Source organism: Neopelma chrysocephalum, unplaced genomic scaffold, assembly GCF_003984885.1.
Source record: "Neopelma chrysocephalum unplaced genomic scaffold, ASM398488v2 Primary Assembly neopelma1_22b, whole genome shotgun sequence".
In the NCBI taxonomy this organism is placed as follows: domain Eukaryota; kingdom Metazoa; phylum Chordata; class Aves; order Passeriformes; family Pipridae; genus Neopelma; species Neopelma chrysocephalum.
This window is the reverse complement of record NW_020897690.1, coordinates 29,476,690-29,618,448: the sequence shown is the minus strand read 5'-3', so window position 1 is coordinate 29,618,448 and position 141,759 is coordinate 29,476,690. Positions and strand designations below refer to the sequence as shown.

Genomic DNA, 141,759 nt, shown 5'->3' with positions numbered 1-141,759 from the left:
ATAAACTACTCTCATATATTTGACTAAAACAGAGGAAAGAGAAACCCAAATTATTTAGGAAGAAAAATGTCTTTCATCCATTTTTTTTTACATATATATATATCTCTATCTGTTTCCAAATGATGTGAATATAGAGATGCATATCCTAAATTGACTCGGTTCAGTGACTTCAGCCCTAGCAGGGACTGAACTATTTGCACTCGAATGGCATTTGACAGCAAAAAGGCTACACGATACGTGAGAAGTCTTTAAGGGTAGGAACACTTTGACAGCGGTGTTATTGCTTTTCAAAAGCCTAGTATGTAATGTGATCTCTGCTCTGAAGAGAATAAGGGTCTTTACAGGGAACTTAAATGTGGCTGCTTGAAATTGTTATATTTCAAGGTAAACTTTTCAGATGAAAACTTCTATTCCATGAAAAGCCTGTTATGCCATGCAGGAAGTCAATAGAGTGGTTAAAAAACAAACACAAGAAAGAAAGTAAAATAAGAAGGAGACACTGGAATGCAAATATTTGAAAAAAAAAATCAAAGCCTTTTTATCTATCCTATGTCTCAGCTACCACATAGCTAGCTATACACAAGCAATTAACTTCATAGCCAGTATCTTCATTTACTTCTGTATTTATCAAGACTGTGCTAATTTGCCACAAATGAAGAGGCTTTTATGTCTTACTATCATGAGGTCATACAATACCAAAATAGAACATTTGATAGAGACTCAGCTCTTTTCTTTTTTTGCCTGACAGTAAAGGTCTCAAAACCAGTGATTAGTATTCATGACTCAAACAGTTTATTTAAGTGTGGGTCTGAATTGCTGAACACCTCTCATCGTGGTTAGAAAAATAAAAACAGAATTAAAAAGAAAGAATAAACCCAGAACTTCTCATCTTAAGTCAACTATACTCCACATGAGCAAAAAGCAAATCAGTATGGATCAGCTTGATGGAGACAGGCTGCCTCTGAAATACAAAGAAAAGGCTAACTTGAACAAATGACAGTCACAGATTGACCACACATAGGTCAGTCTGCACTTGTGCCATAAGTCTTATAGAAAGAAACACATAAAGCCATGTTTTGGTTGAAAAACATCCAGACTGCTGCTCTATTCAAAGGATCAAGAGCTTCTTTTGTGATCCCAGTCAACTATGTCTTTTGCCAATCTCAGTTTCTCCATCCTTTAAATGGGGAGCCTGAGAGATAATTAGGAAAGGCACACAGTGAGTTCTGAATATCTAAAACACTAAATAGCCTTTCAAAATTGCATGGTCTTCTCTTTATTTTAGGTGCCAAACATGTCTTTTAGAAACAATCATAGCTGAGGTTTTCAAAAGCTTCCAAAGGCATTCTTCCACAATCATTTATGACTCAACATGTATTCAGTGTTGACAAGGAGAAGCTAATTCAGGAGCTTGTTCTCTGGTTACTGCAGGTTAATAAAGGAAAAAAGTTCATCAGTACATTTGTCACCTTATGAGATCAGCACGTTACTGCCAATGAAAGGTGAACTGTGTTTATGCATGACCCTAAAACATGGATTGAAATCTCTTTACATAACAGACATTACCAAGAGGTGACCATCATGTGTTATTGTGCACAGTAAATTCACTGAGCAGATTAAGGTTCAATTATTTTAAAATAGGAAACGGGATACAACATAAACAAACAAACAAACAAACAAAAAGACAAGGAGTTTAAGGATCCCTATTTCATGGAAAGAATAATATACAGGACAGCATTAAAAAAAAGTAATACCAAAGCAAAGAATAGCACATCAGTTCCAGCAGAGTAGTTATGCTTGAACCCTTTTGGTTTCTACTGTTTGTCTCTGTCAGAAACATGAACTAAACCCTCCTAATAGTTTTGTATCTGCAGAAGCCCCTGTTGGACACAAATGTCCAGAAGAGGTGTTCTCATGTCTGTAAAATGGCCAGGTTGGAAGAACCATTTAGCTTGGATGAAACATCCCTGCAGGAGTTCATGGTGAACTTTCCCCTGTCCTCTGCCCCCCTGCACAAAAAAAAAAGGTGAAAGGTTTATTTGACCTTGCCACCCATTCAGCTAGGACTCCTGCTCTGGGGGGGTTTCATAGGCAAAGCCTGTCAGTCACAAGAATTCTCTCCAAAAGGAACATTTTGTGAAAGCAAGAACTTATTAAAAGAAAAAAGAAAAGCACATACAGATAGCAATGGTAAAATCATGTGTTATATTAGTGTGCACAGCCACATATGTTAAACATTTAAATCTCTCCTAACAGTTGCCCAGGGAAATGTTATGTGAAATACCTCAAACCAGTACTATAAACACTAATAAAAATTTTAAGCTCTGTGAGGTAAGATCCTATAATCAAGTATCATCGGTAAAGTCCTATTGATTTAATATTATACCATGACATACAAAAATGCCAAACACTGAAAATGTAGAAACCACAGTATAAAAATGCTTCATTAAAAACTCATCAGCACATGCTAGCAGCTCTGTCTGAATCTGAAGTGGAAGAGAGAACTGCTGTGTAGGGGCTAGAAATAGGAATAAAAGAAAGAAAACTAACATCAGCTTGCTTTCTAGGCTCAGAAAACTCTTGCCAGTAACTTCTTCATAGCTGAAATCTGTGATTCCTGCCTCTTGCTTTGTAAAGTGGAAATAACCTTACATATTCAGATACTTTTCAGGAGTTCAGTGAGAATTAATTGATAAGGGAAAGTGTTCTGTAAAAAATAGTGTCATTTAAAGTAGTTGAACATTTCTTTTTTAGTGTGGTGACTCATTACAGCTACTTTACTAAATTCAAAAATCTTATATGTAAATAATTTGAGCCATTTATCATAATCAAATACCTGAATGCAATTTTCCTAGTCACTAAAATAATCTCTTAGCAACTGTACCTATCATTAAGGCACAAAGCTCATATATCAGCTTTCTTATTTTCATCTCACAAATTTTAATGATGACTGGTCAATGGATTTGCACAGCACCAAAACTGCTAAAAAGTCTTTTGGAAGTTAATGGTGTGAGCTGCAGCAATGGCTACCTTTCATGAACTGAAAACAAAGAAACACAATCAACTAAAATACTTTAGAGAGAAAGCAATTCCACTAGCTTTAAAGATGACACGATTCCCCATATGCCAAACGCTGCCTAATATTACAATTCAGAATACTGACACTAGGCCACTACACCATGGCAGTGACAATATCAGCCTAAGGGTTTAGACCCTGGGAATTTTTCCACACAGGTGTGACAAACACCTGTTAATCAACTGATAAAATGTGTAGTGTTTGCTAATCTGCCATACAGTTTTATTTCTTTTATACAACTGCGGCCCCATTGATGATAAATTCTTTTGAGTGGCTTTTACATTAAAAAAAATTAACCCATAGTTCTCTTTTATTTCAAGTTCATTTGCAAAAGGCTGTAAAGCATCATGTGCAATTTTCAAAGTGTAGTGGCATCTAAAATTTGGAAGAAATAGCAATGTAGTAGCAATGGATACATTGCTCCTACTGTGACTTTCACATTTTTAACATGTCTGCAGACATGATACAGTGAGCCTGTAAGAGATGTGATAAAACTCCATCCTTCATACAGACATAGTTAAAAGGGCAGAAGGCGAAGATTAGACAGACTGGAGAAGTGAAGTTTTCCTTTTAATTTCTCTTGTGAACTCAAACTGCAGTCAGTGTTATTTTCTCTGCACAAATATGGAAAGCTGGCTAGCATTAGGAAATGAGCACAGCATGTCTGTCTGCTGCCCTAGCTCTGTTAGCTGTCTGCTTCTGAACAGTGATCCTCCAGTTCAGGGGTGCGCAGACCAAGATTTTAGCACATTCTAACCCTGACCCTGAGACTAGTTCAGTTGGTTAGAGCCTGGTGCTAACAACACCAAGGCTGTGGTTTCAATCTCTCTATGAGCCATTCATGGGGCCCTCACAACTCAGAATATTCTGTGACCCAAAGCCTGTGAAGGGCAGAAGGACCCCAGTGCCACAGTATGAGGATCTCAGTCCCAGAGGTATTAGAGAAAAAAAATTAAAATTTATCATAGCCCAAAACATCAAAACAGTCTTTAATCAGTAAAAAGACGTAATATTTTGGGGTGTTTAATTTCACGTGACAACCTTCCAGTTCAAAGAAAACCTGCTTTCTGCTTAAAAAAGTTGTTCACTAAGTTTCCACCAACTCTTGGTCTTCTGATCATACTGTTGAACTATTAACTACCCTGCCTTATCTTATCTTGTTCTACTGGACCCATGTTAAATGAAGTTTCCCTTGCCCTCCCTGCCTTTTTAGCCTGAGCCTTTTCTATTTAGTTCAGCTCAGTTCTTTCTTTTTCCCAACAATTACAGGTCCAGACAGAGCACCTTGTAAATTTATGGCTGCTGGCATCAAACATTATAAACAAGAGTACAAGTGGAAATGTTTGCGTTGTAGAGTCTTATTCCAGTTTTTTTGGGCTGTAAACCATGTACCAGGATACACCACATTTTGTGGAAGACTGCTACCACTGAAGTTTATCTGGAGAACCACGGTCATCAATCTTGAGTTGTTCCAGACAAGGTATCTCCAAAATCCCTACATACAGTTTAATATTTTACTGTTGTGGAGGCTTGGGGTGTTTTTCCCCCAGAAATAACATGGGGCCACCTGCCATGCATGAGATGGCAGCACGTGCATGATGCACACTCCACACTCCAGCCATTCCTAACTCATATGTGTAAACAACGCACGTACTCCCCACATTTCTGTACCTATGTCCTGGCAAGGGTTAGGTTTGCATCACTTTTATATTAAAAGGAGCGGGTATGTGAACAATTAGCTCTGATTTACAAGTGGTAATTTAGACCTGGCCACTGTGACCTCCATCTTTGAAAGAAAAGACATTACAAAACAAACATCTCTTGATCACTCAGAGGTGAATTATATGAAATTCTATACAATCTAGGTTAGAGTGGGTAGGGAATGATGTGTTTCAAGTCATACCCATATTGAATCTTCCTGCACGTTTATTACTAAAATAGTGGGAAATTCAACTGTCTTTATGCAGCTAAAAGACAATATGGTGCAAATACATTTCTTGAGCTTGTATAAAAGTTTGTCTCATACATTCTCAAAAACTTCCATTGCTGAACCTTCCAGAACTTCTCTAAGCAACCTGTTTCAGTGCTAAAAATTTTCTCTGTTAAGAGTTTTCCTAAAGCATTGTCTAAAATTTCCCTGGTGAAATTGAAGTTGATTTCTTCTTGTCCCATCCATGGATGACTAGAATAATTTGTTCTCTTCTCTTTTCCAAATATTTGAACTTTTTTATTTCAATTCCCTCTCAATATTCTCTCAAATATATAGTTATATTGTGCACAAAAATATATTACCATTTCCTAGAAGTGATCAGTATTGAGAAAAACGGGGAAATTTTTTCTGGAATATTTTTCTGGAGAAGCTGCCTTCCTAGATGACAAGGAATTGAAGATATTCATGTGTTTGTGGACATATAATAAATTCCTTTGTGAAAATGGTACAAGTTAACATCTTACACTGTATCTCCCAGAAAAGAATGTAAGATTTGGCTTTCCTTTGAACATATAGATCTCCTCTCCTATTTAAAAAAAAAATTGCTTAAATCTCTAAAATAAAATCTCAGTACAGATAAAAGAAAAACATTAATTCATAAACGTATAGCAGGAGTCAACTTTTCAGAAGCTCACATAATAAAATTACTATCTACTGTTTTATATTTCAATGACTTAAATAAGACGTTTTATAAGATTATTCTTATCTACCATTCTCTTACTTTTCTGCTGACTTCTCATTTATTTTTATTCTTTTCAGTGTCTAGTTCATGCCTTATATATCCCAGCCCATATATCTGGAACTTTCATGTTCTTCTTCCTTCCTTAAAAATTAATTCTCTTCTGCAACCTTGACCACTTTTTTGTCTTCAGCATTTATCCTATGGTTGATCTGTATTTACTTAATGAAAACTCAGTCATAAACTAAGAAAAGTCAGGGAATATTTGCTAGCCTACATTTATGAAGCTCTAGTTCAAATTAAATATTCTAATGTACTATCATTTACAAGTAAGAAAAAAAATACCAAACCCCAAACCAAAACAACAACAAAAAACCAAACAAACAAAAAACCAACCAACAAACCACTTCTTTTTCTGCAACTCTGATTAAGAGAGAAACAGATTTTGTTCTCTGATCTTCCAAGCAGATGCATAACTGGTGGCTGGACTGGCCATAGCACCTAGTAGAGAAGTTCCAATAGTATCTTTTATATCTGAATCACCAATTGTCTTTCACAGATAAACCATATCTTTGTATTTTTCCCTATTGTGATAGTGGTCATAAACTGTAGACATCCCTAGCAAAGTCTGTCTCTGTTAATAATTTGCAAATGAGGTGTTTTGAAGAAAATCATTTTATCACGCACAGAATATTTCTGTAGAAGTCTCAGTAAGATTCATATCCCAGTAAGTCTCAAAGAAGAAATAACTTGAGACTGGGGAACAGGAAAGCCACTATTTAAAATATTCAAGGATTTCTTTGTGCTAGGCACAAAGCAGAGAACGCTGGTACACAGTAGTGCACGTGAGAGCCAAAGTAGGTCTGCTCTTTCTCTAGTACACAACAACAGCTCCCTGAGAAACAATATAAGCTTACAGCTGCTCAGCTCTGAAACAGATTAGAAAGCAAGCATGAAAGCTATGAACCAGATTCAGAAAGTCATGCTGTTTACTGAAAGTTCACAGATGTCTGTGATGGTAGAACAGAGAAACCATTCTCTTCCCCCTGCCCTCCTCCCTCCCAATCAAAAAAGATACATCAAGATAGATGAGGGAATTTATCCAAAATTACATATTTCTACAGTCAGCAATCACGTTGGACTCTTTCACTGTGGGGGCTGAAATAATTGTATGCCTAAGATTAAATGACATACTGTGTCATAAGTGATATACCTTTATGGCTCCTCTGGGGTCTGCCCAAAACACTTGTCTGGAACTCTGCTTAAGGTCAGAAAAGGAAACAGCTTCATACAGTGCAGAAGCATACAGCAAGAAAAGTCTGGCACTGAACTTCATGAAGTAGGGCTAGGGAATTTACTGCTCCACAGGGCCCTCTGCACACAACTACTCTACAACCTGCTAATTAATTATGAATTCTGACTTCCTTTACTATAATGACTCTGGTAACTAAGTATCCTGGACATATCCTAGTGATAAATGATGAGAGCAAGTCCCTGAAACAAACTACAGAGATATCCTGTTACAGTTCAGTGATCAATCTGCAGCAGTCTGGTACTGGTCTTTTAGATATACTACTACCTTCAAATTTTGAGCCTCTCTGTAAGCATTTGTATGACCCTTTTTTGCAGAAGAAAAAAAAGTTAATTGACCTGTACATCCCTCTGTAGAAAATATCCAGATCTTTGAAGATGAAAATGATAACAGAAGGCACTATCTATGTTCTGGGGGTGAGACCTCTTGTACTCTGGAACTCTGCAGATCTCTTACATGTGGAAAAACATTTGCACAGGAAAAGCAGTGCAAGTTGCACAGTGCAGCATTTATCCAGGTCAAGCACAGCTAACTCACACATGGCATCCCACTGTTAATGGGTTTCTTTGGATGAATAAGAACTGCACAGAACATAAAAAAGCCACCAAAATCAGCATCTCTCTGTTTAACAGCTGAAGTTCAAAGCACTTGACCATCAAAGCGCACGATGTTCTTTCACTGAGGGTTGGTCGCCACTATCATCTCCTGCTGTCAAGATATCACATAAAGAGTCTCACCTTTGCTTAGCTGTCCCCAATTAACTGTACTAAAAACAAAACAAACCTCAAAACCCAGAGTTTCTTATGGCTGAAAAATACTGTGTGATAAATTACCCATTAATAGCCTAAAACTCTATTTCCAGGAAGCCTGCTTAAAGGAAAATTCCTGACTTTCTGAGGCTAAAGCAGAGGTGTCATAACTCTGAAACAGAGCAATGAAAGAAGTACTGTCTCCAGGTGCAGCAGGAGCTGTACCTCATTTCATCTGCTGGGTAGACTGGTTAAAATCTTTGGTTGCAATCCAAAACTTTCTGGCAGCTAGCATCCTGTATTAAAATTTATAAACCACGAAAGGCCTTTTCTTACAAAAAAGTTAATTCAGTATGGATAGGCTGAAAAGACTTGAAAGGGACAGCCATCAGAAGTGGTTATATGGAAAATTGGATGTAAGTAACACCTTTCAGTCCATCAGAACATACTAAAAATACAGTAAATGCAATTTCAGTGAGAAAGGGAAACTGCGCTGATTAAAAGATCTTTAAAAGAGCTGCAGAGAAGAACCCCAGAGCTGCCTGGCCTGTTGGGAGGTAGAAGTTTTACAAATTACGTATTATCCTCTCCAGAAGACACATACTGATAGCTCAGCTTCCTTCAAGTTGCAAAACTTACCTACTGTCCAGCCCACAGTATCAGAGCCTTAGTCAGAAACAGTGGGCATCCTCTGTGGTGACTGCCCTCTCAACAGGCAGCACCAACAGAAAGAGCATTGAAGATCCACACATCTTGGGCTGTCACTCCGTGATCAGCTAGCTTTACGAACTAATCCTTACAACACAAAGGCAATTACCTTTTGATTTACTCAGAGTTAACCTATGTTCTCTGCTATAAGAACACTGCAAAGATAACAACACCCAGGCTAGTGAAGATCCCGGTGTGGCAAAGAGGGGAATGTAGTGCTCTTCTGATGAATGACTACTGATTCATTTTCACTTATGGTGGTTTGTTCCCGGCTGCCTTCTACTGTGAGACCGGCTATGGGACTGCAGAAGTGGGAAGGAAGGCTTGTGGATTTTTGCTCGTTTGTTTTTCTAGAATAATAGTAAACGCTGTCCACAACCACTATTTGCCCAATGCCATATCATATACTTACTGCACCAAAAACCAGAAATTCACTTATTCTGTAGGTGAGCCAGAGTACTGGCAGCGTCTGCCGAAGCAAACATTTTTTACCAGTATCACTGCAGAGTTGAAATTAAACAGACTTTAACTTAGTAAATCAGCACAAAAACTGTGTGCAGAAAACACCTTGACTCATCTCTTCTTCTTGAAAATCTAGTGTCAGAAAAAGTTAAATAAATGGCACATTCACATTAAGCATCAATGTCAGAATCCAGGACTGTGTAGAAGGAGAAGCAAAGCACCATGAGATGCATATACTGGAGACCAGTGTTTTTAGGGAAGGTGCAATTTGAGCTTATTTTATCTGTAGAGTTGGCTAATTCTGGTGAATATTTGTTGATATTTTAACAGATTGTAACTTGTGCCTGGCAAGTTTCCATAGCATAACTTTATGCTTTAGGGATGAAGAATTCAAAGGAAGGGTGTTATCTAAAATTTAACTTCTTAGCTACATTAAAAAGCTCTAAAATCCAGAAAAATAAGTATTACAGTTGTTCTCCCCTGTCATCTGTCTGTTTTATACCAATACAAATAGCCCATTCTTCTCAATTTTATGACAGAATGAATGGACATGAGGTAAATAAAGGTCACAGAAATCTTTCTCCCTGCCTTCCTGTCCTGCCCAGGGTGCACATGAAAATACCATTTTGCACCGGTGGATATTTTCGGCAACAGAAATGCCTTTTAGCCACGTCTTCTTTTTCAGCTATTTTCTTCCCCCTAAAGTGTCCATTCCAAAATGAAACATGGCAAGTTCTCAGCCTTATAGCTGAACTTTGAAAGCTCTCACCTATTTTTGTCTCCTTTAAACCCCAGATATTTCAACTGAATGATCATTCCAGATGCCTGGCCACCTGGCTGCAAAGATTAGCCACCTTCAGTTCCCAACCAAAGACATTCAGCAAATTAAGAATATCAACGGCTGTTACAAAGATCCTGCATGGCACTTCTTCAAATTCTCACCAGTTACCTGGTGAGTTCTAGAAGGTGCTATGGTAGCTGGCAGGACACCGATATATAAAACAAGCCAAGATTCACCCAATATCTTCTATAACAAAGCCTTTTTGTTTTCATTTTTCAAGCTTTATTCAACTTGAAAACTTCCAAAAATGAACATCAGTCTTGTTATCATTGGTGCTAGAAATTTCATTTTAAATTATTTCCAGGAAAAAACCAGAAATTTTAAAGATGTTTTGTGTGTACTAAATATATTGTTATGATCATTTACAAAAAATCTGGGGAGAGGACTCCTGCTGTCAAGTACTTGCCTTTGCTAATTGAATAAAAAAACATTCATGGAGTCTATTCAAAGCCACATGCAAGCTGCACAGATCTTGCGCTCCTGGAGGCCAAGTTAAAGGGGGACTTTCCTTGCAGATGCAGGAAGCCTGAGCAAGATTTACCTTGCAGATGCTTCTTTCACTTTCAAGAGCCCACAGTGGCCCTGGCAGATGCATCCCTGAGCACTAACATCTTTTTTTCCCATGCTTTCACTTCTGTCTATGACACCCTCCAGGCATTCTAGAATAAGTAAAGAACCTGTTTAAATGGAGTGGAGTGAGTATCACAAGGAAGGATGCACTAAATAGGAAGAAGCAAAAGTTTTGAAAATCAAGCTTGTTGTGAACATGTTCCTGTTTACCATCCAGAAGGGTCCCAAAAAAGTGGAATGCATCCAGATGTCAGGACAGTCCATAAGAACTAGGGGAGAAACTCTGAGGATGCACATTTGACATTTTTCAACTTTTCAGTGCTTTTCTTAGGAAACAGTGCACCTTAAGGCAGGCCAGGAGTAAAATAACAGCTGTATCCTCCAGGAAAGAAGAAGAGCTAAGTTTTTATTTCATAGAAATGCTGCAGGAAAAGCGCTTTCAACTGTCAGTTTGGGCATCTGATGAGCGCAAGGACCCAAAAGACGCATAGTTGGATTACAGTGCCCATAACTGAAACACTGTTTCCCCAACTTTAATGTGCAGGCTAAGTAAAACCATATAAGATTTAAAGTGCTTGGCCTTTGGGCCAACTAGCTAAGCAAAAAGAGCGCTTCCTTTGGCCAGCCGTAGCTTTTCCTAAACAGAAGTTTCTTTTCATAGAAATTTTATCAACATGTAATACTGAATAAGTCTGCAGTTTGAGTAAATAATAAAATACACCAGTATTACAGAAGTTGGCTAAATAAAACAGAGGCTGACATTACTGATTCATTAATATTCCACTCTTGAAACAGTGTGTTTCAGTGTGTAAATACTGAGGTAATGCTGGGGGTTTGTTTTTAGAAAAAAATTTTATTAGTTCTATGCTGCCTGCCGAGAAGCCTCACCTCCCTACCACATTGTATCAGTTAGACACTTGCAGTCCTACCTCTTAAACCCCTGATTTCATGCAACTACCAGAGTTTTCTCTTTCTTTTTTCTTCCAGAAATGCAATGCAGTCTTTCATTAGACTTTAAAGAACTCCAGTAGTCAGCATTATTAAACTAGAGTCCAAAATGAAAGCCTTGTATTAACAGAATGGTTCACATATAACAGATATAACATATCACATATAACACAATAATAAAATAGATCACAAGTGTCTTAAGACCAGGTATTTTCTCCTAGCGAGTACAGAAGAACCCCACCAATGGACTCGGTCTGTCTACTCAAGCTCAGCAGTTGTATCACTTCTTTGCCAAAATGCTTTCCTATTGTCACCTGCTCCAAGTTAAAACTCTGTTACGGTGCCCACCTGCAGGCTACCAAAGTGAAGGCTTTAAGCCTTTATGAAGTCCTTGATGCGGGATAGAGCATTAGTTTTATGAGGGTGATTTTAAGCTACAGACACCAGAACTGAGGTATGATCCATTTAGGAGAGCGCTTCCACACAGACGTCCAGAACAGGTGCAAGGCAACCTTTGCCAACAGTAGTCGTGTTTCAGTGTGTTTCCGCATCTGATGTCATTTAGGTGCATCCAGAAGTGTTTCTGACTGCTTTTTGAAAAGCCTTTGGGGAAAAGTTTCGCCTGATGTTCATACTTGTGAACTTCCAAAGTGCCTTCTTGAGTGCTCAGGTTGAAACAACTGTGCTGCTATGTGATACTAGTGGGAACACTTCAGAAGCTGAAGAAAAGAGCATTCTGAACAACTGATGCAGGACATCAGCCACACGTACTGGTAAACAGGCCTAGTTTCTTAGCAAAGGAGATGGTCAGAGCAGTGCTCTCCTAGAAACTTGTCCAGCAAAAAGACAGGTGAAGAGTTGTACCCTTACTTTTCCCACTTCCCCCACATAGTTGGCCCAATCGCTAATTGGATTTCTTATCCTATCTGAGAACAGAAAAGGAGGTGATGATGTTTAGGCAACATGGCCTGCTTGAACCTGTAACTTCCCTGTGCTTCTGCATTAGTGGGGGGGGGGGCCTGTAGACTCTCCAACTTTGCACAGTGAAACAGGGACCAAAAACGTTAGGGCTCTTGCTGCATTGCACAGCTGACCACAGCAAACACCCTGGGTTATGCAATAACAATTAATAAACCTCATAAATAAGAAACTGACTTGAAAATGCAGCAGGATTTGGAAACGTTATATCTATGCAAGGTAAGAAAACTAATATTCCCTAGGAGCCAGACCTTTTGCATTAACTGATATGTTTTCAGGCTAAATTGTTACACAATTTTTGCATTGAAGAAAAAGGAAACATAACATTGCTTAGAAAAGGTTTGTTGTATTTATGTTAATGAAAGATCAGATCTGGATTCCTGAGTGTCTAGTGTCTCTGCTTCTGGGACAGGGAAACATGAGAAGAGCAGTCATGTTATGAAACAAACTCTCCTCTTACCTCAAAGGCACTCTCCTCTCTTCCCCTGACCTATCCTCATCTGTTCGTATCTTCTATTTATGGAACTCCATTAACGTTACTCACTCTAATTTGATCACAAGTTTTTGGGTTCCACACAGAAACCTCCTGGCCAATTTCCATGGCCTCTGCACCATGGAAGATTAACTTCTGACCATGGGCTGCTGTCTCACTGAACCTCAGAAGGCCTCCCTGGATAAGAACCTCACCTCATGTTCCCCAGTTTTAGGTACTGCTACTGGCCACCTGCAGCTGGGATGCTGGCCAACCTCTAGTTCAAAAATATTCATATGAAAACCCCTGCTTTATTGCTTTTAAGCCTTTCTTTCTGCTACTAGAACATAGTGCTTGCACCTGGAAACATTTGGAAGCCTTGCCGTGACCTCACTCACCTTTCTGCCTGTGGGGTTCAATTTCATGACTGCTGCATTTTTTTTACCTAAATTTTTCATCTGACACTATGGAAAATGAACTGTGATTACCCAGAGCACAAGCCTCTATTCCCTGACCAATTCATATGATCCAGCATGGGAATTAAAAATAGCTGTCACTAGAGCTAACCAAAGAGTTTTGAAACAAAACACTGGAATGTGTTGGAAAATGATGGCTCATGAAAACAGAAGACTGATGGACACATGATGTGCTCTTCCAAATAAAATTAATTGGGGAAGAAGGAAAAGCAATACTTGCAACCCTACTGGAATGAAGCACATCTATTTTTCATTTCAGTGCAGTTTTTCTTTTGCAGCCCTCTCTTCTAGGGCACAAAATTATTACAATGGAACTGAAAACCTTATGAAACAAGCCAGATTATAAATTTCTTTGCAAACTGATTTCAACCAGCTTGCTTAGTCAAAAGCGTTTTTATCTTCTGGAAACCTACTGACCAAACTGAAATGTCCTCATTGTGAAATAGGATCAACTAAATTTGACTTAAAAACATGGTTTTACATGAAGCTGAAGGTAGCTGATTTTGGGTTTAAATGCTAGTCTGTGTTGAACAGACCATACAGACTCAAGGCAGAGCATGAAGCTCTGACAACAGGTATAACTGTTGGGATCTGCACTGATTTTTTTACTATTTCTTCTCTCTTTTCTCCTTTCACCCCTACAGCACTACTTCCTGACATTTTTCTTAGAAGATATGGTTTCTTAACATCAAGTTTCAGAGTATCCACATAGTACAGCCAAATCCCTCAATTCTTTGGTTCTGCTGTACTAGCTGTTTCAAATTTACTTTCAGTGGTAAACATTCCACAATGAGGAACATCACCATATATCAAGTAGCTGTAATCAGGCAGATCAGGTACCAGTAATTTTCCTAATAAAGATCCAGTGTCAGAGATCAAGCATGAAGGAACAGATGTCTGCATTGCCACCATACAGAATCAAGTGTCATGGATCAGGATTGTAACCGAAAGGAATGAAATGTCATGTGTGGCAGAGCAGAGAGCAGACATTATCTCTCCCTGTGTCTCTGTAGCTTCACCACTGCATGTCAAGGACTAATACAGCAAAGGCAAAGACAGCTAAATTATTGTTTTCTTAGGGGAACCCAATGTTTCCTTGCCAAACATTGATTTGGTCATATAGGTGTGTCTCTAGGCAGGCAGTACCCGCAGTTCTGTGTGTGCAGTTAATTTTTTCAGATGTTGCTAGTCATGCCTTTGCCTTGCTGCTCAGTATATAAATATGTGCATGTTTTTTTAAGGAATATTTCCTAAATGCACGTAATGACAAGGAAACATCCCAAATTTTCATAGCAGTGCTCCTGAAGGGAGCTGAAGGGGCATGATTTCTTGAAAAGGTCCAGTTTGAATCTCAAGGACCTGCCATTGCCCACTGCTCCTCTTGAACACTTGAACATACTATCAGTATGCCCAGTGCCTTAAGACTTAGCCAAAACTGGCAACTGTAGTAGAAGAGGAAGAAAAGAAAAAAAAATAGGAAGAAAAAAAAAAACTAGGATTTTTTTTTAATAGTAAAAAAAAAATTAAATATTTTCTCTCATTTGTATCTTGTTTCAGGTTCAGCTTTTTGAGATCAAGGGAAGATATCACAGAACTAAGGTCAATCAGTACTTATTTGCTGCAAAGAGACATGATTCTTCCAAATGGTCTAACTTGAATATCAAAGACCAGTCAGCCATCTGCTCCTCTCAAACACATTATCACTGTAATCCTGTCATTGTTCTGAAGCATTTTGTGCAAAGCTGTTGAATCTTGTTACCTGGGTGTTTAAATGTGACAGAACACCCATAGGCAGCATAGTCCCTGCCTCTCCCTAACTCCATGCACAGCATCTCTTAGGCTCTCAAAATATGAAGAAACATTCAAAGAGGAATCAATTACTTAATCCATGTGCTAATACTGAATATGTGAAGATTAAGTAGGGAGATTCTGGTAGGCTCTAAATTCACCCCATTTCAGTGCACTAACGTGCATTCACCCGCCTGAACAGACTAATTCAAATCAAGGAAAACATTCACTGGACAGGGGCACTGATGGAGCATTACACACACCAAAAAATTTACATGAACCTTGAATACCTTATTCCACTGTGGGGTAAAATAATTTACATGTCCCAAATAGATACTTAGAGGTGTGCTTTAATATGAATAACCAATGCAATTTGTTTCTCAGGGTTTCAGAGCTCATTAGAAATTTCATAGACAGAGTTAAATCTGATTGCAAAGTAAAAGGTTTCAGATGCTTCATTAATGCTGCAGTGCCCCCCACAGCACTGTAAATTAGTCTGCTCAAGCTTAGGACAGACTATTTGAGTACAACTGTTTTAAAATTTAGGTCTTTTTTTAAATACTTAACACAAAAAATCTGAGACAAAGTACAAAGGAGAAAGGCAGGAAGAATGAAAGAAAAATAAATTAAAAAATAAATTCATCTATTCCCTCTTCACTCTCTCCCACGTTGCCTCCCCAGACTATGGGTAGATGTAATCAGCATTTGAAACATGAAACCCTGCAAATGCATTTGAACTGCAAAGCATTTCAGTGGCTTGCATCCTATCTTTCCTTCATCCGGGGTGGGATAGATACAAGTCTCTAAGGAAGGCATCAGGAGTTCCTTGTACAGTGATATCATTCACTCCTTATCTAGACAAGGATCATCTGGAGGCATAAATTTTGTTTCTACCCTGCTTCATCGTGAGCTGGGAAATAAGGTTGGTGGATGCAAGCAGCTTTAACTTTTTTTTCTTATGTTAATACACAAAGTCACAAATCTGTAGATTTTAGGATAGGATGGGCAGTTTATAATTATGTATTCTAACTACTTTGCATTAGTTCCTAAAAATTATCTTGTGATTCTCAAGTATCCCCCAGAACACAGCTCATCGTCAACAAGCTGAACCAAAAAAGGAACCACCATTGTCCTCAGGAAGCACTTCTGGAAAGTACTGGCACAAGTAGGTTCACGGAGAACATCCAAAATGATGGTTTGAAACTATGAGACATTTTGATAGTGCTTGGTATTAAGTCCTTGATATATGAGCCACCTGTAAATCCCATCTATTATTAGCAGGGATAAAGGAATATGCCTGGAGCCATTTAAGGAGCAGAAACAATTGAGAAGAGGTGGACTCCTTACAGTTAACATTCATAACACTGAACACCATGATTAGAAAGTCTCATAAGCCCACAAAACTCATCACATCTGCAGGTACTTCAGTTCCCAGTTAGCCTTGATATAAATGTTTTATAAGCCAGAGGAGCAGAACCAGCTACAGCCTTGCACCATTACATTTTGCGTCACAGGTCTGAACCTTTGTCGCTACAACACCTGCTGTGCTGGTGACAACTACAGTCTTCTAACTTTTCAAGCTGCTCTGACACCATCAGCATCTCTTCAGAGGTCCACAGTCTCTCAGAGAGGCATGAAACCTGGTGTCTGCATTCAACTGCCCACAGATTACCAGCAAAACCTTACAGGGTGAGCAGCACGTGCCTGTCACTGCAGCACCATCCATGGTTATGTCTGTCACCAGTTCTTCCCCTCAACTCAAATATGAGCCTTGCTGTTTTGTCAGCCTGGAAAATCAGATGAATGGGCTATTCTTATCCATGTTTACTCCACAGCTATTAGAAATATGCATTCAATTTCCAGGCATTTACAGAGTTCACAAGGATCGCGCTACACAGAGATTCCCAGGAAGCTAACTGGCTCCTTTCCAGCACAGCACCCAAGTTCCCTCTCTCTTAGGATCTGAATATTCCCATTTACAAGCATAGTTGCCCCCTTGCAGCCCAGAGTAAGGGATGCAGAAATGTGGTCAAGGGCAACAATCCCTTTTCTTTTATAATGACAACAGGATCTTTCAGTCACTGTGATTGTGGCAAAGGTACAGAAAACCTTTCTAAAGGAAACACAACAGCAGTCAACTGATCTGTTTGGGAAGGACTTAGAGAAAAGCCAGAAAAAAAAAAAGTGTAGTAGAATTCAGTAGGCTGCTCTGCTGTGTTGTTTAATTGTTTAGTTTGTTTTCCAAATTTTAACCTGTCCCAAGAAAGACAAGGCATTGCAACAATCTCTCAAATACCATCCTGAAGAAAATCCATGAGAATTAAAGATCCATTATAATCAGCAAAATCTGATTCAGAAAGTCAGCAAACAAGACTTCGTTTGCAAATTCTGAAATCTTATCTTCATACTTGTTTGGCTTTTTTTTGTTTATGCAGATATTCCCAAGAAAAGGCAACTCCCATTATAACTCTGTTGGCAACTCAGAATATGTCCACTCAAGTCACGCACATGTTAATTTACATTCACAGCAGCTGTCTTAAGTCTGGTGATTTCTGATCCCTTGCATGTCTACCACAGAGCACATGCACTTGGTATATGAAGTGTAAAAAAATAAAAATCATCTGGAAAAGGCAAGTGATTCCTGTTTCATATTAACCCAAAAAAATTTCCTCCCCACCCCTATAAAACCACAAACAACCTTACATCTTGACTGCTCTTTGTAGAATCCAGCTCTGTTTTCATTCCTGAAGATAGATCTCTCTTTTCTATAGGGAAAGGTCATTAATGCTAAGAAATGGAAGTAAAGAATGCAGGTGCTGTCCATAGTACAGAAGTCAGTGTAGGCAAAGACAAGTATTCTTCCATTAAAATTGCTATGAAGGATTCTAAAGCATAAAGGTATATTCTGTCTTGTAGAACATGGAAATGTCTTCCCTCCATCCCCAAAATCATATTCGAGCACCACCAATTCAAAAATATACTCTGTCTGTAGGGTCTAGGCTAGCCAGATGGCTAAACCATTGCAGAATCAACTCTCAACATAGAACACTGAAGAAACTAGCTGAAGTGAAATGGAAAGATTCCTCAATGAATAACATACAAGAGACTATGTAAATACATGGGAAAGCCAGAAAGGCAGACATGGAAAAAGTTTAAAAGAAATTCTAAGCATTGAGGAGACTATAAAAAATAAGATTTCTGAGGTGAGGAAGAGCAGAACTGATCTCATGCCATTATAACAGGAGACACCTACTCAAGCAAAGCCTCATACAGTGCATATAAAATACAGCTCTAATATGACTATTTGCTACCATTGTCAATCCAAAAAGCAAGAAGATTCTGAGAGGAGAAAGAGCAAAAAGAAGAAAAATCAAAAAATCCAAGATTTATTTTTTTAAAAAAGCAACAACAGAAACTCAGCAAAAAACCTTTGTAAATCAATCTGACTGTAATATGCTTTATAGGACTGAAGCCTGCATCATCTAAACCCTCTGAGGAACGACTTTCAGACAAAATTGGGCTATTAGCTCCATCCTTCTTCCAAAAGAGGTTTTTCACCACTGGAGGTCACTGTAAACTGTGGTTGCTCTTTATCAGTCTCTCAAAAGAAAATAAAAACATTGAACACATGTTATCTAGGATCCAGGATCTGAGGTGAGACAGAACTGAAATATCACTTCTTTGAAAAACACCTCTAGCTAATTGGGGAGGGCTTCTCTTTGCTGGAGACAGACTTACTCTTGTTTCAACCAATTCCAAGCAGAGCAATTGGTAGACTACTGAGAGTTTAAACATGTGCCTGTGAATACACATGAGACTGGATTTGCCTGCCTCTCTTGCTGCTCTTGCAGACTCTCCTGGACACCAGCAAGCTAACAACAGGTAAGGTGATGGGGACACAATGGGAGACCTACTATTGCAGCTCATGAAATTCACATGGGGTTTTCTAGAAAACAAAGGTAGGATTATCGGCATCAGGATCTCTAGAAAAAAAGACAAAAGTTTGACAACAGTTCCTAATAAAAACTTAAGCCTACTAGGTTTGAAGATTTGAATCCTATTTAAACCATACATCACTGCTCATCTGAATGCAATTTTCTTCTTTCTTTTCATTGCATTCAGATAACCATTACTGGAAACAATCAAACAATTTCTAGCCCACCCCATTCAATCAGATAGCAGTGCATACATACTATATACATTATAGATTTTAAACTGATGCTCAGACAGTGAAGAGATGTTAGTCTAAGTTCCTGTCTCCCATACTGTAGGAGTCCTACTGATATGAATATCAGAAGGAACAGACGATGGTCATAAAACAGAGATGTTGGGCCACTTTCAGGGGAAATAAATATGAAAGCACTGGAAAAGAATAAAGATAAATGAGCTTAGCTAATCCAGATGTATTAAAAAAAATAAATATGTAGCTTCATAAACCAAAGAATTTACATTTCAAGGACACATCTGAAACTCCCATTTGACCACAATTCTGACAACAAATCAGTGGCAGCTGGTGATACAGAAGGGGAATCATCCCAGTGCAGGTTTCTGTATTTTCTGCTCAGTGAAACACAACAGATCAATTCTTGGCTGCTGACAACCAGAATAACTCCAAAGGAGTTTGGCCTAGTTTGATCTAAATGGAGAACTTCTGTAAAAGACAACTAATCTGGGTGTCTGAAAAACTGAAAATAAATTAAAAAGGGACCAGCTTTTCTTCACTCCTCCTATTTATCTTTTAGTTTTCCCTTTATTCTTATGCACTTTAACCTATTTCAAGGAATCAGCAGCAGAAGGCTCATCACACAGTCCATGGTACAGCAAAATCCTAAGACCAAACCTTGCAGAATGAAGCTTGAAAAAACCTTCAGATGTGATTAAAGCATTATATTGGTTAAGCAAAGCTAGCTAAAAAGACAATTTCACTGAACAGTAATATCATTGATCTGTTGTGTCATTCTCCTTTCATTTTTATTTACACATAGAATATGAGTGCCTTGAAAGAGCAATTGTCTTTTTACTGGATGTATGTCAGAACTCAAATCAGTCCAACAGTTTAATTACTTAGGCAGCCTCATCTCCTCAGATGGTAAGATCGACGGGGAGATAGATAATAGGTTAGCGAAGGCATATAGTGCCTTTGGAAAACTCCATAAAAGAGTATGGCGTAATAAACACTTGAAGAAAAGTACCAAGATCAGTGTTTACAGAGCCATAGTGCTGTCTACTCTTTTATATGGTTCCGAATCATGGGTCATCTACCGCCACCACCTGCGTCTCCTAGAACGCTTCCATCAACGCTGCCTCCGTACAATCCTGAACATCCGCTGGTCAGATTATGTGACCAATACATCTGTTCTTGAACAGGCAGCAATCACAAGTATTGAGGCCATGCTACTGAGAACACAGCTCCGATGGGCAGGGCACGTCTCCAGGATGAAGGACCACCGCCTCCCTAAGATCCTGCTTTATGGTGAACTTGCCTCCGGCTGCCGCAAGAGAGGAGCTCCAAAGAAAAGATACAAGGACTCCCTGAAGCAACAACTCAGCCTCGGGCATATTGATCACCATAACTGGTCTACTCTGGCCTCCAATCGGGAGGCCTGGAGACAGACCATTTATAACGCTGCTGATGCTTTTGAGAAGGCACGCAGGATCACTCTTGAGGAGAAAAGACAACGCAGAAAGAATCGAGCCTTGCAGAATATACTATCTAAGGAGTCTTTCTGCTGTGTCTTTTGCAACCGGACGTGTCTATCTCGTATTGGCCTTTTTAGCCACCAACGCGCTTGCATGAAAAATGGGTAGAGCCCTTCCCAAGTCTTCGTTCGCGAAGCCTAGCCATGATGGATGATGGATGTATGCTCAGACAACCTCAATGTAAATAAATACATAATACCCAACAGTCCTGATTTAATAAAGCATTTCAGCACATGCTTAATTTCAAGCATGTGAATAGACTCACTGTAATTAATGTGTAATCTCAGACCACCCACATTGTGAAGCATCTCTAGCCATATCCTTTAGCATGTCATTTTAGCTTACTGGAAGGTAAGAAATCCCATCTTTCCACTGGAACAAACAGTACTTGCTTGCCTGCAGTTATAATTGACCAACAGAGAGCAGTACTTTAAATGTCTTACACAGTTCAGAAAGCTAGGCTCTAGTTTCATCTACTTCTTTCTAATACTGAATGAATCTTTTGAGCTACAGTGGAGTATCACAAAGACCAAAGAAAGCATACCTTCATAAGCTGAGAAAAAAAACCAGGACAGATATTGAACAATGGATAAACAGGTGCTCAAAAGCAATGTTTTGTTGGTGTTTCTTTTCTAGAAAATGTTTATTTAGCATAAACATCGGTGTTTCATTTGCCAAATTAATTCTCATTCCAAATTCATGCTGATAAAACTCATATATAACACTACAGAGAAGCATCTCTCTTCTTGACTTTCCTTGTATTGATAGGTTCCGAATCATGGGTCATCTACCGCCACCACCTGCGTCTCCTAGAACGCTTCCATCAACACTGCCTCCGTACAATCCTAAACATCCACTGGTCAGACTATGTGACCAATACATCTGTTCTAGAACAAGCAGCAATCACAAGTATCAAGGCCATGTTACTGAGAACACAGCTGCATTGGGCAGGGCGCGTCTCCAGGATGAAGGACCACCGCCTCCCTAAGATCCTGCTTTACGGTGAACTTGCCACCGGCTGCCGCAAGAGAGGAGCCCCGAAGAAAAGATACAAGGACTCCCTGAAACATCTCAGCCTCGGCCATATTGATCAACATAGCTGGTCTACTCTGGCCTCAAATTGGGAGGCCTGGAGACACGCTATCTATAACACTGCTGCTTCCTTTGAGAACGCAGGATCACTCTTGAGGAGAAAAGACAACGCAGAAAGAATCGTGTCTTGCAGAATATACCACCTAAGGAGTCTTTCTGCTGTGCCTTTTGCAATCGAACATGTCTATCTCATATTGGCCTCATTAGCCACCAGCGTGCGTGTAACAAATGTGGATAGAGCCTTTCCCAAATCTTCGTTCGTGAAGCCTAGCCATGATAAGGTCTTTATAAATTATTAAGACTTCCAAAGTAAATCACAAAATGCAGTTTCTAAAGTCAAATGTCATTGAAAGATAATGGGAGGGGGGATATTTAAGAGTCTAGTTTTTACTTTGGTGTCTGCTGAACATTTTGGAAAACCATTCGTAGTTCCAGACACTGCATACATTAAGAGTACGATTCCAGATGGAGGAGATCCTGGGAATTATAGGAGAATCGGTAGATCTGGAAATAGATCTTAAAACATTATTGCCAACCCATATTCTTTCAATTATGCATTCCACTGATTTTGGAACCCAGAGATAGCTAAGAAGCCAATATTCTCTACCACAGTGAAATGGAGAACACTGAAGAATTGGGGGGGGGGGGGAATATCTCCCACATACTTGGCAAATGCTAGCTAATAACGTGAAGGCTTTCATACAACATGTGTCAGAGAATACAATCCCAGATAAAAGAAGCAGGTGTGATAAGGAAGACATTTCTTTCATTGCAAGGGGGTCCTGCTGCTGTAGTAGCATAACTCAGGCCCTGACCTGGAAGTCAGAAAGTCTGATTTACAGCCCTGCTTCTGTCACAGATCTGCTGAGTGATCTTGGATACTTATTTCCATCCCTGTAAGCTCCTGCTTCTCCACTCAGTTTCCTAATGGTCTATCTACTTAGACAGTAATGTCTCTGATGTGACAACTGTCACAGTGTACATAAATAATCTCTGATGCATTTAAACTTCATATTGTCTGAGGATATAAGGAGCAAATTCTCATCCTGAGCTGGCCTCCTGAAATATCTAACCATGCATGAAACTACTGCTAATGAGGCAGGGTGACCCTGTAAGGCACAGTGTGAGCCAGGATTAGTGCAGAGGCATCCCACAAGGTTTCTTTACAAGTCCCATGCTAGCCCTCACAAACATTTTGAATCACTCCATTGGCAACTGGTGGCAGAATTCCTAGCCAGAGATTTGCATGCCTATTCTCTGGAGTAGCTGCCTGACAAACCATTTTTAGTGCAATTTTTATGCAGCATTAAGTGTACAAGGTGTTATCCTTATAGCAAGGAAAGTGCTGTAAATACCGTGTTTAGGAAGCCCAGTAACTAACCATGACAGGAGAGGCAGTGTGAAGGAGCAAGATTCAGGATGGGAACAGTTCCAGGCATGGAGAAAACCATACAGCAATTGACAGGACTTTATTATATGGACCTTACAGTTATCATATGGACTTTACTGTTATTATGTGGTTTCATTGTATTCACACTACACAGTGGTCGTGCCCAGGCTTGCCATGAGTTTGCCTGCTGCCTGCTCCCTGCTTCCTCCACTCCTCCCCCTTTTGTCCATGTCCCTATCTTGGTTTGTTCCCCTGCTTGTCTGTCTCATGCTCCGCCCTATGTTCTGGCCCTTTCCCCGCCCGAGCTGAAAAAAGACAGGGTGCACGCGTGAATAGGGGATTCTACTTGCACCCTTCCTCGTGTCCCATCCCCTCTTCGGACAGCGGCAAGGCAGTACTTGCATGTGGAATCAGTATAAGGAAGAAAAAATTCTTTCAAAACCAGGCCCAATTTAAGTTTATGGATAAATTCCTGCCTTTGCTTGTCTCTCTATTTTAACAGACAGTGAATTATTCTATAACTAAAAATGAAGTGCGCGCACACACAAGGGAGATTAAAGGTACAGATCTTGGATGTAAGTGCTGGAAAGATGCTGTTTAGCAACTAGAATGTTGTCTTGAAAGAAGGACAGCTTAAAAGATTAGAAGTGACTAAAACAAAAGCACAAATTAATAGTTTTAGTAAGTTTGTCTGAATCATTTGTCCTAGACTTCTAAATTTTGCTCATTCTTCCATTTTAGTGATGCTATATGGAGTTAGGTTTAGACCTCCAACTTTTTAGATGTCCTCACCATCAAGATACATTTCCATACTGTACATTTCTATTCTTATAGAATAGGTTTCTTATGAAACCCTAATAAAGCCCTGTTAAGATACGAGTTGGAAGAAATACATAGCGTAGGTATAAACAGGAGAATGTAGGATGCCTCTGTTATGGTCTAAAATATGCAGGTTCAAGAGGCTTTAGGTGACTTCTCCAGAGTTAGAACTACCAAACAAGTTTCAGAAACCTGTTTGGTTTGATGAAAGCAACAATTCCTTTAGTGAACATGTCCTTTAAAATGTAATGATATTAATGTCTATGGCAGCATCAAAAGTCAAGGGAAAATCATCCCACACCTTCTTGTCTCCCTGCCAAAAGTTAAGTTAAAAGGCTGTGATTTTCTCTATCGTCACCAACTACAGTCACTATTCAAGATATGAGATAAACTAGACAGACTCATAACTAGATTGGGTCCTAACTGAAATTAAACCTGTCTGCCCATATATCTGCTCCATCACTGTTTAGTCCAGGCATGGTGTTAGGGAGATCTTGTGTACCAGTATGCCTGCTTAGTTAGCCTTGAAAATAGGGAACTATGGAAAAATACTTTTTTCCCTTTTTAATATCAATAACAAATTAATTTATGTGTATTATAACAACATCCTGTGTACTTTCTTTAGCATAAAGTCATATTATAGAGCCCCATTTTAATTTCTCCCAGGAATTTCTTTTGTAAATGTCAAATAAGCACTTAAAAGTACTTGACTACATAGTACTTAAAAAAAAATTCTTCCTTATATATGATACAATGCATGCCTAACTTATGTTTTCAATATAAGCAATTAAGCAATTTGTTTAACTCAAGACGAAAAAATAAACCATTTTCAGCAAACACATAAGGACCAAACTCCAGGAATTACATTGGGTTGTCCATATAAGGGGAAAAATGAAGATTCTCAGCTCCTCAAAATGCTCATTACATGTTAGGTTTCCGTTCAAGGTGTTAGATATGTGACCACTCCCATGCAAGGACCCTTGTTTGGAATCCTAATGCCACACTCAGCACTGGAAAATCACTTTTACTGCACCGTGACTTCTGCTAAATGTGCTCACTAGACATTGCACAAGGGCGCCAGAAAAGAAAGGTCACAGGGACTGTCTGAATGTCTCTCCCTGGACCTCCGTGTATATTACAAATTGGTTGGATAGGTAATCTGTAACAAGACACTTTTGAATGATCAGGGCCAAAAGAATTCTTTGCAAAGCTGTGCACCTAAGGTCAAAAAGGAGCTTTCAAGAGAAGACAGACAAGATGCAACATCTTTTACACAGAAATAAATACATATGCCTTTGCTGTATTGAAACTGATTTGATTTTCATATGTTTTAGCAGTCACATATTCCAAAGGTTATGATAAACCTCTTCCCATGGTATTCATAGGATCTAAATAAAAACCAAGGACAATTGTGAGGAAGGAGTGAATTGCACGTAAAGGAACACCAGAAAAATAAATAAAACAACTAGAAGATACTACAAATGCTTGAAATTTTTGATCCTGAACCAAATGGTGTGTAGGACCTTTGCAAAGTAATCAGAATTCATTAAATGGCTGGGATCCAGCAGGCTGAGGGTTCAGAGGCATGCCTCCCCTCAGACCTCAGCATATAGCTATGTAAAGAGGGGACTAGACAGAGAGTCAGCAATTTCATTTCCATATTGCAGATGTCACTGACTGAGAGCATGACCTGAGCATAATCTTCAGCCACCTCTGTACCATTTTCCCATTTCGCTTCTCCTTTGCCCAGATGTTCAGACAATGAATTCTGTGGAGTGGATCCAACCTGTACTATGCCTCACACAATCCCAGTTCGGGTCTCTGCTTGCTCATAATAACACACATAATTATTACCAAAGGCCCTTCACAACCCACTGAACAAATACACACTTACCAAAGGTACAGTTACCTCCACTGGCAGTAGTATTCTGCTGCAGTATCGCACACAGAAACAAAATGGATTTACTGCTAGTTACTTGTTATAGCTCTAATGCTTCTTTTTCAATTAACAGTCCTTTGAGGAAGGAGTATCACGACCAAAGGGTAACGCTATTCCCTCACACTCCCTTAGGAAGCCAAACTCTCATTTTCATCTGAACCACAGAAAAGTGAGCAAGACCCACAGAGCTCTTTTCATCTCAGCCCCTTTTTTCCTCACTTTGGGAGTTCAAGGAAGTACCACTCTCAAATATGATCTCTGGCAGAGAACACCAGCCTAGCCTTTCTCATCATAGCAGTCCAAATCCTCACAGGTCTGAGAGCTACAGGACACATATCTGCATGCAGAGGAACAAGGCAGCTCTAGGAACTGTTTACTTGCAGTTGACAACAATGTTTCTCTAGAAAGGGAAGGGGAAGGATGAATCTGGAATGGACATGCCATGGGGTCCTGAGATGACACAACAATCTTGGTTGCAGGCTACTGTTGGCTCATTTCCTCCCAAAGCTAAGGATTCAGATTACCCAAGAGTCCCTGCTCATATGAGCACAGCCCTGCTCCCAGTCCCTGGCAAGGACACTTGCCCTGCCCTTGGAATACTTGTGAGTCATGCCACCTTTCTATGTATGAGGACTTATGAGACAGCCTAGGAAACTTGCACTTTATGAAAGACCTTTTAACTCAAAAGAACAAATGTAACATATGCAGACCAATTAAAAAAAAAAAAGTCTGACAGATATTACCACTCTGAATTTCAAAAGTGGGTTTATGACATGCAACAAAACTAGCAAAGAGCTCTGACAGCCACTGACTTACGCAAAATTCAGGAAAAATATTTTAGTGCTGATAAGGCCTAGAAAACAATCTCTGGTGGTCTTAATACAGGGCATTTTAAAATCTACTTTCTTCACAATGCAATGTATATAGTTCTCTTGCTAACAAATGTCATTTATTACATTGGCCTTAGGTCTTAAAAACTGGAAAATAAATTGACAGTAGCAAAACAGTAGAAGTGCAATACAAATAGGACAGTGGAATGAAATGAACCTTTTCATTTCAAATTACAATTCACTCAAAACAAAATGCAAAATCTTAATGAACTAGGCATAAACAAAAGAGTGGATCTTTTTTCAAGCTCATGTGTGAGTGCAGGAAGTTTCAGACTGCATCAGAGACAAAATGCAAACTACCAATCACAGACTTGATTTGTTTTTTATTTGCTGGGTGATTTCTTTGTGAATCTTATTAATCTTAACTGCTGATATGTGCAGCAATATTTCAATTATTCTACTTATCAGTGACTCATGCGCTTCTCACATTATGTGCGAAAAATTCTGTTACATTCTGTTATATATTCACACACTAGGTTGTGGCTCTTTTGGTTAATATGCTAGAAGAATATAAGTGTGAGGTTGCAGACTTTTCAGATCTCAAACCTTTGACATGAAAACAGAGATTTTGGCAGGTGGGTCTTTTCACAGAAAGAAAGAAAAATGTCATTTGTGACAAACTAACTAAAATCCTAAACACTCTGTCAATCTACATCCTTGGAGCTACTTTAGAACAAGTGTTTTTGCCTTTCTAAACTCATATATTTCTTTTGTTTAAGTCATGTTTCCTGTTAAGAATTCTTCTAAAAGGTCTTGAGCTACATCATGATGGGTGATCACTGCATTACTTTCTAGGAAATCGCAGCAAATGTGGATACTATCTTTGCAACATCTAGTGATATAATAACTAGTGATGTTACTTCTTAGGGGATATAATGCTACGTCACTTGACAACGACAGGAAAATGAGGGTCGTGCACCTTACTAGGGATCTCTGAGACCAACGGCAAGAAGGGCTGGCAATCTTGCTCCCACCACGGCCAAAAAGGGTAACCTTGAGGCAGTCCCTTTTACTGCACCCAGTAGAGGTCACTAGAGGATGCATCAAGTTTCAATAGCAAGACAAAGCCCTTCAACAGCAAAGGGAGAGATGCACCTTTCTGAAAAGTACATCATCTGCCTAGGATTGACTGCCAGGTAGACTCTTGTAAAAGAGAGAAACACATGCCGCTCCATGAAAAAAGAGATACATGGCTACATTGGAACACAAGCAGCGTTCATCCAGTTAAACAATATTGATACCAAGCAGTGAAATATGTCTAACTTATTAAAAGTATATCTACTACCTGTGCATTTCCAGATGCAGGGATCCCTTTCTTTCTTCCACAGCTTAACACAGTCCACAAGGTGTGCCAGAGATATGAAGCCAAAAGGCAGAAATTATCTACAATCCAGGCAGCATTTCTTTGCAGGGTTAGATCCATCCCTTTAATTTTAATCATCTGATTAACTTGGTTCTCCTGCTCTAGCAGATGTAACTTGGCAGACACCCTCAAAACCCTCCCCAGCTCTGTAAGTACCACCTAGCTAGACAAGGCTCAGACACGCAGCAAGATCCCATCTCACACTTCCAACGCATTCCCTGAACCTATAAGGAAAAGAAGCGATGGACTACTGACGAGCATGAAACAGGTGCAGGGATCTACACATGAGATGCGTATTGCACGGACTCGAAAGGCAATTACTCTGACATTCCAGAACTTCTCAAATGAAAGCAAAGTGTTAGTGCATTCCATTTGCAGTTAGCATTTCAAGCCATTGGTCATTTTTTTTTCCCTTTTAATAGGCAAGAAATGGAAAAAAAAATTCAAAGCAATAACTTAAAATGTGTCATGGTGCACATGCATAGAAAGGTCAGTTTGAAATGCCATAGCTTTACTGTGTGCAGTCTCTTCTGTTCCTGTGCTTGCAGTCTATCTATGTTGCTCCCATGCCCAAGCCAACACCATGCAGAAAGGGGGTCCTAGCTGTCTCCTCATCTCATATCCAGCATCTGCTCACCTGCCAACCTTCAAGTCCTTCATCAAAAGGATGGAGGTACTCAATTATTTCAACCACATGAATGTGAAACTTTCAATATCATCAAGGTATCTTCTTTCCCCTAAAATTTCCAGAAACACATAAGACTGTTTCTATTGAATTTTCCGAAGCAATTCAATGTGACGCCAATTCTGCATGGAAAATTTTCAATTAAGCAGACAAAACCTGGGAAATGTTTAAACTGAAAACAGGTCTTAAAACTGGAAGTGGTAAGCAACTTTAATAAAAAAATCCTTCTACCAGCTCCATTGTAAGTCCAGGGAAGCTGTTTTTCTTCTAGAGATGGAAAAATAAAAATCTGAGGAACAAAGCACGTTGTGGTTTATTCTCTAATATATAAGGATATAAGGATATATGTATGGATTCTGAAGGACCATTATATAAAGAGTCCTTATATATAAGGATTATACATCTTCCATGCAACAGCTGCCCATAATTATAGGGTACTAAGAGTCATTGTGGAAGATGAAGCAGTCATTTCTCCTCTGCTTGGGTACTTACCTGATCAGAGGTGAATAAGCAAACAATATGAGTACCAGAAATCTCGAGTGCTAAAAAATTCACAAATCAAGCTACAAAAATTACATAATTTGCAAAAAAAAAAAAAAAGTAAAGAAATTAAAGAAAAGAAAATAAAGAAATTAAAAAATTGACTGTTTTCCTTTCCTTAGTCAACTTCTGGCTTCTGTGACTTCAAAGCACTCTCAAGCCACCTTTTGAGTTATTATGTAGTCATTATGTTGGGGAGGGTCAATTTAGTTGTGGGGAGGTTTTTTTCAGCTGGGAAACATTGATATTCTTCTCTTTCTTTCTGAGAAAGACAAGCTTCCTGGAATCGTGGAATCACACACACGGCCGCATGACAACAGAGTGCCGTGAAGTTGGGAGGTGAAGAGTGCACCACAAAAAGTACACTCTGTAAAGCTGCAGCAGACTGAGGTTGACAGAGCGATATCTGATAACAGCATTCCAAGCAAGCTAAAAAGGCAATTGGTAAAACAAAATGGGCCCAAACTTGGCTGAAGTCCACTTCCACTTTTCTGACCATACCAAGGCAAGCTTTAGCCATGGTTTTTCAATTTCTAGGCTGAAGAAAGCCTTGAGGGTTTTGATCTCTTCTTCATTAGTTAAGAAGTTGTACTACAAATGTACTGAGTCCCTTGCAGGATTTTTTTTAGAGTCATTTTTGAATAAAATTGTAAAACAAGAAATAAGTTTCTGTCAATATACTTAGATCAATATCTTGAACAGTGTTAGGGGCAGAGGAAAGTTATTTTGGGTTAATTATGCAATCATTTTTTTCCCTGTACAAAATACTACCATGACTCTGGCCTCCCCTGGAAAAAGGAACTTGCAAAAGTAAAGTTACCACAGCACAATCGTTTCCAATACAGAAGCTGCAGAGAAAGTAACTGCTACAGAAACGGTGGTGGTGGTGAAGGGGGTGAAAGAACACTCAAACGAGACAAGGCTGATCACATTCTGCCTGGAGACAAGGAATTAGAGGACTATTAGCCATCTCTAGGCCTAGCTTAACAGAACATCAAATATTGAGTGCATCAAATAGTTCTAGCTGAACAAAATATTTAGAAATTAGTCCTTAAAATGTTTTCAGAATATTATCAAAAGGATATGTTTGCATAAAAAATGCTCTAAAATTATCCTCTTCAGTGTCAGTGACTTGTGTTTAAATCCTGCCTCCGTGATTCACGTGCGTGCAACTTGATTCTTTTCCATTAGTGATGTTCAGAACTGTAGAAGCTCCTAGGCTCCTATTTACCCAGTTAACCCACCCACATTGGATACTAATTTCATGACCGCTTTTTGCAGACAGCAGTTCTAAATTAAACAATTCTAATTGCATTCTCAACTCAAATATTAACCAGGTAAGAGCCAGAGGAAGAGATAGCACGTTTGATGACCAACTGTGTGCAGCTGGTTGGGCCATCAAAAGCAGTCTAGGTGGTCAGCTTGGAGCTCATTGGGTAAATGCAGCTGGGTAAATTGCGTGGTTGCTTCACAATCAATTTACATTTGCATAAGATGGTGCTGTTGTCAGAAGGGATTGTTTCACCTTCTCACACCTGCTTCTTCCTACCCTGTGCCACCTCCTCCCTTGGACCACTACCTTCAGACACCTTGATGTGTCTATTCAGTGCAATGGGTCAAAGATAGGTCTGGATTTTTATTCTTTCTTCAATCTGGTTCTCACACATGAAAATGTTCCTATAAAACAAAATGTCTCTCCCTTGTTAACATATAACCTGAAGCAAAACTTCATTCCTGAAGACAGAACGTAGCAAGCCACAAAGACATGTGCTGCCAATAGTAAAAATGGGGGACAAGAGGGCACTCTAAACAAAACACGTGTAAAACAGGTCAGGAGCAGCTTTGTCATGAGTTGTCATTCCGTCCAAGAGGGAAATGGTCGGTAAAGAGCTGCTGTGCAAAGGGTGCCATCTAGAGGGAAACAGCGGCATAGCTTCTCGACAGGACCAATTGTTCGTAATTGATGGTCAACAATTCCTAGGTCTACTTTCCCCAGTAGTCTTTTAATAGCTCTGAAAGTTATTATTATTGTCATTATCATTATCATTACCATTATTATTACTATATTAGTTTTGGGGGGTTTTTTACAAAAACATGCTGTACCAAAATATGAAAATTGTGTTTGCTTTGTTTTTTTTTAATTGTATCTAGAAAAATAGTTGTTTTGAGGAAGTGGATCATTTTCTTCTTTCATTATACTCATTTCGTTTCAGCCAGAATTATTTCTTCCAGCAAGTACACACTTTGACCGCTCTCCTCTAGATGGTCTCTTGGAGGTTTAGGTTAGGTATTAGAAAAAGGTTCTTTACCCAGAGGGTGGTTGGGCACTGGAACAGGCTCCTCAGGGAAGTGGTCAAGCTGACAGAGTTCAAGAAGCATTTGGACAATGCTCTCAGGCACGTGGTGTGACTCTTGGGGATGGTCCTGTGCAGGGCAAAGTGTTGCACTCAATGATCCTTGTGGATCCCTTCCAACCTGGCATATTCTGTGTTTCTAGGGTTCCCATCCACTCCCATTTCAATGAATAGATGTTTTGTCATTGCTTTCAACTTCTTCCATAGAAATTACATACATACGCCCTCAAACATACACATTTAAATGCATACAGCTGATATTACCTGCCAGCACATTCTTCTTTCCTTCCTCTCCTGGTCAGTAGGATAAAACTGCTCATCAGACCAGCAGACCAAGGTAAGACCTTTCAAAGGAAGGTTTTGGTTTTCCTTTCATTGATACTAACACCACAGTTAAGGCCTAATTTTTTATCCCATTGAGAAATTCCTTAAAAACAACCTGTGTGAAAGTGAAATTTTAAAAGCTTAGGAGAAATATAACTGATGTTTATGTATTTGCAAACCTCACTCTGGTGACGTATACTACCAGAGTTCAGTTAGATTGCCTTTCACCTTTGAAGTCTTGCTCCCAGGAGACCGATGAGCTAAAATGGGAATACAGAGCTATTTCTCCGGCTCGCAACTAGCCACCAGCTGTTCATCTTCTAAATGTATTCCTTTCTTCTCTAGTGCACCTCCAAACTCTCCCTGCTTTCTCTCACAGCACTCTTAAGAAAGAGCCAGTTCCAATCATCAGACTGAAGAAGCAAACATCAAGGCAATGAGTTAAGAGACTGCAGCACAAAGAGGTGAAAAATCCCACCACTTTAGTTACTATCTGCAATTCATCATCAAGCTAAGATACATTAACACAGGCAAAGCAGCTCTCAGTCTTTTTCCTTACCCTAAGGATAACAAACTTAAGGGAAGAGTTACATAGCAGAAACAGCAGGTTTTGCTGTCTCACTTGTGCAAATTGTTATTTTCACAATGGAAGAAAACTCTCTTTTAAAGGAATCATTAATATTCTCCAAACCCTGACCACTTAATTCTATTTTTTTTTTATTACTCATTTTCACTGTAACACTAAATGAAACTCTCTAAAATAAACACATCCTAATCATACGAGACATGCTTTGTTTGTTTTAATATACAGATCATTTTCTATGCCTATAAAGAAAAAATTGTAGTACCTGACAGAAGACTGGAATAATTTTGAACAAAAGTGACCCAACAGATTAAGAATTATCAAAAATTCAACTTCCCAAATTGATAATACAAATGAAAACATATGGAATTTACTTATCATCTGAACACAAAAATATTCAGAATACTTGAAAAACTGCTCTATCATATCAGCACAATCAGCATACAAACAGCCACAGCACAAATTTTTCAAGTCTTTTCACAAACTGGTGTGTAAAATTAATCACTCATTGTCCTACTACAAGCAGATTTTCTCAGTTCTTGTCTAAATGATGCGTCAGTAAAAAATACTATTTCCTCTAGACTCTTGCATAGAAAAAAGCATAATACAAGGAAACGTGTTACTACTTCTAAACATATTTTGGCCAATCACAGAGTCATTTTCCTACCAGAGACCCCATACCACAATGCCCAGCACTGTTCTTACTGGACACAGGTGCAGCACAGAGCTATACTGGACAACACTCATCCCTGCACATATGGTGCACTGCATTAACCATGTTCTGTTCACCAGTTAATGGGGAGCAAAGGACAAAGTTGCCTTAGTTCCTCTGGGAAATCTGTTCTTTCCATGGGATTCATTCAGTCTCCACTAACTCCAGCGCTGTTAGAGAGGACAAGTGCTTTCAAAACATGAATTCAACAAAATCCATGTTTACCTTCTGATTTTGAAGAGTGGCAGAACCACATAACTTTTTTTACAATTTCTGAATATTAAGTCCAGCCGTAAATAAACCCCAAAATAACAATAGATGTGCTTGCTTCTATGAATACAAAAGATTAAAAGATGCTGACCAGTCTTTCACAGCTAAAGTACATTTTCACAGACGATAATGAAAGATTCAATTCTACTGGGAAATACACATAGTAAACTCCTTAACTAACTGGAAAAAAGAAAGAGGCAGTGCTTTAGGAAGAGGAAATTAATTATGCAGTTAGTTAGTTACCTTTTCATCTTCTGTTCTAGGATGTGGTTCACTGAATTTTTCTTCCTGAAAGCTTCTAGTCATCTCCATTTTTTCCATACTCTGAAAAAAGGCTGTTTTTTCTAGTCTGTTTCTGTTGTATTGTGTATTTATCTCTTCCAGCCTGCTAATCTTAAGTAGCTTCATACTATGTCCAGTTAATTTACTGTCTGTTCTCCTCTCCACCTTAGATTCATAAACCAATGAACACTCGTAACTTCTGATTTCTCCTCCTTCTTGGCTGTACAAAAGAAAGACAAATAAGAGGCATTAGTGTTATTTATGCAGTTTAGCTTAGAAAATTACTGTGTTGCAACACTTCATATTTCAACTCTCCTTTAGTTTACAGCACTAGCTGATCACAGATACAATTCTACATTCAACATCAGATAATTCAAGCAGGCTACAAGACCAATGTAATTTAATTTGTTCACAGAAACTATGTAGCTCTATCAAATCAATACATATTGCTGTTGCTTGTAGACCTTGCTTATGGACCACTCCCCACTGTTAAGCTACTTCAGTGGTTCCCTGTTTCTCAACATGTTCTCTTTTCTGTTGCAGTTCCTGCAAGTTAACATGCAAAGACCCTGTTCTTAGGTCCATAAGGATTTTAGATACTAAACAAAGTAGTTTAGGCATGAACCCAGCCTTCCCTCTCTTCTCACTCTTCTGTACCACAGAAATAGGTAATTGCCAAGATGGTGGAGATTTTAGGCCCTCTGTTGAAGGCTGCAGAAAAGCACAGTTCTCAGCTGGGTTCCTTCCTACTGTAGGCTCTTGTGATGTACCTGGTACTTACATGACGTAGGATCATTGAGGCTTGTCTAATGCTAAGATTGACTGGAAGCTTATTCCAAGTCAAGCTGTTAGTTTTGATTCTCTTTAGAAGGGCTTTTATTCCACAGCAAGGTGGTGGGTTCCCCCCTCAAGTAATCACTACTTTGAATATATGTTCTACATATATTTGAATATATGTAGAATATATGTTCTACACTTTGAATATATGTTCTTTTGCATAAAGAATTATTTTAAAAGAGCAAGAGAAACTACTCTAAAATTCTTCTTAGCATCTCTGCGTAGACCCATGAAAGAGAAGACAAAAACATTTCCATTTTTATTATTACATCCCTTCCTTCACTGTACTGGAAATCCAGGTACAAAAGCACAGCCCCAGTGCCTTAGCTCTAGAAAGAATCTGTTAAATCTCATTACACAGCTCATAGTTTTCAATTTAACTTGCATAAATACCATAAACTATGTAGTGTAATTAAGTATATATATATACAACCTTACAGTCATTAGAAGCACAGAGAAACAGCTTTCAGTGTACAACCAGAGACCCAATTAAATCAGTTACTTTTACCTGAACACCTTCCAAGAGAAAATATTCCTCAGTGTTTTGACCCCACATTTGTGCACATGCAACAGATTAGATGTGTACCTACATCAACTAACTCCTCTGCCCACAGTTAGCCCTCCAGACTTCCCAGATGAGAAAGATGCCACGTGATATCACATGTGATGCAAGAGATTGTTAGCTAGTGCTGACATTTAGAGATAATAGACAGCAATGGACCATGCAAGCAGCTTTCAAATAAGTCTTCCAGAGATATTTCTGCTACTGTGTTATTGCAGTCCTAGATCATGCTGTTAATATGGGAGGGGCACGAACACCATCATTGGACTGTAAGACATTCATCATCTGAAGAAGTTTGTAAAAATATCCAGTCTGCTGCTTCTAGCCTCTCTCACCAGCTTTCATGGCTCTGACATCCCTTTCCATCCCCTTCAGCTGAAAGAACACTTTATGAGATTTTCTTCCCCCATTTCTCAAGAGCAGGTTCTTGAGTTTTCCTAAAGGCTCTGATGATCACAGGTGACATACCCAAGGGCTCAGTGTAACCTTCGAGCCATTATTCTACAGATTCTTTGATCTACTCCAAGCCAAGGGGTGATGCAATATAATCCAAAGCTGTCAGAAAAAAACAGGAGATGTTTCTAGATGCCCACCTGCTGCCTCAGTGTCTCCAGCTAATCAAATCCTACAGTGTTTTAGAGTGGCCTGGCTGTGAAGACTGCTTCTGGCCTGACATGACTGCAACCAAGGAAAACTGATTCAGGCTCTCCATAGCTCTTCAAAGAGCACATCATCCTGCAGGCTTTGATCACCAAATGGGGTCATCCATCTAATGAGAATGACATGTCCTAATTAAAGGACACATTGTTCCTTCAAGCTGACCAGTGAGTCAGTTATCTGGGAAAATATTTATGGGATGGCAAGCTCAAACATCTTACTGGGCTCTATTGCCAAGCAGAGACTCAAACATGATTTCCCTCTCCCCTATTATTATCTTAAGACATCCCTGAAACAATAAGCTAAACAATTGAAAGTTTCTAGGATGCACACACTGAAATTTGTTTGCAAGTGCCTCCTCCATAGTCCCAGAGAAGAAATCTCACCCTGGTCATGTGCCACTGAACAATGGGAAACTATGACCTTCACATGGTGTGGAGCTCCATTTCCCACGAAGGAAGGTGAAAACCTTTCTCCAATCATTTCCATTCCCCAGCTTTGGCCAGGGAGATACTTTCTTCTGGGTCATCTTCAGCAAGCCAATCTCTCGCTTCAAGCAAAATAACTTGCTTCATGAACCACATCTTTGCTTACACACTCAAAAACCACACACACATCATAAACCAACAGAAATTTGCCTGGCTGTAAGAAAAGGCAGTACATACCTACAGCCCTTCTGCTTTTTCTGCCCAATAGCAGAAAACTAATATATTTGCACAATAAAAAATATAAACAATATAGTAAATGTTTATAAAACTACTCAGAAATAGGTATTAGCCACAAAGAAGAACACATAAACAACCCCTTTTTGTTTCAACGTTTGGTTTTAGATCGTAATCCCTTCAGTCAGAACTAGGTTTACATGACGGGCTGTAAAGTATTTTGCTTGAAACTCAGTCCTTTGGCTTCCATTCTCAGTTCAAGTAAAAACTTTATTTCTGACCCATTGGCCATTTTCTAACCAGCCACTTTCAAATTTTAAGCCTGGGGGTACTGTTAGCCAGTAGGCAGACTTGTTTACCTCCTCATACATCTGACATTAGGCTGACCTGAATTTTACAAGCTGGGAACTATTATGTCACCATGTATAATTAAACCTAAATATACAATTTAAGAAAGAAAACAAGATGTAATGTGGAAAGAATTACCAGTGGGTCAAGTTCAGGTGGTAAATCAGGACGTGAATGGTACTGCTTACTGCACCCTGCTTTGAAATACAACCTGCATGCCCTGCATTCTGCATAATACAAGAGCTGGGGGTTTTTTAATAAAAAAAAAAAAAGGAAAAAAAGGGGGGAAAAGTAATTTATTGGTAGCTCTTCCACCGAGAATGAAGTTTGTACATATTTTAGTGAAAGACCCAGCGGACCCGCAAACCCACAGACCTCGACAATATTGATCAGCATGATCCCACAGTAGCTCCGCGGGGCACGAAAGCCCCGCTGCCGGGGGCGGGGAGCGGCGCCTCCCGGACTACAGCTCCCGAAGGGCTGCGGGCGCCCAGGGCCAGCGGCCTCGCTTCCTGCGCGGGCCTCGGGAGCCGATGGAGCCGACGGACGGCGCCGAGGAGGAGGCGCTGGTGCGGTGCCCCGTGTGCTTGCGGGAGCTGCCAGGCGCGCACATCAACTCGCACCTGGACCGCTGCTTGCAGGCCGAGGAGGCCGCGGCCGAGCCCCCCAGCAAGCGGCCGCGCCTCGCCACCGCCCCGCCGGGCAGCCGGGCCGAGGGGGGGCCGGAGGAGGCCCGCCCGGCCGAGGGCCCCCCTGTCTTCTCCCTCTTCCAGAAGGGCCGCGGCGGGCAGAGCCCGGGGGCCGGCGGCAGGAGGAGCGGAGCGGGGCAGGACGAGGCCGCCGTGCAGCCGGGGGATGGATGCTCAGCGGCGCTGCTCGGGGCCAGCCTGGCGCAGAAGCTGGAGGGGAAACCCCTGGCCGAGCTGTTGCGGCCGGACACGCTGGGGGATTACGTGGGGCAGGAGCGGGTCCTGGGGGCGCAGACCCTGCTACGGTCCCTCCTGGAGTCCCACGAAATCCCCTCCCTCATCCTCTGGGGACCGCCGGGCTGCGGCAAGGTGAGTGCGTGCGGTGGGCGTCCTGCCGCAGGCTCACAGCGTGGAGATTCATCTCCTGCGCTTTTTCACTCTTGAGGCAGATGAACTTAAAGGATGAGCGGGACCCGTTTCTTTTTGAACTCGCTCTTTTTTGTCTTACCGTTTCTTATGTTGGCCCCTTTTCCACTAGTTTTCACTTAAGATTACAAAAACACAACCTGCCTCCTGAATAAAATAGAAGTTGTTCACCCCCACCAGTCCCATTCCCTGCATCTTGACGTTTGGTTGCACTGGCCCCTCTTGGTTTAAGATAATATTTTGTAAACTCCAAACCCATTGCCTAAAACATAAGCTGTGTTTTAGTCAATGATTGAGAAGCTTAAAAACAGCAACAACACAGAATCTGTAAATATGTCTAGGAAACAATGTGAGACACAAGCAGATTAATACAGCGGTTTGCGAGTGCTGGATTTGCTTTAGCCTACAAATTCCAGCCCCTGAGAGAAGGCAGCTCTGCTGTGGAAGGGAGGTAGCCTAATGTCCACCTTTAAACACTCTGAAACTGTTTTTTGCAGGATCTGACTGCTACAGCTTCTCATTTTGCCTCCTTTAAGATAACAGGGGCAGACCGTGGATAATCCCAAAAGGCCCTGTAATTACAACACAGCAGTAGTGAGGGAAGGACCAAAGGAATGCCTCAAGTGTGATCAGGAGAGACCACTCTTAAGATCTTGCCTTCCTTTTTGTCCTTGTATTTCAGATTTGGGTGTGGGGTGGCAGGGCAAGCAAAATAGATAGTTATCTCTGTCAATCTGATGTGTGCATAGCATTAAGTTTTGCATGTTATGTGTATAGGTGTCTTGGCTCTGTGGAGAGTATGTGTGAGAAATCTGGGATAGGAAAAATAAGGAATTAATTCTTAGCAGAGAAGTTAAGGACAGAGCAGCAGTATGCTTGAAAATAAAAGGAGACTTGATATGTATAGTACTTGAATAATAATGCCAGTTAATCACAGTTAATAAGCCACAAGTATGAGAACTATTGATAGATGAGTACTGTTAGCAATGATACAACAGGTTGTTTAGACTAGGTAACATACACCCGAAAAGAACCAACTGGTGAACTTAAATAATTGTAATTTCCTTTAAAATAACAAGGTAATAGCAGAAAGCAAGAGCTCAGAAAAAATGGGGTAAAGAGGGCTGTTTCTAAAGGTAATGAGGGGAGGTGAATTGACCAAAGTAAGATGGCCAGAGAGAGAAGTGGAATTAAATTCTTTAACAAATAGGAATCCTCCTTGCTGAATGAGTAATGCATCCAGGGGCTTGCTTCTATATTTATTTGTACTCTTCTGCCTTTTGTTTTGTGTTACTCGTGTCAACAGCATGTGCTTGCTCTTTCTCGAAGCCCTCTTTCTTCTGGAAAAAAAGATCTCTTACAAATGCAGTGGTAGCACAGCAAAGGCTCCGTACAGTCTCTGAAAACTGGCACTGAATTCAGGGGCCTTCAGGTTGTGATTTGATGAATACCCCTGGTTTTGGCCATGGACATGCTTTTTCATGAGCTTGTGACAGCTTAACAGTTGTGTTTCAGTACTAAGACTGCCTTTGAATGTGTGATCTGTTTTATGCCTGTAATATTGCAGCTTTCACTCTCCTTTCTTATGACCCATCTTCTTCACCCATATGCTTTATGCAGAATTATATTTAGTAAGCTTGCTTCTCACAGAGTTTAAATTCTACTGCTTATCAGTCAGCTGACATGCATCAATTCTGTGCCTTTTGACCCATCAAGGAACAGTTCCACAATTTATCTGTTACTTTTTCACTCTCAAAGTATTTTAATTGTTGGGTAACTCATCTACTTTCTAGGTTACTCCTTCTGAGCAAAGTTTTGAGTCTACGTGCTTTCAGCTACCTCCTGATGGAACATCCATTACTGGCTGAACCAGAAATTCCTACGGCAAAAACTTGAACTTTTTCCTTCACCCATGGTTATCAGTATTTCTAGGATGGTGCCAGAGTATAGTTTCATCTCAGGCCTTCTTCCCCATAAATCATATTCTCTGTCTCAGGCAAATATCTGAAAGTTCCATCCTTTTTTTAAGGATATTTTTTATTAAATTCCTCTCCTTACAGATGTAACATGCAAGCAAAGTAGTCCCCTAAAAGATGGGAAAAGAAGTCTGTGGTTGCCTGCCTGTCCCATTCACTTACTATTTGGGTTCTATGTATATAACATCTAAGAAAACATTTAATGAGAAAGTAACGTAGTGCTTGAAACTTGAAAGAAGCTGTGAGGGAGAAGTAACTATTCTCACTACCTCAAGACCTGGTTGGACTGATAATCAAAAGCTTCTTCCATTAAGTACAGTGTTTTTCAGAAGGAAAAATCATAAGAAATAACTGCATGTTTTGTAGCTTCATATGTAACAAGGCCACATGCTAAGCTCTGCCCATCAAAGAGCTAAAATAGGAGCATAATTAGATATGTTGGTCTAAATTCAGAAGTGCTGTGTAAGATAGTCATACACTTCTTAAACCTCTTCATGCTCTTGCTACCCATGGAATCCGATTATTGCAGCCCATCTATGCCTTCTTCCATTTCTACAGCCAAATGCCGTGCTAACTGATACTTTTGCAAAGGGTAGAGCAGGACTAACTAAAAAAAATAAAATAACTGGAGATGGAATAAATCATCAGGGCCAAATTTCAAATCAATCTGTGTATTATTTTTCAGTTTGGACCGTTATGAGAAGTAGTAGTTCAACAGACTTTTCTAAGCAAGAAGAAAATAATTTTGCCTGTTAAAGTGCTACAACTGCAGTATTTCGCATCGTAGGTCATGAGTACTTTTGGAGAATTTTAATCATGAAAGCTTAGGTACTGGAGTAAAAATACAATGCTTTGTAACTGCTTTGCCCAAGTCAACTTTGGCCTCAGCTGCATTTGAATATTCAAGAAAGCACCCTCAAAGCTGAAAAGACAAAATTGGCGTACTTCTGTTATGATCATTTCTCATGAGTTTCCATCTGTATTGAGTCCTCTTCCTTTAAGGGAGCATGATCTTTGAATTTGTCATCCTAATTTCTTAGGAAGCCAAGGTGCTCTGGGTGAAGAGGCTTTGATTCTTACTTTTGTCACTCCTAAGTGTTGAACACGAGAACCTATTTTCTGCTTTTAAGAAGTTGACCACACACATGCCAGAAGAAACACTGCCTAAAAGAGATGCCGTGGTTATTAACTTAGGAACAGTTAGCTTGTTCGTCCTGACTATGCAAATTTTTTAAAGCCTGTATCAATCCTAATGTAATCTGAGTAAGCTGTACTGTGATTTATGGCACCTTAATGCAGGGATTTAGATTTTTGCTTGTCTGCCATTGGGACACCAATTTTAGTAAAGAGTTAGCAAGGGGACACGGCGTAACTTGAGCACTGAATAATTTTGCGGCCACAGATGCAGTTTAACCTTATAAACCTGAACATTCTGTATTTAAATACAGTAAACATTCCCTCTTATGTGTGTTGTTTAACAAGAAAAAACTTGATAGCAAGTGGCATGAACCCACTCCCTACAAAAGATAAGACTTTTTTTTTGCTCCCTGCATATTTATCATCCCTTCCCTCCAGTGCTTTCTGTTTTACTAATTCAAGTGGTTACCTAAATGGCTGTTTGATTACTTGAGTGTATTTCATCTTCTCTTATTCATACAGCTTGGGGCCTGATTTGAACCATTTGAAGTAAGAGTTCTTTTGATTGATTACCATGAAATTTTTAACTGAAAATGCATGATGTCTTTTGCAGTAGCATACACTGAAAGTCCAGAACAACTCTGAAAAATGGATTTGTCTTTGCAGTTGCCTGGGAGAAGTCTTCTAATACAGTGCGCTTGTTTTTGCTTATGCCAATCTAAATCAGGAATAACTTAGGATAACTCTCTAGGTAGGGAAATCTGGAGGAGAAAACACAATTGTATTCATGAAAAAAGTTGGAATATAAGGAGACAAATCTGGATGCAGCAAATGGAGGCAACAGCTCCATTTCAGTAAACATTATGCAATGACCTTGCATCTGTTTATGCTTGCTTGGGCTTGGATTCTGGAAGTGCTGTAAACCACATGTTGTGGCTCTTGTTCAGTGACACTTACTCCTCCAGTAGTATCTCAGTGGGCTATTTGGGGTGTGAGGAACCAAACAAGATGGGTAAGAATAGCATCTGCCCTTATATAAATGCCAACTGCTGCTACTTTTGATTGTGTTTATCTGTATAGACAGTGTCCCCAGGCCATGTTCATCTGCTATCCTGCCAGTTTCCTTTAGACACACAGCCAGAATTATCTCCTGTGACGCAGCGTGGTAGCTTGGGGCAGCTCAGCAGTATTGGGTAGGACAGACCCCAGCTTTCTGAGCTGCGTGCCAGGGAATTGTTCCCCTTTTTGGCATTCAAGAATGCTGGAAGTGTTGGTGTCTCCCTCAAGGCAGTGAAACAAAGTATGGCCTTTCCTGACTGCTTTTCAATGACAATATGGCCCTGCTGCTAGCAAAGGGAGGGTTCAGGGAGAGGAGAGGCCATTGATGGCAACACCTTGTAAACAAAGGTATGGAAATCCTGGCCAGAATAAAGGGGGAGGAAAAAATACCAAGAAAGTCATGGTCAAACAGCCACAAAGAAAAATCAGGATGCTAGTTTTGTCATCCCTGTCCCAAACATAATTCACACAGTGGTTTGCTCTGGAACAAACCAGCAAAGTCACTTGTTGGAGAGACTTACGTGCCAGCTAGATTACCCCTGCTCAGGAATAATCCATGCTGCACTGCAGTCTAAACACTAGTACCAATCTGTTCCAGACTGCTTTGGTCACTGAAACGTGGCCTGGCAGAGCAAAGCATCTATGTTGGAGGGACCCATCCAGCTGGAAGGAGAGCTCTTGCACCAGTGTGCTCCTGCAACATGTAGTGTGAATGTCAACTCCTTATGAAAAGGGCTGTGAAGTTGGAACAGAAAGGCTATGAGCATTTCTCCATGCCTTGCAGGAGCTCTCTGGCATGAAAGCTGATGACAGGATAGATGTGATTGAGAGATCATGTGTTTTCTGTGCCTGACATCTACAACGGTTGTTTCACTAAATTTATGCAATGTAAGAATGGTTAAGGGAAGTCTCCATGAGCAGACAACCTTAGGGAAATCCCTAAATAAGATCTACCTGGTCTCCACAAAAGTTTGGAATGATCTTAGGTTTCACAGTCAACTTCTTAACTCAATATATGATCTGACCATATATTCTGATCTTTTCCCATTTTTTTTCAGTTCCACTTTTTGAAGAGAGCTAGGCAGTATCACTTTTCATTCCTGTAAGGGGCCTTGGTGAGCTAACACAATGGGCATATTTTAATGGCCTGGTACAGGGGTGCAAAAATCAAACGACTACCTTAATTCTAAGAACATAATGTTAGTCACTGAACATCAGCATCGATACAACTGGCTTAAAACTTGCGTTTTACTGTTTTCTTCCATGGGTTTGAAGCTGCATTGACTAGTGACAGTGCAGACAGTAGGGGAATACTTAAAGAGAGTTGCCCAGTCACGGAAACTTGTGGGTATACAGAAAATTCTTGTCTCCTAGTACAAACAACCAGCTAACCAAACAGCAAATTGGATTGACTTTTCTGCTGTGACAGTGAGAGGTGTGTGGAGTCAAGCATGCTTTACGGGTTGCTTTTGTTTCATCCCTAACTTGTATCAAAGCCTGGAAGAACTGGTAGCATAGTTGGTTTAGAGTGAGCTTGTTTGGCTATTTTTGTGTTTGGTTGCTGGGTTTTTTATGGTTGCAGCCCGTGGGAGAGGATATTCCTTTTTGGGCTGACACAAAGCAATGTACAGGGCAGTAAAGGAGGGCTTCAGCGGTTAAGTGTTTGTTCTGTGTGTAGTGGGTCTGGAAATAAATGACCACAGGCTGAAGTTGAAAGTGTTATTGATTGGTGAGTAATGGTTCAGGAGTTTCTTGGTGAATATGTTTCTGTGTTTCAGAACAGCTCCTTATGATGGCACTGCTTTAGCTTGTCTAAACAGGTAAGTCAGAAAGGTCTCACAATTTTTGGCATAAAACTTGAGATGATAGGTGTGAGCTTGGATAGTTTGGTGTGATAATAGAACCGAGAATGATTTCTGGAAGGGGCAAGGACTGTGAGCTTTGTAAGGTGTAATTTTTAGTGAAGTTAGCAACAGGTTAGTTTGCAGAATCACTCCTATTCTTAATTTGTGGGAAACAATATTTCTGCTCCTCCCCATAAGGAAAGAACACAAGCTAATTAAGAAAAATCTATATAATAAAAGGAGCAGATTATCAATTTGTTTAGATTTCCTCTTCCTGCTTGTTATGCAATTCTGATATAGATGTATTATTAATTCATATTAAATTGCAATGTCAGTGTTACTATTTTAAAAGACTTGTTTTCTAATGCAACAGCCAAACTTCAAAATTATTTTAGATGGTGAAGGATATTCAGTGTGTTTTCTTCTGCCTTATTTCATATCAGATTTCTAATTTTCTTCTTATCCCTTAAATGCATTGCCTCTGAATTTAGTGAGGGGAAACTATGGGTCTAGCATATGAGTTATAGTTGTTCTGTGCTAGTGCCTTCATGCTTAAGCAACCCTGCTTAAGTTAAGTCTCCACTAGGTTATGTGTTCTCTTAGGTTGTAACCTGAAGTAACAGAGGCAGAAAACAGTGTGGAATGTTACTGGCTTTTCCTTGAGATGGTGGGAGAAGCAGCAGCATAAAAAATCTGAACTCATAGGAAATAATAGCCTTTCAGAGGCGGGGAGAGTTTGATCTGTATGTGATAGGCAGTTAGACTTGCTAAGTGATTAATTGTGCAAAACAGAAGAAAGGGACTGTGAACATGCCTGTCGATATCAAACACTGCTTTTGAGAGGCAATGTATGTTATTCTTATTACAACCTTTGGTGACCCCAAACTTGGCAGAGCAGGAGGGGTGCGTGCTGGCTGAGAGCTGTGCAGCAGTTTTCAAGTAGATTCTTGGTCTAATAGTAACTTTCAAACAAATCTCTTTGTATTTCATTTTCCTAAATTGGTGTTAGAAGTATGGACTCCTGCATGTGTGTAAAACAAATTCGTGGCAGCTTTTGTTGTAAACAACAAAACTCTCTGAATGACAGCCAGGGTACATTGTGAGCTACCAGTCCAAGTGGAGCTACAAGAAGAATAGCCATTTGACTTATTTTTCATTTTTCTTCCTCCTCTCACCACTACCACTTTTAGAGAAGGAAGAGGTACATTTTTCCTTTTTCATCCTCAGCTTTGATGTATTGGGGGTTTTCCATGCTTTGAGAGATTTTTAAGGCATGGGTATATCCTCTGAAGGTACATTCTGAATCAAGGCCCTTTTGTAAGGAAACACAAACTTTGGTTTTAATTTGGTAGCTTAATTTCAAAGATAGTTTCCTTTTGTTTTGAGGGGAGGATATTTGGTTGGTTGATTTGTTTTCCAGATCTTCCTGATTTCTGTAGGCTTTGCTGCAAACACTTTCTAAGTGTCTTTCAAGTCTTGTCTTGTGTAGTGATACAAGTTAGGGAGGAGCTGGTTGCTTGAGCTCCAGGGAATGAGGGAAGATCTAACATGGAATACGAGTCTTGTATCAGGACCTGAAATGACACCACTTCTGAAAACAATCAGGAAGCCCTTACTAAAACTAAAGCAAGAATAAATAGTGATACATCCTCCTCCTTAGCCTCTGCTTTTCCATCTTGGGCTGATTGCCATTTCTGAGACAAGGAGATCCATTAAAGAGACAGAGCAGTGCTGCAACAGCACTGGTAGCCAAGTGGTGGGTGGTTGTTTCTATAGCCTCCCTGCAAGAGGATCAGGTTGACAGCACCTGCTGCTTTACCCTCAGCACTTGGAACATCTTCTGAGGTGGTTTTGCCAGCACCTGTCCCACTCCTCATCTTTTGAGGCTCTCCTGTCTTCATTTTCCTCAGGCTCCTTTAATAGAAGAGTGTGCTTGATGGAAGAATCACCTGTTTTCTCTAGCAGTACTTTCAAATAGAGATACACTCTGCTTGGGACATGCAGATACACCCACCTTTACTAAGGATTGTGAAGGAAAGTCTGAAAATCATGCCTGTGATGTTTTCAGGTGTAATAAATCTACCCAGGAGGTTGCTGGAGATTGCTTCTGTGCTTTGGTAGGCTTTGTGAAATTCTATATAAATAAATTCTGATTTGAAGAGGTTGTTCATAAGGAAAGAAAAACAACATAGCTGCTCACTAAAAACAGCCAACAGCTTGTTCAGTCAGCTGTCTTTTACTTCCCTGGGCCAGCATTTGATTACTGTTGACTATTTAGGTTTAAGAGTTACATTTTCTTAAGCACATATATAATTTTTCAGTACTAACATTCCCATGATTTTGTAGAAACTCCTGTCTGATTAATTTCATTTTCATATGTATTGGAAATAGAAAAGGGTTTAATTAACAACATTGTAGGTTATGTTTTTGTGTGCACTTTTGGTCTATACAATATAAGAAAGACATTAAGCTATTAGAGAATATCCAAAGGAGAGCAACAAAGATGGTGAAGGGCCTTGAAGGGAAGCCGTATGAGGAGTGGCTGAGGTCACTTGGTCTGTTCAGCCTGGAGAAGAGGAGACTGAGGGGAGACCTCATTGCAGTCTACAACTTCCTCATGAGAGGAAGAAGAGGGTCAGGCACTGATCTCTTCTCTGTGGTGACCAGTGACAGGACCCAAGGAAATGGCCTGAATTTGTGTCAGGGGAGGTTTAGGTTGGATATTAGAGAAAGGTTCTTCACTCAGAGGGTGGTTGGGCACCGGAACAGGCTCCCCAGGGAAGTGATCACAGCACCAAATCTGCCAGAGTTCAAGAAGCCTTTGGATGATACCCTCATATGGTGTGACTCTTGGGGCTGGTCCTGTGCAGGGCTAAGGGTTGGACCTGATGATCCTTGTGGGTCCCGTCCAACTCAGCATATTCTGTGAATCTGTGAAATGTGGTTGCACTGTAAACTCTGCTGCAGGTGTCTTGGGACAGTCCAGCTCTTTAGCTATTAACATACTTTACAAAATAACTGCACAGTAAATTGCAGTCAGCCTGTCTTCTGTGACAGATATGTATTTGGCAAAGAGTTCTTCTTCCATGATAAAGGAGACAGCTGTCATTGCTGGCCTTTTCAGTATTGAGACTCACTGGGTCTGGTACGTAAAAGTGCAGGCATTAGAAATGCAGCAGAGGAATTGGCAACTACCTCTAGCAGGAAGTTTAGAAGTCTTCCATGTGCTAGAATAACATGGACTAAAATGGCTTACTGTATAAACTGTCAACACTGTCCCCGTGTCCAAAATATATAGGTTTGCTCTTTACATATTTTCTTCAAATAGGTACTTTCTGTGTCCAAAACGATTTTTTACAAAGCTTTCTCCTGTTACTGTTTCAGACTACACTGGCACACATCATAGCCAACAACAGCAAAAAGAATGGCACAAGGTTTGTGACACTGTCAGCCACAAGTGCCAAGACAAATGATGTTCGAGATGTCATCAGCCAAGCCCAGAATGAAAGAAGGCTCTTCAAGAGAAAAACTATCCTCTTTATTGACGAGATCCATCGTTTCAATAAATCTCAGCAGGTATTGTACTACACCGCTTTTTGAAAAAAGCTTTTGTCAGCACTTCTGTAAAATTTCCTACTTTGCCTTAAGATGATACCTTCCTTTGGGCTTTTGATTTCAATGTTAATGTTTTTAGTAGGTGAATTAGGAAGAAACATAAAAATTAAATTCCTTAACTTACTTCCAACCAGAGTTTAATTATTGTGATTCAAAGATTTAAATGAAAGGCTGAGTTATAGTTGACTTATATGCGAGTCCTTATATGATGTTTTTCTGAAATTTTATTTCTGCCAAGTCATGTTAGTAGTGTTTGCTGCACACATCTTCATTTCAGCCTCCACCTCATGGTAGCATTCTGTATTACCTTTAAAAAGGTCTGGAATGTGAATGTGCCAAGGGTATGTATTTTAATGTTGTCCCCTCTACTCTGTGAAAAAAAGTAAGGCATGGCATGGTGCTTTGGGATAACACTGCAGCCATCACTTGAGTATTTTTTTTCTTTTGCCTTTTCTAGTTATAAAGTTTCTTTAGTTGTAACATGGAAAGCTTGAATGCTGCACTACAGGTTATAGTTTTTATATTGAACTGTACTGCAATCTTCCTGTAGTTTTTTGAGCCATCCTATAGAATTATGTAGGCAATTGTAGCCCCACAGGTTGGTTCATAGCGTAGCCTCACTATTCATAATACTTGATAAGGCAATTTCATGATTTCTTATGTTGCCAAGCAATAAACCAAATCCATATAAATAAACTAAAAATTTGCAGATTTTTTTACCCTGTTTTCATTGGGTAAGGTCATTCTCATTCCAACCATTTGTTATTAAGGTGAACAGCCTGTAGCATGTTGGGTGCATGAAATTAAATCATTTACATATCTGCACAGATGAACTGCCTTGTCAGTGTGGTTATTTGTCATATCAACAGGGAACCCAAAGACTCACAAGATGCAAAAAAATGACAGCCTACTCACCTGGGATGTTTCAGGTTGTCGTTGATCGAGATCAGCTTTTTCTGCTTCCCTCCCATCCTCAGGACACTTTCCTTCCTCACGTTGAGTGCGGGACAGTGACCCTGATAGGAGCGACCACAGAAAACCCTTCCTTCCAAGTCAACGCCGCTCTTCTGAGCCGGTGCCGGGTGATCGTCCTGGAGAAGCTCTCGGTGGAAGCAATGGAGGCAATTCTGATGCGGGCCGTCAGGTCCTTAGGGGTCCAGGTTTTGGGCCAGGGTGACCAGCACAGCAGCTCTGCAACTGGCAGCAGCAGCGAGAGCTCAGAGTGAGTACTTTATGGGCTGCAGGGTGTTAACGCGCACGGCCCGAGGAGTTGACTGCCTGCCAGGGAGAGAATGAAGCAGTTGGGGGGTGGGAAGAGAAACCCTAGCCACTTCTGATAGTAAAGAAAAGAAGTGGCAGCATATGGCAGGGGCGGGGGTGACAGGAGAGAGAGAATTCAAAGCATTGGCTCTCTCCATCCAAAACATAATCTTACCGTCTGGATTAGGAGAGAATTTTATGCTTGGATCTGTAGCTCCTGACTCACCCTCACAGGATATTTAAATCCATTCTGCTGCTGAGGATTTGCTGTGGAAGTCTGTAACTGGGTCTTTGTCATGTCCTAATGTGTATTACTTCTTGTTACTGGTTGTAAAAGCATCATGTTACCGTTCAGTAGTGGACCAAGTATCCCCTCTTAATTAATTTGAAAGTGCCTGACAAAAGTTCATTGTTTTCTGAGAATTTTTTTTTTAATAAGATCAGGGAGGATGCTGCTGCTCCTGTTCTTTAATTGCAGGATTTGTGCTGTGCTATATTTTATGGTATCCTTTGAGGAGAGGAGGCTGTTGCTGTGAGATGTTAAGAGACTTCATTTTTCTCTGCTCCTTAATGTCCAGGCCAGATAGAGTCACATTAAATACTTGAGAAAATTTTGGAAAAAAACAAGGTCCGGATTTGTCCATAAGGGATGTTATCTGCCTTCTGAAATGGAAGGCTGGCAAATAAGAATAATGCTTGGTACTGTGGTATTCACATGTAGGCTCTTACACTTCCTTCATGTTGGTTCTTGGCTACACTACTAGTAATTTACAGTGCATTGACATGGTGGTGATTGGCAGGCAGTCTGTATGAAATAAATGAGAGGGAATCCGCTTGAACTTTATCACAGAATGTAAGCACTAAGAATCGCCAATCTGAATGCTGAGGTCAGGGCTGTAAGGAAAGGTATTTCTTTTTTGGTTTTAGATTACCCTGCCTCATAGTTTACTCATTTGTTGCTTTTACATGTTGTAGTAATGTGAATTTTAGAAGAGAAGGGAGTACTGCATGTCAACCTTAATGTAATGGCACAGCTGTGGTTGTGGCTACACCCTGACTGGGGTTCAGAGACTTTCTTTGCTACACAGGATTAAAGTACAAGGCATAGTTTCAGCTGCAGTTGTTTGGGTTTTGCTAGACTCTGTATCTGTAACCTTCCAATAGCTATGGGTGATTTAAACAGCATAGTGTAGTGCTTCATCAAACTGAAAGAAGTCTGGCAGGCATGCAGTCAGACTAGCACAGTTTCAGTAATCTCTCCATGAGGAGAGAGGGCCACACTCCGATGGATAACGTGGGAGTCAAGCATTTGAAAATAAAAATAGGGTTTTGAATTGAGGAGAGTTTGTTGCAGTTGTGTGTCAGGTCTTGTCTTTTCTGACACTATCTGGTTCTGGTCCACAGAGGCTACGTAGAGTTGCTGATGGCTTAGGTTTTTTATAATCCATCCTGTCCCTTACTGTGGTTCTGGTTTTGGCCGCCTCATTAATTCCATCTTCTTACTTCACTGTTAATACCGTTTCTGCTCCTTCATTTCTTCTCCAGCTACTACTGCGCAGGAGCAGTTGTCTCATACCTTTTGACCACCCTGCTTCTATGAAGCAGGGCTGTCATTAAATGCGGGAAGGTAACTGTTCATGATGTCTTGAGGAATAAATTAAAGTCATCAGTTACAATTGATTTGGTTGTTAACTGTGCTCACGTTTGTTCCAGAGTTAGAAAACGAGCTGTAAGGCAATGTGTCCCCAAATGGTGGGGTATGCCCGCTTTGAAAATGCTGCAGAGATAAGCCAGAAGGCACAAGATATGTGTACATTGAATTTTGGACTCCATTTCCCATGTGAGTCCCTTTTTCCAGGCCACAGTATGAGAATGTGCTGCTTGGCCTCAGTTTTTCAAATGGTTTTGGTATCACATCACTTGTCTGACATGACAGCTTACCTAAAAATGAGATTTTGAAGAAGAGCATAATTCTTTGTGGTCTCTCCTACTACCTTGAGGAATAAGGTGAGGGGTGAATCTTCCTTAGTCTCTACAGGCATCTTCTGTGCTCAAAAAGAATGCAGCCATCACTTTGTGATTCAATGGTTTCATCATCTGCACTCCACAAGGAAAATGTGCTCTACCCAAATTTGTTCTCTTAAATTTTCTTGGTGGATTTTTCTTATCTTTCTTCCACCATTGTTGCAGGCTTCTGATAGGGTTAGGTCACCTGGCTTCTCTTTCATTCCATTGTGGCCTTTTCTTGCTCTAAAGCTGAAACAGAACTAGCAAGAGGTATTACCTACTTTGGCATCTTTGTTGTGTCATCATGGCTCATAAAGCTTCTTTGACGGTTTTTATGTTAGTTACTGTATTTCTTTAGGATAAGATGTGCTTTGTGTTACATTTTCACCAGCATTACTGCCATCAAACTGTGCCTGTGAAGTCTGCAGTAAATCAAACTGAAAGATGGGTAACAGGAAAGGACGAAACATATTCAGGATGTAGAAAAGTAAGAAGTCAATATTGAAGATGCTTCATATTGCTACACCTTTGCTTGTACTTTCTGAAGTTTATGCTGCCTCAGTAGTAGCACAAGCTGTTCCAGGTGTACAGTAATAGTGTACACTGACACTACTACTGTGTCGGTGATGGAGGAAATCAAATTCTTTTCTTGGCTTTTTATTTTTATCATTCCAGTGCTGCCCTCAGAGTGGTAGCTGTAATTGAAGTCAGACAGTAAACTGGATAGTGGATTAATGTCTTTGAAGTTAGATAGCATAGAAGGCACTCAGCTGAGGGAAATGAAAGGATCCCCGGTTTCCTGTCGGCAAGCTCAGACACTATGCAGTTCATCTAGTTACTGGCTGTATCACAAGTTCTAACATGTTTTAAATTCACTGGCTTGTAAATCACAACATTGAAGATGGAATTCCTTTGGGTCTTCAGTGTTCAATACCCTTTTGAAAATTACTCCTTAATTGGAACATCTATCCAATTTCCTTGCAGGAAATGAGTTGCTGAGGTGAGAAGTGGATTTCGCCCTGGAAGTGGACAAGATCTTCGCTTGTAACCAGATTTTCCATACTTTCTTGTGAATATTTGTTTCAATTTCTGTAATATAAATTGCTTGTGTTGAGTAAACAGGGCACTTAGAGTCCTAGAGTGCAATTGAAGAGGCAGGAATACAACGCAGCTTTTTTTGCCAAGCTTCTAGTTAGCAGATAAATGGCAAAAGTGCCCTGAAGCCTCGACTTGGTTTGGTATAGACTGTACGTAGCTTCTTCCAAGTGTAGTACCTGCTTTTTAATACTTTCAGTGCTTCCCTTCTACTTGGCAGTCGCTGTGTGCATTGGTGGTGGATGTCAGTTTGAGGAGGCCTCAACCGCATGGTGTTCTTCTCTGCAAACAGCGGGCAAAGAACTGAGTCCTTGCAGGTGAAACCTTCTCTTCAGTATGCCCTGCCGGTGTATCTGAAGTGTTTACTCAGTGTGCCGTATATTTGGTTTTGTTCCCTGTTGATGAAGGTAATAGCAGCAGGATGTCTGTATGTAGTGCCTGCTGTTTTTTTAAAAATTGATTTTGCTTCCCTTGCTGGCTTTTTTCAATGCATATGAAAAATCTGATGCCTGTCTGTACTGCTGAGGCATGAACATTGCTCCCTGATTTCAAGGAATTTGATGCCTGAGATAATTGACTGAATAAGTCCCTGTGCTGTTGTATTCTTCTGCTTCCTCATTCAAACACCAAAATGGTGTTTGAAGCACCTGGCGAAAGTGCCACTGTATGTGTGTTAAATTTTTTTCCTAGCTTTATCAAATAGAGAAGAAATAAGAAGATGGAAAAAAGTATGATGAGATATGTGTATATAGATTTATTTTTCCCACAGGGTGTGATTCCTGCTGCCTACTCTCTGCAGCATGGGTTTTGCCCCTAGAAGACAAGTTGGCCTTCACTTGCAGTGGTGTGGATTAAGATTGCAGCTGTGCTAGCTTTTCGCTCTTATGTGTTGCCATGAGAGGACTCAAATATTAACTGTTGAAGTTTTTCCAGGACTTACAGTGCTTTTCTTTTGTGTGACAAGTGCAAAGTGGGTTTGCAAGGAGGAAGAGAAGTCAAGTAATGAAGATCAGTGGATACATGTTCCTGGAACACTTGGGGTTGTCTTTTTGTACACCACTGGTAATAACAGTAATATTTCTTTTCAGTGAATGAAGTGCAGGGCTGTTGTGAATCCCTAATTATTTGACACACAAGAGCTTCATAAGAAAGTGCCTCTCACACCAAGCTCTGTGTGCTATCCCTGCTGATACATGATTCGCAGTCCAGTTACTAGAAATGGCTCAGTTAGGCCATTACTTAATGCCATGTTTTAACTCCATTAGCTACTGTTTCCAATCAAATCAGTTGTATCCTCTGACTGGCAAACATCATAGGTGTTACCTTGTCTACTAACTAAGTTTCAGGGTTAAATCCTCAACAGTACGTCTGTGACATGTGCAGGGGTGAGCTGGTTTGTATATGCCCCAACAGTGGGGACTGTAGCCCGCTAGATGAAAACCTGGAGACAAAGCTTGAGGACTTTGTTGTTCTCCCAGAGTTTTCATAGACCCACTATGAGATCTCAGAAGATTCTTCACCTGCAGCTCCATTTCTCAGCTCTTCCCATGTTGTTCATTCAGATTGTGAGTTCGCTGGAATTTGGCCTTTTTCATGTATTTGTATAGTCCTGGCACACTTAGAATAGTAGATGGCAAGAAGAGTGACATGCATGTATTGGGATGCCATTTCTTTATAGGAAGATTTTTTTTTTATACCCCACTGACTAAAGCTGTAATATCATACAAAAAAAAGAAAAGCAGGATGCATATACTTTACAATATAAACAATCCTTCCAGTTGTTGCTTTTTAAAGAAAACAGCAGCTCCTGCTATTGGTAGTTAGTTCAAAACCATATGCTAATTACTTTATAACTCGCTGTATTCTCTCGGCTGCATTTGGATAGCTTTCTACCTTTTCATTGTTCTTCCAACAAGGAGTTTGAAATGGTGATGGAGTAAAACCTTGTGTAAAGTTCAACTGGCTGTGTCAGAATTGTGCTCTGGCAAAAACCTAACCCTAGTTTCCATTGAGTTTAATGAGGTGAGGAAAAATAAGGGGGTCAAATAGATGAGAGTTCATCCCTAGATTTTTTCATGTGCAATTTTATTTAACAGGCATTGGATCAGGAGGAAGAGGGTTGAGTCCCACGGTGTTCTCCCTGGCTCTGCAGTACTTAATCATGGCAGGATGAGTTAAGAATGAATCTTAAGCCCAGCTGCATCTCAACAAACTTTGTAAAGACACATTATCTCTAGCATAATAAGCATGGTGGGGGCTCATGGTGTGTGGTTATTCTGTTGCAGATTCCCGGTGTTCATAGAAGCCAAAGCTTTAAACACACTTGCCTACCTTTGCGACGGTGATGCAAGGACTGGACTGAATGGACTCCAGTTGGCAGTTCAGGCCAGATTAGCAGCAGGAAAGACCAGTCCTTTGAATATTACCAAAGGTGGTTCTGCAGATGGCATTCTGATAACAGAAGAGCACGTAAAGGAAGGGCTCCAGCGATCCCACATCCTGTATGACCGAGCAGGTGAGTACCTGATACGGTTTCTGAGATGCAGTGTTCTCAAGAGGTGATAGTCTCTGTAATTTCTTTTTCTTCTCCCTTTTTCATACCAGGTGCTCTAGTGAAACAGTGGTTTGCCCTAGAAACTAGTTTTCCTGTACAATGCAGTTCAGCCAGAAATTCCTTCTAAACAGGGTTTCCTCTTAGCATTTAGGAAGTGTAGGTTAGCTGAAAGACACATTTGCTGCCCTGAAAACAGTTGCATGGTGGAATTATTTGTTATTTAAGGTTATTAGAATATTGTCTTCTACGAGGATTGCAGTGTAAAGTAGGCGAAGAATTTGATGAGAACATTTTTCTTACAGGGTTAGATGTCTTCCATTGCACTTCTACTCCTTTGAAAGTCTTGAAAGTGCTCACATTCACAGCAATATGTTACATCAAAACCTGAGCAGTTAGCTTTATTTTTAGAGTTGCTTTTTAAGGTAATGAATTTTGTAGCTTGCTTAGGGCAGGTCATATAAATCTAATTACATTTAAGGCTTCCTAATGTGATAATCACTCTTGCTAAATTTATGACTTGGCAATCTTAGGCATCACAGTAGCTGGCCACTATGCCATTTTTTGTGAGAGGGTTAAAAATCAGTGAGTATTAGAGAGTAGATGAATCTCCTTGAATTAATATGTAGTTCTTCAGCAATACTTGAATGACCATCCAGGATAGTATCAAATGATTATGCCAAGCAGTATTTGAAGAACTGATTGATTTTTATTTTTTTTTTTGCCACTGTATCTAAAATGCTTAATTAACTACCACTGTTCAAAACCTGTGATGAGAGGTTTCTTGAGGTTGGTTGTAACATATGTCTGCTTGCAGCCTTCCAAGGAAATAATGATGACTCACTGTCAGGAGCAAGGCAGCTGAGCAGATACCGATAGAATGGCAGCTGAGAAGTTCAGGCTAGGCAGGGGGAGGGAGAAGAAAAATTTTATGGCGTCTGTGGCAGGAAGAGATTATGATTGGAAGGAAGTGGAAAATCTGACCGGTTTGCCAGTGTGAGTCTCTTGTGCCTTGTGTGTTTGCTGTCTCCTTGTGGCCACTGTCATGCAGAATTCTTGGCTGTGTCTTTTGCTCCCAGCCCTCCTACACCTTCTTGCTCTCTTAGAGATGGCACACAGTGCCTCTTCCTGAGGCTTGCATCCAATCTAGGTAGCAGGTGTCAGGCCCTTCTCTGTTACAGAAATCCTTGTTGTGGGTTATTGTGGGGTTTTTTGGTCATAGATTTTCAGAGAGTGGTGAAAACAATGAAAATTTAGTTTTTCTTGATTGTACACATGTCAAAGAGCCTGCCACAGATACTGTCACAGTAGCAGGTTTTCTGAGTACTTGTCTTTACAGAATTTCTCTCTTCTGTGGAGTAGTCTGCGTCTTGGTTGACCACTTTTGTCCATAGCAGAGTAAGTTGTTTGTCCTTTGTGTACAAAGGGCTTCTGAAGTGAGGCTACTATATAGAAGTTTTTTTTAATTGTAGCATGTTTTAGCTAATAAATTTTGAATCACAGTTGTGGTACTGGAATCTACAATGCTCTAAAATAAAATGCTTCAGCCTTATAAAGTGGAGAGACATGATGCTGTCTAATCATGATAGCAGCAACATACATGTTTATGTATGTTCATGTAGTGTGTTCGTGTAGAGAGCACCATATAATTGATTAGTGTTCAAAGTTGAGTAAATATGGAATTTTGATTTTACATAATTTTTTTTTTTGTTACCTTCTGCAAAATTTGCCAAATACGTGTAGTTGGGCATTCTCTTCTGTACTTTCAACAAGTAATCTAGGGAAGAAAATATTCATAATCTGGTTGTTTGGATGTTGTTCTGATAGGTGTGCAGACATGTTTAGCTGGAAGGACAAAAAACCAACTTTAATCAAAGTCTACTGCCAGCAGCCATCTTTTTTTTCAGCTTAATTTTGTTCTGCTGGACCAGAACGAGAAGTCTGTTTATCTGTGCTGTTGCTCTAGTCCTACTTTCAAGACTTTCTTCTGCCCTTTATTAATGAACAGCTAAGATAGAAAACTGTGATATGGGGACTGTGATTTTACTTTTGCCCACTACCTTCCTAAAAAGGAATGGCTTAAGAACTCCAAATATTAATTATGGACAGTGAATGACACCTTTTCCCAGTTGTCTACCAATAAGTCTCTAGATAAATTGGCATCCTAAATTAGCCTGAAAACTCTTCATGAGCACATAAAGCAATTTATGGACATATACAGACACATAAATCTTGTTGATATACATTAGACACTAGAAAATCCTCCCCTCCACAAAACCTCTTGTGTAGTATCTTGTTTCGGAAAGGTATTTGCCTTTGTGGGAACTGCATAGAGCAAATGCACTTTGATCCCAAAAACTGTTTATAGTTTTGATTTCAAGAGGTATCTGGGATGCAGAACAGCAGTGATAGATAAGCTGGTATGTGTCTGAATTGATAAGGCCAAAATCTATATGTTGGCTAACCAGAGTGAGGGACAGAGCTAATAAATAAAGGTCTACTAAAAGTTCTATTTTTTTTTTAAGCTGGTATCTCAAGTAAGATATCTATGAAATATATTTTTTTAAATGGAAACATAACACTTCTGTCCAATGTGTCACTGTATTTTGCCTTTAATTGAAACTGCATTTAATGCAGTTTTTCTGAAGAAGTCCCAAGTCTTTGTGTATAAGTATTGTCATTATGTTAATGGCTCAGTCACCAACATTAACTCTGTGAGGAAGGAGATAAAGGCAGAAGAAAACTGTTCCCTTTCTCAGCCTGCAGAATCTGAAGCCCCCTGCAGGTATATATATCTAGTCCCAACCTATCCACTGCATTCCTTCTGCCTCTTCAGCTTGTGTCTCCAAATATGACACTTTACAGTAGCCCAAACAGCATATAAAAAAGCAGTCCAGCAGAAGAATCTGGGTGAGTGCAACCTCTGGAGATATTTAAAAACCATCTTCCTTACTTTTAAGAGACTAAGAGACGCCTCTTCCAAGAGGACGATGCGAGTTCAGCTGCTTAGGTTTATTGCTACTAACTCAAGTGTCATGATGGAGCATGGACATGCTGTTTGTGTTGGCAGGAGTAATGGCTGCATACCACAGGGCTCTTTGTGTGGAGTCCTAGCAAAAATAGCTGTCTGTCAGCCTGTGTTTGCCAGCATCGCATGTGTTGAATTCTCCACAGAACTGCACTCCAGCATGAGCAGAGGTGGAGGAAGATGGACCCAGTTTCTGACCTGGGAGGTGGAGGTCTTGCTGGCTGTGAAAGGAGCAACTGCAGCACTGCGGGGATTTTGGTTTTCAAACTCATCCATGCAGCCTTTTATTTTGCAGGGCCTACAAGTGATGGTGGTGTGTTCTGATATGGCCCTTGGGCTGTAAATCCTTTTAGCCTGAGGAAAAGGAGAAATATTAACAGATGACTGTGCATGCAGCCAGTTGCCTTTATAATACATGCTTAACTGTGAGCCAAGGAATGCCAGGCACTTTAAAAAGTAAGAAGGGCAGATTACATGGAAAGTTTAACAACAATGCTGTGCCAAAATGCTCTTGCAAGTTTGATTAAAATAAATGTGTAAGAATCAAAACCAGCCGCACAGAGAAAAATTGTAAGCAGGAAGACTCTTTTTCAGTGTTTGTAATATTGAACCTCTATTTTTAAGTGTATCCTTAAAAGATCTGTGTAATAGATTTGTTTCTTCTTGGAGTCCATATCTAATCGTATATTAAACTTTAATATTAAAAAAAAAATCCCTGTAATTCATTTAGTCTTCTCACTTCTTATTTAGCAGTCTTGCATTTCAAGTATTATTTGTGTAGTTTTTTTCTTTCACCTGCTTTCAGTTTTCAGGACCCTTCCAGTAGTGCAGGTGTCCACAACTGAACTCAGGATTTCTTAGGCATTTGCCAGGGTTGTGTGCTGCAATTCTTTTCTCTCCAAATTGTGTAATGTTCCATCACTGTATATCCACAGCAACATTTCATTTCCCCCCACTCCTCCCATACAATGCATCAAACTCATGTTTGATTTACTGCACACTTTATTTTCAAGTTTTATCAATTATATGTGCTTATATTTTACTCTTTTGGCAATTAGGAGCTATTTAAATAGAGTCTTCTTCCTAACTGATTAAAATATCTGGGTTGGGTTTTTTTTTGAAGGAAAGGTCGTGAGGGTACAAAAACCAAATTGTTTGCCTTGCAATGTTTTAAAAAAACACCTTCTTTTCATTTACAGTTGCTCTGTTTTGCTTATGTAGTTAGTGGAATGATTCATGTGGCAAACCATGAAGGCATTGAAAACATTAATGAAGACTAAGCACGTATACATAAAAAGAACTTGAAAACGTTTAGAACGTGAAAAGGTTAGGTTTGCTGATCTAGTAAAATACATTCTGTTCTCTTGAATGCATTTCATGTAATTTCCTCCTAACAGCTTTGTGCACTTCTCCCCCATTCTAAATAGGAGAAGAACATTACAATTGCATCTCTGCCCTGCACAAGTCTATGAGAGGCTCAGATGAAAATGCTTCCCTTTACTGGCTTGCTCGAATGCTTGAAGGTGGTGAGGATCCGCTTTATGTGGCAAGGAGGCTGGTGAGGTTTGCAAGTGAAGATATAGGTCAGTATTTGCAATATTTCATGTTGGAATATTATGTTGAATGAAGATCTGCCAAGCTTCTGGTTTCTAAAAATTGGTTTTTGAGGAAAAAAGAAACCCAATACTGCTATATGCAAAATAGGTACAAAATACTGAAATGCCCCACATTCAACAAAAAGCTTTGTATATGCAGGCAGAGACCTACATGCAGTGTCAGGTGTCATTGTGATGATTACCTGCTGCAGAAGAAACATGTTTTTGAGGTCAGGTTTGCCAGTGTATTAATATAGATTCTTTTAAACTCTGGTGGTTGTAGATCTCCAGTAACCTTGTGCCACAGAGAGTATATTTCAGGGATGTCTGATCTTTTAATGAGTCTGGCTGGTGAATGCCTACCCTGACTTACAAACCTCACATCTGATAGCTGGCTCCCTAGTTGTAAGGCATCTTGCTTGACTTACCCAAAGTAGAAGGTGCAGCAACGCTTCTGCAACATGTATGATGGGTGAAGAGTTAGGAGATCTGGGGAAGCTATGTCTATATAGCAGTACTTTCCCATTTCTTTATCAATTCTGAAAGGTGAGAGATTCATATCTGGTCAGCTACTGCTCAGGCCACCACTGTGTGGCAGCAGATTCAATCCGTAAATTGTACCCATGACTTAGACCTTTCTTTTTGGGGAGGTGGGACAGAAGGGAGAAGGCTTATGGATGGAGGGAGTATATATTATGTCTGCTATGATATTGTACCAGAAATTCCAGCATCTGAGAAAGCAGCTTTGAAATTCGCATGGATATCTCGCAGGAGAGGAAAAATTAAAATTGAAAAAAAAAAAAGAGACGTAAACTTTAGCCTGCTTTTATCTGATCCCTTTTTGTAGGACTGGCAGATCCTCTGGCTTTAACACAAGCAGTTGCTGCTTATCAAGGCTGTCACTTTATTGGAATGCCAGAATGTGAGGTAAAGACTTCATTAATTCACTGATTTGAAAGTACTGCAAGCTGTAAAACCTGTCTGTAACTATAAAACGTAACAGATTGCAAGGACACGGCAAACTTAGTTACTTGTTCATTCAGCATGCCCCTTCTTTGACAGGAGAACATTGTAGCTCTTAAAATATGTGTTGTAGTTTAAAATAAAATTCACTGTGTATTTATTGTCAAAATATGATATGTGAACTTATATCATTTTGCTCTGTCCATTTTTTTCTCTCTCTTATAAGTAAAATAATATATTCCGAAGTAGTTATTATTTTCTAGTAGTGAAAATCAAGAAGCTGTGTTGTTTTTAAATAATAGTATTCATATTATAGAGTAGCAGGTAGAGGTCATTTTAAAAACATATCCCCTGCCATGCTATACAAACAACCTGAATAGCAGACCTTTTCCTAAGAGTCCAAAAGAAGTGATTTTTCATTTTACCTTTTCTTGTTTCCAGGTGATTCTAGCACAGTGTGTAGTGTACTTTGCCAGAGCACCAAAGTCTATAGAGGTGTACAGGGCATATGGCAATGTCAAAGAATGTCTGAGGATGCACACGGGACCTCTGCCACCTGTTCCGCTGCACCTGAGAAATGCCCCAACAAGGCTCATGAAGAACCTGGGCTATGGCAAAGGCTACAAATATAACCCCATGTACAAGGAACCTGTAGAGCAGGACTATCTACCAGAAGAGTTGAAAGGAAAAGACTTCTTTAAGGAACAAAAAACGTGATGGCTGTGCTTGGAATGAGTTTTGATTCTATTACTCATACATTTCTACTGGGAGAGAAATTCCCCTAACAGTGTCAGATGTCTTTTACTGTGGTTGAAAGGATTAAGCCAATGAACCTTTCAGATACTTCTTTATCCTTCTGGTTTTACTGCTGTTATTCTGAAGGTATTTTGTAAAGAGTTGCAGTTAGGCAATGTAGAAATACAAACATGACCTTTAACCTTATAGTGCTGTCACTCTGTGGTTCACATGGAGCAAAAATGAGAGACTTGTATTTCTGGCTCTTGCTGTGAGACAAGGAATATTACTGTGCTGCTTTTTAAAATCAGTATCGATTTCAGATTTTGAGAATGTTTATTTTCCAAAAAAATAGTAATATGTACCTTTGCTAAAATACTGTAAACAAAATATAATTGCAAAGTAATTCTTCCTCTTATGATATTCCAGAGACAAATTTTGTACAACCAATAAAGCTGTTAAAAATAGTGTCTATGCGTTTGTTTAAATACTCTTGTAACAGCAGTGTAGTATTGAAAGTTTGATATCCCTTTAATTTTATTATCCCTACTTTCCAGAGCAAGTTTAATTCATTTTGTAAGTAGAATAGTCATAAAAATAGCCAAATGATGTTAATTTTTGAAGTTTTATCACTTAAAATTTTAATTGTATGGTGACATTTTGGGAGAGTTTTTTTTTGGAGGAGATTCCTGGTAGTGAAACACGTTTGTCTGTTTCCAGTTGTGCATCAAGAATTTCATTAGCTTTAAATTGGAAAGCTGAGAGACACAAATTGACTTAGTGCTGTTATAATACAGAGTTTGGATTCCTCTTCCTACTGAAAACATAACAACATCCAAGATTGCTGTTGACTGAACATTTCAGTAATGTTGTTATTACTGATGTCAACAACATTCTTTCATTTAAGTGCTGATTATTTTTCTTCTCCTCAATCCTTAGGTGTGCAGTGGCTCAGTGTGCTGAAAAGACAGCAAGGGCTAAAACCACATATGACTGTGCTAACTTTCAGTTGGGTAGGAGAGAAGGACTGTGTTTTGTTAGAATTGCATCAGATAATTAGCAAAGAAGGTTTTAATTACTGAAATGCTGAGCAGCCACTGGGGCAACTGTCCACACTTGTCAAAGTACCACGGAGTTAACTGGCCCCCACTGATGAGGATGTACGTCTGGGTTAAAAATTACCACCACCACCATAGTGCTGTGTAATTGCAGCTGGATTTGCTTGGTAACTACTCAGAGTTTGCTTGCTACCTGCCCCGCATACCTTTGTTACTGGGTCTGTGCTGATTACTGGTGGATTTCAGGAATTCCTGCCCTGATCCTGCTTAGTTTGGGAAATGTGGTAAGGTCAAAATTTACAATGCTTTATGTATAGCTTCCAGTCTTTTGCTGTTCAGCTACAAATGCCATGTGTCTCCTAAAAGGTGACTTCCTTGAGAGTAGTCAGAAGGTTGCTAACTCTTCTCCAGAAGGACTATGTACCATAGATATTATTATAATTACTGAATCATTTGGCTTTTTGTGATGTGTTACATTTGCTGAACAATGACTGGTGCTTCATTTCACGTTTACAGTATTGCATTTAACAGTTTTTGAAAACTTCTATTCATCCACTCAATTCAATTTGTAAATAAATGTTTCATTCTTTGATGAAGGAAGCCTGGTTTGTATTTGAGCAATACTGAGCTTTTTGCGCCTCTCTCCAGCTATGATACCACCCAACCACCTGCAGGTCAGCTGCCTGGAATACACAAATTGCAGGTGGGTATTTCTTGACAGCAGAGGTATTTGGTGCTGTGTGGAGCTTAGATCAGAGGGATTGCCGCAGCCACACATCTGGAGTTCATTCAGAGCAACTTTAGCAAACCAGGAGGTCTGTGGTCTGAGGATGCAGTGCCAAGTCCAGAAGCCAGCTTTATTCAGCTTCCTCCTCTTACATTTCAAGACAGATTGCTGGCCCTTGGCTATGATCAAAAGTTTTCAATATGCAACTGCAAAACTTTGTGATTAGTATTGGAGATTAATTTTGTTGTGAGACTCCCTTCATATGAAGTTCTGCGTGACAAAAGTGTAGGACTTAAGCCAAAGATCACGGTGTAACTGAAATGTTTCAGAAATTAAATCTGTTGCAGGACTGTATGCTGTTAAAGGATTTGAGTCAGATTCTTTAAACATTCCTATGTTCCCCTTACTCAAATAAGTATAGTTTTTGAATGCTTTGAGCAAACTCTGTTTCTAAAGCAAGTCTTTTGACAAGCTTCATTTATGTAAGTTTGCATTATTTTCTTTTTAATACAATTCACTTTGTTGTAGTTTGGGTGGAACTTTCTTGTTGATTAAATTAATGGGGTAATAATTAGATTAGTATTTTTATCCTACTGGTCCTGTGAAATGCACACGGAGGAATAAGGCAAGGTGCAGTCTCTTCCAGTGCTGGAGTAAATCTAAGCATCGTATGCTTGCCTTCAGGGGGCAGCACAGGTTGGCAAAAGGTTCAGAGGGTTTTTCACTCCTCAGCCTCCAGTGAAGGCAAAAAGGTCATGCCCCTCAGGTCAGATCCATCAGACAGTGACGTCTAATAGGCTATAAAATGTTGGCAACAACAAGTTTAAGTTTCAAAGCTGTCGTGCCTCATGGCCACTTTCCAAGGAAAGTGTTATTTACCTTTTCTCTTCCTCCCTATTCTAATTAACAAGGTGTGCTATACTGGAAACAGAGTGGCTGCTTCCTATTCTCTCCCTGCCACTGAAGTGCATCTTTATATTCCCTCTAAAGAGAGTCATTTCCACTGTTTGAAGAACTCCACGCTGCATTAAAAAGTCCATCAGGATCAGATGCACTCACAAATGGACACTTCACCCTGCACCATTTCCTGTCCCTCCAAAATAGACCCAAGGCAAAACCATCTATTTCTTCTCAGGATGGTGTATGCTGTGTTCACATAGGATTGGCAATGCTGCTTTCAACAAGCGGAACCCAATCTCCTTGTGAAACTGCTTCAAAAGCACAAAATGAAAGAATGAAATTAAAAAATCATTAAGCACATTTTGTTGTTTTCTGGCTCTTGAGTATCTGGTGCTTACCTTTTGAAGGTCAGTGAAGGGCAAGAATGGTTAAGAACGGTGGTATGGTGGTGTATTTATTTATCTTTAGAGTGTAGAGCTTTAAGGAAATACCAAATATTGCAGTGTCACTAGAAAATCTGGGATGAGATTTGGATCCCATCAGGTAACAATTGCTTCCACTGTAAGAAGCACCATCAAAGTCCATCATACCATGATCTCTTTTTCTCTCATATAAATTGTCCCAATAAAAAATAATGCAAGCCATGAGAAAGGCCATGCTGTAGCCTGTGTTGGGGAATTCAGTACACATGAGAAACAACTTGTCCTGCTGTAAGCTGTTTCTCCCAGTAGCAACATGCCAATGTCAATGATATGGATAGCCAGACCAGAAATATCAATTAAATAATTCCCCCAATGAGTTCCCCCGCAGTTTTTTTAGAAAATTATCTAATGAATATTTTTTCCATTATTTAGCTTGTTTGACTCTCACAGATAAAAAGTTGGATGATACAGCTGCTAAGGAGTTGTCCGGACTTTTATGCTAAATATTTATGCGAAATCATTACTTGTATTTTAGTCTTTTTGTCCTGTTTTCCTTGCACAAAGAGTTTAAACCCTCAGTTAATCTCTGGACTGCATTTTCTTCCTTTTCTGTGAGTGTTTTCTCTTGTGTTGAGAGAAATGTTCTTGGCCAAAATGACTATCATTTTCCGTGAAATGTCTTAAAAATAAAAGCATTTATACAAGCTGGTTGTTTGAAGTTCTATTTATCCTGAAGATACAACATTTTCTGGCCACTGCACATGTTTAGCATGTTTCCAGAAAGGCTGCACTCACTTTCCAGGATTTTGTCTGTGGTTTTTGTCTTTCATTGTTACTAAGTAGTCGGGGATTGTGTAGGCCACTTAATGAATATGGATAAGAATATGCTTTCAGCTGGTACCATAAGAGATGACATGATAGAACTAGAGGTTCATTACAATTGAAAACAAAAACAAAAACAAAAACAAAAACAAACAAAACAAAAAAAAACACAAACTAACAAAAGCCAGGTTCTGATTTTAATTGTACATTTTTGTCTCAGTAGGTTCAAGTGAACTGCACTGGTCTAATGAACCACAATTAAAAAAAGCAAGAAAAACATCCATCTCTAACACTTGGTCAGGTTTATGTACTTCACCAGGATTTTGGTCATATATAGATAGATGCAAACATTTAAGAGTGAAGGTCTTAACTCATCTGAGTAAATTTATTTCAAGTATAAGGTGACATAAAACCCAGAGATAACTCTTCTCCTTATCCACATTATGTTTTTTACTTTCTAGAATGAGCAACTTAAACTGTATGAATCACAAAAAGCAGCCAAATTATGGTGCTGGTGAGTGGTGGTTTTTCTTTTTAAATTACCAAAATCAAAGGGCTTTCCTAAGGCACCTATGTAAGCAGTAGTACAAAGTCTGGCTTACTCATCATAGCACAGTGAGCAAATATTGCTCAGAGTTTTGGACTGTTATAAAGCCTGATCTTCTTAGGAAAGGCCAAAATTGAGACTGAAGTCCAGCTGCTGTAATCTTCTCTTCCACTCAAAGAAACTCCCATGTTGTCTTCTCAAAACAGCAGCCAGTTGCAAAATGGTTTTGGACAGGGAAGTTCTTGTTCAAGTACTTACTGGTCCCCTCCTAGGAAATTTAACTGCAGTGAGCTAAGTTTTTAATGTTGGAGTCCCCCAGGTTAATATAAACCAAATATTTTATGTGTGTAATGTATTTTTTTATACTGTGGGTGTGGATTTATGACTGCTACTTCACTAAGACTAAGGCTAAGCTCCTGGTTTCATAATGAGACTTCTGATGTCACAGTTGCTCATCTTATAGGTGGTATCTTTAACTCATTAAAATTACATTTTCTACTTTTTTCCTCTGTTAAATCATCTCATACTGAAGATAACCATGCTTTGAACTCAGCGAGACCTGTGTTCATTCAGTAGATCTAGAAACAAAATCCTCCTCAAAAGCTAGTTGAAGCAGGATATTATTTTTTAGAAATGTGAATAAAGTTGGCATGCCAGTTTTCTCTATAGGAGTCAGCCCTTGTCAGTCACTTGTTCTTACAGGAGCACAGGAAAAAAACGAACACCTTATTGTGGGACACGAATTATGGGAGGGGAGTATTGGCTGGGCTTTTGTAAATGCTTGAATGTGAAGCTGATTCTATTGAGATTCTTATTGCTGGATTTTATTTTGCGCACATAGTCTAGAAAACCAAATTTATCTCTGTAATACTTCAGTTACTGAATACTGAGACCAAAGCAATAAATACAGACATCAGTCTCCTCATAAAGCTACACTGATTTGTACAATTATGCAAGGTTTTATCTTTCTTCTGATCTGGTAATTGCTGCCCTAAAAGCCTGCAGGAATCATATATCTTGCATGCATTGACTAAGTTTAAGCAAATAAAGATAAGGATGTAATTACAATGAAGTTTTTGAGCCTTCGTTGGGCAAAACTCATTTATGGCAGCAGCAGTTTTATTTGCTAAAATGCTGAAGACGAAGGCACAGAAACCCAGAACTAATGCAATGTCAAACTGTTCCAAAATTTTACATGGTTTTGTGCTAGTATTTGTCTCATTTATTGGTTTTCAAAGTGTTGGGTTTTCAAAGCATTCAGCTCAGAAAGGGTTACATTCACAACTTCACTCTGCAATACACTCTTTCCTTTACAAACCTACCAGAGCCTTTGATACCGGGGCATTGCACACACATCCAGACCAAGTGTTTGTGCCATTTCATACTGATGGTGACTCTTTCCCTGCTCCCTGTGGGGTAAGCAGCTAAAGTTACACTTCCAGAGGAAGCTAATGGTTCGTGCAATCACCTCTTCTATTGCCTAATTTGTTTTTTGATATTTTCACATACTCTGAACAGGCCAAGGACTTCACAGCTGCTGCACCAGTGATTTTCTCTGGAACTAGCCTTCAGGTAGACAGTTATTTTTGTACTCTGAAATACTAAATTGCACACAGAAGTTTCCATTTTGAACACAAGTTTAAGGAAAAGACTTTTATTTGTTGCTTGAAGAAAAAATTAATATACAGGTTGAAGTTACAGAAATTATTGTGCCCCACTCAGAGCTGAGGTTGTACAGGTAAACGTTATAGTACCCAAGAAAAATATGATACAAGCAAATAACCTCCAGAAATAAACACAGAACACTACAGTATGTAATTATATTGGCTCACAGGCACAAGGCTGTGGTACAGTACAAGAGGCTTGTGTATAAAGAGGTAGTGGAAGTCAGTAAATGTAGAATCCTTGTACATAAAGATACACATCAGATATTTCTTGCAGATTATACCCAGTTATCCTCTGGAGAGGTGAAGTATGTTTTGAGGATGATATAGGTTCTGGCCAGAATCTAATGTCATATTGACAGCTTCTGAACTTGCAAAAAGGCACCTAAAATGTCTAATCCCTGGCGCATTTTCATGTTTTCAATAACTAAAATGGCACCAGCCTGTAAATTTTAAAAATCCTCCTCATTGAAAAGCTCTGTTGCAAGTTTTCTGGCTAATGACTGGAAGGGGTTACTTTTGTTTAAATTGCTTAATCCTTTTTCTATTAATAGATGACTATAAACAAATGTTATCTGACCTTCTATTTCACGACAGAACTGGGTAAACTCAGCTGTTCAGGATATGCCTTTTGATGCCTAGAAGTATTTTATTACAGTATTTTCCTAAAGCAATACTTTAGGGGAGGAATAGCTTTGCAAGAACATCCTAGTATATATGCATAAGGAGTGACTGGGTTATTAAGGAGTGACTGGTTATTATGACAGGGGGCTGTTGACACAGAAAAACCCATGTGAAGATGCACACAGGGTTTTCCTGTGCTTTTGGAGACACACATTTCTTCCAAGAGTATTTCTAGTTCTACTCCAATTTCAGAAGATTTCCTCTGTCTATAGTCAAGATTTTCCTCATTTCATTAAAGATAATGTCAATCTCAAGAAAGAAAAATAAATTATGCTCCTACATTTCTCTGGAATTGTTTTAATGGGAAAGGCAGAATCTCAGTCAAAGTTACTAGGAACTCAAAACAGGAGCATTAACTTCCTACATCAAAATCCAACTCATTCAGGAGCAAAGTTTTCATTAACAACAGCAGAAGGTGGTCTGCAAATGCTAAGTTCTCTTTTATGGAGACGCATATCTGCCAAAGAAAAGTATGGTTTGTGTTGGGTTGTGGCGAATAAAGAAAAGAAAAGGATGGTTAGCATTGAAATCCTCTTCTATAACCATGCAGAGCATAGCAATGCCAGCAGTGGCAGCTGCAGCTTCTGTGCCTTCCTCATTCACTTCTACAAAAGCCTTGTGGACAACTTTAGAGAGAAAGAGGTCACGTGCCCCTGACATTCCTGACAAGTCAGCCTTACCACTGTCAAATACATCCAACAAGCCCATAGCAGCTAAATCTGACTTAAGATCATAGCTTTCTTCCAGCTTAAACTTTGGCAAACGCACATTAACATCAGTGGAATATAGATGTTCTGGACATGTCCATTCCTGGAGCTTCTCTAAGGTAAGCTGCTTTTCCAGCTAGAATTAAAAAGACAGAGATCATTACATATCACCAGTGTAGTCTTTCATTTTCAGTAACATTTACAAGGCTTTATTTATAGAACGTTATACAATGGTAAAGCAACTATACAAAAATGACCGTAGCCATATCTTTGATACCTACATATAGATCAAACAAATACTTTTAAAATTAAGTGGAATCAGTGCAGTTTTTACTTTACAAAGTGATGCAGATATTTGCTTCTTGCTGCAACGTACAGAATGGAAAAAGATGCATTGATAGCAACGCAGTCATTGTTGCTGTTGAATCTAACTAAATAGAATTACCTAATTAAAAACAAGCAACAAAAGTCATAATCAGAGCTCAAAGAAGCTGATGTGTTCCTGGTCATTTAATGGAAAACAGTCTCACTACTTCATGGCTGAGAAAATAAAGATTTTCAAAGGCAATGAAAGAAAAGTTCTGCCATTAAAAAACAAACAATCAAGGCAAGTCTATTTTCACAGGTAACCATTTTCAACCCCCCTCATGGTTGAGTGCAGCAAGCCAGAGGACACATGAACACAAGCTAAAAAATCAGAACACAACTCCTCTTCCTCAGGCAGCACATACACGTATTTTTTATTGCTGTGCTAGTAGAGAGTTGTCTAAATATACACCTCATAGGTACAGGGCTCTGAGAACACAGGTTCATTAAGGCTTTAATTTTGAATGCCTGAACTTAAGAATATTGAACAACTCCATGAGCTTAGATGGCTCACCTTCTGCAGTCCAGTAGAGTCATCTTCAATCTCATCAGGTAACAGGATGATCATACTAAGTTCTCTTCCATCGTAAGGCAGCTCTAAAACACGGATCTTCTCTTCACGAATGTACCCAAAATTAAATTTATTTTTCTGATACATCATTTTCACTGTCTTTCTTTCATTCTGGACAGATAAAAGGTAACAAAGTAACAGTTATGGAAGTACTCATTTAAAGAACTGATAGGAAACAAGTAAATTAAAACTGCATTTTTGCATAAATTTTTCCTCCATTATATCAGGTGATTATAAAACTGCTTTTGTCAGACTCCTGCCTGCCTGTTTAATAACAGTTTGCTCTGAAGATACAAGTTTGTACTATATTTGCTTCTCCTTTGGCTTCTATAGCACAGACCTTGCAGGAACTGAATCCATTTCTGTGAGTTGCTGGACCTTTATATTTCTCTAGATGCAAAAATGACCATGTTAAGCAAACAAAGATCAACTCTGTTCAGCATAAAGCAGGTGACTGTATACAGTATCTTGTAAAGCTGTTAACATAACCAGAATACAGAATAAGAAAATGGGGCTTAATCAAAGCATGCTATCGCTTTAGTACTGCTTACCTACCATCACAAACAGTCACAGTTCACAGCTGCTGAACTGCTAGAGGACAGAAATTCTGCTAGGTCCTAATCTATAGGTGAGAACTCTCTCTGACACTATTCCAGTAAGTGAGACAACAAATAGCTTGCTGAATACAGAAAAACACTGAAATCCATAAAAAAATTCTTTCAGGTGAACCGAAAACATTCATTAAAGACTTTGTATTTCTTAATTATTTTATCTATAAGCAAAGCTTCACTTTAGCACCTATATCATTTGACATTTCCATTAGATATACGGTACCAAGACACATCTGTATTACCTTACTTAACTGAAACAGCATGTCAGTGGTGTCAGCTTCTTTAAATTTCTCTGCCCAGTTCCCTTTGAAATAAATAGCGTTCACCAGCACAAGCCTGGTCGAGTTATCAACTGAGCCCTCAGACAGCAGATCAGGGATTTTACCTTCAGACGCAGAAAAAAAAAAAAAAAGGTGACAACAAAATCTTGTAATAAGTTGATGGTATTTAAAAACATATATGAAGAAACTGATGCCATGGGAATACTACAAATATAAAACTCAAGTCCATTCTGTAATAACATATATTTCAGTACCTGTCTCTCTACTTCACCATACTTTTTAACTTTTGAAACAGTTTTTTGATAAGTAATTTGATGAAAACATAATATTTTTGCTTAAACTGTCACATTTGACCCATCATACAAGAACCAGAAAACACCCACATTAAGGATTACTGAATTTAGAAATACGTATACAATACAGACCAAGACTGTCTAAAAAAAATTCTCCAACTCATGAGTATAACTATGTTCAGGCATCTCTCCTGCACTCACAGCCTGAACACACAAAAAAGGAAAACTCTCAGGACTTATGGAATTGTTTAAACATCTTGCTTAGGTAATTTCTGGTTTTGTCAATACATCAAATGAATATCCCAGAGCAGAATTAAACTGTTCTAAAGACAGCAGAGAATAAAGCCTATTCCTGCTCCCAAAGTATGAAATACTGCCAGCTACTTTATTAACCAAAGTAGTTTACCTTCAGTTTTCTGCTCAACCCACTGGTTAATTTCTTTCCTGGCTTCATCACAAGCCTGAAGAAAGTCAACTGTAGCCAAATCAGCTCCATAAAATTTCCGTGTATTAGTCAGGAAATCCTAGATTTTGGAATGATAAGAACAGCTTTCACTGCATGCAGATAAGAAAACATATAATTATCAGATAGATAAGGGGTACTCAAACAGATTGTCACCTGCTCTGAGGTGGGGCTCTAACAGTGCACTGCCTGAGGGGGGTTCTGAGGTTGGCAGGGTTTTTTCTGCTCTTAGAGTAAGCCTCATAGTACACCAGGCACATCTATGGCTGATGGGGTTCTTACTGCAGGTGTTGCAATATTTACCTGTAATTCTCCTGAAACAGGCTCAAGCACAGCTAGAATTAAAAAAACCCTCTCTCAAATAGCTGAAGAGGGATAAAAAATAGCAACCTAGATGCAGACAAAATTATAATTCGCTAGTGAAGAGGCATGTTTTTAAGACATATTGAGCATCCTCTACCAAATAAAGAATGTATTACTTAAATATTTAAGTAATGTGGTACTAGACCAATGAAAATCCTAAAAAGGTGATTGCAACAGAAACAGAACTGCCTGTATCCTAAAAAGCTGCTTGCAACAGAGTAGAATGTTATGATAGTTACTGTAAACTAAAAATTTACACAAGTGATTTTTCTCTTGAGCCTAAGAGCAGCAGAAGCGAACACGCAATGAAAAGGGTTTGCTGTGTAACATCCTTTAGGTGAGATGCACAGATGCCTACAGCTATGAAAATGCATATGCAAGCAGCAATACTTTTGTCAGCGCTCAGTAACATTTAGAAATATGCCTGGAAATGCTTCTACTTCATAAATACTCAAGCAGTTGCATTTTCCCACCAGGTTCCACCACACGCCATCATGTTGTGCACCAGCGTACCGGCAAAAAGCTGTAGGACTTCTCTCCAAAAAGCCGACTGGCAAGTCGTAAGAGATAGGGAGCATTGCTTCTGTTTATATCCATTGTCAGAGTCTGAAATCTTGAATGAATGTCCTCAACTTTGTCAAAATGAAGCGTCTGAAATAAAAGAAATTAACTAGCTGCTGTTAATACTGTCTTAAAAGAATATAGAGTGTATCTGTAGGGTAGGTCTGATCCAGGAGATACGTAGGTTGAAGAAAGAGAAAAGAAGAGGCTGGAAGCTGCTTAGAGACTTCTGTAAACCTCAAAGAACGAATCAAACTGTTTCTTAGTGCTACACAGCCCGTCAGTCACTTGTATTACGCTCCTGGTTTACACACAGTCACAGCTGAAGCTGTTGATCAGAACCCCAAGTCCTGTCTGTATGATGTCTGCATGCTTCTCCATGGACCACTGGGCCCAAGAACTCATTTCCATGTGGCGAATTGAAAAGAGAGATGGTGCCATGGAGACACTTTTGCTTTATTGGTTCCCCCTCTGGCCAAAGAAAACCTGGGGTTTTGCTTTTCAGGAGATACAATCACCACTAGCACAGGTGAGGTCTTGAAAAAACCTGGAACAATTGTCTTTTATAATTTTGTGAAAATATAATTAAATAATAAAATTAATTAAAAATCAAATGCATTACTGAAATTTCTCTTTATCAGTACTTCCTTTTCCAGAGTCAAGCTGTCTGGCCAAGGCTTACAGATACGACAGCACAAGCTGCCAGACCTTCATGAACAGGGAAGGCTAGACCAACCTAGGGACATTCACATTCTAACTTAAACCATGCATTTCACAGTAGGAAGACTGCTATGAAGCAGTCATTGGACTCAAAGGAAAGCCTTCACTTTCTCTCACTGGGTTTTTGGTCAGGCCCTGCTGCCCACCTTACTGCAAGATGTGCTGCACAGATGAATGACTGAGCAAAACATCATGTAGGCAACTTACAATAAAGATATGATCACGGAAACAAATTTCTGTATGCTTGCAAACAGCCCTCAACAATTACTAATCACTGCCTCCTTAATTAGCACTGTGTTCATAAGTAAAGTATTATGGTACAGGAACATGTCCTATTGAGGGTGACTGAGTTGAAACACATTTATTTCCCCCCAAGTTCCTTTTGCATGATTTTTGCTGTCAGTAGGTTTAACCTAGGTGGGGCTGTCAGTCTGATTACATGAAATATGTTTCAAGTCTGTTTGAACAAGGAGGTAGAAAGTAATTTTATTGTCTTGTTGAGTAAGCACAGCACACTCAACAGCATAAAACAGTTCCTCCTAAAGTCCAGAATACAAAGGTGAAATTATTCATAGGCAATGATGACTCCAATGAAAAGTCTCATACGCCCTTTTACAGGCGTTACCCTAACAAAGGTGCAAAAAATAATAGTGAGGAAGTCTCTTTTCCATGCCCTTTTCCATTCCTATGTGCACCATTTTTCACAAGGAAGGTTTTTTAAACTATCCTACCTAATCTAAGGCTATGCTAAGGATAACCATGCAAGCTTAGCTCCTCAGAGATATCTGAGTGCCTAGCTGACTAAGATATCGATACTTGGTAGCATCATCACGTATCATCATAGTTGTTACACTTTAAATATAAAACTATATATTACAATTGTATATTTTACAATGAGCATACTATCAGTGACCTTCTGTGATAAAGTAATAGTTTGTCAAAATCTTTCATAAGGCCTTGCTGCTGAAAATTTTGATCAATTTAAAAGGAGACTGATTAATGTAATTAGTTTCCTACTTCGAGAAATAATAAGTGAAATTAAATGAGCAACAAGGGCCATAGAAGATATAGAGAGGGGGCTCTGGAGCAGGGCAGTCAGAAGATAACTAACTGCAGAAACAAATCTGAGAAAGACTCAGTGTACATGAAAGAAATCTTGCCCTGAGCACATAAAAATAATGCCCTCTTTTCATCTTTCCTGCCCTAAAACACAACCATTTTTAATGTGAATAACATATAATATGAAAGAATTTTATTTATTTGGTTTTTACTAACCTTCAGCACCTGGGCCTCTGTATTACCTTTGGCCCCCAAAAGCACCATGGCCAGAGCAGCAGTGACACTGACAGGAGAGAAGAAAACATTTCCTGTTGGGTTGGCCTCACTAAACCTTCTGAGCAGATCAAGTGCAAATCTGCTGTTGGCATTAGGCAGGTTCTCCATGGTTATAGCTGAAAAATAAAACAATTGATAAGGACCCTGGGAAACACTCTTCAAACACCTTGCCTAACCTTGTGTGACTCAGAGAGTAATGTCTGGATTAAACAGATGGCAGCTGTGTACAGAAACAGCAAGAATATCATTGTCAGTGCATACTCTCCTTAAAAAAAAAAATCAATCACATTGAAAAAGCAGGGGATTTTTTCCACATAAATTGTATATTCCAACCTTTCTTATCACGCTAACTTTAAAGAATCATTGAAAAAACTCCTTGCTTTCAGATCTGAAATTTCAAGTCCGTGTTCTGGCAGGACTGCAAGTTAAAGTCCCTCAGTCTCACAGACCCAGCACATCCCGAGGATCTCACTCCAGCAGCTTTCTCCCAACTCCTCTACCCACATCCTGCACAGAGGACATTCGCAATATCTGCTCAGGGGCATTCAAATTCCTTTCAGCAACCTGCCCGTCTTCATGGCACAAAAACCATGCCTCTGAAAGGTGTTAATCCTGCCAAAGATTCCGTGTACGCTGACCTTCAGCAGCGTAAAACACCGCTGTCTTCTCCAGCCTGCGCTGCCGAGAGCAAGAGAGCTGCCTGCCTGCTGCATCCAGGAACAAACACACCCGACTCCCAAGGGGGCTGGGCGGCCCTAAAGGCTCGGGCAGGGAGAGCGGGGTTCTCAGAGCTGCAGGTGACCTACCGGTCAGCGAAGGCAGAAGCAAAGTGCAGAGCAGACAAAGCGTCAGGACTGACACTGCACGGTCAGAGCAGCGATTCATTTTGGGGAGATGCTCACGAGGAGGCCCTTGGAGCGGGTGAAAGGTGGAAGGGCTGTGTCAGGCACAAAAAAACACCCAAAGGCCACTGGCAGTACTGCTGGATGCTGTACAACTTTCGTGCTCGCCCAGCTCAGATGCCGGCTGCTCTGTGCTTGCTTGCAGCTGGACTGTCGGTGTGGCTGTTTCTGTCCTGGACCAACTGCGTGGAAGGGTTTACACCACAATTTGGGTGTTTCCTGCACAGTCTTTCTACAGGAATTGCAGAATATCACTATTAGCTTCCTCCGACAGACGGATAAACAGCCGGCAGCTCTGCAACGTTCTTATCGAGCTCTATGCTTAAGAACGCCCACTAACATCCCTAAAATTATACAAACCCAAAGCGTACTTTCACTTTCGTTTACTTAGAACTCCGCTCTGCGCAAGCCTTTCACCCAAACCAGCTGTTCTACAGCCCCCATCCAGGCTGCCCAAGAAGCGACCCCCGCGCCGCGGAGACCACACTGCTACGGAAGTGCGGAGGAAATATTTCCCCGTCTCGTCCCGTTACCGCTTCTTTCCTGTAGGATGCTCCGGGGAGATCCACGGAGCCGCACCGCAGCCAAGGGCCGCCTGGCCGCCTACCTGCCGGGGCGGAGGGAGCGGAGCAGGATGGCATGGATCGGAAGGAGCCGAGCCGTGCAGTGACACCGCGGGGACACCCGCGGGGACTCTGCCGGGGCGGGGGGGGGGGGGGGCGGAGCGAGAGGCGGGGCCGCAGGTGTTAGCCCGCGCTCGTCCCGCTGCCCACAGGGGAAGCCTGGCTGTCCCGGCGGAGGAAAGGGGGAGGTCCGGGAGCGGGAATAACCAACAAGCCTCTCCTGCGCGAGCGGTACAGGATCGAGGGGTTTTTAGCCCCATGGGACAAGCGCACCGCGGCCGCTGAGAGAAGCGCGTCTCTGTCTTCCCACCCTGCGTCTCTATTTACGCTCCAAATTTTAGGTCAGTCAGCTTTGCCTTTCCCTCCCCCCCCCCCATATTAAAGAAAGTAAAACCATGGAGAGTTTTCTTCGGCTTATCGCGATCTTTGATCTCCAACAGCCCTCGATCTGGCCACCAGAACACAATGCCTGTATTGGTTTCGGGTGCACAGCACCAGCCCTTTAACTGGAGTGCATGACATGCGTCCTGGTGACAAAACTGTTCGGTGTCACGACCCTGCTCTTAGAATAATGCTTTTACATTCTTCATCTGAGACAGCTGGGTTACTGTGCATGGAATTAAGGGTAGGGCCATCTAGCACCTTTTGGATGATGACCACCAAGCCTTGATTTGAAGCTGTGCACAAAAACAAGAGGCAGCGCTGCACTCCTGCCCAGAAACAACTGATTGCTTAGGGAACCCTTTGCCGGAAGCCTTGCAAGGCTAACCCCTTCACTTCATGGCAACCCAGTTAAGCACCTCAGGTTTCAAAATCCAGAAAAATCTCATGTTTAACAATGAATAAGAAACAAGCTACATAGAAGCAAGTAATACTATCAAAGAAAAACTGGGGTTTTTTTATTCATAAAACTGATTTTTAAAAATGCACAATTTATGGTTGAAAAAAAGGAACAGAGTCTTACAGTGCTTTTATTATTTCAGGAACAGGAAGCGCAAAACACAGCCCTGTGTCAGGAAACTGTTTCAGCTCTATCGTTGGTATTATACCATTAAACTACATTCTTTGTTAAAGGACTAGAACCAGGAGAAAGATAATAAACCCATGGACACTAAAAGTCAAGTCAAGGACAGGAGAAGCCTTCACTGAGCAAGTGAGTGTTATTTCTTTCAGCAAGAACCTCTGCACACAGGTGCACAGGGAGAGAGGGGTTTTACATGGCACTTGCTGTGGAGCTCTAAGCAGCTCTGTTATTCTTGCCAAGCCCCAGATCAAGACCACAGAAGAGGGTTCAGGCACAGCTCCAAGAGGCAATTAGTGCAAAAGGAGTCACCCTATTCTAGAGAAATCTTTATTGTGTAAGGGCCCCTATCCTGCCAAGACATCTCCTCTTTAGGGAGAGCAAAACCTGCCACAGAACAAAATGCTGGAAGATTTGTTGTGCCGGATGAAGAAGAGGAAGGGATGATCAGCAGTGAAATCCGGAACGATCATTGCACAGCGCATCATCATTATTGCAGCTGTGGCAGCAGCTGCTTCAGTGCCTTCTTCATTGACTTCCACAAAGGACTTGTGAACCACTTCGGAGAGCACCAGCTCATTGCCAGATGACATTCCCGAGAAGTCTGCCTTCCCCACGTCAAATGCATCAGGCATTCCCATGCTGCTCAGAATGGGTTTCAGATCATAATTTTCTTCCAGCTTAAATCTGGGTAAAGACACCCTCACCTCTGTAGAGTCCATCATTTCAGGATTGATCCAATCTATCAGCTTCTCATACGTAAGTTCTCTTTCCAGCTAAAGAAAAACCCCAAATTTATTTAGTTACAGTGAGAAGCGAGTCAGTGTTGCACAAGCAAAAGAAGTGATTACTGGATTTGCTTACATAGCGCAGAACATGCATCTTTTTTACAGTGGTGTCGAGTGTCTCAAGCCAAAAGTGCAAGTTATGCTTCTTACTACAGACTACGGCCCCAGCCAAGATCATTCCCATATGCTTTTTTGGTAGGGACAATAGGGATTAATCCTTTCCATGTCATGTTTACTTTTACAGAACATGTTAGGATTGTTGGGGTTTTTTTACATTTTTACATATGGGAAGCAATGGCACTGGAGCTGCTGGCCAAGTCCCAAAGAAACTGAACTCAGTTCTTCTGTCTCTTAACCAATGGTTCCTCCTTCAGGTCGACAGGGAACGAAAAAGTCTGCTCATAAGGCCCTTCACCATCAGTGACAGAAAACCTTATTAATAAACTTGTCCAGATCACAAAATACTCCAAACTTGTATCCCATCTCCAACAGAAGAGATCCTACCCTCTCCTATGAGCCTATTTCCAGGTGGTGTGCCATAGATCATCTGCCAGCTGCTCAGAATAGAAGATCTACAGGACAAGCCACAGGACTTCCTAAGAGGCCACCCAAATTCCCTCTCTCCACTTATGATGCTCACCATACCACGCCTTCACCATAACCACAGCTGACCTCTGCTCCTGAGGAGGGTCAGATTTTCTTCCAGAGCCTCTGGCTAAGGAGGCAGCATCCAGCTTGAGCAGCAGTGACACCAGCTGGGCCAGTCACTTTGGGGGCATGGAAGTGTAGGACATTTCAGATGGCATTGAGCATCAGTGACAGAATAGCTCTAGAACCAAACTGAGGTCTGTGCTACACCAGACTTTCTTCCCTGGAAGGATACAGGCTGTCTTTGCATTCAGCTCAACAACTTACTCTTTCCAAGCCTGTGGATCCATCCTGGATTGCATCAGGGAGCAGGATGATCATGCTGAGTTCATTACCAACATACGGCAGCTCAAGGATTTTGGTCTGGAAGTCCCCAATATAGGTCATGTTAAATCTATCCTTCTTGAACATCATCTGCACAGGCTTGGTCTCATTCTAAAAATTAAGAGATGTCATCAGTTAGTGCTGAGCTACTGTGCTGGTCTCAAAATACAGAGCAGGCAGCCAGTTACTCAGGGTTTTTGAGAATTTGACCAAAGAGAACTAATCCCACACCACAGACTACAGACACAGCACTGTCTTCTGTAAATCACTAAGATTCACTGAGATTTAATTTTTAATTACTAAGGTAGAAATCTCTGTGAAGATTCCTTTTAAGAAATATGGCAAATATGTATCCTTGCCCTTTTCCTCCCTGAAGAACTAGTGACAAGCCCTGAACAGAGCTGGTAAGAAGCAGGGGCCATGTTCCTCGCTCTAAATGAATAAAAGTAATTTCAACATATATACTTTCATTTTTAGTCCATGTGGTTCCAAGTACTACAAAAAAGAAGAATTAAAATATTTTAAAATTATACTAAAAATACCAAGAAAGTGAGAGCATTATTTTGAATCCTTACAAGTCATAAGCATAGTAAGGAGGGGAGAGATTTTCATTTTCTGCTATCTCATTCCATTTCCACATGGACCAACAGCTACTACTGTTCAAATCATTTTTTTCCTCCTTTTCAGTCTCATAGCTGCAGTAGGTAGTATGGGGTGAGCAGTAACATTCCCTGTTGAAAAAGTGGTATTAACCATTTCAAGCATTCTTGGATATATTTCACCACTGGGGGAGGGACACTTCCAAGTCAGCCATCAGGGCTTCTGTTCTGCATAATGCTTCTTTGAAGCAGGTGAGTTAAGGAAGGCATGTTAGCAGTTCTGGTTCCTGACACCGGAGGCCAACCCAGAGGTGGAGGGGATCCTGAGGGGCAGCCATGGCCTGCTCATGACAGTAGCCAAGCCTTCCTCACTAGCCCTGATCTGCTTCTAAAAGCAAGACAGTATAACCTGCAGGTCTTCACAGGAGATTTTTCTCCCATTTATTTTGGATCAGTTCACTGGTAGAAACGCAGCAAAAAAACACTGAGTGAAGAAGACTTAGATATACAAATTTCTGGATGCGTATAAGTGCTCTTTTCTGCCTAAAACCTAAAGAAAAAAATATTCTTCTGATCAACTCCAGTTTTAGGCTGAAATAATCAAGTTCACTAATTCTGTGAAATTGTTCATGACACTGAAATAACCTGACAACTTTGCTCAAGTGTTCTCTCCTCATCACTTCTGAGTCCTGTCATTACGTAGAGGGGTAACTTTCTCAAACAAAGAAGGGTTAAAGGAAAAAAGGAGAGAGAGAATGAAAGAAATACTTGCTATAATAAACTTTCTAGTAATTATGGGAAACTTCACAGAAACTCAACCAAGCAAGTGTCCATAGGAAAGGGAGGGGGCATAAGGAATTTCATACAGCCTAACCAAGGTCACCCTGCTGGAATGTTTTTTCTTCAGAATGCTCTGTGTTCATTTCAGATTAACTGCATATTCTCATCATTTCAGCACATCATACCTTGTTAATCTGAAATGGCCTTTCTGTGGTTCTCTCTTTGTTGAACTGCTTTTCCCAGTTGCCTTTGAAATAGATGGCATTCACCAACACAAGTCTGGTCAGGGAATCAAGAATCCCCTCCGCCAACAGGTTCTGAATTTTACCTTTATGATACAGATAAACAACATTTAAGAGTCGGACACATATCTAATTATTATCCAGTAAACTATCGACTCTGCAATTAATACACAATAGAGAAGAGAATTATGTACCACACAGAGCAGGAGCTCAACAGTTGGGTTGTTTTAATCCACAACCTTATATCCTGAAATAGCTGTTTACCCAAGCCATGGCCACCATGAAATACAACAGGGCACTTTGCAAAGCACTCACCTTCAGTCCTTTCCTCTACCCAGCCATTGATTTGTTTTCTGGAATCCTCCCAAGCATTCATGAAGTCAGTCGGTTCCAGCCCAGCGTGGTAGGATTCCTGACTCAACTCTATAAATGACTAACAGGGACATGCACAACTGGTTTGCAGCAATAGATTTGACTCTCATTCAGACACGCAGCATTCTTAAATACACCAAGAAATTCTGCCGACTTTCCTCCACCAGCTTCACATAGAACAATTAAAGTTCTGACTGACACTTATAAGATTTATACAAACTATTTGAACTAGGAATTGTCCCCTGTATATTTTTAAGTCAAATGGCTTATTTACTGTGCTACAAACCTCTATGTAACTTCCCCGACAAATGAAGTGGCTGGTGTTTTTTTTGTTTTTATTTATGCTTCAGTGAGATAAAATATGGTTTGTTTATAAGACTTCTGCTAAGAGATACATCATCCATTTGTCCCACAGCCAAACATATAAATGGATCACAAAACTCAGACAATGGAGAGACTGACAGATTTTACCCTATTGTGCAACATTCAGGGTATCTGAAAGGAGATTCTCCACCAAGTTCAGATACCAGGCTCTGGGATCATCTATTGCATTGCTAGTCCTCAGCTCAGAAAATTTGGAAACCAGAGCCCAAAGCCTGTCTTTGACCTCCAAATGAAACAGGTAGCAAGTACATTATACTAAGAAATGCCACACATTTAATGGTCACTTACTGAGAGAAACTCAAACGTCTTTTCCCCATAAAGCCGGTTTGCAGTTCTCAGGATGTATTTGGTGTTTGGATCGTTAATTTCAGAGAGAAGGGATTGATACCCATTGTGAGCATCCTCAGCTTTGTTCAGAGAAAGCACCTGCACAAAGACAACATCTTCAGTGGTTGCACAAGTAATAAATTAAGGAGCAGAAGAGTCAGCAGTATTGAGTTTTCTTCCCTCGGGTCAAGCACTGGAGGATCACAGAATGGCTGAGGTGGGAAGCGATCTCTGAAGATCAGAGTATGACCCCATGCCAACCCCGAAAATCTATAGCCAGCGGCCAAGGACTGTGTCCAGATGGACTCTGAATAACTCCAATATGGCAAATATATGATTTTGGAGAAATTTTTATAGATTTAAATAGTAACAGTATAGGAGGTTACAATCCTCTTCCACTTTACAAAAGAGGCAAACATCGTAACACAAATGATTGATTGTTCATTTCATACTGCCAGTTCATATGTAAAACATATACCATCAGGTATTTGCCAACTGAACAAGTTTAAAAAGAAAAAAGTTAACCAAGGTGCAGGTACCACTTTGACATGTAGACAGCACAGATTTTTTAAATTTTTCTTTTTACGTGCCTGGCTACATTTTGAAAATATATATCATCTGACAATAAGAGCAGACAAGAAAGCAGAAGGCAATATTACACATAGCTAGAGATTCATGAAACCAACAAAAAAAATCCAGAAAAGAAACTAGATACTTTTAAATTACATATGGAAAGATCTGTCTCAAAAAAAAAAATCAAAAACCACACACACAAAACAAAACCCCGAAACCCAACAAAACCCTCTTAATTTCATACTGAAAGAAGCTCCCCCTAATGAAAACGTGTTTTGCTTACACACACACCAAAGGAAGAGTTCTGTTCTTATAGAGCAGAGTGACAACCCTAGCTTAGGAGAAGTACACATCACAGACTATAAGACATGTCTGTTGCTCATATGCTCCCATCACATTCAATCCACTAAGTTTATTTTCACCTACCTTTGTTATTTGGGCTTCGGTGTTACCTCTTGAACCCAGTAAAACCATAGACAAAGCAGAAGAAATACTAAGAGGGGAAAAGAATAAATTCTGACCACTTTTCTTCTCACACAGCTTTCTTAAGAGGTCCAGGGCAAAAGTGGTATTTGCTGCACACAGGCTTTCCATGGTTTCGAACCTGGCAGATAAAACACAGAACAAGAATGGATCAAATTTATTTGAACACAAAAAAGCTGTTTCTGTCTTTCACATTTCCCAACATAAACTAGTCAGCAAATGTCATCGTTAGGCTGGAAAATTATCACCTCACTGCAGTAATGATTTGGTGGCACAAGCACCTTAAACCCCATACAACTCACTTGACTTATTTTAGGGATTTACTGTCTGCTTTTGTATTTCAATCCCATACCTACGTAATATTACATCTTTTGAGATGATCAGGCACAACAGGATTTCGATCAGAACTCACTGAAAGAAAGCTCTCTCGACTTCACAGAGAAAATGATTTGCCTTTATACAAACACCAGACCAAAAAGTTAGACATCAGAATGGCCAAATTACAAACTCTTACCTTCTCTAAGTCTACAGATCTTCAGTAGTACCTTCGGCTTACTCCTCCGTGTGCACGCTGTGTTTTAAACAGCTGGGCTGGGAGAAGTCAGCAGAATGACTTGTCCTACAAGATAAAAAAGGAAAGAAAAAAAAATTAATTTCATCAGCATGACAGATTACTGCAATTTCCTACTGTAGTATAAAGAAAAAAATCAAAGTCCATTTCAGTCCCATTTTATTGCCTACAACACGGAAACACACACAGTAAAAAACTTGGTGCCTGTCATCCTCATCATCTCTGTAGGTAGTTAACTTGAGATTAAACCACACACCTATAAAAAGAGCAATAAATACTAGAACGCTGAGTTAACCACAGATAAGTATCATGAATCGTAAGATTGTAGCTGGTGTTAAATATCTCTGTGTTTTGTTCGTCCCTTAAGGCAGGGCCTACTGTTGATACGTTGCCAAAAAATACAAAACCAACACCTTATTCATACTACTGATTCATTATCTCAGATAACTAGGTGAAAAGTGCAAGTTTCTGCATGCATGGTTTTCCACCCAAGAAAATTTCTTGCTAGGAGCTTCACTATAAGCAGTAGCAATTTTCTCCTGCTTCTCTTCTCCCATAACTGAAAAAAACGTCAACCAAACAAAAAAACCAAGCAAGCTTAGATGGAAAGAATCCTCCATTTGTGTCTGAAACATGTAACTTAAGTACTTTATAGCTTAAGTAGGACACACACAGTGTTCATGTTAGTTACAGTGAAAACTGGAATCTTCCTAATATCCCAATATCTGCAGATTGCTAGCAATAAAGTTTTTTGACCTCCAGGTCAAAGCACACAGGAATAGTGACAGCAGTAAGCAGTTATTTCCTAGAAAGTTTCTGCAGGGCTTCCATGACAAGCAAGAATTTACAGACAAAAGGACGCAACTCACACTTATTTGCCTGCTTCAAAACCAGCGCATTTAACCAAATTATAAGTAATATTGCAACAGCTGGGACACACAGCTAGGAGTTATATCTGCGCAGTTAACTATGCTTTCTCTGCAGGTCAGGAATACCAACACAACTACTGACATCCCTCCCATCAGAGCAGTTTTGGAGACAACACACAATGACTGCACTTTAAGGAACTTATGATATAAGTACATATTTGTCACTCAATTGTAAACTGTTTGCAGCAAAACCCTCGGTGATCAGAAGGTTTGCTGACAGCAACTCATTCCTCACTCTGGTCTCCCCGTGGGCTCTGCAGGTCAGCAGTAAGGCACTCGTGCCGATGCTCGTTTCTGCATGCCTGGACCCTGTGTGTTCCTGCCAGTATGAATTTGAAGCATTTGTTTCAGCAATCAACACCTATGCTTTAGGACAGTCCTTAGTGGCGGTCTGAAAAATAAAAGCTAAAACGATCCCAGTCGGGGAAACTGGAATACTTTGTTGGGCACGAGAACACAATTTAAAGGCATCTCTGGCTGGACATGTTAATGAAGGGGGCGGTGCTATGTCAATTGGGGAGTTACACAAATTTTTGCTACAGTTCCCAAATAGTTAATTTTTCCTCTAGTAGGATTACATGGGGGATAGAGGGATTACAGGGGTTTAGACATGATTTTAACAATCATCTCAAAAAGTCCTTTCTTAATTCTTCTTGGAGCCAGGTTTATATCTCCGGGTTGCACATTAGCAGGTCTCAGGACAGGGGTCCAAACTTCTTGAATCACGAGGAGTTTGCCAGCCTTGTTTTCCAAGGTTTGTGATTCAGCTTCACCGAGCCTCCTTTTGCTGAGAGCTGGCTTTTGTCTCCTTCAGTCCTTATGGACCAAAAAGCTGTATCTAGGTTAGACAGCACATGCTGCAATGCAGGGCCATGGGGGAACCCGGTCAGAGCAGGGTGCAGCTCTTCTCCAGCCTGCAGCCCAAGAGACATTTCCCACGAAGACTGTGACGTGGATCACTGTCCAGTGTACAAGGACCTTCCCCACCTTCTGTCAGCTGCCTCAGAGGAGCCACAAGCCGACTATTTCAAACACAGAGAAAACTGCGTCTGCAGTATGGACACTCCTTTTCCCACCCTCTGAACCAAAGCAAGCTTCCTTGAGGAACAGGGCTTCATTTCAGGATTTGGAGAGTTGGGAGCAATGTTAAAACATCTGCAGGGTAAGACCGCTGACAGTTCCTGGTAATGGCTCTTCCCAAGACACCTGTCCAGGGGCGGGCGGTGGGATGCGTGGGATGACACAGCCCATCCCCGCCAGCTCTTGGCCCCTGTGCCTCAGCAGGAGTGGAGAGGGGCAGGGAGGAGCCTGACACTGTCCCAGCAAGCTGAGGCACAAGAAGCCCAGGGTTGGCACTCCCTGGGGCGAAGAGTCCCTCCTCCACCCCCGCCCCCGTCCCGGGCTTGGCACCGCAGGGCAGACGTTTGAGCTCGGCATCGCCGCGGTGCCCCCGGCGCTCCCACACACAAGAAGCGCTCCCAGCGCTCTGCCGCGGCTCCAGCTGGCAAGAAGCAGCAGTGTGTAGGGAACGTCCCGAAAAAGAAAAAAGAAAACCACAAGGAAAGCAATGCCGTACAGCGCTACTTTTTTTTTTTTTTTTAAGAAAAAAAAGGAGGGGGGAAGGAGGAAAAAAAAAAAGGGAAAACAAAAAACCTAAAACCAACAAACACAAGCGCAAGCTTCCCGCAGAAAACCTTCAGGCCAACGGAGCCGCCCCACTCACCCCGCCGGCCTCCGCGCTCCCTTTTCTCGGCAGCACAGCCGAGCAGAGGGAACGGAGCGCGGCCCCTCCCGGGATTCAGGCGGCAGCAGCGACACTCCACCTTGGCCGCGCGAACAGCGAGGCGCCGCAGCCCCTCCCGACAAAATGGCGGCCGTACGCCGTGTCTGTGTGCCCTGAGAGCCGCCCCGCTCCGTGCCCTTGCAGCCGGTGATTTTCCATCTCTGCCTCCCTCTCGTGGCAGAGCGTACAGAAAACACCCCCAGTCCGTGAATGGTTAATTATTATTATTGTTATTTATTTGTGAAGCAGGGGTGGTTCTGAGCAAAAGCCAGCTATTGCTGTAGCCAAAGACCGTACAGGCTTAACCCCTCCTCGCATTTCTGAGGTCTGAGTGAGGCAAATAGCCCTTATAGGGGTGTGGGGTATTTATTTATTTTTTTTTTTTTTATTAAAAGGAATCTGTGGAGTGACATTAGGCTAATTGGGAGCTGATGAAGACTTAGAGCTGGGACGTGGAAGGAAAGCAAGGGTGAGGGTTTGGCAGGGTTTACCTCCAGCTGTAACACAAGAACCTAAAGGGCTAGAAGGATTAAGTGTTAGAAAACGAGTTGGGTCTAATTGCTGCAGGCTGGGAGTTAGTACTGGGACCCGGGATCAGGGGCCCTGTCATGAGGGTGAGGGGATGGACTTTGCTAAAATGTTTGTACACATTGCTGAGAGGGGGAGGGATAGAAATGCCATAGCTAATAGTGATGACAACAGAGCTATTCATGATGGCCTGCTCTGAATGACAATCAGGATTGCTCCCTGGATGCAAAGCATCTGCACTCCCCTTGGCACTGCACTGATTGCTTCTTTAGGGTAGGAGGGAAGAGGAGCTATGCCTCAGGCCCCAGAGTGTTTGGCTTGATGGAGAAAGAGTTCAAGTTCTGCTCCCCCCGGGTTGCAGAAAGAGTTCAAGGTTTGGTATTTGCTTCTATGCTAGCAAGCAAGCGTCACCTGCTCTGCAGGGCAAGGAGTAACTGACTAGGGTGAGCAGAGTCTGCCGAAGAAGAGGATGGTTTGGGATTTGGTGTGTCTGATGAAGAAGATAAAAGGGTGGTCAGCTTTAAAAGTCATTGTTGGTGCTTTTGATCTCATCACCAAGACACCTGTGGCAGCTGCTGCCTCAGTACCTTCTTCATTGACCTCCACAAAAGCTTTGTGAATTACTCGTGAGATGAAAAGATCCTTCTTCACTGACATCCCTGTGAAATCAGCACGAACTGGGTCAAAAGCATTTTGTATCCCCATGCTGCTCAAAGGGGATTTAAGGTCATAATTCTCTTCCAGCTTCAACTTGGGCAGGTACAAATCCACTTCAGCTTTCATCATATTGGCTGATTTGGTCCATTCAGCCAATTTCTCATAGGTCAGCTCTCTTTCCACCTGCAGTGAGTTGGGGAAGAAAACAGTTGGAATGCGAAGGACAGAGACAAGACATGCACAGACCAGTGTCTTAATGCTCATCAAGAACATGTAAAACAAAACTGAGCTACCAGCAGTGAGTACCGATGGAACGTGCACCATATCCACAGGGCATGATCCTGCAAAGTGCCGAGTGACTTATACTCCTGTTTATTTTCTTAAAGGTGGTGAGGTGTAGGCCTGAACCCTGAGAGTAGTTTATTATTTTTTCTCTGGTGTGAAGAATATTGGTTTTTTGCAATGTGTTACTCATAATAATAGGTGCTTGCTGTGTGTGTATAACTTTTCTCTTCGTATTAGTGAATAAGTAGAACGCATGGGAACTGAGGTACAAATAAAAATATGTTTGCCCTGATCTGTTTAGAATCTGGCATGGTCTTGAGTGATTGTTGACACCTTCTGGGTCAGGGTAGTCATCACTTAGTTTTAGAAAGCTCACCACAAACTATTAGGTGCAAATCCAGACTGCAAAGGACATAAAAATGAATTTATGCAGCCCTCAGGAGATGATAAGTATAGGGCATGGAGATTCCTTTTGCTAGTCTGGCAATAGTAAAGAGGACACAAAATAGGCTAAGATAGTTGTGTGGACATAGGTTTTAGAAGTACTATATTGGCAATGTTATCAAATGCCCTGAATCCTAGGTTGAGAAATCAGGATATCACAGTTTCTGAAACAAAGTATGCACACATCAGAGCTATTCTATTGTGGTTTCGAAACTTGTTCTTCTTCACTCTTTTAATCTGATTCTGATACTGTTTCATAGTGTATGTGGTGCCAACTTTACCAGCTCTAGACCAGTAGTGTTATCACTGATGTCATCTGGTAGGAGGACGAACATGCTGAGTTCATTTTCCACATATGGCAGTTCAATGATTCTGAATTTCATGGTTGTTTCATGGAGTACAAAAAATTTATCTCTCAGAAACATCATCTGTACAGGTTTAGTCTTGGTCTGTGTAAAAATTCAGCATAAAAAAAATCCTTTATACATTAAAGAATGATAAAATTTATTTGCTTCATTAAACTGAAAGAAAAAATTTGAAAACAAATATGAGACTCGGCAGCATTTGGATACCCAAGACCCTTTCCTTTGGACAGTATTGCATACACCCCCTTCTCAAAGTCTTTGGGATCTTTCTAAAAAGTCAACATAGGCACATGTGCTACCTACCTACTCACTGAATACCACGTAATATATTTCTTAATTTAAAGGAGTTAGCTTTGATAAGCAAGTAACTACTCTTAAGGGTTTCATGTTTTCTCCCAAAGGTTACATTATTTGAAGTGAGAGCCTTGACGGAGGGAAAAAAGTGTTGACTTCCTTCCTTCCAGGCAATACTGATTGTCACACTCTGCCTCTGAAACGTATTTTCTGTGACCTGTATAGGACTGGATTACTAAATGGAATTGGACTGCCCAATAAACTTCTGAATCCCTATGCAGTGTTATGTTCATAGAGTTATTACTAAGTGCTAAAGTTTTATCTGTTTGCAGGCCTGGCTATTCACCCTGTGAATTAAACCCTCTCTGGGCACCAGTGTATTAGGTTTATGCGGTAAGGTTTTGGTAGCAGGAAAGCTGCAGAGATGACTTCTGTGAGGAGACACCAGAAGCTGCCTTTGTGTCAGGCAGAGACAGTTCCAGCTGGCTCCAAGGCAGACCTGCTACTGTCCAAATCTGAGCCAGTCAGGGACGTTGGTAGTGCCTCTGGGGTAACACGTTTAAGAACGGGCAAAAACTGCTGGACAAAAGCAACTGGGAGAGCCAAGTGAGAAAATGTGAGAGGAACAACTCTGCAGACACCAGGGTCGATGAGGAAGGAGGAGGAGGAGGCACTCCAGGTGCTGGAGCTGAGATTTCCCTGCAGCCCATGGTGACGACCAGGTGGTACTGATATCCACCCTGCAGCCTATAGATGACCCCATGCTGGAACAGGTAGATGTGCCCTGAAGAAAGCTGCAACCCATGGAGAAGCCATGCTAGAGCAGGCTCCTAACAGGACCTGTGGCACTGTGGAGAGGATCCCATTCCGGAGCAGGTTTTCTGGCATCACCTGTGACTCTGCAGTGGACCCATGCTGGAGCAGCCCATTCCTAAGGACTGCACCCCAGGGAAAGGACCCATACTGGAGCGGTTCTTGAAAAACTGCAGACTATGGGAAGGACCCACATTGGATGTGAAGGACTGTATCCCATGGGTGGGACTCCACATTTGGACAAGGAAAACGTGTGAGGAGGAGGGAGCAGCAGAGACAACACGTGATGAGCTAACTATAACCCCCATTCCCAGTCCGCCTGCACTGCTTTGAGGCACAGCTGGAAGAATCAGGAGTGAAGTTGAGCCTGTTAGGAAGGGAGGAGTTGGGGGAAGGTGCTATATATTTGGCTTTATTTCTCATTAACCTACTCTGATTAATTGGCAATAAATTAAATTCATTTATCTAAGTTGAGCCTGTTTTGACCATCAGGGTAATTGGTAAGTGATCTCCCTGTCCTTTTCCTGACCCATGATCTTTTCATCCTATTTTTCTCCCCCTGCCTTGTTGAGTAGGGGGAGTGATAGAGAGTCTTGGTGGGCACCTGGTGGCCAGCCAAGGTGACCCACCACAGCCATCTGCCATGATGGATCCTAAAACTGCACATGTAGTGCAGTAGGTTTCGGGTACACAGTTACATCGTCAGCACAATTGCTTCACTTTGCCTGGCATACAGAAGGTAGCTGCACTCTTAATCCATGTCAAAGAAATGCTTGCTTCCATTGACAGATAGTTTTGCTTGCTTTTCACAGAGTCCAAAAATATGCATGCAGTCAGCTACTGGGAATTGTGAGCGCATGACAGTTTAAATACTGTTAGCTCAATAATGTGCCCTCAGTTAATACTGAATAGGTCATACTCAGATACTCAGCTAAAATGACAAACCCCTGTGAAAATTCCCTGTGAAGTTTGACACAACACCCAGGATATGTGTGGAAAGAGCAGCTGGATCAGATACCTTGAGCTCAGGGTCCTAAGAGTAGAAGAGAGTGTGTAAGCAATGCTCTGAAAAGCAGCTTGGTCCCATTTGAAAATGCGAACATGTTACTTAGAGACATTTCATCATGTCCTTAAACTACTTAATTTACTTAACTTACTTTTTTTAACTTTAACTGTTCTCAAGTGTTTTGATACTTAAAAATCCTGTTGTCAAGGATATGTGTAAATAAGATAATGCTGACTTATTTTCACAGTTGCTGTTCTCACTAAGTTTATACCACGTGCCCAGCTGTAAGAAGTGTTGCAGTGGCAACATATGCAGTGGCACATGAAATACAGGTGAAATATTTAGTCTTCAATAATAGTCATACTGACATATGACAACAGGCATATAGATAAGAAATTTACCTTGTTTAGTCTGAAGGGCATCTCAGAAGTATTTTTCTCCAGAAATTTCTTTTCCCACTTTCCTTTGAAATAAATGGCATTTACTAAGAGCAACACAGTGCGAGAATGGAGAGATCCTGCAGGCAGCAGACTCTGTATTTTCCCTTCAAAATCAGACAAACAGGACTGTTATTTGAGTGTGACTGTGTAACTTGCCAAGTTTAATTGTGACTTCTCTGTGCCTAACCCTGTTGCAAAAACGTTTGCATTTGGGAGGGGTTTTTTTAGTTGTACATTTCTATGATGTACATATGGTAGAAATGGGGTTTTAAGTATCTCTGTATCTTTTACCTGGAGAAGTTGTGTTAAAACAAGACCATCCCTGGAAGTATTCAAAGCCAGGTTGGATGGGGCTTTGAGCAACTAGTGGTCTAGTGGGAGGTGTCCCTGCCCATGGCAGAGGGATTGGAACTAGATGGTCTTTATGATCCCTTCCAAGCTAAACCAATCTATGATTCTGTGATTAATTTTTTTAATATTGGAGCTTTGGTAGTAAACAGCATTGGAAAGTGGGTCAAGCGGTAAGGCTTGGAAGTTGTGGTATAGCTGTGAAGTTGGTTGCAAGCAGCTGAAGAATGCAGAAGTAAACCCCTCACTAATTGTGGACCACACAGCATCTGCCATCCCTCTGAACAGCAATAATTCAGAAGAGGCTACGACATAAAAAATCAAAGGAAGGACCTTGTAAGGAGCAGAAGTTAAGTTTGGAGATAGGCATTTTTCGAGCTGTTTAACCATACTTTGCTCATCACCTCTCTCCTCTGAGTTTCCGTCTTTTATGGAGCCTTGACTGCAAGAGCAATAAATCTGGAAATACAAATAATTTGAAAATGAGTCAAGAAAAAAAGCCATCAGAGTGATACTTACTCTCAGTTTTATTTTCAACCCATGAATTGATCTGTGCTCTGACTTGTTCTGCAGCTGTCTTAAAGTTTACAGCTTGTGGCTTGGCATTGTAATAGCTTGTAATGAGCTGTAAGAACTTCTGAAAGATAGGATTTGAAAATGTATGCTTATTTAGTTAAGTTTGACTTATAAAAATGTTAGAAATAATAACTTTGACAAATTAGACAATCGGCTAATACATAATTTAAGAAAATAAAATTTGTTCTAGATGAGATAACCCTTATATTAAGGTCTAACACATTCTATACTAAATATTAAGTATGGACTGATCAAACTTCAGTCTCAAGGAAACTGCTACTTCAAATTTTTTGTGTTTGAAATCAAAGGTGCACATTTGTAATTTTGAAATATCCATGAAACAAACATTCTTCATCTTTTTTTAAAATTTCTCAAAATGACATTTTTACATCATTTAAATACTTTTTTCCTGCTTTGTGACATAGTGTTCAGTTCAAGGTGGAAGAATAGTCTCATATAAAGTTGAAAAAAGGCTTTTAGTTTGCTTCAGAGGTGAGGAACCTGCCAAAAGTTTGTGAGGACAATAGGGGATCGGGTATAAAGGTGAAGTTCTGGTTGAATAAAGTCAAGGCAGAAAAGCAGAATTAATGTTTGCATTGCTGTCTGCTGTGAAACAGTTCATGGAGATTCCCAGTAGGAAATCCCCTAGATTCTCTGTAAAGCCTAAGTACATGAGATTATGGAGAAAATGAACAATACACATTCAGAAGGACAAATTGCTAATTACTCAGGAAACCAAACACACTCCAAGATCAAAGAACAGTAATCTCATTTAAACCACCTTCCAAGGAGCTGGAAGATGATTAATACAATGCCAGTTTTAAAAAGATTTCAAAGACACAGGTAATTACAAGCTCATGAGTCAGTATGGGGCAAATGAATAAGAATAGGTGTAGTGGGTGTATGAATTAACGTGACTTATCAGAGGAGTGTCAACAGCATTTTGTAATAGGAAATCCTAAATCAAAATCTGTTGGACTTTTCTGGAGGTGTCAGGAAGCATATGGGTAATAAGATTGAGCCATTACAGTCTTTTGGATTATCAAATGGCATTTTGTAAGACTTCTCACCAAAGGGTGAGCATCTATGGGACTGCAGAGATAGGTCATGTTTGAAAGACTGGAAACGAAGCGTAGGAGGAAATAATGTTCACAGTGAAGGGTTGTTACTACTGGAGTACCACAGGGATATATGTGCTGGAGTCTGTGCTAAAGTATTTTTTCTATAAAATCAAAATCTAAATGATTACATTGAAATATATATATAAACATATTCATAATTGATCCAGTAAAGTGTAAGGTATAGAAAGGGATTATTACTCTTTAGGAATGAGGTCTTGAAGCTATAATGGACAGTTACATGAAAAAAATCTGCCTAATAGTGACAAAAAGGCAAATAAAAACTTTAGAGTTAGAAAGAAAGGAGTAGGCAACAAAAGAGAGGCTTCAATCATGACACCATATAACACTCTGGTGTGCCCCTTATCTGAGTTCTCAATGCAGCTGTGACTTCTCCAGTCTCAGAAATGCTAGAGTATAAAAGATACAGAGACAGTGGATGAGGGTGACCAGAGATGTGGAGAAGCATCCTTTAGAAGATAAACTGACCAGTAACGATGCCAACAGACAGCAAGCTCAAAAGGCACAGACACTTCCTACAATGTGTAGTTCAGCTGTGGAAATCCTGGTGCTGAGGGCTGAAGTACATTCGAAAGACAAGTCTGCAAAGTCTCGAAACAACAGCTCGTCAAAGTCTATTAAGTAGACATGCCTTCTGGTTCACGAAGTCCCTGAGCTGCAGATCACTTGGTGACCACAGCAGATTCTGGAAAAGTGTCATTACACAATGTGCCTTTTTCTCATGCACTTCCTAAACTGTTGCCCACTGCTGGAAAAAAATGGACCTCTTGTCTGTCCAAGGATAGCTATGGATGGCTGTCCTCATATTCTCACTGAAACCCCAGTGCTATCGTTTGGAATTTTTTTATCATCTCTATTGATAATCCCTCTTAATGTGAACATATTCTCAAGTAAAGATGTTCAACTCACAGGTAGTAATGGGTAGGTCTTTTCCTCATACAGCCGGTTAGCACTCTTCAGCAAGTAGGTGCTTCTCCTTTTGTTGATGGCAGATAGGAGCTTTTTGAAGCCAGAGTGAATGTTTTCAGCTCGCTCATGCTCAGGATCCTTGGAAAGAGACACCAATTAGTATGAAGTATTTTTTTTCTGTTGCACCTGCTATGTTTGTTTAAATTGTTCAGTTCTTTTTAATTAAATATGAGTTTCAGGGAATGAAACACTTTTTTTGTGTATGTTACATGTTAGCAGCACTGCGTAAAACTGGACAAATTGTTTTCTGTCTGTAGGGAAATGATCTGTTTCTACAGTGCAGTGTAGGCCTTTGGGGATATCAGCTGACTGTGCTTCCAGGAAGTTGAATCTCCTCATTTTTATCATGGTCAGGCCTAATTTTCAGTTTCACAAGACCTTTCAGATTCACAAGGACCCATCAATGCAGCCTGCAGTTTTTGAGGAGGTGTTCTATTGTGATAGACACTGGTGTCAGACCACGGACTTACTAACTATTCAAATTATCCCTGTTTCACATGATTTCTGCTGTTGCTGTTTGGATTTTGGAGAGAGCTTGTCCTGGATGTCAATGTTGATGGTTTTAGGGAGCATGAGCTTTCTTGCCAGCTGTTGCCAGCTGTTACTTTGCTAATGGAGGAATAAGTTGCTACCTGTCAGCTGTTCCCCATGAGCTGCCTGGGTGCAGTCTCCTCCTCCATGTCATATACCATGCCCTGGACATGAGACACTGAGAGTCTCTGCCACTGACTCATGGTGACTTGTCATAAGGTTGGTGAGGTGACATTCCTTGCTCTGATCTTTTCTCACTCATGCTGAGACATGGGCTGCTAGGAAGGACACCTAGGAAAGAATTTGGTATCCACAGGACACAGGATAGCAGAGGCTGAGTTTTACCATGGGATGGGAACAGAATGAAGAGGTAATAGAGTGAAATATCTGAAAGACAACATTAGACAGACTTTGCCACAACTTGTGAAGTCAGTGAGTTGGTAAAATGAATGTGAATGTAATGATTCATCTTGGAGAATCACCCTGCACCATTTAGGGAGAGAATGATATAACCTCCTCCCCACTTTTGTTTCCAGTTTGTCTAATTTAATTTCTTTGAGCTTTCTTTTAGTTCCTATGCTGAAAAAAAAATGGCTTGTTCAAGTTTACAAGTTTTTCAGTGTTTAGGGAGTTCCTTTGATGGAAAAGATCTGGGCAGTTTGTCCTGGCGGCAAGTCTTTGGGGAGCTGATGAGTAAGGGTGAGTCAACATGCATGACCTTAAAGGGAAATTTTGTCTACCTGATGTGTCCATGCGTAAGAAAGGTGGAAGGGTCTTTACTGGGTAGGGCTGGAGTGAGGTGTGAATGCAGTAGTTGTTTTTCACTAACACTATAGACAGAAAAAAACCAATCTGAAGCTGATAAGAGATAGAATTGTCCAAAGCATATTAAGACAATTGTTTTCTTGGTATTTCAATAGCTCAGCTAAAAGCAAGTAAGACAGTTTTAGGGCTAATCAAAATGCTGTTAGTGTCTGAGTTCTGATTTTGAAGGCCTGAGTTCATGAATTTTACAGTAATATTACCTACTTGTTCACTTTTTCTATATATAGTTCTTAATGAAATGAGACAGTAGATAAGAGACTGAAAACAAGCAGATGTTAGAAGGCAAAAGCAGTAGTTGCATTGGACTATTCCATTCTCAGGGATTTTTATCTCTAAGTCTTATGTTGTAATAAATACCATCTTTCTTTTCTTTGGTCTCCCTGGAGAAGGCCTTGTCTCAGATGAACCTTCTTCTCTTGCAGTCTGGTTAAAATGAAGAACCTGTGATGATGATAAATGTTCATAAAGACAGCTTGTTTGCTGGAGATAAATATGCCCAAGGGTTGTAAGTATTTTAGTTTTCTATGGTAATTCACCAGCCACACCTAATGATAGTCTAATAAAGTTGTTAATTAAATTTCTATAACTGTATCATTACTATATAGATTTTAGCCCCATTGATTGCTTAATAATAGACCAATATTGTGACTCAAATATGATTTTATTTAGATAAGTGGTTAGTTTGTGCTTAGCTGCATGGAATCTATTTTCAGATCATAGCAAAACACAACAAAAAACATAGCACACTTCAGAGTCTTACTAACATGACGCAAATCTAAAACTCTGCATTTAATGTTTTTAAGTAAATGAGTATAACCTAAAAGAGTACAAATATTGAAAAGTTCTGCAAAAGAGGGCACAGGATCCTTCTGGACAAAATGTCCAGCATACAGCTGGATAAGCATGTTACACAATGGATGAGCAATTGGCTCACAGGTCAGTTACAAAGAGTTATAGTGAATGGGGTAACGTCAGGCTGGCATCCAGTCACTGATGGAGTTCTCCAGGGCTTCATCCTTGGCCCAGTTCTCTTCAACATCTTCATTAACGGCTTGGATGCAGAACTCGAAAGAATACTAAGTAAATTTGCTGATGACAGATTGGGAGGAGCCATCAACTCCCTCAAGGGCAGAGAGGCCTTGCAGAGAGACCTTGACAATAAGAGAGATGGACAATCACCAGTGATATGAAGTTTAATGAGGGCAAGTGCCAGATTCTACACCTGCGACAGGGCAACCCTGTTTGTGTGTATAGATGAGGGAATGAGAGTCTGGAGGGAAGCGCTGTGGAAAGGGACCTGGAGGTCCTGGTTGATAGCAAGTTGAATATGAGTCAGCAGTGTCCCATCAGCCAGGAGGGCACACCGTGTCCTGGGGGGCATCAGGCAAAGCATCACCAGCCAGTTGAGGGAGAGGATTGTCCTGCTTTGCTCTGCACTGGTGCAGCCTCACCTTGAATATTGTGTGCAGTTTTGGGCACCACAATATAAGAAAGACATTAAGCTATTAGAGAGTGTCTAAAGGAGGGCAACAAAGGTGGTGAAGGGTCTGGAGGGGAAGTCGTATGACGAGTGGCTGAGGTCACTTGGTCTGTTCAGCCTGGAGAAGAGAAGACTGAGGGGAGACCTCATTGTGGTCTTCAACATCCTCACAAGGGGAACCAGAGGGACAGGTACTGACCTCTTTGTGTTGGTGACCAGTGACAGGACTCAAGGAAACGGCATCAAGCTGAGTCAGGGGAGGTTTAGCTTGGATATCAGCAAAAAGTTTTTCACCTAGAGGGTGGTTGGGCACTGGAACAAACTCCCCAGGGAAGTGGTCACAGCACCAAGCTTGTCTGAGTTCAAGAAGTGTTTGAACAACGCACTCAGGTACATGGTGTGATTCTTGGGGTGCCCTGTCCGAGACCAAGAGTTGGACTTGATGATCCTGATGTGTCCCTTCCAACTCAGCATATTCTATGATTCTATCATATCTTTAATACTCATATGTCTCCATTATTCATGGTAGGATTACCATTTTTATAGACTTACTATGTCACAAACAAAGGTATTTATGCCACTCCTGTGCAGCCAAAAATGTGTTCAGGAGAGCTTTCTAACTTCTGCATGCAGTATGAGGAAGCAAATATACTGCTGCCAGAACCTGCTGATGTCTGGAAGCGGTGATATTATCCCCAGATTTCTTTTCTCTAGCATATCTTAACTCCATATTATTTTATTTTGATAAAGTTGTCTCTTCATTACTATTTAAGCACTGTATTAGGTGGATTATTCTGTTCAGAGGGCAATTAAAATGGAGTGTAGTGTTTCAAACAAGACCAGCAGTAATCTCTAATATCAATAATTTCTCTTTAGCAGACCACTTGCTATGCTCTAGGAACTGTAAATGCAAGCTAAATGTAGAGGTAGTGCAGAGCAGGAAGATCTTGGAAATGAAGTGGAAGAATACTGATCTCCAGTGCTGACCATGTAATTGGGGCTATTTCCTGTACCACATTATGGCAGGTCACTGTTCTCCCATATTGTTCCTTTCTGTTCCCCATAGGTAGAATAACAATGCAATTTATATAGGAACCACATTGTTGATTTCAGATCTTACCTCAGCCATCTGGGTTGCGGTGTCACCTTTTGCACCCAGATGGACCATAGCAAGAGCAGTTGCAATACTCCAAGGAGAAAAGAAAATGTTTTGTCCTTTGGAATTTTCGTTCAGCTTTTTGTAAAGGTCCAGAGTGAAGCTGTTGGTTGACACTGAGAGACTCTCCATTGATATACCTGAGACAAATGAGTGTCAGAGAGAGGTGATGACTACTTCTTCATGTCTTTCAAAAAATACAAAGCTGTTATTGGGGGATTGCCTGCTCCCTCTCAAATACAGTCTGAGGGTGTCCCTGTAATGGGTAAAATACTGCACAGATGCCAAGTACAGTCAGCTAGTAAGTCTCTTTCTAAGACCTGCACTATTTCTTCCTTCCATATCACTTTCAGTGTCCTCAGCTTTTTTATTTATTCTTCATCAGTTGAGTACAGTTTTAGCTAGAAATGTTTTCACGGTCCAGACTTGTTTCAAAACCCCATTCACTCTTTGCCTTATTTTCATAGAGTTATTCTTCGATTCTGAGAGAGTGAAACCAAATAGTTTCTCACTGTGCTGCTTTGGGCTTTTTTCTGTTTATTTAAACTTCCCGTGCTATTATTTTTCCACTCGAAAAAGCATGATGAAATAATGTGATTCATTATATGTATCCTGATGGCTACTAGAGATATGTAGATTTTTATACATTCTTTGTGTAGGTAAACCCACATTTGGAATCTGTAGCTAGATTTGTTAGTTGCTGTTTTTCAAGTCTTGTATCTTACATACAACTCCAAATAGTTCCTGTTGTAACCAACAACAAATTTTCTCTGGTTTCCTGGTGGTTTATCAGAACCTGCAGGTTTCTCATCCTTGTTCTGCTTCTTTTCCAAGTATGTTTTTACAGGACAAAACCAAAGCAAACACATAACCACAACCCCAAGATTAAATTAATTTTCTGTACATGGATCCAGAACAAACCTGTGCTTCTTATTAGCATATTTTAGATCAATCTAATACTTTGATAAATATTAGGATAAACTCAGAAATTTCCACTGTCTTCACCAGCATAATGACTTAAAAAAAATTTGGCGAAGTCAGTGTAAGATGGCATCAGGTGAAAGGTTAAGCATTAGATCAACAACGGCAACTGGACATTTCAAACATTTAAATCTATCTTCACCCACAATTTGTGTGATTAAATAAAAAACTGCAGTCCTTAAAGAGAACTGCCACGAAGTGTCAGAGATGCCTGGAACCTCTGGGGTCCTCAAGTTTTGTTTTCAATGCTTCCTAGAGTCTGCAACAGCTTTGAAGCATTCTTCAGAGGTGAATGCCATGCAGCCTGGCTCATGCCTAAGTATTTTTAGGATCTTCAAATCAGATATCTTACTGCTGTTCCTGGAGATGCTGATACTCCCAGAGCATATCCAGGGGACAGAGCTGAGCTGAATGTTTTTACATGAAGGATTTCAAACTGACATCTCCTTCTCCTGTTTCCAGAGATTGTCTGGGGAGTAATCAAGTATTTCGCAGGCTTGAGAGAGAGAACATGTGTGTATTTCTGCGAGGTTCACTGGTGTCCTAACAACTTTGGTCTTCTGCCAAAGGAAAGGTCTGCGTGCCTGATCCAGTAGTTATTTGAAAGTAATAAATTAGAGGCTTGAACTAATATGCCCAGTGCTGGGCATCCAAAACACTGTTCTAGAGAGTCATGTTGTCTTGTGTGTTCAATTCCATGATCAGTAGGAGGGTGTTCTCTCCTGCAGTTTTTTCTTAGTCCTCTGATCTAAACTGAACAGTAGCCTGGTGATTAAAGCACCCTTGCTACAGGTGAGGAAACTTTCTGCCCTCCCAAGCTATGTAGGTTTTGCCCAACCTTGATTCACATTCTGTCCATTGTGCCTTGGCACAGGGTTTCCCTAAGGGCTACACTTTGTACTAAATAATAAGCACTCCCTTCCTCTGCATAACTTTTATGCCATCTTTTAACTACTCCAAGGAATTTAACATGAATTTTTAAGACTTCCAAATAAAAGCTAGTTATTTTGATATAAATATTTACAGTACCTGAAATCCTGAAAGAGAGAAGGGTTAAGATCTGTCTTCAGTCAGGATCTGTGACAGTCTGTAGGGCAACAAGTACTTTTGGAAATGAAGAAATGTTTGCACCTCCCCTTTTCTTATCTGCATCCTCTTCTTGCATTAATGTGCACGTTCCCTCATTTATTCCTAGTTCTCCTCTCTATCACCTGCTTTCAGAACTCAGAAAGAGGGGGAGATCTCCTGAATTCAAGGCCACTGTTTGTGGATGTATATCCTGGAACATGAAGGCCAGTATGCCTTTTCCCCACAGATGTCCTCAACAACCTTGGTGTTTGGCCTGCAAAAAGTGTAGGAATTGCAGAAAGTATGTCAACCACCCTGTGTTGGCGCAGGATATGTTGAAATAACTTGAGGCCTTCCTTTTCTTTTTACTCCACAAACTGGGGAAATAAAGAGAAACTGATCTCAAAGCTATGGCTAAAAGGGAATATTGAAATAGACTGTTAGTCTCATTCATCCTGTGGTTAAATTTGAGAGGGGAAGCATTTGAATTCTTGTGGCCCCCAGGTCAAATAAAGCCCTTACTTTGTACAAGGATATTTTGTATTTTTGCTCTTCTGTTACAGAAAGCAGATCACAAAGGAAGCTCAGAGGGTATTTACACAGTCACCTAAAATAAGTGATGAAATGAGAGTGAACACTGGGCTCATTTGAAATGCTGGATGTTGTTTCAAGAGACCACTGCTCCTCACAAAGGAGGTGAAGGTGCTTTAGATACCCAGAGACCTTACACTGTACTGAGCTCATTATTCCTGTCTTGGATTGAGGGATTTTGAATCATCCACCAAAACCTACAAAACTGCTTGAAAGTGCTGCTTGTAATGAATTTTACTGAGACTGATGCCTAGGAGTAGAGAGCAAAAACAGGAGGATGTGTAAAACTGGATATCAGCAAAGGTGAAGTATAAAAGACTTACATGTGCACAAATGTTTTACTTTAAATTCCTGTAATTCTGATCCTAGTTTGTGTGACACACTTCGTATTGATAAATTTCATTTGTGATCATTATATGTCTTTTCTGCTACATTTAGGGTTAGTAATGGCCTCTGCCCACTAGTATGACAAGTGCAAAGTAAACCAATTACCGTGCAGTCAACCTATATGGAAAAAGCATCTATGTAAAGTGTACAAGTTCATATTTTGAATAAGAATTATATATTAGTGCTTCTATTCACTTGAAATCTGACTGGTACATGTACCACACAAGGTTTCAAGAGAGATATATGTGCCTCTCTTTCTTCCTATCTTTTGGCTTTAAGTGTATGCAGCTTTCATGCCAGGAATATCCTCTTAATTTCTTGCATCAGAAATATATTAGACACTATTATGTTTAATTATGAGCCTAAGAAATGTTCTACCATGTATCTTAAACTGGTGTTGTTTATTTTTTATATAGATTAATAGGAGAAGAAAAAAACTCGAGCAGTTAGTGGTACTATAAGCTGGAAAGATTGGCCAAAAATACAGGAAAATGAAGAAAGGGTACCCAAATTGTGTAGACACTCTTTGTGGCAAGTACCAGTTGCTGCAAGATCCTGTTTAGTAACTGGAGTTACAAAGGGGAGCATATTAGCTGAAGAAGAACTGCTCTTGGTTTTGCTGTGCCAGATTAAAACAGTGAGATAAATTAGTTAATTGATACAGCCAGAATGACAGAAACAAGGTTTCACAGCATCACAACACCTGACCTGTTGACCTCAAGTGGATTGACCTCTTACAAACTGTCATAAAAAAGTTTTTTGATAAAACTGGTCATTTTCCTCTGGCATATGATGAAGTAATTTTAGTCTTTTTTGAAGCTGTCTTTCATCCTCACCTTGCTCAGCAGTGAGGTTGTATCTTTCTGCCTGTATGATTTGCCATATTCCCGTACCTGTACTCTGTAAATGGTCCACTCTGAGTAGCCTTTGAGGCATCTGCTGAGGATCAGTTCTGTTACAGGTACACCTGGTAAAAAGCAGCAGAATTTAAAATCAGTGTTAGACTAAGTCCAAGTATGGATTTTTACTCTGCAGAAAATCCTATTCAGTTATGTCCCCTGGGAAGAAAAATGAAACTAAGTATCACATCTGTTGTAATAGAACTGTAAAGGACTGGACTGACTATAACTAACATGTAAGAAGGGGGTTTCTTGTGCCTGTTATTGATGGCAAAATAAAACCTTTAAAAGTATGAGTGTATTTGCTTTGAAGTTTGAAAGCAGTGGAGTTTTATATGTCCTTGTCTTGAATACTAACAGTACACCAACCATTGTAAATTTTCTTGGTTTTATTATTGTGTGCTGTGTCTACCATTTCTGCTTGTCATGAAGTTCATCTATCACAGAGGTGCCAGGGATTATTTTATGAAGCTGATTTGCACTGGGACACAAAAGCTCCATCTTTCATTGAAGGATAAACTGAAAGCATGTTTTGACAGGCATGGAATCACTAAGTGACAAGCGGTCCATGCTCACAACATCTTTATATTGAGGCTGGTTTTATCAGTTTCATGTAGGTACTGCTTTCTTTAGTTTTCAAAGTACTGTGACTTTTCAAGGAGGAGTTTGTGGACCTGAAGTTACAAATCTTGATGATATAGAACAAATCTAAGTCTTCTTGTAAATAGTTATTGGGAAATGCAGTCATGTAACACCTATTACTTGGCCAATACCTTACGGGAGGCAACAAAAAAGAAGGAACCAGGCTCTCCTCAGAGGTGTCAAGTGAGAGAACAAGAGGCAATGGGCACAGACTGAAAACGTGAAATTCAATCTGAACATAAATAAACACTTTTTTTACTGTGAGGATGATCAAACACTGGCATAGGTTGCCTGGAGAGTTTGTGTAGTCTCCATTGGTGGAGACAGATATTCAAAATCCAACTGGATATGGTCCTGTACAACCTGCACTAGCTTACTCTGTTTGCATAGGGGATGGGACCAGATGGTCTCAAGTGGTTACTTGTAGCCTGAACGATTCTCTGATTCTGTAAGGGTTAGCCTGACTTGAGAGCCAGGTGCTGATTATCATGAAAATAGTGCAGAGAGGCACAAACAAAACAGCTCCAAGTGTTACTTTCAGTAGATGAGCTCGGAAGAATGTTACACCTGTGAAAGGGTTTCTTTCCTTCTCTTTCACATTTTTCATCTGTATTCCAAGTCTTTTACTGGAAGGTATACTCTTTAAGAAAAGCTGAGACTGGGAGTATTTTGGTACCAAAACCAGTCTGTTTGACCCTTTGCACCTCTCACCAAATGGCAGTCACTGTGCTGTAGTTCCTCAGAGAGCCTTAGAGGTATTGCTTTGCAGAGCCCTGCAGCGTGCTATGAGTGAGGAGATGCACAAAAATTGAAGTGGGAAGACCTTTCATTGGGTTTGGTATGGAACTCTTGCCACCTTTTGGGTAAACTTTTGCTCTAACGTGTAGTGACCCTTCAGGCTGGGTATGCACTATTTAGGAATTCCCAGTTATTATGTATTGTGGAATACACACAGCAGAGAGATAGGATTACAATGCTACAAGGCTAAGAATTAACATGCTTACCCACCCTGATGGGTCTTTGATGGCCAGGCATCACTTAAGTGGAGGAGGAATGGTCTTTGTTGCTCCTCAGAAGAGTCTCAGCCTTCGTGTTGATAATGGTCACCTTCCAAATTTTCATTTTTTTTAAAAATTATATTTTATACCTCCTCATGCAAGTGCTTCTCCTCCTGAAGCCTTGCTATGTTGACTATTCCGTCCTAACAATAACTTCTCTGTTTCCGTACAGTGAACAAGATGCAGGTATACTTTGTTGGGTGGAGGTGTAGTTCCACACAGAATACCTTTTGGTGAGGTGGAGTGAGTTGTAATTATAAGTGGAATTTTACTGAGAGTAAATGCTTTTACAGTACCTCCCTCCTGCATTCAAATGTCTTAGACAATGCTTTCTGACATGTAGTCAGAGTACCACAATGGCTACAAAATTTTATGCTATTCCTTTTGGCTGCAGGATAGCACAACTGCTGCCCTCCCAAGCCAACAGAGGGAACTGATGCTGCCAAAGCAGCATTGCTTGTTCGCTACTGTACAGGGGCAAAAGGGATGTGTGGAAGATTCACTTTTTTCTTGTTGCTTGTTTGCTGTTGAACATGGGCAAATGGGCTGTTTGGAAGGTGATCTTCTGGGCCATAGCCTCTAGTCAGATTTCTTATTTCTAGTGTGTTGTGACAGATATGTTTAGTGAACACATAGGACAAAATGTGGAATAACAGTATTTTGGGGCCTATTTGAAGCCCACTGGCATATTAAAGGTTCTCAGCTTTTTCAATTGGGATGGTGTATGATTGATTTGGAATGGCAAGAGTGGAAACATCCTCCAACCATGCACATTACAGGATATTCTAAGAGAATCAAGTAATTAATTGTCTTGAATAGCAACACAACTCCTAATTAATTTACTTTATTAAATGCAGGTCATGGTAAAATTATGAGGTAAAGCATCAATCAAATTTTCACTGGTGTTTCTGTCAATACCACAAATATCTATGCTGAGATGCACTCATAAGGTACAAATCAAACATTGGTCAATAACACAGGTAGCAAGGAAGCTGTGCGGATATTAGACAGGAAACAGGTGTAATTAAGTAAAATTAAAAAGAGGAAGCAGATTTAAATTCTAAAAGATTTAGATTACATATCAGTAAAAGGTAGCAAGAAGGCATGTTGCTCATAGTTTTCTTAGCATTTTTTTGTTGTTGGGACTCTCAGCAACCTTAAACTACAAAGTTTGGAAAAATGAGGAAAAAATGCAAGATGATTAGAAGTCAGCAATTAAATGTTAAGGGCTGGACAATTTTTCCTCAAAGCCTAATTTTTTCAAGTAGCTGAAGGAACAGGAGAGAAGAAGTGTGATGTGTCTATATACATGTGGTGAGACAGGAGAAGGTAAGGAGCATTTTAAGATTATTCTGGATTTGTATTAAATTTTGTTAATTCCCAACAGTCCTAAATTGGAAATTAACATAAGGAAATACAAATTCCTCACTTCCCAGTGAGGAAAAGAGGTCAAACAGGTTTCTACAAGTTCTTTTTTTTAATTTTTGGGGTTTTTTTTCTCTCTGGGAGAGCCAAGAGAATGAGCTGCGCTTCCCTTGAAGTCAGCATTTGACATAGGCTAGATGATGGCATCTAGCTAGGTGCAGAGGGCTTTTATGACTCCACCTTACTCTCAAACAACAAAGCCAGAAGAGCAGGTTTGATACAAGGGAGCAAAATTCCACACTCTATTTTCTGTGGAGGGCTGTCTCATTAGGACAATGGAAAGGAACAGTAAAAGAGTGATCTTTGATGGCACAGGATAGTTGCTGGATGCTGCCTTCTTTGAGGGGGATTGGGGTTGGGGGGAAAAGAACATACACTTTCAGTAGAGGTGGCTATATGGCATAAGGTTGAGATTTTAGCACTGCAGTTCACATTTTTCCATTGAACAGTGAACCTTGGTTGCTGTCTGAGAGCAAGTAATAATTCATTCTAGGGGAGAGCAGAATCTACCAAAAAAGAGGATGCTCTTGGATTTGTTGTGTCTGATGAAGAAGAAGAAAGGGTGATCAATCTTAAATTTCAGAACATGGCCAACAGGTGCACTTGCTAACTCTGTAATGACAGCAGTAGCAGCAGCTGCCTCAGTGCCCTTTTCATCAACTGCGACAAAAGACTTGTGAAAAACTTTGGAGATCTGCAGAACATCCTTCTCAATCATTCCACTGAAATCAGCATTGCTGCTGAAGGCACCGTGCATTCCCATCCTGACCAAATTATCACTGAGGTCATATCTCTCTTCCATTTTGAACTTAGGTAGGTACAGATCCACAAGAGTTTCAGTCATCTTGGAATCAGTCCATTTGGACAGCTTCTCATAGGTCAGTTCTCTTTCCAGCTATAATTTAAAAGAAAGAGAAGGAATTTGATGTTTGCAAGGGAAAAACAACTAATTAACTATGAATTAATCAACTTTATGGCAATGTAATGAATTAAACATTTTTTTAAATAGCGAATTTAACATTTATCTGAAAGCATGAAATAGAAACTGATTTTACTGATTATCAGAGACAGCGTGTGCAACAAATATTTGAGTCTAAATACTGCAAAGTTTTGAGCACCAAGCCTGCCAAATTCATTGCAAAAGGAAGACAGAGAGGGCACTGAACAGCTACCATTCCCTGAGGTAGTTCTTTCCTCTCTCTTTTAGTTCAGTCTTGATGTGAAGAAAGTTGCTGTGAGATTGACAGCTGCATGGCATGTAGTTTGGTCTAGTTCTATAAAAACAGGTGTTAACATTACTGCACATATTACCATGACAGCTTTGAAACAAACATCTTCCAGCAAGGTCTTTCACTGCCACTCTGTGTCCTGGGCACTACACCATGACAGTTCAGCTCAGATCAAATGGAGAAAAGCAATGAATGGTATAGACTCCAAGAATTTAACAACTTTGGAATTGTAGTAACTACAGTGGTAGGTCTTATTATTATAGCAAATGCAGTCTCACCAAAATCTTGGTTTTTCAGACAGCAAATAAGTGGTGGGGGGAAAGGAGGCAAACAGAATGAGAAGAAGATGGTAAACAAACTTCCAGGCCATGGGGAAGAGGGATCTGTTATTTTAGGAAGAGGCTGTTACTACTTGTGCAGTACTATCCCTCCTGAATGTGCAGTGAGATTTAACCTTTAGAGAACGTGTAAGAATGGGTGTCAGTCATGGAGCTGTTGAAGAGCTAAGCATCTGATTATGCACAGTGTTTACTCTCTTCAATTCTTACCAAACTAAGGGTGCTCAGCATGGAGGAACTTTCTTGGGATTAGGTAAGTATCAAAGGAAATTAACTCAGCTAAGTATCAAAGGAAATTAACATGACAGCATGTCCTCAGAAAGGGAGATATGGTTGCCAGCCTGCTTTTTTTTTTTTTTTAAATGACTGTGTGCTAATACAAAATGGATGTATCATGGTTTTTTACCTGTTCAAGACCCGTAGTGTTGTCTTTGATGTCATCAGGAAGGAGGATGAACATACTGAGTTCATGTTTCACATATGGCAACTCAATCATTTTGAAGTTCATTCTTTCCATGATGAGAACTGGAAATGTATTTCTCATGTACATCATCTTTACAGGCTTGGTCTTGTTCTGTAAAGTGTTTATTTAAAAGTAAGAAATCATTCCTTGAATGGAAGGATGATGATGTCTCAGTACAGCACAGGGAGCAGAAACTTTTATAAACAGCTTTTAAAACAGCAATTTATCATTCATTTTCCAAAGCTTTTCTTGACTGGACTATATTGTTCATCTTGATGTTTGTCCCAAATCTTTCATTGGGGGCTGAACTGACAGATTTTTCTCTTCCCCCCTCAAAACATGCACAGCAGCTGACAGAGGAGGGAGGAAGAGAGTTAGAAATGTCTGCAAGGATTAGGGGGATGGAGGAGGCAAGGGATATGGCCTTACAACACTATGGCAGAGAAACAGCTATGGTTTAAGGGAACAAATGTTGTGCAGTTTTTCAGTGGTCTCCTCTCTCTGTTGATAAAAAGTGGCCAGCTGATTGTTCCTTATGTCACAACCCTTAAGAGAAGATAACACTAGTGTCAGAGCAAAAGGGCTCATGATGAAGGGAGTTCCTGGCAAGCAGTCACCTTGTCAGGAGTATGTAACCTCCCTTTACATCTACGTCCCTTCATTCAGGGAAGCAGACAATGTATACAGGTTAATCAGAAGGCAGAAGGTAGAGTTTGTGGAAAATGCACAGAGTTCTTGTCTTTTAATATGAATTCATTAACATCTCTTCTGGATACATGCCATTATCATTTCTCCTAGTCCCTTCCAACCATGCAACACTTCAGAGTACACCATTGCAGCTGTATTTGGGCAGGTATGTTTGTGCCTAGCTGGGTTGCACACCTCAGAGGTCTGGGTACCCTACTCAGCCGTGACATGCCATGTAGTTCTTGTCCATGAAGCCTGGGCTCGCAAACCCATGTTTTTATGATCTAGTCATTCTTAGCACTCTTTTGCAAAAAGAGCCTAAGTGACTGTAGTATTTTTGGAAACAGTAGCTGTTATCTGGAGCTCATTAACATTTACCTGAGCATCTTAATATTTCAGTGAGCTGAGCACTGACAGATTTTGCTGTAACCAGCTTTTCACAGAGGGTTACCACACAGATACCCAAAAAACTTATGATTTCAGCAGGTTGTTTACAGTAAGAAGGACACAGGAGGAGCTTACCTTGCTCAGTCGGAAGGCTTGCAGATCTGTATGTCCTCCCTGAAATTTCACTTCCCATTCTGCCTTGAAGTAAATTGCATTTACCAGGATCAACTCGGTGGTGTTTGACACATCTCGTGGACTCAACAAATTCTTGATTTTGCCTTTTGAAATCAGAAGAGTTAAATTTCATTCCAGCCGTGTGAACATTTTGATCATTTTTTCCCTCAGTTCAACTTCTTAGTAAGAAGTTCTCAGTGCAGTGCTCCCTAAAATGCCCCCTTACATAAAATAATTTCTTTACAGTTTCCAAAGCAGTTTGCTGTCCTGTCCTCCTGGCTAACTGACAGGGATTTACTCCTTCCCCCAAGAATGTCACAGCTTCGTGACAAGCAGCTATAAGCAGAAAGCCATATATTGCCTCACCGGCTGGTTGCACCAGGTAGAAGGAGAACAGCACCTCTGGCCAGTGCAGGATGGCACAGCTGAGCAGGCATCCCCACCTGCCCTGGAGCACACTGGTAGGTAGAGCTGTCTTTCCGCTCTGTCTGCTCTGCCAGTGATCCATGGGTGCAGTGCCAGGACAGTGGCTGTACTGGAGGATCAGCTGATGCAGAGCACAGCACAGTCAATGGGAGTCTCCCCAAGGAGCTCACTGGCGTCTGGATCAGGTATTTGAAGTTAAGTGTGCTGCTCTTCCTCTGTCCTCCCACCACATCTCTGCTCACTGTCCACATCCACATTGGAAGGCATGACCTGGCTGCTGCAGTAGCACCTGGGGAAGCAAGGACACCTGCCCAAAGGAAATGGCAGGCTGACTTAATGGCAGAGCAAAGATGTTGGGGTTAAGCTCAGCTTACCCTCAGTTTGTTTTTCAACCCAAGCGTTGATTTCCTTTCCAGTTTGTTCTGGTGCTGTCTTAAAGTTAACCTTCTGTGGTTCTGCTTTGTAGTAGTTCTTACTGAGCTGTATATAGGTCTGAAAAATAACAAGAAAGCAACAAAAATGTTCTGTGCTAGAGAACTACGCTATTTTTCAGTCCCAAAGGGAAGTTGTTAGCTCTTGTACTTGATAGATTCTTGGGCCTTGAGGACTGCAGGATTCTGCTTATTGCACTCTCTTGGACTGTGGATTAACAATTAAGAAGTAACTGAAGAACAGAAATTTCCTGTATTTGTTCCAAGTTTTATCTGGAGAAGTGAAGAAGGATGCACACTTCCCATGGATGTGCTTATTTTAATGTCTCATTTACAATTTTGTCTATTGGGGTTTCCAATACTAAAGGCACATTGCATGAAAAGGAATCCCTACAGTACACTCAAAGGGCAATGCATCCTTAAATTCTATGAGCAGACCAACTGGTATTTTTCAGTTAAGTTTATCTCTGGAGTCCAGAGCTCTCTTTTGCAGTATTCAGGGCCAGCTTCAAACCTGTTCTATTAATGGCAAGCAATTAAAATGAGAAATATTTTTTGCACCTTTTTTTACTCCTCTCCACGTAAATTTTTTCCACGTAAATGCGGTTGGCATTTCTCAGCGAGTAGGTGCTTCTGGATTTGTTGATGGCAGTCAGGAGCTTTTTGAAGCCAGAATGGATATCTGCAACTTGCTTGTTCTCAGGATCCTTGGAAAAAGAAACCAAACATTCAGCAATTGCATTTTTCCATGAAGCTTTCAAAACATGCTAAGTGATGTATGTGGGAGAGGAATTTGGGTTCACCTTTCTTACTCATTATTTTTACAAGTTTACCATCAAACCATATAGCAAACCTTCCATACTATCCCAATGACTTTTCCTTTCACACTTCTCAGAGTTATGAATGAGTGAAAGGAACTGAATTTCAACCTGTTGTGAAGTATGGTGGGCATTTGTACTTTAAAGGGGAGTGTAGACAATAAATACTGGACTCCTAAAGCTGTATCTGAACAGTTAGGTTTGGAGGTTCTTTGTCTTGGAATTTCAGTTCTAATAGATACCATTTTTCTTCTCTTCGGTCTCCCCCGAGAAGGCCTGGCCACAGAAGAAGAGGCTTCAGCTCCTGCTGCTTGAGTAAAATGAAGAACCTGCAAGCAGAGTTTCCAAAGATAAGAAATAGGCATGGAGGAACTGGTGTGACTTAAAGACAAATGGGGATCAAATGGTTGTCTTGTTTCACTCCTTGTGATAATGCACTGTGCTGTCTACTGCTTAGGTGACTAATCAAAGGGATGCTGAAGCTGTAGTATACATAAATCCCATAGAATAACAATGATTAGCTCTGTCCCTCTCCCAGAGCATCAACACAATGCTTCTGTCTGCACACTGCAAGGCAGATCTCCCTTCCACAGCTGTTGCTTCCAGCAACAGGAATGTGTTTGTGCAAGCCCAAATGGTTCTCCACAGGATAATGGTACAAAGGCCTCTGAACAGGAGTGCAGTGATGCAGAGGAGAGTGCTGGGCAGTGCTGAGCACCACAGCTCCTTCTGAGCCAGCAATGTGCTCATGTGACATTAAGTGGGATTGGGTTAGGGGCTGTGGATATACCAAAACCCTTCCTGTTTTCCTGTTGGATTGTCAGGCAGTTGTTTTGGAAAGCATAAATCAAGATAGAAGGATGCACCCTGGCCAGGATAGAGAGGGAGGATGCAGGGATCTGCAAGCCTCCTACCAATTAGTTAGGAGCTATTGGCATCAGCTTTTTGCTTCACAGAGGCAATGTCCCATCTGTGACCAAGTCATGGAATCATAAGATAAATTAGAAGATGTCAAATACTTTAGAAGAAGTCAGGTTCAGAGAACCTCTGTGCTCAGCATGTAATACCAGCAGGACCCTTTCTCTTAGTGGAGAAGAAAATAATGTGCTATGACATTAATAAAATTTGCCATTCCCTTGTTATGTGCCTCGGTTCCTTGTCATTATGGTGGCAAGTTTTTCTAACACTAAGATTTGTAGCTAATACAGGAGCTAGGTATTGTATGGGGTGTATGTTTTATAGAGCAACCTACCTCTGCCATCTCAGTTGCTGTATTCCCTTTTGCACCCAGGTATGTCAGAGCCAGAGCAGCTGATATGCTCCAAGGGGAAAAGAAAATGTTTTTTCCCTTGTTGGTCTCATTCAGCTTGTTGAAAAGATCAACCGTAAACTTGCCAACTGAGGTTGAGACCACTTCCATTGCTACAGCCTGGAAAGAGGCAACAGACAGAATTGTACTGTTTGAATGTTTAAAATTTTGTACACAAAACCTATTAGTGAGAAATGTTACATGTGCAACACAATGCATTGACATCAACAAAAACTAATAGCATAGTTGTATCTTTATCTTCCACACAGATACTGTTTGCCACCTGCTAGGAGCAGCAATTTCTTCTAGTTTTTTTGTTAGCCACATAATATTTTCCTCTAATTATGAATGTCCTCTTTTACAGATCTGCAGTTTTCTCCTTGTTTCTTTCTGCCTTTGCTTTTCAAAAATATGCAGATTTGTAAGTTGTGTATTTTTCTTCCTTTTTGTCCTTAACTAATGATTTATCAAATTATTGTTCACAGGGGACTGTAAGTGCATCTTTAGTACATTGATTCACAACATGTCTGAGTTTCCCACTGCTTCAGTTTGGATCTGTATAGAATTGAGAGCTGATACTGTGAAAGAATTTAGGCATAATTCTTAGGCTCACTTTCTTTTCCTGGCCAGCCGCCTATTCTGAATAGTATCATGAACAGCAAAGCTGGTATTTCCATTTAGGTTGATGGAGTTTTATTCATTATGTGTACCTACCACCCCTTCTGTATGTTCCAGCAGTTTTATTTTCCCCAGAAACTGGCAGAAGAGTGGAGGCTATAAGTACTCCAGACTTTAGGATATCTGCCCAGTAGTACCTGCTTCATGTCATTTTCCACTCAAGAGACCAAAAATGTTGATTTTGTTGTTGTTGTTATTAATATTTGTATGTATGGAATGGAGCATCAGAAACAGTGGAGCGATCTCTGAAGTCTACAGATATTTATCAAGTATTTGGTTGCCAAACCACTGCAGTTCTTTTGGCAGTCAGTATGCTGTCAGTACCACATCTGTAATACTGATTGATTTTCTCCCCTTGGAGAACATAACCAAGAGAGCATCAGGATGGAAATTTCTCTCTTGTCTGCTAATGAATGCTCCTGTGAGTCCCTTAATGTGCCTTCACCTGAAATATGGAACTCCTTTATTGAACTGAAGATTTTAATTGAAAGGCAGTCACTGCCCTAAGAAAACTTTCCTTCTTGTAATCAATTCTGCCCCAAATTAGCAGTTTTTCTTAGGCTCAAGATTTATTTTCTCTAATGGTCAACGTTTAGGAAAACACGAGGCAAGAATTATGCACTATAACACTGGTATATTATACTTTATCTATACAGTCATGCACGGCACAGGTTGCTTTTCAAAAGCATTGTAGAAGTTACTACTCAAAGTTTAAATATTTTAGTTTAAATATTTACCTCTGATCCTGTGAGAGAGAAGACTTAGGTCTTGTCTTCAGTCAGGTTCTGTGTTTGTGCGTTAAGCAATTTTTAAATTAAGAAACATAGTACTGCTTACACCTCCCTTTCCTTCTCCCCTACATCCATGTTGTTTCCTTCTACCCAAAGCTCTTTTCTATCACATCCCCAAAAGATCTTATGTAATTTTGGCCTCTTTGTTGACCTTGTCACTTTTCAGTTTTACACATTTCAAAAGGACAATGGAGTTAAAGTCTCAGCTCTGTTGTTACACCACAGTAGTCTACTGACAGGCTAGCAGAGCAGGTCACCCATTCCAAAGGTTTTCTGGTGTTGCGGAGAAAACAAGTCTGTTGTTTAAAATAAGTGACTAGCAAAAAGGTTACACAATACTTTTTTTTTTTCTGGATTTAAGCAGATATTGAAGGCCTGATTATCCTCTCTGGTTTTCTGCAGCTGTGACTCCAGGGTTTCAAATTCAGTACATCAGCATAAAACACCAAGCTTAGTGATTGAATTAGACACTGGTTGTCCAGCTTCAAGTTGAAGATCATTAGTAACATAGAGCCAAAGCCATGAAGGACCATGCAGAGGGTAAGGGATGGACACCCCACTGGTTGTGTTGGTGAAGAAATCTCATTGCAACCGTGAATGGGAATCATTTGAGAGAAACACTGCAAAACACTGAGTTACTGCACAGTACTTACATGTAGTAAAGGAGGACAAGAATTGAAACAACCACACTGAGAGGGCTTGAGCAAGGTTGGAGTGAAAACACGCAGCGGAGGGAAACATTGTCACTGTAGTTGTCACTCTACAGTCCCAGAAGAGAGACAATGGTGAAAGAAGAAAGTGGTGGCAACTACTGTGAGACCAACTGGGGGACAGAGGAAGGTGAAGGAAGGGAAGGAAACTGTGTGCTAAGCATTTTGCTGCAAGCCTGATTACAGGAACAGAGTGGGTTAAGAACTCTAAAAAACAGCAGAAATCAATGTTGTGCAAGGCAATGGAGAAATGCCAGAAATTAAACAAGTGTTGGTTTTAGTATGATGAGTAAGTCCTTAAGAAATCTGGATAGCTGAAAGGTAAGCTGAATGGTTAGGTGGTAGGAAAGCCCAATCCAGGAGACTTCCAAGTCCCAAAGAAGTATGCTGAATGTAAGCAAGCTAGCTGCCTTTGCTAGTCAACATGCAAGGATGCCAGGCAGGATGAGAAAGAGAGATGGCAAGGCAGAGTGGCTTTTGACAGGAGAGAAAAAAATCGCACATATTAATTGAAAGAGGCATCCAGAGGTCAATCTCCTGCTTGGAGCAGTGCCAGCAGTAGATAAGGTTAGCCAAAGCCCTTCCAAGGATGGAGATTACATAACGTTTCTGAGCAACCTTCTCCAGTTCACAGCTGCTCACCTTGGAAAAAGGTTGTTCCCTAATATACAACTCACCCTTCAAGCGTTGTGGCTATTGCCACTCGGTAATGACCTGGCACTGAGAAAAGGACACTAGGGCAGTCATCTTTGCAATCGTGCTTAAAATAGTTGAAGGAGAGAGAAAAAGGTGACTCACATTTCCATTGACTTTAAAGGCCTATGAGTGAGTTTGTTTGCATGTTGTCATGGTTTTGTTTTTCATTGGCCTCCCAGGTGTGGCTTTCCTGTCTTTATTCCCAAGACACATCAAGAAGTGCTTAAGATGCTTATCCATGGGGACATGAAGCTCTTGTACTAGGTGAAGCGAGGCAGAATTAGACCTGAATTCATGGTGATCCTGTGCCATGTTTCACAACTGAGACAGACAGAAGGCAGTGCTGCTGGGGTGGTATAGGGGTAATATAAAGTACTTGCTTCATTGCACTTTTCCTATGCTCCTTCTCCTTTGGAAATCAGAACCAGAAGGAACCCTGGAAGCAGTTGAGCACTTGAAAGAAAAGAGAAAGGACTCAGTGACAGTCAGCAGTCTCTTCTCTGCCAGGAAAAGGGAGTCTTGCTGTCCCAAGAAGATGTGTTTCTAGTAAGATGCTGTTGGTGTGTGCAAGTCCATTAAGAACACCAGGCCTTTGTTCTCTGTTGTGAATTCAGGTAGTCAGGAGCACTCGCAGCAAACGTTTAAGACTGATTAGAACACTCTCTTAGGAGAAAGAGCTGTGACAGGAGTAAATACAACCTGCGGGATTTTGCATGTCATCTTCCTGAAAGCACTTAGGGAGTACATATTACTTGTATTAAATTAGACTTAATTCTCCCATTTGATCTTGCCTCAAACCAGCGGAATAAGTGGCAAAGCAAAGTGAGAGCAAAGCAGTGCAGTGCTAGGCTGGAAACAGTATTGTATGGATGGAAGGTTACAAAGGAGAAGGTTTCAAGGTTTTATTTTCCTCCAGTTCTATAGTGTTGTTCAGTATTTTCCAATTGCTGTGGGCCAGAGATTAGAAAGTACTTGTGTTAGCCTCTTTTCATGCAAAAAAAAAAAAGAAGCATCAGTACCGGGAACACAGAGAATTTTGCAGGTTTATTTCGTTATCAGCTCTGCCAGGCCACAAAGTTAGTAAAAAAACTTACAAGAATGTGGGTGAGGTAGCCCTCCTGCGGGGATCAGCATAGTGAGCTGAAACTAATGGAAATGGAACAGCATTCTGGAAGAAGATTTTCTTTTCTTCTTAGGTACCAAAACACATATATTGAAAATTACTTGTTTAGATCAACTCAACCTGTTCTGAATGGTGGCAGTTCTGATTCAGAAAGTATTGAAAAGACACAGCAATATTGTTCCATGCACAGTCTGGTACTTACAGGGTAAAGCTAGCATTTTCAGGTTCTTTGGACAGGAAAATGAGCCAGAGGCACAAATTCATGGTTATTTTTAATATGTGCTCTCTTCTAACATTGAGAGATTTGTTAACAGTGAAGTTAAGAAGTGCGCAGACTCTTGAGATGCTCTTTGTGGTGTGTCTTTTGTTCATTATTGTTGTTGCAATAACCTGTTTAATAATTGTTGAGTTTCTAGGGGGAAGAGAACCTTCCCAAGAAGAGGATAGTCTTGGTCTTGTTGTGCCTGATAAAGAAGAGGAAAGGGTGATCTGCCACAAAAATAACAGTAGCACCAAGACTTCGTGATGCCAGTGCTGCTGAACTGGCAGCTGCTGCTTCTGTGCCTTCTTCATTGACTTCCAGGTAACACTTGTGAAAAACTTGTGACAAAAACAAATCACCGTCCTTTGACATTCCCGTGAAATCAGCTTGGCCTTCTGTGAAGGCATCTTGTATGCCCATCCTGCTCAAACTAGATTTGAGGTCATATTTCTCTTCCAACGTAAACCTTGGCAGATAAACCTCCATTTTCACTTTCTCCATTAATTCTGGGGTGGTCCATGAAGACAAGTTTTCAAAAGTCAATTCTCTTTCCAGCTGCAGTTAGTAAAAAGAGAATTAGAAAATTACAGAATGTTCTTCTCTTTTCTTAAATGGAGGGCTTTTCAGGCTGTTGTAAGAGTACAAGAAAAACAGTAGGGAAACGCCAGTTTGGAAATCTTTTTGACTAAGCAACAATGTTGCTTATGGTCGGTCAATGCAGTATTTGAACTGTTCTCAATAATTGTCAGGGAATATATTGAAGGGTTACAATACATTGATTTTCTGTTCCCAGTTCTGTCTTCCCTGCATTTTAGAATTTATTAAAAAGAGCTTTTTTTTTTCCTCTCACAGAACACCCTATGAGCATTTTTTAAGAGTTTGTTATCCAGAGGCATAATCAGTCTTTTTACAGAAGGTGGCAGTGTCCATACATATCAGTTCTGGACATCCTGAAAAGTAGCAGAGGATGCCCAATTTTTGGTGTTTTTTTTTAGAATGAAATCATATCTGTCTAAATCAATACAGACAGTGGATTTCAGCAGGGCTGGCTGGCTGTCCTCATTTTTGTTGAGCTGGAAGAGGAGCAATCTTATGGGTTTGGGTTACTTGTTTCCGGGACTGATCAACACTGGAAAGCACAGATGTGGTAGCTTCCAAGAGTAAGAAATCTAGTCTGAGCTTCAAGAGGTTCAGGTTCACCGTACTAGACCAAATTTGAGATTTGCTTTACCTTGAGCCTGATCAGTGCCCTCCTTCCTAGAAACAAGACTGCAGCCTGGTCTTTTACCTCACACATGCATAAAGTAAGTAAGTTAATGAAACTCTTATTTTCTCAGATGATTTATGTTCTCAGTTGTTTTACCTTTTGTAAGCCGGTGAGGTCACTTGGTAGCAGGATAAACATGCTGAGGTCATTATTGACATATGGAAGCTCAAGAACATCAGCCTGGACTGATTCTACGTAGCTTAAGTTAAATTTGTCACTCAGGTGCATCATCGGCACTGGTTTAGTTGTGTGCTGCAACAAATCAAATTAAATGGTTTCCATTTGTACTCTGAACACTAAAGGACTGAGTTAAAATAGCACAGTGGATGATTATTGTATTTACTCTACAAGCTGCCCAGTGTGTCTGAGGTATCCTTATGGCTAGGACACGGGATCTTCAGAGGACCCCTGGTCTTCTGGAAAGGCACTTGAAGGCATGACATGATATCTGAGCCGTCTCAGATGACTCCCATTATGGGAAGCTGTATTCCACTCTGATTTGTTGTATGGTTAAAAATGAATATGTATAGAACTAACCCATACAGTTTTGTTCGCCTCTTTGTTTTTCCTGCCATCAGAGAATGGAAGCTTTTTTCAAGTCAGCTTCTGACAATTTTACTTGTGGCTCAGGGCCTACTATGTGTGTGCAGCCTTAGTGCTGAAGGTGTAGTGAAGAAAGTATACTGTATGCTTTAAATGAAGTAACTATTATGCCGCGTGGATTTAAAGTGTGACAGGAATTTCTCTTTCAGTTTTCTCCACCTGCAATGTAGCATATAGGGCAGTATATTCCCATACCATGTTTATTCTGAAAGGCCTTTGCCTGGTAGCTTCAGCTTCAAACTTTGTTGCCCAATTTCCTTTGAAGTAGAGTGCATTTATCAGCACTAGCCTGGTGAGTGAATCTATGGATCCAGGAGGCAGAAGATTTTGGATTTTACCTAGAGAAAATAGAAGGACATTCACACATCTGTGTACTTTTACTGTTTCAGTGCAAGTGTTGGCACAGTTTCTGTGGTTATAAGCCAGGGAAGTTGTAAATGCTGCCATAGCACCCATCTATCTTGAGATTATTCAGAAATATTTTGGGCTAATCTTGAATTATAAAGAAGAACAAGCCATATTTCTCCCACATTCAGATGGAGGACACTAATTTCAGTAAGGCCTTGTAACTAGATGAGTACTTTAGGAAAACTGATCTGATTTACCTTTCTGAGGTTAATTGTTTACCTGCCATGGGCCCCTTGGGTACAGAGAAAGCAAAATGGCTTCTTTTTGATTTGGAGAGGAGAGGCTAGAACTTACCTTCAGTCTGTTGTTCAACATTGGAATTGATCTCTCTTCTGATTTCATCTGCTGCTCCCACAAAGTCAACTGATTGTGGCTCTGCATTGTAATATTTCTTGGCTAAGTGTAAGTATTCCTACAGTGCAAGAGAGACACTGGTATTAGGCTTGTTCTCTTCCAATATGAGTGCTACTACAGCCAGAGATAAAAATTGCATGGACAGAAACATAGTGTTTTGTCAAAGGAGCAATGTATTTTTTTAGTGGAAATGCTCAGTTTAAATGTTCTTGTCTAACTACATCTGCAAATGATTCTGAGATTAGATACACATCCCATAAAACTAAAATTTTAGTGTCCAAAGTCTCAGGAAAAGTCTCATAGAAAACACTTATGTCGAGGATAATAACATGATTTGCAAATGTAGTGAAAATATTTAAAAGTATGTGGTTTATATTGTCATAGAGAGATTATGAAGGTTAACTGGCACTGCATAATCTGAATAAAAGGCTTACCTTACTGAAAGGCAATGATTTTTCTCCATATAACTGGTTGACACTTTTAAGCAGGTAATTTTCAGTAGGTTGATTGATTTCAAAGTTTAGTGCTTTAAATCCAGTATGGATATTATCTGATTTGCCAATTTCTTTCTTGAATAAAGAAAAAAAATGTTATTCATCTGTTGTGTAAAATAGTTAAAAATTCACAATTTTTTCTTTCATACAGCTCCAAGTTAAGTATTTCTCTTCAGGTGATCTGTTACCTGTATCACAACAGAAGAGGTGCTCTAAACTTGTCAGTATTAAAAGAATCATTTTAAAGTTGCAGGCAGATATGGTACACAGTGTAAGTCTTAAGAGCCTGAACTATGTAAAATATTTAAGGGTTTATAAGTGAAGATCATGAAACTTAGGATATCCAGACCAACTGGTCTACTTTGGGAAATCCCAATATGTAAATTTATTTTGTTAACTGCTCAATTGGAATGGATATCAAGCTTGGAAAAGTTAATGTTTTGGTTTCGTTGTTTTAATGATGCAATCAAATGTGTGGAAGGGCAGCTAATCCTTGGGATTAGCTCTCTGAGGTAGGAAGTGTGCTAGCTTTTGAACCGTAATAATTTGGGTAAGAAATCTGCCCTCAAAGCTAAGAGAGAAAGAACAAGAGATCTATTGATAGAGAATGATAACATCAAATGTTAAATTTTGCAAATTTGAAATTAGTTTTTGCAATTCTGCCTAAAAAGGGGAAGCATGTAATAAGTGTTGCATTAGGTGAAGGTATCACAGGATGCTGTACCAATTAATTGTGTACACTAAATCTGAGGAAGGCAAACGTAAGCAAATGCAAATGTGGAAGGAAAATACAGGCAAGAAAAGATGTGACTGTGCCCACAGCTTGATCACTATCATGGGTGAGGTACCTTCTGGAAACATGCACATCGATTTGATAGACTGTCTTCTGTTCTAGAATAGACTTGCATTCTTATGGTTGTGGTGACGTTTTTGGCTCCTTCAACTTTGTTAAAGTGAAGTACCTGTAGTGGGATAAGCAATAATAAATGGATCAATAGAAAATTTGCCATTTCTGTTAAAATTTTCAGTGGTGTCATGGGAACTAGTGATAGAGTCAAGCTCAGATTTTATTCAGGCCTTTCTGAATATAAAATCTTTGGTTAGGTCTTGAGGCTTATGAGTACAAAATGGCTTGTGCACACTTAACTGAGGGCTGCAGGGCAAAACTCTTACATACCTAGTCTTTATAGAGGAATCTGCCTGCTTGGAGTTATGCCTTAGGAAGAGCCAATTATCTCCAGATGGAGTCTATCAAAACAGAAGTCTAAATGGAGCATGCATATGTGTCAGAAAGCCTGAAAATTGTGCAGGCAGTTTCATGCCTTAAATTCTTTTCTCTGGTCTTGTTCACCTTACCCAGGCTACAAAGGGGCACGATCAACCTTGGAACATTTTTGAGAAGAGCTGTGCCTTTTGTTTTGTTTTCCCATCATCCTAACGGAAGATCACTCCTTTCTTTTTTACCCTACTGACTCTCTTTTTTCCTGTATATCAGGAGTTACATCACTGCCCTAACAGGTGGGACAACTTCTGCCTTAGCAGATGCAGATTCACAAGGCTCACCTCCTACGATAGGAGGTAGATAATTGTATTAGGTGTCAGGTAACCGTGCATTGGGGCTGTTATTGCTATCACGTGCTGAACATGAGCTTTGAACAAGTGCAACTTAGTGATTTCGGTCAGTGATTTTGCCAATAAAATATACATCGTAAAGAAAGGGTTGTAGTCTCAACTTGTTTCTTCTCTAATCTTGGAGATGTGGATTTATGTTTAGCAAAGTGCAAAACTTATAATAACTATAGGGGAAAGTCCTTTTCTATGGGGTCATTTCCAGTGAGATGAGATATGAGATGGGAATTTTCTGTGGCAGAGTAGAAGAAGAATCCAGATCTTCTACTCCCTGGTAAGTGCTCAAGTTACTGAGCTTTAGGATAAAGATCCCTTGTTTCTGCTGGTGAAATTTAAAAGGTGACAATGTCGCCAGTGCCACTTCTGTAATTTCTTAAGGTCCTATTTGCATAGGCTAGAGTAGAGTTGATCTGCACAAGTGGAGAACTGGTCTATTCATTGCAAAGCACATCGGGGTGAAATGGGAGCTGGCATAAGCAGAAAAATCACTCTAATCAAAACTCTACACATATATGGCTTTCCTCTGTTCCATCACAGTAAAATTCTGTCATGGAGGACATTATTCCAAGAGACCTACCCTTTCAGATATCTACTTTTTGAAGCCCACACTCACCTTTGCCATTTGATCTGCAGTGTTACCTTTGGCTCCCAAATAAACCGTAGCCAGGGCAGATGAAATACTTGAAGGGGAGAACAAAATATTCTTGTCACCATCTTCCTGACATTGCTGTTTGAAAAAGTCGAGAGCAAAGCTTGTGTTTGCTTTATTTAAAGCATCCATTGTTCTGAAGCTGCAAAGAAAGGGAGAAAATATTCTATTAACAAACCACTAATTATGACTGCTATGTGTCTGCAAGTTTCTCTTCACTTTTTGAACTTCCTTTTGTGATTTAAAGGCTTTCTAAAATTATCTATATGAAGAATGAGGAGAATTAACTATAATAAAGTCATATAAAGTTTAGCATGTCCTGTCCATGTCCATGTCCATATTTCACTGATGGCACTAGGCATCATTTTTAGGGATAAATCAGCCTCTAATCTTGTTTCCTATTTGTTCACCAGGACATTTGCTGCACTGTCCTTTACAGCATCTTGGAGTGACTGTTGATAATGTTACTCACCAGCTCCTGGACTAGAGAATATGGAGAAGCTATCCTATATGACAAATTTTATGCTTCAGTTTGTGCGAGAGCGTTTTGATGCTCATTGCTGTAGTGAACAAATACTCTGGTAACAATAGAGTCAAATTATTCATTTAGGTGAGGACAAAAGATTCCTTCCTATGCTTGAGGAAGCACTGCCCCAGCTGTTGCATGCTAAGCATCCTGAATTACCTTTTTGACTTTCAAAAGTGTCCTGAGCTCCATCTTACAGTGCTAGCCCAGATCCTAGCTTCCCAGTACTTCTGCAGGACAAAGTTTCTGTATTCAGTAGAACATGAATGCTGCTATTTGTCATTTGTCTTTCAGGTTTAGCTGAGAGCTCTAGACAGGGACTAGGAGCTTTCATGGTTGGTATAGGATGGCCTTAGAATAAAGACAGTTTGTCCCCCAAGTAGCTTGCATACCAGGAGCTGATCTGATAATTCTAAGCACTAAAGAGCACAAGAACAAATTAGCTGACTTAAGCAAACACTGTGGTTCTTACTCTGCTATGATATATATGCTAGTCAGTGAGCCCTAGAAATTATAGAACTCTGAACAATAAATTGCTCTTCCTGTATATTTTTAAGACTTCCACTTTCTAGACTATGCCTGTGCAATCTTAGTTAATTACTTTCCCCAGTATTAGACGGTTTCCAATTCAGATCCCTGCTTCCTTTTTTCCTATGCATTTGTCAACAAAGCAACATCATCCAAGAATGTGTGAAATAAATGGTATCTAGAAATCATTACAGTACCTTGTTCTGTACAGGAAGAAACACTGCTGCTCCAGGTGTCTCCAAGGTTTCTGCAGTTCACATGAAGGGTAGGGTGAATTTATAGTGTGCCTGGCCGGTTCTGCAAAGGTTCTTATGACTCATGACTGGGCAATGTGTTCTGCCCTGTAGCCCACATCCCTGTGGAAGAGCTGAATCATCTCAGAGTAGGATGTGAAGTGATGGTAAGAATGATACCATACAAGAACTTTACAAAACTGACTACATAAGTATTTCTATAAACACTTTTGTGGCAACAGACTAGTAACAACTTGAACCCACACTACTTTGAAGAGCCTTTCTTTTGTGGTTTGGAGAGTTTAAAAAAAGGCAGTTGCTGACCTACTTTTTTAATGATTCGTCTAAAGAATTTATCTCTGAGAAACAAACAGACAGAAAAAAAAGAGAGTGACTTCTTATGTGTGAGTTTTTCTGTTGTCCTTTTCCTTCTCAGAAAGAATTGGTCATTCCTGGTGGGTTTCAGTTTTGGAAAAATGGGTTTTGTTAATCTTGAAGGATTTTAAGACTGTATAACCGGGGAAATGCTGCCACTGTGGGATAGGGAAGGTTAAGAGACAGACACCAGACTCTTGCTTGTACCATCTGTGGCAACATCACTAGAATCTAAAGTGGGTCTTAAATTACACTTTATTTCTGTTTCCCCACCATATCTGAAAGCTGTTTGAGCAATGTAGCACAACAGAGATCTCTTCCTTATTTTTCATTCCATTTCGTCTTTCCTTGGCTACAAAAATACCTCCTTCCTTGATTTTCCTTGCAATCATGCTGTCCCTTCCTCCATTGTCTTTCCTGTAGCTGTCCATCCCCACTCTGACCCCTAACCAAAATATCCTATGTAATCCTACCCTTGCCCTTTATTACATTTTTTACCTCTCCACACTGTTGAAAACTCCACCTTGAAAACCTGGATAGGAGTTGCTTTCCAGGGCTGCCTCCTCGACACTGAGCAGGACTCACAAGGTCTCTCTCCTTGGCACAAACTACCTTTGGAGCTTTCTTCTGTCCTGCTGTCTATGAGCATAGGTTAAACATGGACTTGTGTTGTGGGTCAGCAGCAGTCATGGAGGATCCTGTAGTGAGGAATGACCTATGGAAATACCTGCAAAATTTGGTGTAGGGCATATGGGTGTGCAACTGCCAATCCCCTGCCGATGGTGAGCCTTCTGCATCAATATAATTGGGAAAGGAAAGCTTTGTTAAAGTTGCTTTCCTACCTGTGAGGTGCCACATTACTTTAATTGGATGTTTTCCTATCCCTCGGGTCCTTTAAAATTGTAGCAACACATAAGGAGCATGTTTCAGTGTGAGTTGTAATTAGGTGCATCTGTTAGGTTTTCTAGACAGCAGCATAGTGTAGGAGAGATACTCACTGCATAAATAATTGCTTCCATTACACCTGGGAAAGTTGTAATCTGTTTACATTGGCCTTCAGTGACTTCCAAGGCTTAAATGATTCGAATAATGTTTGCAAATTTAGCCATCTTGTTGAACAAGTGATAGATACCCTGAAAAGATTTCATCTCTTATAGCAATTACTGTGGATTTTCTGGTTTTAAAGCAGAGTAACTTAATTTTCTACCCTGTGATACTGCTTGCTGCCTTACAAGAAGTGACTGAGGTGTTCTGTTTACACAGAAATGCGTGGTTAGACTGAATGAGAGGCTTGTGCCTTTGCACAAGGTTTTAAAGCTACCTTTTTAGAATGCTTCTTGAACTGGTAGTTAAGAAATAAAAATAAAAATAAAAATAAAAATAAAAATAAAAATAGCATACTGAGTAACTAGAATTATATTCATCTCAAAGGACAAAATATGCTAAATCCATGTGATGGGTTGATAATGTTTTCTAATATCCTTTTAAGTTAGTATCACCAGAGGACACGACTCTTTAAATGGTGCTACTGCTGACTCAGTAGCAGCAGTAGTCTCACTCCCACTCTTTACTAAGTCAACCCAGCAGCACACTAGAGGACTTACATTTGTGTTAATAGTGCCCTTCCTGTGGGAAGTAAACCTGTGGGCCCTTTCACTGCAGTCATTCATGTTTCCATTTGGTTAGAACAAATATTGGAAGGGTATCAGTGCCCTGGCCAGATCTCAGCCTTTTAGAGGCATTTTGTTTTCCTCCAGTTTCAGTGTAACTTTGCACACGTCGTTTTGACTTTCCTGCACAGTGTGTTGCTCTGTTCATTAGCATCTGGGTTCAGGAGTAGGTGATATGTTTGATGTCTGAACAGAACATTATTCTGTGATTCTGTGAAGGTTCTTGAGGGTCTTGAGAGAAAAACTTGCTGTTGCAGAAAAATAGTAGCTTCTCCTCTTCCACAGAATTTTTAGGATATAACTTTCCATGGCTGGTTTTCATACTCATTGGTAGCTTATTTTAGCTATCAACTCTGTACAGCTCTTGGAAATCTCTTTTAATTCAAAATTAACATGTTCTAAATTTCAAGGAAGATCAAAAGAAAAAGTGGTGTTGAAGGAAAGCAGTTCAGTTTTCCTGACATCCTCAAGTGTTTTTTACCAGTATAAGCACTGGAGGGAAGAAATTCTAATTCAGCCAGCTGAGCACTCTATTCAAGTTTTTGGCTGAGCCAGAGCAGGCCAGTAGATTTTTAAATATGAAAGGATTTTAAATGTCCCCAAACCTTTAAAAGGACTTTAGCAGATACAAGAATAATGAGGAGGAAAAGGATTTTGAAATCTGAGAAGATTTGAATATCTTTGGAGGTCTGATGTAATTTTTTTTTAAAAAGTCTCTGTGTGATTTAAATTTAAAAACTGTAAGGAGGGGCACAGAAAATGAGGAAATAGTAAGAGTGCCAAGTGCTCTACTCTGCACTGATGCGGCCTTACCTGGAGTACTGTATGCAGTTTTGGGCACCACAATACAAAAAAGACATTAGGCTATTAGAGAGCATCCAAAGAAGGGCCATGAGGATGGTGAAGGGTCTGGAGGGGAAGCCATATGAGGAGCGGCTGAGGTCACCTGGTCTGTTCAGCCTGGAGAAGAGGAGACTGAGGGGAGACCTCATTGCAGTTACAACTTCCTCGTGAGGAGAAGCAGAGGGGCAGGTACCAATCATAGAATCATAGAATCAGATGAAGAGATCAGTGCCTGCCCCTCATCTTCCCCTCACAAGGGGACAGTCCCCAGGGAAGTGGTCAGAGCCCCAAGCCTGTCTGAGTTCAAGAAGCGTTTAGACAACGCTCTCAGGCACATGGTGTGATTCTTGAGGTGTTCTGTGCAGGACCAGGAGCTGGACTCGATGTTCCTGATGTCTCCAACTCAGCATATTCTATGATTCTATGACTAGAAACATAAACTTTTCAGTGCTGAGAAGGACTCTTTTTTGTGTGATGCCTCAGTTGTGTTATTGAGAGCATGGCATGAGCTTTTCCTAATACTGTCAACTGAAAAAAACCCTTATATGTATCACCTAGGCTGATTGTAACAGATTTTGGGTTGTGTTCTAATGGAATTATATGTAGGATAATAAGTTTGTATCAACCTGAAATTTCAAAGAGTTTTTAAGTTTTAAAAAGATTCATTCTTTGAGTATATTTTCTCTCTTTAAAGCTTTGGTTGATAATACACGTGTCTTTATTTTGAAACAGAGTAGATAGTGATCTTTTGTGTGCTTCCTACTAGTAAATTTGCAAGCCTTCCCTTGCCAAACAATCCTTGCTGACATACTCTAACACTATTTAAAACCTTATGAGTTTCCAAAGGGTGTGGTGAGGTTCTTGTATAAATATTATTGAGGCATTTTGCTCCACATCTGCCAAAAGCAAAGGTGTGGTGAAATTTGGCACAATTCACCATACTTCAGTATTACTTCTACGTGCTTTAGCTTAGACACTGTAATTAATAAAGGTAGTGTTTGTCCTGAGAAATTCTGCTCTGTTAAGAAGCGCAACACTTCTGAGAAAGGACTGATCTCTGTATCTGAAGAGAGATACTTTATCTGTTAATGAATAGGCACGCTGTTTTCACATGTGCAAGGGTGCAGTTTTCCTTTGAGTGACTCAGGTGGTGAGCATTTTAAAAGTATCTCAGGTAGCTGTGACACCAAAAGTGGAAAGAGTGGCCTGAATTTCTCAATCATGATGCACAGTGCTGCATTATGAGTAATGACGTATATGTGACTTGTATGCACTTTAGCTGAAACTTGTCATTTTTCCGAAGAAATCTCTCAAAGGGTGTAACTGTATGTCAGCTGCACAACTACTGAATCAGAAAGCTGATCCCTGCTTCCTGTTCCAGTGCAATAGTGCAAGATGTGCCAAGTTATGGATGAAGAATGTGAATATCAAGTTGATGTATCTTCAAAACACATTTCTAAATAGGAGCCTTGTGCTGATGTGCAAGAACACAGTATAGAGAAAGGACTCTCTTTTAAGAAACCCATTTAAACATTTGCTCTTTTTTTCGTACAGCATGACTGTAAATATTCTTGCTTGGTGAAATGACCAGGATTTTCCCAAGACAGTTGGTATTTTTAGGAATTTTTATCAGGAGAATTTTCCCAATACTCACTTAAGGAAGTGTAGAGGAAATCTCAGCTATTCACTGATCTGTTTGGCACTTGCTGGCCCTCCACAGTTTCATGCCTTTTAGGCTAATCTTGGAACTGATTTGAACTATCTGGTTAAGTACACATACAAAGGCAGTAATGCTTTGTCGTGGAAGAGAAGAACCCCAAAAAGGGGGCTTGGAATGGAATTTCCCCCTCAGACTGACAAGGACCTTGAGTGAGCTGGAGTGTCATTAGCATCACTTGAACATGTCTTATCAATGCCTTTGCCATTGCAAGATTCTTCCATCTTTCCATCTCTCTCATTCACTGCCTGTTGCGCAAAGGATCTCAGACTCTTGAGACCTGACATCCTTTTACATGGTTCAAGTTAGCAAGCTTTTAGAAATAGTGACCAAGGGGCAATTAATGACATGATACGTGACAAGTGAGACAAGATGATCTCATGTTCATTTCTACTCTCTGGTAAAATAAGATGGAAAGTTTTCATTTTGTTCCTCAACCTTTCTTGAGGCTTGCAAAAGTGTGAACTTGCAGAGTATTGCACTGAGGACCTTCTTTTAAACTATCCTGATGATTATCTGCACTTCTTTGCCAAAGCATTTCCAAATTCTTTGGAGCAGTCCTTTCCATTTGTGATTCAGCTGCATGCAGATCTTCATGGCTCCATTATCTTTTGGACTGATAATTGTGGCTTTTTTAGATCTTTCAGAGCCAAAAGCAGAACTCCCTCTGCATAGTTTAAAACTAGTGCAGTTGTCCCTTCCATCTGCTTTAGACTTTATTTTCTTCTTCATCTATCTCCCTTCCTTTTCTAGACCTTGGGCTTTATCTTCCTTAATATTCTTTATCTTTCTTAGTATCCCTTGCTTATATGGTTGCTATCTGGGAACATAGACTGACCAAGACATAGGTGAAGAATAATTTGAATTCAATGGTACAGAGGCAACATCAGGCCAAGGAAAGTTAGCAGGAGAAATGGAAAGTTAGCAGAGGACATGTAAGGGGAGGCAGAGCAATTTCTCTCTGCTTGTGGCTGGAGGAATGGGCCCTCACCCCACCTCCTGCAGATGCAGCTGAGAAGCAGCTTGGACTCTGTAGCTGACACAGCATAATTGCATGGCAGATGATCCCTCTAGGCAGCAGGAGCAGTAACACTCTCCTCCCACTTTCTTCCTCTCCCTGACATTTCTCCTCTTAGAAACAAGTCTTGACCCCAGCCCTGCCGTCTTCCCTCACTGCCCAAAGAAGATTGCTGAAGGGCAAGGAGGAAAAAGGAGGTCATGGTGAGGGTGGAGATAGTCAGCGCCTTGGGGAAAGTAGTTAATGAACCGCATCCAAGGGAAATGAGGCAGAATGAAAGAGAAAAGAGGGAAGAGGAAAGAGGAACTACTCCTACGCACAGCTCTGTGAAGTTCAGTGATTCCTCCTCTGCCTCCTTTGTTGACTTCTAATTCCCTTTGATGCCTGCTCAGCTGGTGCTACGAAAAAAATCTAGGAGCCGTTAGCTGGGGTGACATAAGAAAGGGTTTAATTTTGCCAAGGCAATAGATGGTAAACGACGCGCGCGCTGGGCTGTGCCCGAGATGTTACATTTATAACAATATCTGGCCAATCCCAAGTGTGTCCACCCTATAACTTTTGACCTGGTCCACCCCCTGGCCCGCCTCCTGGAATTGGGTCGGGGGGCTTTTTGGGACCCCCTCTTCATCATCTTCATCATCTTCGGGGTACAGAGAGCAGAGTCACCCAGTTCCTTGACTCTGTCCTGCGGTTTAGGCCAAGATACAAGCGTTCTCCAAACAAGACAGGCTTGCCTTGACTAAGAGACTAAACGTTTTCTACTGGATATGGGAATAGGGTTGATATGGAGAGTATGGAATGGGGTGAGAGGATTAAGGAATGTATAAACTAAGGGGTGCTACAGGGAGGAGGGAGAAAGGGGTTTGTTTCTAAAATCTACTTCTATTACCTATAAAACTTATAAGGTAGAAAAATAAGAAAACCATTATGGGCTTAAGGCATCACCTTCCTTACAGAAACACTGGCATCTCACTATTCTCCCACTCCATCTTGGTCTCTTGTCAGAGCCACAACACTGGAATTTTACCTGTGTGACTAAGAAGTCAGCCTTCCACTGTAAGGATTTGCTCACCTCTGGGAACCTGTTCCTGTTCTCTGAAGGTGCCACTAATAGAATTTCATTGTTTACCTGCAACGATTTTAGAGTGAGGCATGCTATTTCTAACATTTAGAAAAAGTAGGAAAATGATTAATAAATTGAAGAAATAAAAACACAAAATTAATTTGGAATAATTTTTTTTCCTGGGAGTAGAATGCGAGAGCATTTGTTCCTGCCTCAAGAAAGTTGGACTATATGATATTAAACTCTGTATCTTGTGATGTTTAATACTGTAACAGTGAGGAAAGAGAGGCCAGGTGCAAATGATATCCCACTGATAATCCATGTAGAATAAAATGGAAATAAAGTATAAATTATGCTACTGGGACTAAAAATGTGTAGCACGAAGCTGTCTGTTATCTCACTTTTGCTCCTAAGCACTGTTAGCCATGCTAGGAATTTGCTGTTCACAGGGTGACCACACACTCCTAGGGATTTTCAGAGATATTCTGTATTGGCTACAAGAGGGTAAAAGTGAGGGAAAACAGTGAGAGCTTTTTGGACTGAGCAGGGGCGAATCAAAATGAAGGAACTGGTGGGACTCATTCACACACATGTCCAACTCTGATTTGGTGGTAGAAAGCTAAGCTGGCTAGATAGTTGGCACTTCTTATACAATAGTGATATTTATGTTTATGTTTAAAATTAAATTAGAACATTGTGGAACCTCCAAACTTAAAGATATGCAAAATTTTGCTGGGAAGGGCCCTGAGCGACCTGGTGTGTCTTTGAAGTTAAGACCAGATGACTGTTAGCCTCCTATTCCAACCCAAGTTGCTCTCTAACTCAATGAACTTCAGGACACCAGTTTTTGCAAATAACTGACTTTGTTCAGCTGAGCAATATTACTTTCGTTCTTATGTATTAGAAGAATTAGTACTGGAATAAACAGTAAGGCCCTAGGATCACTTTCTGTCATCTCTATGGAATTATCTTCCCATAGTAAGACCACAGGAGAGCAAGCAAGTGTGGTCTTATATCTGCACAACTCACTAATCCTTTGAATTAATTTTGTCTCTTTGCATGTGTGAAATTGCAAATATATATGGGGTGTGGTGGTAGAGTAGTAAAAGCCTCTAAAGATGAAACCTAAAGCTGTATGAGCCTTCTTCCATACTTTGAGCTGAAAGAAATACTGGGGGTAAATGAGAGGGCAATCTACCTGTACTTCATGACACAGCAGAAGGCTGAAGTCTTTGTGACATGGTCCTACTTTTTGCTTCTTTGAGGATGGAGAGAAGAAGCTGTAGCCTCATCTGTTGGCACAAACTAGAGGATTTGTTCCATGGTGGGCAATGGGGGCCTGATATCTGGCACACAACTTGGGATTAGGTCCAGGCTTGTTCTTTTATAGTCCTGTACTTTATATACTTCTTAATACAGAAGCTACAGTACCTCAGGTGTGAAAGGCTGTTGAAAATTTTAGTGGTTAGACAAATGTTTCTTTAAGATCTGAGAACTCCAGCATCCATTCCTTAATAGGGGTGTGATTTGCCAAGTCCCAAAATGGTTTCAAAGTTTTCAGTCTCTGAAAATATAGGACTGGGAATGCATGTTTCTTTTTTTGGTTTTGTTTTTGGGTTGTTTTTTTTGGGGGGAGGATATTTATTTACTTTATTTTTGTGTATTAGGGATGGACAGACTGCACAGCTGGTTAAGGAAGTGACTATTGAGGACAAGAATATGGCTGCTTTTCGCTATGCTGGCAGGAGAAGTCAACAGAAATCAGGAGACAGCACTGAAACTATTTGTCTACATACAGGAGCAAATGTACTTCCTTGTGTCTTCTGTTTGTGAAGAAGTATGTTTTAATTGATAAGAACTACAACAGCCTGAAAATAATGCAGTTTTAGAACAAATCTGCTGAAAGTAAAGTGTCCTAAGGAATTTAGGTGCCCTATTTCCATGTGGAGATAACAGAAACTCCAGGTCAATAGTAAACACATTGTTAGCTCTCTTGCAATAAATTTCCCCATTTGTTATCTCTTGGCAAGCAATCAACTAAGATAAAGGAAAGTGAAGGAAAATATTTAAACTATTTACACACTAGTGAAGGTGGTGTCATGTTATCTTCCTTCTTTTGCAAGACCATGTTTGTTCCCGGCAAGTCATGTCCCCTAGGTCCTGCCAAAGTATGTGTTATCTTGGAGGATGAAGGGGGGAAGCTAAAACAAGTAGAACAAGCAAAATATTGTCTGGTGGAAGTGAAAAAACATTCCACCACAGACCACCCAGCACTGATGCTATGCTGTACATACTGGGATCAGGAAAGAGCATAGCTTTCTTGCAGTAACTGCAGTCTCCAAAACTTTTCTCTTTCACTCTTCTGGTACTTCTCTGTGACAGTTCCTCACGGTTCTGTTTCCCTTCTTGCTTCAGTGACAAAGAGAAGAATAATTAATTCTGGAGAAAAACTAACTTGCCATAAACGCCATGTCTCTTAGCAGGATTATTCTCTTTAGTTACTAAATAAAAGTCCGTAAAGTTTTACAAACGAGCCACAAAGATAACTAAAAAACTCCTTTCCATTTCCCATTCCCCTGGACACTCTGAGGCAGTGCTGTGGTCTCAGTGGCATGTAGATTCTGCACTATCCAGCTGCCTTCCACACTGCTTATCAATATTGTGTCAATATTGTGTCAATATTGTATCAATATTGTGTCAATATTGTAGCCCAGAGTTAAGACAGCCTCTCATTCCTCACTTCTCTGAAATCAGTAAACAAATTCTGATAGAAGAATCATAGAAACATAGAATATCTCAAGTTGGAAGGGACCAATGCCCTGTTCCTTGCAGGACTACCTATAAATAAACCATATGACTAAGAGCATTGTCCAGACGCTTCTTGAACTCTTAGAGGAATGGTACCATGACCACTTCTGGGAAAGACTGTTACAGTGACCAACCATCCTCTGGGTGAAGAAACTTTTCCTAATGTCCAACCTAAACTTCCCCTGATGCAGCTTCATTCCATATCTTCATGCCCTCTCTGGTCACCAGAGAGAGATCAACACCTCTTCCTACCCCCATTGAGGAAGTCGTAGTCTGTGATGAGGTCACCTCTCAGCTTTCTCTTCTCCAAGCTGAACAAGCCAAGTGACCTCAGCCACTCCTTGTAACTCTTGCCCTCAAGAGATTTCACCATCTTGGTCACCCTCCCCTGTTAACACTCTGGTAGTGTGATGTCCTTACGTTGAGGCACTCAAAACTGCACACAGTACTTGAGGTGTGGCCACAACCAGTTCAGTGTAGAACAGAACAATCACCTCCCTCTACCAGCCCATGATGCTTTGCCTGATGCACCCCAGGACATGGTTGGCCCTTTTGGCTTCCAGGGCACTGCTGACTCATATTCTACTTGCCATCAAACCAAACCTCCAGATCTCTTCCTACAGGGCTGTTCTCCAGCCTCTTGTCCCCCAACTGGTAAGCATAATAAGGATTATCCTATCCCAGGTGCACTTGAAATACTCCAAAGGAAATGCATTTGCTTAAACATGTTTTTATTATGATAAAAGGAGCAAAAGAGTACATCTGCATGGATACATGGAGAAAATTTGAACAGCACCCTGCCATATGATCATGATGCATCATGATGATTAAGCCAAAAAGATTTAAGGAGAAATATGAATTATAAGATTCCTATAATGGATCTTCAGAAATTGAGGAAGAGCCTTGCAGGATCAGGAGCAGAAAATAAAATCAATTGCTTTGTCAGAGTAGGTATGGTACCAACCACCTACTGGTATGATAGTTTTGATAATCTGGGAACTTTCCAGTGACTATTCCAGAGAAGTCACCACAAAATTTGTTCATAGAGAAACCTGGCTTCATTAGAAGGATGCATTTTTTTCCCCCCATAAAACTTCAGCTGATAAAGTGGGTTGTGTTTTCTCAGTGTGATGATTTGGCACTATTATTGTTAACTTGCACCAGAAAGATCTCTGTTCATGCTCATGCTTTCTTTGGGTCCAATTTTCATTCCATTAACTCTTCATGCATAAGTAAATAATCCTTCCTCTACAGGAAGGAAAGGCAAAGGGCCTCTGTTTTCATGGCATAATTTCTCTGCCCTAACTTCTTTTTTTTTTGTTTTGTTTTTTTTTTTTTTTTAATAAAGCCTTCTGGTTTTAGAAAATATGGATGAAAGAGAGAGTATGTGTTTCTTTTTACCCTTGATAATGCAGCATGCTGGGTCTTGCTATGAGAGACAGAAACTCTTTCAGCTTCCCTATCTTTAAGGTGAAAAGCATCTGCCAAAGAAGAAGATGCTGTTGCTTGGGTTGTGCTTGATCAAGAAAAGGAAAGGGCGGTCAACCCTAAACTCTTCAGAGACACTTGTATCATCCACCCCAGCTCCTGTTGAGCCTACCACCTTATTGCCTGCTTCATAGATTTCCATAGATGCCTCATGGAAGGCTGAAGACACCTTCAGCTTCTCTGCTGAAGAGATACCAGAGAGATTGGCTGATGAGCTGAACAGGTCAGTGATACCTAAGGATGTTAATACAGATGTAAGGTTATATTTTTCCTCAATCTTCATGCGGGGGAGATAAACTTTAATTTTCCTTTCTTCCATCTTAGTAGAACTGGTCCACTCCTTGAGATTTTCAAAGGTGATTGCAGACTCAAGCTGCAAGAAGACAAGCAAATTAGACCTCTGGGATGACAGGACAACTTTTGTGGCAATGTAGAACTGTTTATGGGTTTTTTTCTCTTAAACTAACTGCTCTTGTCATAGTGTCTTCTAGGTGTATGCAGATTAATATGTCTAGAAGAGAAAAGCAAACCTTGCTTTGCTGTCCTGTTTCTATTTCTTTAATAGGCTCACTACCAATTAATTTTCTTAATGAAATGGCTACTCAGCAAATTTCACCAAAGGTCTTGCCTATTTATCTTCTTTTCTTTAGAAATATATTCCAAAAATCATTCTGTACTTATGAGTTATAAGCTCTATCTACATTTAAGACTGCAAAGTAGCAAGGTTTTGATGGTAGCTTATTACTAATACCTGAACGATCAGTTATTACTGAAGAAATTTAGCTGTGTTCAAATGCCTTTTTTTTTTATAATTTAAATTCTTTGAGTTAGTGTAAAGTCATTTCAATGAACTCTTATTTATTACATCACTTTTCCTATTCAAAGTGTAGTCCTCCTAATGGCAATATCCCATGACTGTATTCTGTTCATATCAACAATAGTATGTCATGTACATTTTGCTTTCTGAAACTGCTTTAACCATTCCAGTACTCCTCATATTCAGTTTTTAGATACTTCAATTTTTGAAGGTATGAAGGAAGCATGTTGAATGCTGTCAAACCAAGCAATAATTATGAATAGTCAAGCTAACATGAATTTCCCAAGAAGCTCATCAGTGTGTGGGGATGGAGATATAAAACCTTTGGAGTTCAAGCTGCTGGCGTAACAGCTGCTTATCTGAGAAGAATGTGTTCTGCAGTGACAAATAATTAACCCAGTTAATTAATTGCAGTTCCTTAAGCAATCCATGCTCATCACAAACTACTGGAGGACCACTGAGACAGCTGCATGCTTCTATGCAACAATCCCATGTTGCCAATATTCGGATCTGTGCCTTAAGACAACTTTATCATGAAGAGCTTTTCAGCACCTAAATTTCACCATGTTTATGGTTTTCTGAAACCCAACTGCCAGGTTCATACCTGCTCCAGGCCAGAGATGTCATCAGGCAACAGTACCCACAGGCTCAGCTGCCCACTGGCATATGGAAGCTCCAGGATCCTAATTTTCTCAGAAGTAATCTCTGCTACTCTAAATGAACCAATCTGAAACATCATCTGCACGGGTTTGCTTTCTTGCTGCAAAACCAAATAAGATAATAGAGTTTTCAAAAAAATCATTCCTAAAGTGTAGAAATGTCTACTTATGGTTTAAAATGCTAATTGCTCCTGTTCAGGAAGGATGTATAACAACTTGTCTACTCCCTTCATAAATTCTAGAAGATGACACCTTTAAGGTGATCTATGCACGCATACCTCAGTAATTCTGAATGGCACTGTCTGGGTGCCTTCATCCTTAAATGCTTTCTTCCACAATCCTTTGAAGTAAATGGCATTGACAAGGACCATATCAGTCTCTGGATTCACAGAGCTTGGTTGAAGGATATTTTTGATCATTCCTGTAAGAATACATAGGAAAAGAGAATGTGTATAACATATCTGTGTATAACACACCTTACTTGGCAATCACAACATTAAATGAAGGGTAAAGATTTTGCAGGGAGAAGAGTGTAGGACAGAGACATTATGTTGGTTTTGTAGCTGTTATCTTGTACTTCCACAGTTGATTTGCTCACTGCTGTTGGCAATGGCTGTATTTTTCCTCGCTATAAAGAGTTATAGTGAGGGATATAAGACCCAGAGGTCTACTTGTTACAAAATGAGTATATTTTGTGACAATGGGAGGAACCATTAGAACCTTTTATCCCAGAATGGTTTCCAAATCAAACATTTAATAGTTTTTGCTTCAAACCAAAGTTGAAACATTAGTGTCAAACCACTTGTCAATGTGTACAAAGCATATTTTAGTGCTGTCCCTTTTATCAGGACTGGAAGTATTATATATCCACAAAGCCCCTACAGATAAAGAGAGCCTTCTAAAATTGGTGTGTCTGAGAAAAAAATATTCATTAAATGATAGTTCTATATTGGGAGCTGATCTATTATCCAGGAGAAGGAGCAGAGGGAGAGGTTTTAGAGTTTTTTTCTCCTTCTCATGTGCTGTTCAAACATAGTGACAACTACTTATGCTGATAGTTGGCTTCCTCTTACCATTTGTTTGACTTTCAACCCAGGAATTTATGAGCTCTCTGGCTTGTTCTGCAGCTGTTTGAAAGCTGATAGGTTCCAAGCCTCCCTTATACAGTTCCTTAATACATTGTAAGTATTCCTGCAAAGGAAGAATATGCCATTTTCAGAGCAGAATGTCAAAGCATTTTGCAAATGTAAAATGCAAGAATGAAATTAACAGATATTAATAATCTGCTTGTTAAGGCTAATCAGTAAGCCATTATTCTAGTTCACAAGCATCTTAAGATTTTACATTCATTGTTTCAAGCAATAGTATCTGCCCACATTTTTAAAAAATATTTTCCAGAATTGAGTTTGATTAGAAAATGGCATTCATTTCAGTTAAGTATGGGGGTTTTTTCATTTTTTCCCACTTTTAAAATTTTTAATTTTCAACGGTATTTCCCTCCAATTTCAAAGTAAATGTTCCTTTCAGTCGAAAACATTGCAATATTTTTGAGAATCTGAAGTTATTTTTCAGGGTTTTTTTTCAAGTTGAGAAAACAGTTGGAGTTAACTTTTATCAACAAAAATTACCTTTATTAATTATACTTTGACTTGATTGGATTGTTATGGTACTTTGCACAAAAAAGTGTACAAACAACTTTGCACAAAAAAATGTACAAACATCTTTTTGACTAGTCACATTTTTTCTCAAGACCATCAAGGGTTAGGGCTGTGATAGAGGGAAGTTGTGAATCCCTTCTTCTATATGGAAGAAAATTTCTTTTGCAGAACCTAGACTTCTGACAGTGCTTTTTGCATTACAGAAAGGTATAACTTTGACATGGAAATACATTCAGATCAGATCTTAGAGCAACTCACCGGCAGGATTGGGTACTTCTCTTCAGCATAAAGTCTACTGGCAATGCCAACTGTATAATTCTCTCTTGGTTTGGTGATTTGGGTGAATATGTCTTTAAGTGAAGTGTGGACGCTCAGAGATGTGCCGCACTGCATTGTTGACAGGAACACAAGTAAAAAGACAGATGATGTAATCCTAGTTTTAAGTAGGTTTTACATACTATATGAAAGGAGTAGAGTAGTTCAGACACTTCTGCTTATAAAACTGTTTATCCTGTGAGCCTGATTGCTATAACTATGATGATATAGTATTTTTGTAATATGCACAATTCCATGCTGGTTTTCTAACTGTAATTTCCTCATAGCTTTCTCAGGGGGACTCTTAATTACCTGCTACAGTAGTGTAGCTCCAGCAGATCAGGTAAGCTTTCCTCCATTCCCAACCAGTCCCATTAATCCACTAACATCCAGCTACCTTGCCTAATCATACAAATATCTGTAATTTTGCCCTATTTGCCCAATATTATGGTAATGGGTTTCATTTTATGCTTGTTCTGAATGCTCAGTTACCTGCCTTCTCTGTCTGTTCTTATGAATGTAGTGTTCCCCCAAATGCTGGATGCAGAGCACTAACTGCTCACTGGGGAAGGGTTTGAACTGCTAAGAGACTGTTTTATCTGATAGTTTTTGCTCCCGGGAGAAAGTGACATAGAGAAGGACATGGATTTTTTCTGTACCTGAGATTCAATACTCTCTCCAAATCCTGGGATTTTATCGAAGTGAACAGCCTGTAATTGAGAATAACAGGTATGACAAGAAAAAGGTTATGCAACTGAGATTAACACATAAGATTTGAAGCAAACGTATTGGCTAACTGAGAAGCAGGATGACTCAAAAAGTGCGATCCATATGTACCATCTGTGAATAGCCATGCCTGCTGTTGCCTGTGTGGATGATCTTTTTTTCTATTGAACATATAGGAATCAGCTCCAGTGTATGCTATCAATAATACCAATTTCTTCTAGGTAACAAGCCAGCCACTCTCTATGGAAGTAGTGAGAGCTGTAGGAAACACATGAAACACTTCTCAGTCTGGAGATATTTTGGCTCTTTTCCTAGAGATTTTGTCTCCTTTCCTTACTCCAAACAAAGGACCACGACAATGTGTTTTCGTCTTTGAGAATCCTATTGCTAACAATGTTAAAATTTAAATCCGTGAGTTTGAGGTGGCCATAGCTTTTGATAACTCTGGATGTACATTTTTTAGCCTCTGATTTATGCAAGGGATGCTATATCATTAAGTGCTGTGGGTCTGTTGAGCAGCAGGAGGGTTTAAATCCTTAACTGTAGCCTCACCTTTTCTATCTGAGCCTTGGTGTTATCTCTTGCACCTAGGTAGACCATGGACAGAGCTGAAATGATGGTCACAGGGGAGTAGAAGATGTTATCCCGGGCATGCTGGATTCTTAGCTCCTTGAATACATCACAGCAAAACTCCACACTTAGTGGACCGATGGAGCCCATTGTGAAACCAGTATTGTCTAGAGCAGAAGTACAATAACAATGTAATGGCATAGCATACAAACACAGCAGGTTTTATAGCAGTTTTTGAGCAATGAAATATAAACAAGTGGTTTTGAAATCATTCTGTGGTAACACGCCTACTGCTATTCTCACCTCCCATGAATGTTGGAAACTTGGAATTCATTAATCTGTTTCTTTCTGCATTTGTATCCAGTTGCCTTTTCGTAACAGTTCCTCAGAGGTCTTAAGTCTGTTTACCTTTTCAAAGCAGTCAAACAACAGTTGCCTGTACTTATTTAATTCACTGAAGGCTAGAATTCCTTAGTACTTTGTAGTAGCTTTGATGAAAACAAGAAAATATTATCTCTGATATACTTGCAAAGCTGGAAATTTAAGTGCAAATTACATTAGACTTGCTCTAATTTTGGACAGATATAAGTAAAATCAGAGGCTGGCTGGCTATTTTTATTTTCTAAAAATAAGTGCAGTAAAATATCTATTTGTTGCACAGTACTTACTGTCAGTAGATCTTCAAAGGCCTGTAGCTTTACCTTTGTTTTAGTAATGGAAGTGTGGATCGGCGATATAATTTGTCTAAGGTACAAAATCTAGGAGCAAGACTGGTGGTCAAAATTTGTGTTTCATCCTATTGTGCTTTCAGATATAGCTTACTTTGCTTAAATATAAACCTTCCTGAGAAATTAAATTGTGTTAGTGGCATTCAGGTAGAAGAGAAATGCAGATATGACAAAATACCTGTGTGTTCAGTCATTCAGCACAATTAAATGAATATTTGTTTGTGACATAGACCAGTAAAAGCTTTATGTTTGTTTCTGTCTGAGGCTGCTATAAAGTGCTGGATGGTATAAGTCCTGTCTAGCCACTGCGCTTATACAAAGCACAACTTCTGAGGTCAGCATAGATTTAGTTTCCATCTTGTGATTTATAGGAATTTCGAAAGTTTGTCGTTTTTCAAAATCCAGCCTCTTATGTAGGAGCTAAATGCTGGGATCTCAAGTTTATCTCTGTAGTCTTAAACTCCACCAAGGTTTTTTTGTGATTGTATTCTTGGATATACACATACACTCACACACATATTTCTCTCACTTTACTTTCCCATTTATAGGTTATTTAAGAATTGTACATCTGTACACCCACACAGCTTTTTATATTGCGTAATGTTCACCAGCTATATTTTCCAGGGATGCAACTGTTAGAGAAATTTCACACTAAAATAAACTTATCAAATTCACTGAATGGCACAGTTTTGCTCTCAGTGCACTCTATTGAAACCAGAGGTCAACCAAGCAAACTTATTATTTGACTACCAAAATCAAACTTGAAAGATACTGAATGGTGGCATAGGATGCTCTGAAATAAAATCATATTTTAAGCACAAAATAATATTTGAAGCACAATTAATATCTTTTAAAAAATCTCCAAAAAATCCCAGATACTCAGATTTTACACATAATAAAATAGTGTGGACTGCATGCACACAAGTGAGACTTGTAGAGACCGTCATGTAAATATTCTGTCCTGAAAAATGCTTTCTAGAGCAAAGATATGAAACACAGAACAATATTTACTCTCTTTTTAAGTTTAGTCGTAATCCTGAAATAATATAGTAATAAAGTAAATTTTCCTAGAGAAATGCTTACCTTTTGAGTTTCAGCACCAATAGTAATACAGCTTTCCAGCTGTATGTAGACATACTGGCTGAGCCCTTGGGAATTTATACAGTCTGAATTGTGAACCACCCACTGCTGCCTTTCAGAAGTTTGATCCTTGACACCATAAAAATAATTTAATGGTATTAGGTCAGTTTTTTGTTTCAATGGGTTTGTTTTTGATTGAAGGGAGAGCAAATATTAGTTTTTTATTCTATATACCAGTGCTTTCCATCAGTACCTCAGTACTATTAGGCTGAAGAAAAAACTGGAAAATAATGCTCATGTTCCTTAAAGCCTCATTTGCAACTAGGTACTGGGATGGCAGTAAAAACAAAAAATGTGAACAACTTAGTGGTGGAGCACATGATTAGCAGTTATTAGTCAACCTGTCAATAATTAGTCAAATTTTTATTCTGATTGTAGTAACAGACCAGAACTCTCTATCAATTAATCCTTTCTGAATGCACAAAATGCACCCAAGCCATGCCAAACAGAAGAAAAGGAGAACAGGTCTTGGCCTATTAGTCTACTAACAAAACTGGGAAAATAAAGAAAGATGCATATGAGAAAACCAATTAAGACAAAAGTTAAAAATGGGCCCATTTTCTTTGAAAAGCTGGGATGTTTAAAAAAAATCTTTTAGTGATTGTGGTTTATAGCAAACTAGTTGATTCTCAGGGCTTTAATAGTAAAACATAGCTTTCGACAAAGTAAAAATATTCAATTCCAATGTGTTTGTAGTATACACTTACAGTGTCTCTCTCAGATCTTCAAAGAGTAACTTAATGGCCCGACAGAGGACAGAGGAACTGTGAAATCCAGCTAGAGGAGTGTTCATGCTCTGTGGGACAATCACAATATACAATAGCAAATATATTTCAATTATAAAAACATTTCAGCTATAGAAGCTATTGTTCTGTATTGAAATAATAGAATGGACAAACAGTAAAGAAACCATTTTGACCTCTGTAAAGTACTATGTGATTTTAAAAAGGGAGGAGGGGAAATCCCAAAACCTGTATGACATAAGTCTTTTCAACATACGGGACATGACTGTGATCCCTGTTAAAAAGAGGTAGGCTCCTGTACTGCTGTCAAAAGTTTAAGCAGTGCAGTGTTCTTTGTCTCAGTCTGATTTATTTTGTAAAAATAAACATGGTATAGAAATCTACATTCTCCTTGATAGCAGAATTGTTATCACCAAGGCAGTCTGAGGGCTTAAACAAGACAAGATTGTAGTGGAAGTGTTATTTTTCATTAGATCTCTACTCCACAGGTATCAACTAAGTGTTTTGGTTTAGTTTGGGGTTTTTTTTGTTTTCCCACAGGTAGGCTGGCAGATACATATCTATACTTAAGCACAGAATAATTCTTACTTTTTTTTAAGTCAGGCCTACTGCTTCTGTTTCAGCCTTTAAGAAGGCTTAAAAAGCTTGTCTGCTTTTTCTGATGATAGAAGTGCTCCTCAAAAAAACATTCTCCCTACCTATAAAATATATATTGGTATGTGGATGGAGAAAAGGAATGGAGAATGAGTCTTCCAGGTTCGTTGTCAATCAAAATCTTCACCATCCATTCTATCAAACACCAGTAACAAGTTGTGTACATTTATTCTACTTGGCTCTTCATATCTGTTTGTTAATATACAGATCAATGTAGACCAGATGATCCTGACACACTGTGATATCCTATTGACATAATAAGGAAAAGGAGGATGGTTTTGCCTCTCACCAAGGCAAGTAACTGTTTACCAAACAGTCAGATGCTGGAGAAGACATCTAGCCTTAAAGGGATGCTTCCAGATACTTTACAGTGTCTGGATGACGCCCGCAGTCATATGGTTTATATACAGGTAGTCCTGCAGGGGGGGACTTGATGACCCTTTTCAACTTGAGATATTCTATGATTCTTTGAATCTATGTCTTTACACCTAATAAACTCTTTTCTCACACTATTTAGAGTGAGCCTCAGATTTGTACCACTCTTCTCAGTCTTTATCCTTTTTTTATTTAGGGCCACTTTGTGTTCACAGGAGTTTAGTTCTACTTCTACCACACTGGTCTTCCATTGCTGCGTTTAAGAGTTGGCTAGTATATTTAACTCAGTGAAATCTGTCTTTCTAATGTCCTTTAAGCCTCTCTGCTGAACAACCATGATCCCCCTTCCCTTAATCCGGCCTGAATTATGGAAGTGTCCAGACCTGTGTCACAAGCCCAGCTCATCACATATGGCCTGTATTTTAGTACCTGCAAACATGTCCAGGAAGCAGCTGCAGTTTTGTTGGTGATCATTTTTTTCACACCATCACACTACAAGTATAGACTTAAAATTATCCCAGTGGTGGTTTTTTTATAATGGTGAACTTGACTTCTGTGTAGTGTCTTGGTTCCAAACCTGCAGAACAGCTTTGCTTCTGTTGGATGCAGTGCTCTGTTTCATGAGTTATACAAAATTCATATTTTCTCTTCAAGAATTGGAGTTTCAGGTTCAGAACACATCCACAATAAGCAAATACATGGAGGATAATAAGCTCTGCTTTTATAGCGTATGATAAAGGGATGCTGTGCTCTTTCTAAGAAGTCTCTTGTGGCTTTCCGTGCTTAAACT

General features: G+C 40.1%; 8 protein-coding genes across 13 annotated transcripts in view; 1 reads left to right on the top strand and 7 right to left on the bottom strand.

Annotated features, from left to right (window-relative positions):
- MYLK4 (myosin light chain kinase family member 4) overlaps positions 1 to 48,787 on the bottom strand; it is an 81,561-nt gene extending 32,774 nt beyond the window's left edge. The window contains exons 1-2 of one of the 2 annotated variants that reach the window (XM_027682614.1): positions 48,720 to 48,787; positions 33,954 to 34,212 (exon numbers count right to left, since the gene is read on the bottom strand). In XM_027682614.1, the coding sequence (XP_027538415.1) occupies positions 33,954 to 34,212; positions 48,720 to 48,775 (315 nt within the window). In that variant the 5' untranslated portion in view covers positions 48,776 to 48,787. Of the gene's footprint in view, positions 1 to 28,164; positions 28,424 to 33,953; positions 34,213 to 48,719 lie in introns of those variants that run through there. The other variant, XM_027682623.1, reaches the window with a different exon arrangement.
- WRNIP1 (Werner helicase interacting protein 1) lies at positions 37,417 to 61,502 on the top strand. The gene is made up of 7 exons (XM_027682636.1): positions 37,417 to 38,116; positions 47,574 to 47,765; positions 48,782 to 49,026; positions 54,452 to 54,681; positions 59,173 to 59,328; positions 60,188 to 60,267; positions 60,745 to 61,502. Exons 1-7 carry the CDS (start codon positions 37,592 to 37,594, stop codon positions 61,018 to 61,020), a joined length of 1,704 nt encoding a protein of 567 aa, XP_027538437.1. The 5' UTR covers positions 37,417 to 37,591; the 3' UTR covers positions 61,021 to 61,502.
- A 5,637-nt stretch (positions 61,503 to 67,139) lies between these two features.
- LOC113967166 (leukocyte elastase inhibitor-like) lies at positions 67,140 to 75,731 on the bottom strand. 4 transcript variants are annotated; one of them, XM_027682562.1, is made up of 7 exons: positions 75,643 to 75,731; positions 74,074 to 74,249; positions 72,031 to 72,168; positions 71,098 to 71,215; positions 70,360 to 70,502; positions 69,450 to 69,617; positions 67,140 to 68,705 (listed from the first exon to the last, which is right to left on the bottom strand). In XM_027682562.1, the coding sequence occupies exons 1-7, from the start codon at positions 75,674 to 75,676 to the stop codon at positions 68,304 to 68,306; spliced, it is 1,179 nt and encodes a 392-aa protein (XP_027538363.1). In that variant the 5' UTR covers positions 75,677 to 75,731; the 3' UTR covers positions 67,140 to 68,303. The 4 variants fall into 4 exon arrangements, with proteins under 4 accessions (XP_027538363.1, XP_027538345.1, XP_027538354.1 ...); XM_027682544.1 differs by lacking the exon at positions 75,643 to 75,731 and adding an exon at positions 74,772 to 75,591; XM_027682553.1 differs by lacking the exon at positions 75,643 to 75,731 and adding an exon at positions 74,940 to 75,591.
- Positions 75,732 to 76,995: 1,264 nt separating this feature from the next.
- LOC113967182 (serpin B6-like) lies at positions 76,996 to 85,546 on the bottom strand. 2 transcript variants are annotated; one of them, XM_027682583.1, is made up of 8 exons: positions 85,423 to 85,546; positions 82,714 to 82,818; positions 82,143 to 82,320; positions 81,105 to 81,242; positions 80,376 to 80,493; positions 80,004 to 80,146; positions 78,383 to 78,550; positions 76,996 to 77,455 (listed from the first exon to the last, which is right to left on the bottom strand). In XM_027682583.1, the coding sequence occupies exons 3-8, from the start codon at positions 82,308 to 82,310 to the stop codon at positions 77,051 to 77,053; spliced, it is 1,140 nt and encodes a 379-aa protein (XP_027538384.1). In that variant the 5' UTR covers positions 82,311 to 82,320; positions 82,714 to 82,818; positions 85,423 to 85,546; the 3' UTR covers positions 76,996 to 77,050. The 2 variants fall into 2 exon arrangements, with proteins under 2 accessions (XP_027538384.1, XP_027538390.1); XM_027682589.1 differs by having other exon boundaries at positions 82,745 to 82,818.
- Positions 85,547 to 86,198: 652 nt separating this feature from the next.
- LOC113967196 (heterochromatin-associated protein MENT-like) lies at positions 86,199 to 99,358 on the bottom strand. The gene is made up of 8 exons (XM_027682602.1): positions 99,349 to 99,358; positions 97,303 to 97,478; positions 95,060 to 95,143; positions 93,287 to 93,424; positions 91,182 to 91,299; positions 90,276 to 90,418; positions 87,678 to 87,845; positions 86,199 to 86,850 (listed from the first exon to the last, which is right to left on the bottom strand). The coding sequence occupies exons 2-8, from the start codon at positions 97,468 to 97,470 to the stop codon at positions 86,449 to 86,451; spliced, it is 1,221 nt and encodes a 406-aa protein (XP_027538403.1). The 5' UTR covers positions 97,471 to 97,478; positions 99,349 to 99,358; the 3' UTR covers positions 86,199 to 86,448.
- Positions 99,359 to 103,812: 4,454 nt separating this feature from the next.
- LOC113967146 (heterochromatin-associated protein MENT-like) lies at positions 103,813 to 112,121 on the bottom strand. The gene is made up of 8 exons (XM_027682488.1): positions 112,067 to 112,121; positions 110,595 to 110,771; positions 109,585 to 109,671; positions 109,111 to 109,231; positions 108,468 to 108,605; positions 107,629 to 107,771; positions 106,363 to 106,530; positions 103,813 to 105,284 (listed from the first exon to the last, which is right to left on the bottom strand). The coding sequence occupies exons 2-8, from the start codon at positions 110,760 to 110,762 to the stop codon at positions 104,874 to 104,876; spliced, it is 1,236 nt and encodes a 411-aa protein (XP_027538289.1). The 5' UTR covers positions 110,763 to 110,771; positions 112,067 to 112,121; the 3' UTR covers positions 103,813 to 104,873.
- Positions 112,122 to 114,043: 1,922 nt separating this feature from the next.
- On the bottom strand, positions 114,044 to 121,675 carry LOC113967138 (serpin B10-like). Its single transcript, XM_027682476.1, has 8 exons — positions 121,567 to 121,675; positions 120,280 to 120,457; positions 118,886 to 118,999; positions 117,978 to 118,112; positions 117,484 to 117,601; positions 116,977 to 117,119; positions 116,275 to 116,430; positions 114,044 to 115,466 (listed from the first exon to the last, which is right to left on the bottom strand). Exons 2-8 carry the CDS (start codon positions 120,445 to 120,447, stop codon positions 115,062 to 115,064), a joined length of 1,239 nt encoding a protein of 412 aa, XP_027538277.1. The 5' UTR covers positions 120,448 to 120,457; positions 121,567 to 121,675; the 3' UTR covers positions 114,044 to 115,061.
- Positions 121,676 to 131,880: 10,205 nt separating this feature from the next.
- On the bottom strand, positions 131,881 to 140,698 carry LOC113967151 (ovalbumin-like). Its single transcript, XM_027682503.1, has 9 exons — positions 140,639 to 140,698; positions 139,141 to 139,266; positions 137,312 to 137,496; positions 136,693 to 136,743; positions 135,977 to 136,105; positions 135,134 to 135,251; positions 134,339 to 134,481; positions 134,006 to 134,161; positions 131,881 to 132,957 (listed from the first exon to the last, which is right to left on the bottom strand). Exons 3-9 carry the CDS (start codon positions 137,477 to 137,479, stop codon positions 132,562 to 132,564), a joined length of 1,161 nt encoding a protein of 386 aa, XP_027538304.1. The 5' UTR covers positions 137,480 to 137,496; positions 139,141 to 139,266; positions 140,639 to 140,698; the 3' UTR covers positions 131,881 to 132,561.
- Positions 140,699 to 141,759: the final 1,061 nt, after the last annotated feature.

Excerpts from the sequence above, each read along its gene's own strand:
- LOC113967166 (XM_027682544.1), bottom strand. The coding sequence starts at position 75,018 with ATGAATCGCTGCTCTGACCGTGCAGTGTCAGTCCTGACGCTTTGTCTG. Across the intron at positions 72,169-74,073 it reads CAGAGGCCCAGGTGCTGAAG|ACGCTTCATTTTGACAAAGT; the intron begins GTTAGTAAAAAC and ends CTTTTATTTCAG. Across the intron at positions 68,706-69,449 it reads ACTCTACTGGACTGCAGAAG|CTGGAAAAGCAGCTTACCTT; the intron begins GTGAGCCATCTA and ends TTTTAATTCTAG.
- LOC113967138 (XM_027682476.1), bottom strand. The coding sequence starts at position 120,447 with ATGGATGCTTTAAATAAAGCAAACACAAGCTTTGCTCTCGACTTTTTC. Across the intron at positions 117,120-117,483 it reads TGTTGAACAACAGACTGAAG|GTAAAATCCAAAATCTTCTG; the intron begins GTAAGTTCTAGC and ends TATTTTCTCTAG. Across the intron at positions 116,431-116,976 it reads GGCCTTTCAGAATAAACATG|CACACAACTAAACCAGTGCC; the intron begins GTATGGGAATAT and ends GATTTGTTGCAG.
- WRNIP1 (XM_027682636.1), top strand. The coding sequence starts at position 37,592 with ATGGAGCCGACGGACGGCGCCGAGGAGGAGGCGCTGGTGCGGTGCCCC. Across the intron at positions 38,117-47,573 it reads GACCGCCGGGCTGCGGCAAG|ACTACACTGGCACACATCAT; the intron begins GTGAGTGCGTGC and ends TTACTGTTTCAG. Across the intron at positions 60,268-60,744 it reads TTGGAATGCCAGAATGTGAG|GTGATTCTAGCACAGTGTGT; the intron begins GTAAAGACTTCA and ends TCTTGTTTCCAG.
- LOC113967146 (XM_027682488.1), bottom strand. The coding sequence starts at position 110,762 with ATGGAAGTGGTCTCAACCTCAGTTGGCAAGTTTACGGTTGATCTTTTC. Across the intron at positions 107,772-108,467 it reads GGTTGAAAAACAAACTGAGG|GCAAAATCAAGAATTTGTTG; the intron begins GTAAGCTGAGCT and ends TGATTTCAAAAG. Across the intron at positions 105,285-106,362 it reads ACACTACGGGTCTTGAACAG|CTGGAAAGAGAACTGACCTA; the intron begins GTAAAAAACCAT and ends TTTAAATTATAG.
- LOC113967196 (XM_027682602.1), bottom strand. The coding sequence starts at position 97,470 with ATGGAGAGTCTCTCAGTGTCAACCAACAGCTTCACTCTGGACCTTTAC. Across the intron at positions 90,419-91,181 it reads GGTTGAAAATAAAACTGAGA|GGAAAATACAGAGTCTGCTG; the intron begins GTAAGTATCACT and ends CTGATTTTGAAG. Across the intron at positions 86,851-87,677 it reads ACACTACTGGTCTAGAGCTG|GTGGAAAGAGAGCTGACCTA; the intron begins GTAAAGTTGGCA and ends AACTCACTGCAG.
- LOC113967182 (XM_027682583.1), bottom strand. The coding sequence starts at position 82,310 with ATGGAAAGCCTGTGTGCAGCAAATACCACTTTTGCCCTGGACCTCTTA. Across the intron at positions 80,147-80,375 it reads GGTAGAGGAAAGGACTGAAG|GTAAAATTCAGAACCTGTTG; the intron begins GTGAGTGCTTTG and ends TGTATCATAAAG. Across the intron at positions 78,551-80,003 it reads GGCCATTTCAGATTAACAAG|AATGAGACCAAGCCTGTGCA; the intron begins GTATGATGTGCT and ends CTTAATTTTTAG.
- LOC113967151 (XM_027682503.1), bottom strand. The coding sequence starts at position 137,479 with ATGGGCTCCATCGGTCCACTAAGTGTGGAGTTTTGCTGTGATGTATTC. Across the intron at positions 135,252-135,976 it reads AGAAGTACCCAATCCTGCCG|GAATACTTACAATGTATTAA; the intron begins GTGAGTTGCTCT and ends CTTCCTTTGCAG. Across the intron at positions 132,958-134,005 it reads ACATCTCTGGCCTGGAGCAG|CTTGAGTCTGCAATCACCTT; the intron begins GTATGAACCTGG and ends GTCTTCTTGCAG.